This window comes from Rhinatrema bivittatum, chromosome 1, assembly GCF_901001135.1.
Source record: "Rhinatrema bivittatum chromosome 1, aRhiBiv1.1, whole genome shotgun sequence".
In the NCBI taxonomy this organism is placed as follows: domain Eukaryota; kingdom Metazoa; phylum Chordata; class Amphibia; order Gymnophiona; family Rhinatrematidae; genus Rhinatrema; species Rhinatrema bivittatum.
In genome coordinates this window covers 838614951-838752184 of record NC_042615.1, presented here as the reverse complement: position 1 = coordinate 838752184, position 137234 = coordinate 838614951, and the positions used below count along the sequence as shown (strand labels likewise).

The 137234-nt window shown below is 46.7% G+C and overlaps 2 protein-coding genes across 4 annotated transcripts; one reads left to right on the top strand and one right to left on the bottom strand.

Annotated features, from left to right (window-relative positions):
• Nucleotides 1-9588: 9588 nt before the first annotated feature.
• On the top strand, nt 9589-19352 carry LOC115073686 (NACHT, LRR and PYD domains-containing protein 14-like). Its single transcript, XM_029572311.1, has 4 exons — nt 9589-9605; nt 12748-12891; nt 16687-16773; nt 19196-19352. The coding sequence occupies exons 1-4, from the start codon at nt 9589-9591 to the stop codon at nt 19350-19352; spliced, it is 405 nt and encodes a 134-aa protein (XP_029428171.1).
• A 17367-nt stretch (nt 19353-36719) lies between these two features.
• LOC115079721 (sphingomyelin phosphodiesterase 5-like) lies at nt 36720-131162 on the bottom strand. Of its 3 annotated transcripts, none has more exons than XM_029583504.1 (8): nt 131114-131162; nt 99199-100671; nt 88414-88486; nt 87390-87530; nt 68145-68234; nt 58134-58197; nt 54028-54184; nt 36720-37332 (listed from the first exon to the last, which is right to left on the bottom strand). In XM_029583504.1, exons 2-8 carry the CDS (start codon nt 100276-100278, stop codon nt 37231-37233), a joined length of 1707 nt encoding a protein of 568 aa, XP_029439364.1. In that variant the 5' UTR covers nt 100279-100671; nt 131114-131162; the 3' UTR covers nt 36720-37230. The 3 variants fall into 3 exon arrangements, with proteins under 3 accessions (XP_029439364.1, XP_029439354.1, XP_029439344.1); XM_029583494.1 differs by lacking the exon at nt 131114-131162 and adding an exon at nt 130917-130984; XM_029583484.1 differs by lacking the exon at nt 131114-131162 and adding an exon at nt 130446-130861.
• Nucleotides 131163-137234: the final 6072 nt, after the last annotated feature.

The window sequence follows — 137234 nt, the reverse complement described above, 5'->3', positions numbered from 1 at the left end:
ACGTGCAGTGCCAGTGACGCGCTCTTTCCTACTCTCACTCCTCAGTCTCAGCTCCATGACACAGAGATACAGTAATGTGCAGCTTTACATGCAGTGCCAGTGACGCGCTCTTTCCTACCTCTCACTCCTCAGTCTCAGCTCCGTGACACAGAGATACAGTAATGTGCAGCTTTACGTGCAGTGCCAGTGATGCACTCTTCCTACCTCTCTCACTCCTCAGTCTCAGCTCCGTGACACACAGCAGCTTTATGACAGTGCCAGTGACGCGCTCTTTCCTACCCTCACTCCTCAGTCTCAGCTCTGTCACACAGAGATACAGTAATGTGCAGCTTTACGTGCAGTGCCAGTGATGCGCTCTTCCTACTCTCTCACTCCTCAGTCTCAGCTCCATGACTCGTACATACAGTAATGTGCAGCTTTATGTGTGATACTTGGAACTCTTGTCTTCCTCTTCTCTCCGGTTGGCCAGTAACAGTCTTACAGATGCCTGTGCTCCAGTGATTGCTGATGCCATTTGCTCTAGTCAGTGTCTCAAGTATTTGGCTCTGCCAGAAAACTCCTTCACCAGCACTTCTGTCTTGAGTTTTAACAGCATCCTCTAGGCTGTGGCAGCCTGAAGGAAATCCAGTGAGTGATTATTGCCTCTCCAAAGTCAGACATGGAATATTTGGTGTAAGAGCTGTCTCTTTTCTCTCTGTCCCTTTCTGAGTGGACCATGGAGAAAACTCTTCTTTGCACATAAGCTAATGTTTATTGCATCTAAAAATTACCCAACATTGTGCTGCGGCAGTCAAAAAAGCAAACAGAATGTTGGGAATTATTAGAAAGGGAATGGTGAATAAAACGGAAAATGTCATAATGCTCTGTATCGCTCCATGGTGAGACCGCACCTTGAATACTGTGTAATCTCAAAAAGATATAATTGTGATGGAGAAGGTACAGAGAAGGGCTACCAAAATGATAAGGGGAATGGAACAACTTCCCTATGAGGAAAGACTAAAGAGGTTAGGACTTTTCAGCTTGGAGAAGAGACGGCTGAGGGGGGATATGATAGAGGTGTTTTAAAATCATGAGAGGTCTAGAACGGGTAGATGTGAATCGGTTATTTACTCTTCGGATAGTAAAGACTGGTGGGCACTCCATGAAGTTAGCATGGGGCACATTTAAACTAATCGGAGAAAGTTCTTTTTTACTCAACGCACAATTCAACTCTGGAATTTGTTGCCAGAGGATGTGGTTAGTGCAGTTAGTATAGCTGTGTTTAAAAAGGATTGGATAAGTTCTTGGAGGAGAAGTCCATTACCTGCTATTAAGTTCACTAGAGAATAGCCACTGCCATTAGCAATGGTTACATGGAATAGACTTAGTTTTTGGGTACTTGCCAGGTTCTTATGGCCTGGATGGGCCAGTGTTGGAAACAGGATGCTGGGCTTGATGGACCTTGGTCTACCCAGTATGGCAATTTCTTATGTTCTTAGGCATTCGGTCAGACCACCAGAGGTATCTTTGGTTTTCAGTTTGCATCAGCATTTTCTGTTTCGGGCTCTATCCTTCTGTCTGGCTACAGCACCCAAGACATTCACTAAGGTGATGGTGGTGGTGGCAGCCCATCTCTGCAGAGAGTGGTTACTGGTGCATCCTTACTTGGACGATTGGCTGATCCATGCGAAGTCAAAGCGCTGCCCAGGAGGCAGTTCAGAAAGTATTTCAGCTCCTGCAATCCCTAGGCTGGGTGGTCAATCTCAAACCTAAGGTAGAATCTGCTGTAATGTGTAGGTTACCCCAATGCTTGTCAGTGTCCCAGACTTTAAAAGTCAAGACCCTCGTTGATTGCTGTTGAATCCAATTCCCCATTATGCCTTGCCATGGAAGCAGAGAGCAATGTTGGAGTTGCATCAAAGTATCAGTATTATTAGTTAAAGTAGTAGTAACTGCTGCATCAGAGAGTTATCCTCATACTTGTTTCCCCAAATCATAAATCTCGGGGCCTCATTGGTTGCTGTTCAAATCCAATTCCCCCTCTCCCCCTGTCCTTGGAGCAGAGAGCAATATGAGTTGCATCAACAGTATGAAGGCTTCTTGGTTAAGAGTAGTATCCGCCGCACCGGCAAGTACCCCCATGAGAAGGCTTCTGGTTAAGAGTAGTATCGCCACACCAGCAAGTTACCCCCATGAGAAGGCTTCTTGGTTAAGGGTAGTATCCACACACCAGCAAGTTACCCCCATGAGAAGGCTTCTTGTTTAAGGGTAGTATCCGCCACACCAGCAAGTTACCCCATGAGAAGGCTTCTTGGTTAAGGGTAGTATCCGCCACACCAGCAAGTTACCCCCATGAGAAGGCTTCTTGGTTAAGGGTAGTATCCACCACACCAGCAAGTTACCCCCATGAGAAGGCTTCTTGGTTAAGGGTAGTATCCGCCACACCAGCAAGTTACCCCCATGAGAAGGCTTATTGGTTAAGGGTAGTATCCGCCACACCAGCAAGTTACCCCCATGAGAAGGCTTATTGGTTAAGGGTAGTATCCGCCACACCAGCAAGTTACCCCCATGAGAAGACTTATTGGTTAAGGGTAGTATCCGCCACACCAGCAAGTTACCCCCATGAGAAGGCTTCTTGGTTAAGGGTAGTATCCACCACACCAGCAAGTTACCCCCATGAGAAGGCTTCTTGTTTAAGGGTAGTATCCGCCACACCAGCAAGTTACCCCCATGAGAAGGCTTCTTGGTTAAGGGTAGTATCCACCACACCAGCAAGTTACCCCCATGAGAAGGCTTCTTGGTTAAGGGTAGTATCCGCCACACCAGCAAGTTACCCCCATGAGAAGGCTTCTTGGTTAAGGGTAGTATCCGCCACACCAGCAAGTTACCCCCATGAGAAGGCTTATTGGTTAAGGGTAGTATCCGCCGCACCAGCAAGTTACCCCCATGAGAGGCTTCTTGGTTAAGGGGGTAGTATCCGCCACACCAGCAAGTTACCCCCATGAGAAGGCTTATTGGTTAAGGGTAGTATCCGCCCACCAGCAAGTTACCCCCATGAGAAGGCTTATTGGTTAAGGGTAGTATCTGCCGCACCAGCAAGTTACCCCCATGAGAAGGCTTATTGGTTAAGGGTAGTATCCGCCACACCAGCAAGTTACCCCCATGAGAAGGCTTATTGGTTAAGGGTAGTATCCGCCACACCAGCAAGTTACCCCCATGAGAAGGCTTATTGGTTAAGGTAGTATCCACCACACCAGCAAGTTACCCCCATGAGAAGGCTTATTGGTTAAGGGTAGTATCCGCCACACCAGCAAGATACCCCCATGAGAAGGCTTATTGGTTAAGGGTAGTATCCGCCACACCAGCAAGTTACCCCATGAGAAGGCTTATTGGTTAAGGGTAGTATCCGCCACACCAGCAAGTTACCCCCATGAGAAGGCTTATGGGTTAAGGGTAGTATCCGCCACACCAGCAAGTTACCCCCATGAGAAGGCTTATTGGTTAAGGTTAGTATCCGCCACACCAGCAAGTTACCCCCATGAGAAGGCTTCTTGTTTAAGGGTAGTATCCGCCACACCAGCAAGTTACCCCCATGAGAAGGTCTTGTTTAAGGGTAGTATCCGCCACACCAGCTAGTTACCCCCATGAGAAGGCTTCTTGGTTAAGGGTAGTATCCACCACACCAGCAAGTTACCCCCATGAGAAGGCTTCTTGTTTAAGGGTAGTATCCACCACACCAGCAAGATACCCCCATGAGAAGGCTTATTGGTTAAGGGTAGTATCCGCCACACCAGCAAGTTACCCCCATGAGAAGGCTTCTTGGTTAAGGGTAGTATCTGCCACACCAGCAAGTTACCCCCATGAGAAGGCTTCTTGTTTAAGGGTAGTATCCGCCACACCAGCAAGTTACCCCCATGAGAAGGCTTCTTGTTTAAGGGTAGTATCCGCCACACCAGCAAGTTACCCCATGAGAAGGCTTCTTGGTTAAGGGTAGTATCCACCACACCAGCAAGTTACCCCCATGAGAAGGCTTCTTGTTTAAGGGTAGTATCCACCACACCAGCAAGATACCCCCATGAGAAGGCTTATTGGTTAAGGGTAGTATCCGCCGCACCAGCAAGTTACCCCCATGAGATGGCTTCTTGGTTAAGGGTAGTATCCGCCACACCAGCAAGTTACCCCCATGAGAAGGAAGGCTTATTAGTTAAGGGTAGTATCCACCACACCAGCAAGTTACCCCCATGAGAAGGCTTATTGGTTAAGGGTAGTATCCACCACACCAGCAAGTTACCCCCATGAGAAGGCTTATTGGTTAAGGGTAGTATCCGCCACGCCAGCAAGTTACCCCCATGAGATGGCTTCTTGGTTAAGGGTAGTATCCGCCACACCAGCAAGTTACCCCCATGCGAAGGCTTATTGGTTAAGGATAGTATCCGCCACACCAGCAAGTTACCCCCATGAGAAGGCTTATTGGTTAAGGGTAGTATCCGCCACACCAGCAAGTTACCCCCATGAGAAGGCTTATTGGTTAAGGGTAGTATCCGCCACACCAGCAAGTTACCCCCATGAGAAGGCTTCTTGGTTAAGGGGAGTATCCGCCACACCAGCAAGTTACCCCCATGAGAAGGCTTATTGGTTAAGGGGAGTATCCGCCACACCAGCAAGTTACCCCCATGAGAAGGCTTATTGGTTAAGGGGAGTATCCGCCACACCAGCAAGTTACCCCCATGAGAAGGCTTATTGGTTAAGGGTAGTATCCGCCACACCAGCAAGTTACCCCCATGAGAAGGCTTATTGGTTAAGGGTAGTATCCGCCACACCAGCAAGTTACCCCCATGAGAAGGCTTATTGGTTAAGGATAGTATCTGCCACACCAGCAAGTTACCCCCATGAGAAGGCTTATTGGTTAAGGGTAGTATCTCTGCCACACCAGCAAGTTACCCCATGAGAAGGTTTATTGGTTAAGGGTAGTAACCGCCACACCAGCAAGTTACCCCCATGAGAAGGCTTATTGGTTAAGGGTAGTATCAGTCACAGCAGCAAGTTACCCCCATGAGAAGGCTTATTGGTTAAGGGCAGTATCCGCCACACCAGCAAGTTACCCCCGTGAGAAGGCTTATTGGTTAAGGGTAGTATCAGTCACATCAGCAAGTTACCCCCATGAGAAGGCTTATTGGTTAAGGGTAGTATCCGCCACACCAGCAAGTTACCCCCTTGAGAAGGCTTATTGGTTAAGGGTAGTATCCGCCACACCAGCAAGTTACCCCCATGAGATGGCTTCTTGGTTAAGGGTAGTATCCGCCACACCAACAAGTTACCCCCATGAGAAGGCTTATTGGTTAAGGGGAGTATCCGCCGCACCAGCAAGTTACCCCCATGAGAAGGCTTATTGGTTAAGGATAGTATCCACCACACCAGCAAGTTACCCCCTTGAGAAGGCTTATTGGTTAAGGGTAGTATCTGCCACACCAGCAAGTTACCCCCATGAGAAGGCTTATTGGTTAAGGGTAGTATCTGCCACACCAGCAAGTTACCCCCTGAGAAGGCTTATTGGTTAAGGGTAGTATCCGCCACACCAGCAAGTTACTCCCATGAGAAGGCTTATTGGTTAAGGTTAGTATCCGCCACACCAGCAAGTTACCCCATGAGAAGGCTTATTGGTTAAGGGTAGTATCCGCCACACCAGCAAGTTACCCCCATGAGAAGGCTTATTGGTTAAGGGTAGTATCCGCCACGCCAGCAAGATACCCCCATGAGAAGGCTTATTGGTTAAGGGTAGTATCCGCCACACCAGCAAGTTACCCCCATGAGAAGGCTTATTGGTTAAGGGTAGTACCCGCCGCTCCAGCAAGTTACCCCCATGACAAGGCTTATTGGTTAAGGGTAGTACCCGCCACACCAGCAAGTTACCCCCATGACAAGGCTTATTGGTTAAGGGTAGTACCCGCCACACCAGCAAGTTACCCCCATGAGAAGGTTGCTACTGGTTGTTTAATCCAGATGCTGGCGCCTCCAGCGGGTCGAGGAGCAAACCCCGCGGATCTCTTAAAGAAGTCCAATCCAGTAGTCGTGAGCCAGAGAGATCCACAGCCAGTCCAGGGGTCAAGAGCCAGAGAAGTCCGCAGCCAGTCCAAGGGTCGAGAGCCAGAGAAGTCCGCAGCCAGTCCAGGGGTCGAGAGCCAGAGAAGGTACGTCGCCAAGCCAGGGATCATGGAACCAGAGGGGATGTCAGCCGGACCAGGAATCAACTCAGGAAGACAAACAGGAACCAGGAACAGAACAAACGCAGGAGCCAAGAAGTCAAGGCAAGGTCTGGAGGTCCAGACCTTGCTTAAATAGTCCCCAGCCAATAGGGAACCGCAGGAAGGAACCAGCTCACATCCTGTGAGTGTTCCTTTAAATTTAGGGCCAGAGCCACCCACGCAGCCCTAGCAGAAGTCTTGGGGCGGGGCGAAACGCCGCGGCCATCTTGAATCTGCAGTGATAGCTGCCGCTGAGGAGCCCAGGAGACCCGCCTAGTGCCGGCGGTCCGACCAGCCCCTGGGATGGTGGGTAAGTGCTGTTCGCGGCTTGCCACGGCCGGCATCTATTTATTTATTTATTTATTTTAAGTTTTTTTATACCGATTTTCCTGCATAAAATGCATATCAAACCGGTTTACAATGAAACAGAATGAGCAGGAAGTAAAATTCCTTAGTCTAATACATTTAAACATTTAATCTATAACAGTACCCCCTCCTTTAGGCCTCCCCCTAGAAGGCTTGGGTTTTTCTGGATGGTTGGTGTGAAAAATCTTGAGAAGATCCTTGTCCAGAATATTAGTAGCGGGCTCCCAGGAGTTCTCCTCAGGCCCAAAACCTTCCCACGCCAAGAGATATTCCCATCTACGGCCCCGTCTCTGAACATCGAGAACCTCTTGGACTTGATATGTCGGGTCTTCCTCCAGCTGAACGTGCGAAGAGACAGGAGCCTTCCGAGATGGCCAGTTGAGGAGCAGTGGTTTCAACAAAGAGACATGGAAAACGTTGTGTACGCGAAGGGAGGTGGGTAGGCGTAGTTGATAAGTTACAGGACCGATCTGCTTAGTCACTGGAAAAGGACCGATATACCGGGGAGCCAATCTCATCGAAGGGACCCTCAAACGAATGTTTCTGGTGCTCAGCCACACCTTATCACCCGGATGAAATTGAGGTGCAGGTCTCCGATGTCTATCAGCGAACCTCTTAGCCGTAAGAGCCGCTTTACGGAGCATGCGTCGAGTGTGCACCCATAACCGCTGGAACTGAGTGGCAGTAAGTTGAGCCGCCGGAGAGGGCACCGCCAGAGGTAGGGGCACCGGTGGTGTAGGTTGGTAGCTAAACACAACTTGAAACGGGGAGGATCCGGTTGAGGTACACTTGTGGTAGTTATGGGAAAACTCCGCCCAGGGCAACAATGCTGCCCAGTCATCCTGTCTAGCATTAACATACGAACGCAGAAACTGCTTGAGAGTACGATTAGTCCGTTCTACTTGACCATTGGCTTGCAGATGAAAGGCGGGCATGAAATCTAATGAAATTTGAAATTTGGCACAGAGATTCCGCCAGTATCGGGCAGTGAACTGGGAACCTCGATTGGAGGAAATGTGTGAAGGCAGGCCATGAAGTCGGAATATATGTGACATAAAAAGTTGAGCCAAACGAGGAGCAGAGGGAAGGGCGGGCAGGGGGGTAAAATGAGCCATTTTAGAGAAGCGATCAATCACTACCCAAATAACTGTGTCCTTCAGAGGCAGGTAAATCAACCACGAAGTCGGTGGAGATATGCGTCCAAGGTTTGGTCGGTGCCGGCAATGGTTGTAAACTTCCCCACGGCCGTCCCACTGGAGTCTTATGTTGGGCACAAATGGGACAAGAGTCCACATATGCCCGAATATCTTTGTACATCCCTGGCCACCAATAGAAGCGCTGAAGGAGGTCCCGTGTCCTCTTGCGTCCAGGATGTCCAGCGAATTGGGAATCATGTCCCCATTTCAATACCCTGTTGCGGAGTCGGCTGGGAACCACCGTCTTCCCCATCGGAACCGGAACAGTAGCTGCCAGAATGATACGGGCTGGATCAATGATGGTCTGCAACACCTCTTTCCATCCTCGCAGACAAAGGACCGGGATAGTGCATCTGCTTTGATTCTTACTGGCAGGTCGATACCAGAGCTCAAAATCAAAAGGAAAAAAATAATGCCCAGCGGGCTTGCCGTGGGTTAAGTCATTGGGCTTGTAGGTAAATCAGATTCTTATGATCAGTGAAGATAGTGATTTTGTGCTGGGCCCCCTCCAGCCACTGTCGCCATTCTTCCAATGCGAGTTTAATGGCTAATAATTCTTTGTCGCCAATAGCATAGTTGCGTTCAGCGGAGAGAACTTCCTTGAAAAATAGGAACAGGGGTGAGACGTACCCTTGACATCGGTCTGGCTTAATACCGCTCCTACACCTTCGGTGGATGCATCAACTTCAACTGTGAATGAGCGGCTTGGGTCCGGATGGCGAAGACAGGGCTGTCGTAAAAAGGAGTCTTTAAGGGCCTGAAATGTCTTCGGCGCAGTGGGCCAAGTAGCGATATTAGCTCCTTTACGTGTGAGTGCGGTGAGGGGTGCAGATAATTTGGAAAAGTCCTTAATGAAATGTCGGTAGTAATTTGCAAAACCAAGGAATCTCTGCAAGGCTTTAGCCCCTTCGGTTGAGTCCATTCTTGTATACTTTTTAGTTTAGTGGGGTCCATTTGAAAACCGCGTTTAGAAATAATGTATCCCAGGAACGGCAAAGACTCTGTTTCAAAAATACATTTTTCCAGTTTAGCATACAACTGATGGTCCCGGAGTCTTTGTAGTACTTGTAGCACGTGTTGACGATGAGTAAGTAAGTCCTTAGAAAAAATCAAAATATCATCAAGAAAACCACAACGCAAGTATATAACAGATCCCTAAAGATTTCATTAATAAAATTCTGAAAAACTGCAGGTGCATTAGTTAAATCAAACGGCATTACCAAGTACTCATAATGTCCGTCTCTGGTGTTGAACGCAGTCTTCCACTCATCCCCTTCTTGAATTCGTACAAATTGTATGCACCACGTAGATCAGTTTAGAAAAGATTTGAGCTCCTTGCAGACGATCAAAATTCAGCAATAAGAGGCAAGGGATACGATCCTTGATAGTAATAGCATTGAGTCCTCTGTAGTCGATGCAAGGGCGTAATGTCCCATTTTTTTTCCAAAAAAAAAATCCAGCCCCCGCGGGCGAAGTGGATCGCCGGATAAATCCTTTTTGCAGATTGTCCCGAATATATTCAGTCATGGCTCGAGTTTCGGCAGCGGACAAGGGGTAGACTCGCCCACGCGGGGGTGTGGAACCAGGAATCAACTTGATAGCACAGTCGAACGCCCGATGAGGCGGCAAGACATCGGCCGCTTTCTTAGAGAATACATCTGCAAATTGGTTATATGAAGGGGTAATTCCCCCAAAAGCGAGGCGCAGACATAACTGGAAGCGGAACCGGAGTCCTTCAAACAGGTTCCAGAACATTCGGGACCCCACTGTATCAGCTGTAAGGAAGTCCAATCAAATTGGGGGTTATGGCGTTGCAGCCAAGGTATGCCCAATACCACAGGATGAATGGCTTTGTCGAGGACATAGAAAGTAATTTGTTCAGAATGGTCCGGTGCAATAAAACAATTCAGGGGTTCCGTCTGATGCGTGATTCTGCCTGGTAAAGAATTGGTTAGTACTAATTTTTAGTGATAGGTTGGGATGTATGGTATGGGATGGTATGATTGGTACAAGTGGATTGATGCGTCGTTGTTGGTTTTAATTTGTAATGTTTATAGCACATAGTGGACCTTATGTAATACTGATATATAAAATTTATGTTTAAATAAAACTCATTATATACTTAATGACTGGCATCATAATTTGCCGAGTCCTCTGTTTTAGTAGTTTAACTTTGGGAGGGTGCACGCATGTTATAAACTCCGATGGCTGTGCAGACATGCGCCGGATTTTAAAATCCATGTATGCATGTCTGGGCAGCCCGCGGAGGGGGAGGGGGATTTTATAACCTGCGTGCAGTGACACAATCAGGCCTTCCCCACTTCCCTCCCACTCCTCTCCAATTAAGGATTGGGAGGGAACTTTCCTATCTCTAACCCTACCCTTCCTACCTCTTCCCCTCTCCCTAAGTTTTTTTTATTTTGTTACTTACTGCTCCTCAAGCAATCTGTGCACGCCGGCCAGCTGCCAGCACAGACTTAAGAACATAAGAACATGCCATACTGGGTCAGACCAAGGGTCCATCAAGCCCAGCATCCTGTTTCCAACAGTGGCCAATCCAGGCCATAAGAACCTGGCAAGTACCCAAACACTAAGTCTATTCCATGTAACCATTGCTAATGGCAGTGGCTATTCTCTAAGTGAACTTAATAGCAGGTAATGGACTTCTCCTCCAAGAACTTATCCAATCCTTTTTTAAACACAGCTATACTAACTGCACTAACCACATCCTCTGGCAACAAATTCCAGAGTTTAATTGTGCGTTGAGTAAAAAAGAACTTTCTCCGATTAGTTTTAAATGTGCCCCATGCCAACTTCATGGAGTGCCCCCGTGTCTTTCTACTATCCGAAAGAGTAAATAACCGATTCACATCTACCCGTTCTAGACCTTCATGATTTTAAACACCTCTATCATATCCCCCTCAGTCGTCTCTTCTCCAAGCTGAAAAGTCCTAACCTCTTTAGTCTTTCCTCATAGGGGAGTTGTTCCATTCCCCTTATCATTTTGGTTGCCCTTCTCTGTACCTTCTCCATCGCAATTATATCTTTTTGAGATGCGGCGACCAGAATTGTACACAGTATTCAAGGTGCGGTCTCACCATGGAGCGATACAGAGGCATTATGACATTTCCGTTTTATTCACCATTCCCTTCCTAATAATTCCTAACATTCTGTTTGCTTTTTTGACTGCGCAGCACACTGAACTGACGATTTCAATGTGTTATCCACTATGACACCTAGATCTCTTTCTTGGGTGGTAGCTCCTAGAAGCCTCTCATGAGGAACTTTGTCAACGCCTTCTGAAAATCCAAATACACTACATCTACTGGTTCACCTTTATCCACATGTTTATTAACTCCTTCAAAAAAGTGAAGCAGATTTGTTAGGCAAGACTTGCCTTGGGTAAATCCCTAGGACAGCGGATAATGGTGCTATCCCGGGCTGCTCCTTTCCCTCGGCCGGCACCTCTGCACATACCGGGTTTACACGCGTGGTTAGGTCATGCACACAGACCCAGTTTTTACATGCTTAGCCATTTGCAAATTTACTTGCTAGAGAATAGCCTCAGCTATTAATTGCATCAGTAGCATGGAATAGACTTAGTTTTTGGGTAATTGCCAGGTTCTTGTGGCCTGGATTGGCCTCTATTGGCAACAGGATGCTGGGCTTGATGGTCCCTTGATCTGACTTAGTATGGCAGCTTCATTTGTTTTTATGGTGAGGTAGTAGTATGTATGTATTTATTATTTATTTATTTAAAGGTTTTTTATATACCGCGGAAAGTTTCAAACATCCTCGGTTTACAATGAACAATAATTTAGCAACAGGCTTTACAATCAATTTAGAGAAAGACAAGCAAATATAAATCAACAATGCAATGAATCAGCATATGGTACAATTAAATCCCATCTAATCTTATGGGAGTATAGTATATACTATATATATAGATATATATATATATATATATATATATATATATATAGTATAGAAGAGTTAGGGTATCTGTGGTATGCAGGCTAGCGATACACGTCACTCCTTCCCTAAGATTAGGCTGAACTCTCAGTCTGAGAAATACAAGCTGTCTCATCTTTGCTCCCTTCCCAGCCTAACAACAAGAAATCCAGGTGAGGAAGTCCATTAAGTAAAAATGATTGTCAGAACTATTTTACAGTCCCTAATGTTTGCAAGTATTGATTAGTGCAATTCTTTGCTACTTGGCCTACCATCTTGTACTATTAGACCACTACAAATTTACAGAATGCAGCAGCAGCAAGAGTATTAACCAGTGGCAGAAAAAGGATCATATTACACCAATATTAGGGAACTACAGTGGCTTCCAATCAAATATCGAATACAGTATAAAAGTCACTGCACAAATTAGTATATGACGAGCATTCAGACTGGCTCAATACAACAATTCGTTTCCACACACCCATCAGCAAATAAAGGCCTATTACTGATACCATCAGTAAAAACAGCACATCTAACTCAGCTTAAGACAGAGCAATCGCGCTTGCGGGGTCAAAACTCTGGAATGCCATGCCTTTGAAATTCATACTTCAACATGACCTCAGCCAGTTAAGAAGGATTTGAAAACTGGCTATACACACAGGCTTTTACCACTGTGAAAGTGGTGGTTGTTTTTTTTCTAATTAGCATTTTAGTGTTTGTTGTATATTTTATACTATTAATGATGTTTTATGCTTTTAGAGATTTTTATATAATTTTATTTGGCTTTTATTTTTGAGTACCTATTTTATGTTTTATTATTATTAATATTATTATGTTATTATGTTAGTGTTTGAAATGTAACTGTTGTGATGGTCCAACTTAATGACGGTATATAAAAGCTGTTAAATAAATAAGCCCTGTGACGTGTTGAGCATGGACTGGGGGTGCAGCGAGATAGTGAGTTACTGTCTACGCTTTTCCTCTCCGCAGTCTGTGGGATAACTGCCTGACAGATGCTGTGCAGAGGATCTCTGTGCTGCTCTCAGACACAACGCCACACTCCTGAAGCTGGACCTCTCCAAGAACGCTTTCACTGCTCAGTCTGTGTCCAGCTTCGTGCAGCTCATTCTGACCTCTCCCAGCCTGCGAGAGTTACAGTAAGTAGCAGCTTTACAGGCAGCACACTCAAAAAAACTGATCACCTGCGGAGCGACATTGCAGAGAACGGTAAAGAGCCTGAGAGAACAGTGGAAAGCTGTAGGAAGAGGGAACGCTGAGAGCAGAAGCAGCGTCAGCTGATGGTTGAACCGGACTTACAAGTATTAGTTTGCTGGAGGAAATGTGTGTTAACTGTACAGAAGAAATGCGGAGCTCCATCCTGTGTCTATAAAGTGTGCTTAGGAAAACAGAAGGCTACAATTATTCTGTGTCGAAGAGCTTGCAAAAGTCAATCTTGTGCTCTGTGCGCAATCAGCAGTGTGCAATCCCCCTTCCCCCATCACATAGTTTCAGATATAGACTGCTACTAAAATTAGGTGGTCTAATTTTCACAATAAGAGTCAATTAGTGGATATTTAACCCTAAACGTAGCAACTGAATAATTCATCAACATCATCAGTTGTTTATATCAGGCATTTCCAATCGGAAAGTTGAAAGCATGTTACAGCAGATTTTAGTTACGCTGGGTGCTGGGCAGAGGGGGGCGGTTATGTTTCAAAGGTTCATAGTAGCATGGCATTCGCTGGAACCAGAGAGAGAGCTCTTAATAAACCAGAAGAATATAACATAGCACAGTGCCCTGCTTAAATAGATAGGTGGCTAGAATTAGCTGGATAGGTTGGGACATTCAGTTGATAAGCAGGAGGAGTAGGAAAGCTAAGTTATCTTCCTAACTCCAGATTATGTTAGCCGGATCACGTCGCCAGCTAAGTCTGCTCAGGTCAAAGAGCTGACCTGAAGTTAGCCGGATAGATTCATTACTGCACTGCCCTACTCAATAAACTTCCAAAGGTACACGTTCTCGTCCTTGTGTTGGTGATGTGCATTGTGCTGGGGGGGGGGGGTATTGGAAGTGACCTGTAGATGTTCCCATCCTTGTGTTGGTGATGGCATTGTGCTGGGGGGGGGGTATTGGAAGTGACCTGTAGATGTCTTGTCCTTGTGTTGGTGATGTGCATTGTGCGGGGGGGGGGGTATTGGAGGTGACCTGTAGATGTTCCCGTCCTTGTGTGGTGATGTGCATTGTGCTGGGGGGGGGGGGGGGGTATTGGAAGTGACCTGTAGATGTTCCCATCCTTGTGTTGGTGATGTGCATTGTGCTGGGGGGGGGGGATTGGAAGTGACCTGTAGATGTTCCCATCCTTGTGTTGGTGATGTGCATTGTGCTGGGGGGGGGGGGTGTTGGAGGTGACCTGTAGATGTTCCCATCCTTGTGTTGGTGATGTGCATTGTGCTGGGGGGGGGGGGGGTATTGGAAGTGACCTGTAGATGTTCTCGTCCTTGTGTTGGTGATGTGCATTGTGCTGGGGGGGGGTATTGGAGGTGACCTGTAGATGTTCCCGTCCTTGTGTTGGTGATGTGCATTGTGCTGGGGGGGGGGGGGGTATTGGAAGTGACCTGTAGATGTTCTCGTCCTTGTGTTGGTGATGTGCATTGTGCTGGAGGGGGGGGGGGTATTGGAGGTGACCTGTAGATGTTCTCGTCCTTGTGTTGTGATGTGCATGTGTGGGGGGGGGGGGTTATTGGAAGTGACCTGTAGATGTTCTTGTCCTTGTGTTGGTGATGTGCATTGTCCTGGGGTTATTGGAGGTGACCTGTAGATGTTCTTGTCCTTGTGTTGGTGATGTGCATTGTGCTGGGGGGGGGGGGTATTGGAGGTGACCTGTAGATGTTCTCGTGTTGGTGATGTGCCTTGTCCTGGGGGGGGGGTATTGGAAGTGACCTGTAGATGTTTCTCGTCCTTGTGTTGGTGATGTGCCTTGTCCTGGAGGGGGGGGGTATTGGAAGTGACCTGTAGATGTTCTTGTCCTTGTGTTGGTGATGTGCATTGTGCTGGGGGGGGGGAGGTATTGGAAGTGACCTGTAGATGTTCTCGTCCTTGTGTTGGTGATGTGCATTGGCGGGGGGGGGGGGGGGGGTAGGAAGTGACCTGTAGATGATCCCGTCCTTGTGTTGGTGATGTGCATTGTGCTGGGGGGGGGGGGGTATTGGAAGTGACCTGTAGATGTTCTTGTCCTTGTGTTGCTGATGTGCATTGTGCTGGGGGGGGTATTGGAAGTGACCTGTAGATGTTCTCGTCCTTGTGTTGGTGATGTGCATTGTGCTGGGGGGGGGGTATTGGAAGTGACCTGTAGATGTTCTCATCCTTGTGTTGGTGATGTGCATTGTGCTGAGGGGGGGGTATTGGAAGTGACCTGTAGATGTTCTCGTCCTTGTGTTGGTGATGTGCATTGTGCTGGGGGGGGGGTATTGGAAGTGACCTGTAGATGTTCCTTCCTGTGTTGGTGATGTGCATTGTGCTGGGGGGGGGGGGGGGGGTATTGGAAGTGACCTGTAGATGTTCTCGTCCTTGTGTTGGTGATGTGCATTGTGCTGAGGGGGGGGGGTATTGGAAGTGACCTGTAGATGTTCTCGTCCTTGTGTTGGTGATGTGCATTGTGCTGAGGGGGGGGGGTATTGGAAGTGACCTGTAGATGTTCTCGTCCTTGTGTTGGTGATGTGCATTGTGCTGAGGGGGGGGGGGGGTATTGGAAGTGACCTGTAGATGTTCTCGTCCTTGTGTTGGTGATGTGCATTGTGCTGAAGGGGGGGGGTATTGGAAGTGACCTGTAGACATTCTCGTCCTTGTGTTGGTGATGTGCATTGTGCTGGGGGGGGGGTATTGGAAGTGACCTGTAGACATTCTCGTCCTTGTGTTGGTGATGTGCATTGTGCTGGGGGGGGGGGGGATTGGAAGTGACCTGTAGATGTTCTCGTCCTTGTGTTGGTGATGTGCATTGTGTGGGGGGGGGATTGGAAGTGACCTGTAGATGTTCTCGTCCTTGTGTTGGTGATGTGCATTGTGCTGGGGGGGGTATTGGAAGTGACCTGTAGATGTTCTCGTCCTTGTGTTGGTGATGTGCATTGTGCTGGGGGGTATTGGAAGTGACCTGTAGATGTTCTCGTCCTTGTGTGTGGTGATGTGCATTGTGCTGGGGGGGGGGGGTATTGGAAGTGACCTGTAGATGTTCTGCATTGTGCTGGGGGGGGGGTATTGGACGTGACCTGTAGATGTTCTCGTCCTTGTGTTGGTGATGTGCATTGTGCTGGGGGGGGGATTGGAAGTGACCTGTAGATGTTCTCGTCCTTGTGTTGGTGATGTGCATTGTGCTGGGGGGGGGGGGGGTATTGGAAGTGACCTGTAGATGTTCTCGCCCTTGTGTTGGTGATGTGCATTGGCTGGGGGGGGGGTATTGGAAGTGACCTGTAGATGTTCTCGTCCTTGTGTTGGTGATGTGCATTGTGCTGGGGGGGTATTGGAAGTGACCTGTAGATGTTCTCGTCCTTGTGTTGGTGATGTGCATTGTGCTGGGGGGGGGGGGGGTGTTGGAAGTGACCTTCTCCGAGGCTCAGGATATATCAGACTGGGAGATGTCTCTGAGAGTGTGGGTGATAATAACCCTTCCCTCTCTGCCAGGCTCACGATATATCAGAGTGGGAGATGTCTCTGATAGTGTGGGTGATAATAACTCTTCCCTCTCTGCCAGGCTCAGGATATATCAGACTGGGAGATGTCTCTGAGAGTGTAGGTGATAATAACCCTTCCCTCTCTCCCAGACTCAGGATATATCGGACTGGGAGATGTCTCAGAGTGCGGTGATAATAACCCTTCCCTCTGCCAGGCTGAGGATATATCAGACTGGGAGATGTCTCTGAGTTGATTATTTTAATGAATCTTTCTCCCTCTTTGCCAGGCTAGGAAGGAACAGGCTGGAAGATTCTGGGGTGCGGCTGTTTTCGGAGGCACTCGGAAATCCCACGTGCAAGCTGCAGAGACTCGGGTGAGTGATTGTGTCTCACACTCGGGGGCCTGTCTGCTTTCCTGGTGTAGTGAGGCACTAGTAATAGTCAGATAGGGGCGGATTTTAAAGCCCTGCTCGCGCGCCGGCGGCCTATTTTCCATAGGCGCCAGCGCGCGCAGCCCCGGGACGTGCGTAGGTCCCGGGGTTTTTCGAAGGGGGCGTGTCGGGGGCGGGGCCGACCGACGTGACATTTTGGGGGCAGGAACGCGGCGTTTGGGGGCGGGCCCGGGGGCATGGTTTCGGGCCGGGGCGTTCCGGGGGCGTGGCCCGCCCTCCAGAACCGCCCCGGGTTGGGTCTTGGCGCAAACAAAGTACGCGATCGCGCTTTTTAAAAAATCTACCCCATAATGAATGCTCCTGTAATTTCACTGTCACACACTGATTGCTTTTTATTGAGTGAGACGAGCTGCAGAGATTTCGTGGTAGCAGGACACTAGAGTACAAGGAGCAAGGTGTTGTTTTGGGGAAAGGGAAGCCCATTCCAATATCATGAGCTGCACCGTTACCAGGAGGGAACCAGGCTGCTGGCACTAAAAAGGAGAGAGCGCTGCTTGTAATCCAGATGGTGGGGGAGAGCAGACAAGCCTGTTCTGCGTGAGACTCTGGGGGCGGTGCAGCTTCAGACTTTGCCTTCCTTTTTGCCGAAAGTGGTTTTGGACTTACATTTGAATCGGTCTCTTTCTCTGCCCACTTTGCATAGGGATAGAGATGAGAGTGAATTTAGTCTTTTGCATGGACGTCAAGAGGCATCTAATGCGTGGTACTTGGAGGTTACTAAATCTGCCTGGAAGTTTGATTGACTGTTGGACTCCATGGTGGAGGTAAACAGGGCTGAACCGGCGACGCGTGCCAAGTTTAGCCATTGGGTTAAGGAAAGTTATCCCAGCCACCTTTGTGGATGCCGAGATTCCTTTGCCGACGCAGGTTAGACTGAATTCCTCGAGGCTCAGGCAGCATCATGGACAGATTACTGTCTCTTGTGGAGATTTGCCGAGTAGTACTCAACGATTTTATTCAGGTTTGACATTGAGCAGTAATTTTTAGGACATTAGGGTCATGGTTAAGCTTCTTCACCGTGGATCTCCTGATCACAGGTAGACTTAAGAAACAGCCACTACTTATCACTGCGCGATAACAGCTTGCAATCTTTCTACCCCTTGGGGATCCTGCCAGGTACTTGTGACTTGGATTGGCCTCTGTTGGAAACAGGATACTGGGCTTGATGGACCCTTGGTCTGACCCAGAATGCCAACTTATCTTCTTATGAGGACCTTTGAGACTTTTTTACTCTCATTCTTCCAAAACCAGAAGAGCTCCACATTTTTGTCTGTTCTGAGGAGCAGTGACCCCCAAACTAGAGGAGCTCCTCTTCTCTTCCCATACTCAAGAGCAGTGACACCCCCCCTCCCTACCACCACCACCACCAAAACAAGAGGCAATCCTCCCTCTCTCTCCCATCCTCAGTAGCACTGACCCAAGCCATCAGAGAGCTTCCTCCTCTTTCTCATCAGAGCTGTTTCTTGGGGTGGGCGAACTGGGCTGTTGCCCGGGTGCCATCAGCCAAGGGGAACCCTGACACTTTTGGGACAGAAGAGCCGCTCAGAATGGTCAGAGCAGATCCCATCCTGTCACAACTGAAGAGAGGAGCATGTGGCTTTGCAAATCCCATGCACCTACGGTTGAAGACAGGTCTGGTGTAACTAAAGAGAAGACTGGGGAGAGCCATCAGGAGGGGGTACTTTTCGCACAGGGCATCATTTGCCCTAAATCTAGGCCTGATTCCTGTGCTATGAGCAGTGATTTCCAAATTGGTAGAGCACCTATTTTCGCCCCAACCTCAGAAGCAGTTAAGAAAAAATGAGCAGAGCACCCTCCTCTCCCCATTCTCAGGAGCATGACTTCCATCCTCTAAAGCTCCCCCTCTCTCTCCATTCTCTGGAGCAGTGACCCTCAATCCAGCAGAGAGCCCCCTCTCTCCCCCATGGTCAGGAGCTGGACCCCCCAAACAAGAAGAGAGCCCTCCCCTCTCCCATCCTCAGGAGCAGTGACCCCCAATCTCCTCATTCTCTCCTCCCATCCTCTAGACCCCATAAGAGCACCTTCTCCCCCATCTCTGCTACAGTGATCCCTAATCTAGCGAGCTCTCCATCCATGCTTTAAGGCATTCTTTCCTTCACGTTTGCTTTGGCCACTGCCCAATATCTGTTTGATATTGGGCAGAGAGTGGGGGACAGAGGCGGAGGAAGTTTTGTCCTGGCAGATATTCCCTGATTGTCCTAGCCCTGAGCAGATGTGAGCTGGGGAGGGTACATACAGAACTATTAACAAGCTCACCAGTTTGGAAGAGAAAGCTCCAAGGTATTCATGACTTTCATATCCAGCCCTTCCGTCTTTTTCTCAGGCTGCGAGAAAATAATCTGACCGATTGCTGTCTCAGGATCTCAGCACCGCTCTCAGCTCCAACCAGATCTTCAAATACCTGGATCTGTGCAAAAACTCCTTCAGCAGCCAATCCCTGCCCCTCTGACTGCGCTGATCCGAAAACTGCTCCCGTCTGAGGGTGATAACGTGAGTAATTTTTACTTTATTTTTTTTTTTTTTATTTATACTTTTTAATAATTCTTACAAGAAAATTCTTGTTGCAAATAGAAAAAGAAGATGATAAATTTCCAGTCCAATATCTTATACAAATATTACTCTATATCATACATTATTTATTTATTTATTAAAATTTTTATATACCGACGTTCATCCGGGATATCACATCGGTTTACAGTGTAACTGAAACAGGCGCCTGGGATGGCGGTTTAATCGAACAGATATAACGAATTTAACATAAGAACAAATGAGGAGGGGGAAAAGAGGAGGAAATAATTAAACAAAACTTATGAGCAAAATTTACAAATATATATAGAGTATCACTATGTACAATGTATTCATAATACAGCAATGCCATGGAAATACAATAGTGTAGAGTTATACGGGAGGAGGGGGGGATGGGGAGGGGGTGGGGGGTGTAGGAGGGGAGATGGGGTCCATCTTTTCTAATAGTCCACAATAATAATAAATGCTGATTTATCAATTACTATTTCCATAAAAGAGAGGAAATAAACATACATAGAAACATAGAAATGACGGCAGAAGAAGACCAAATGGCCATCCAGGCCCAGCAAGCTTCCCTCATTTTTTCTCTCATATTATCTGTTTCTCTTAGCTCTTGGTTCTAATTCCCTTCCACCCCCACCATTAATGTAGAGAGTGGTGATGGAGCTGCATCCAAGTGAAATATCTAGCTTGATAGTTAGAGGTAGTAGGGGTAGTACCGCCGCATAAGCAAGCTACACCCATGCTATTTGTTTTTACCCAGATTATGTTATACAGCCCTTATTGGTTGTTTATCTTCTCCCCTGCCGTTGAAGCAGGGAGCTATGCTGGATATGCATGAAGTATCAGTTTTTCTTCTCCCCTGCCGTTGAAGCAGAGAGCTATGCTGGATATGCATCGAAAGTGAAGTATCAGGCACATTTGGTTTGGGGTAGTCAAACAGTTTAGCCTGGGACAAGCTGGGTAAAGCAGGGCACTTCTGGACTGTTGCCTTTGCTTTTGGTCAATTGTTTTAAAAAACAGTCTTTATGCCCCAATTTGTAGTTTGAACCGATTTTTTTGTGCCAACTAACTCCAAGGGAGAGTTTAAAAGCTGTTTTAAAAGCTGTTTAAAAGCAGTTTAAAAGCTGGAGAGCTATCTGTTTGGAGGTTTCTTTTTTGTTTTTTTTTTTTTCCTTCTAGCTTTATTCAAACAGCAAATCAACTTACTAGATTAATAACTTACTATAAAGAAATGAAACACAGACTATAAAGAAAATTAAAAACAGACAGGAATAATCACAGAACCTTTCTACAGTAATAGTAATTACTTTCTACAGTAATAGTAATAACTATAAAGAAATGAAACAGACTAAGAAAATTAAAACACACAGGAATAATCACAGAACCTTGCAATAATCAAAAACCTTGCAATAATCAAAAAATATACTTAGCCACAATGCAGATTTCACAATGTAATATACACGTCCACCAGGAAAAAACCCTCCAACTTGTGCTCAGGAACACAATGGCTCCCCTCCTCTACGAATACCTTTGCCCAAGGTCGGGGACACACCCAATTCAGTTAGATTACGTCACTTCTGGACTGTTGCCTTTGCTTTTGGTCAATTGTTTTAAAAAACAGTCTTTATGCCCCAATTTGTAGTTTGAACCGATTTTTTGTGCCAACTAACTCCAAGGGAGAGTTTAAAAGTTGTTTTAAAGCTGTTTAAAAGCAGTTTAAAAGTGGAGAAGCTATCTGTTTGGAGGTTTCTTTTTGGTTTTTTTTTTTTCATACACAATTATAATACACATTATTATGTTGTTGAGCAGTAACTGCAACGGTATTTTATAATATTTAGGGAGCGCCCATTCCTAATGTAGAAGTAGATAATCAGACCTAACCTTATTTCACGGGAATTTTATCACTTAAAAGAAGGATAATTGAGATGGATAATAAAAAATATATGATACTCCTTTATATTTTATGCAACATTTACAGGGGTATTTTAATAGGATATCCCCCCAATCTGGACTACCTTAGGTCTTAGTAATAGAAATTGTTGCCTTCTTTTCTGTGTTGTTTTTGACACATCTGGATATATTCTAACCTTCAATTTATAAAACTCTTCATGTCTATATTAAAGAATAGTCTTAAAGTCCAATCTTTATCTGGCTCCAAGACAAACGACACTATCAATGTCGCTGCTGAACCAGTTCAGTGTTGGATGTCTCTAAATGTGTGATAAGTCCAAGGATAGAGTACTATTGCTTATCTACCTTCCTGGTTAGAATCCAGATTTTCTTGTTTTTTATATGGCATTAAGTAGTATGCTTTTACTATTGGAGGTACCATTTCTTCAGATACTTTCAGTATTTCTACCATATTTTTTTAACATATCTTTGCTGTTATATGAGGTAATTTTGGAAAGTTAATAAATCTTAAATTCCTCCTCCTATTAACATTTCTAAATTTTCAACTTTCTTGTAAAATTCTCTTCTCTGCTATTATGAGTCCTGAAGTGGTTTCCACTTAGAAATGTCCGTCTTTACTCTTTCAGTTTCTTTAGTTGTTACTTCTTTAAATTTTTCCAGGTCGCATACTCTCTTTGTATTTGTTGACTTTCCCCACAATAGGATTTATCTGTGTAGACATAGACATCGTCAATCCAGCAGTCGCTTCCCATATTGTATCCAATGTGATTAATTCAGGTTTGCCAATACCGGGGGTTTAAATTCTTTAAGCAAAACATCTCCATCATCACTACTTTCCCCCTGTAATGTCTGAGTATCTTCCTCTACGGATGGGCTTATCATGATCAGCCTACCCTCTCCAGATTCTCCGGGACTTGCTGACCCTGCCCTCGATGTTACATTCGCGCCTTCCGCTTGTGGAACTTCAGGCAGCATTTCTCGGGCTCTAAAGAGTGCCGGATTCGTAGGTGGTTCCCTGTAAATCGGGGACAATGTTGTTGAATGGTCTGGAGGTGTGGACGCTTGAAATCCTACGTCCACTCCCTTCAACTGCAACCCCTCCGATTTACTGCCCCGTGCACATGGGCATCCATGGGCCCTAAAACTTGAGTTGTCTGAGAGATAGCAGGGTCTAATCTCTCTTTAGCTCATCATTTTCTGGCAGTATGTGGCATTATTTTAATCAAATGTTAGGGCTCAAATATGGTCAACAACACTTATTCATCAGCATCAAACCAACTTTATAGGGCTTTAGAGGGAAAGGAATGATTAATAGTCTATGGAAATCTCTGAGAAGTTAATAATAATACCTTACTTGATTGTAAAGTCCACCGATAAGATCTCCACAATTTAAAACAAAGCCGCGCGCCCTTTGGCGCGTGTGGCTTCGGTGACGCACCGGCGGCGGCTTACACACCGCAAAAGGGGTGGAATTTAAAGAGCTCTCAGCGTCGATGTTAATTGATGTCAGCATGTCCTCACGTCCCAGCTGATCCCTCGGGGCCAGTAATTACCTGCACCCCTGGAAGGCCGCTGGGTCCGTTCTTTACTCAGTCCTTCTCCTCTGCCCCTACTTTTACTTATTTTAAAAATAATTTATAAATTGCTGTTTCCACATGAAAAATCACTTAAAGCGATGTACAAATAAACGCAAATAATACAATACACATCAATGGCCGTACAGCTTAAACCAAACTTAAAAACAAGACACCTATCATAGCGCTATATCTGCTTAAGTTTATGCCTTCCCCACAAATTATCCCCTGATCACATAACCTCTCACTACTGGGCTGTCCAACCTCTTAATCCCCACCACTCGTTAGCCAGTTTTCAAACCCTTATGAAATTAAACTGGTCTCACAGTTGATCTATTTACTTCACATCCATCTCCAATGCCTGTCCCCCGCTTTATTTCCACTCACTCTAGATATAATTATACCAGCTCTATTATTTCTCCCAAGCAGTTGAACCAATTATATCCGTTGCACCAGTTTGTGCCAGCCCTTGTTTTCCTCTGTTATTTATACGGCCTGCGAGCTAAGTTTTTACTGTTCTTGTTTTCTATTGTTCTATGTACAGCCTATGAGCGAAGTTAATGTTTACTGTAAACCGAGGCGATCTGTATCTCATACAGGAACCGCAGTATATAAAATCTAATAAATAAATAAACAGATCCTTCTGCCAATAAACTTTGGTAATTCATTCTGCAGTGTAGAGACTGCTGTAGAGAAAGCTCTGTGCTGCAAATGCATGGGTTTGTTTGATGGCACTGAAGCTGTGATTTCAGGTTAGTTCTCAACTCAATCAGTTCCCTATCACTGGATTCAGCCTCTCAGATGCGGCGGGCCAGCCCCCTTCAGTACCTTAAATGCTAAACTTTAAGCTTTTAAATTTAAATCGCTGAGCGATAGGGAGCCAGAGCAACTCCAACAAGAAAGGCGCAGCTGGTATATGATGGACTTCAGCTGTCACACTTTGCACAACTTGCAACCTCCTAATCCCTTACCCTGGTAATCCAAGGTAAAGTACGTTGCAGTAATCCAACTGCAACAGCACCAGAGCATGGCTCATCTTTTCCAAACTCCAAAACAGTTTTAGTTCTCTAACCCATTTCAATCTTTGTTAGTTCTCTAACCCATTTCAATCCCTGAAATGGGTTAGAGAACTAAAACTCTTCAACAGCACCATGCTCTGGTGCTGTTGCAGTTGGATTACTGCAACGTACTTTACCTTGGATTACCAGGGAAAGGGATTAGGAGGTTGCAAGTTGTAAAAGGTACAACCGCTGAAGTCCATCATATACCAGCTGCTCCTTTCTTGTTGGAGTTGCTCTGGCTCCCTATCGCTCACCACCAATGAGATCTCTTTCTCCATAGACAATAATGAATCCAACTTTACTCCAAGCAATTCACTTCTTGTAGAGTAGTGAACATACAGCCCGATCCAGTAAAGTCCGTGGGAGAGCGGACTAACGCCCGCTCTCCCGGCGTGCGCACCGGCCCCTCGCGGTGCGAGCGATCCAGTATTTAAATGAGGCGACGCGGTGCAAACGAGGGAAAGGAGGCGCTAGGGACACTAGCGCGTCCCTAGCGCCTCCTTTTGGCCTGGAGCGGCGGCTGTCAGCGGGTTTGACAGCCGACGCTCAATTTTGCCGGCGTCGGTTCTCGAGCCCGCTGACAGCCACGGGCTCGGAAACCGGACGCCGGCAAAATTTTTTTTTTTTTTTTACTTTTGGGGACCTCCGACTTAATATCGCTATGATATTAAGTCGGAGGGTGCACAGAAAAAGCAGTTTTACTGCTTTTCTGTGCACCCCTGGCGCCGGAAGAAATTAGCGCCGACCTTTGGGCGGTGCTAATTTCTTAGAGTAAAATGTGCGGCTTGGCTGCACATTTTACTTACTGGATCGCTTGGTAATACCTAATAGGGCCATCAACATGCATTTGCATGTTGAGGGCGCTATTAGGTGCCGCGGGTGGGCCGCGTGTTTTCCTCCCCTTACTGAATAAGGGGTAAGGGAAAACACGCGTCCAGAGCAGGGTGACAGTGCGCTCCGACGGAGCACACTTTACTGGATCGACCTGATAGTGCTGTCCAACGAAGGACAGGGGAGCCCAACAGGAATGAATATAGTGCTGTCCAACGAAGGACAGGGGAGTCCAACAACGAAGTGCAGGGGAACCCAAAAAGAGTGAAATAGTGCTGACCAACAAAGGACAGGGGAGCCCAACAGGAGTGAAGATAGTGCTCTCCACCAAAGGACAGGGAAGCCCAAAAAGAGTCAATATAGTGTTGTCCAACAAAGGACAGGGCAGCCCAACAGGAATGAATATAGTGCTGTCCATCAAAGGACAGGGGAGCCCAACAGGAGTGAAGATAGTGCTCTCCACAAAGGACAGGGAAGCCCAAAAAGAGTCAATATATGTTGTCCAACAAAGGACAGGGAAGCACAACAGCAGTGAACATAGTACCACCCAATGAAGGACAGGGCAGCCCAACAGGAATGAATACAGTGCTGTCCAACGAAGGTCAGTGGAGCCCAAACTTCAGATTTTCCTGAATTTAAAATCAACCCATTCTTCACAGCTGTAGTAATACTTAAACGTTCGTTTAATTGCAAAAGAGCCTCACCTTCCCTTTTACCCAACAGGGCCTAAAGTTGGATGATATCCAAATCAATAATGGGATAAACCCAACGATGGAATCAATTCACCCACTCTAACCAAAAGGCCTTTTTAAAGAGCAATGGAGATAGGGAAGAGCCTTGAGGACCCTATAGGAGAATTTGTGAGTCTGGCAGGAATCCTGCATGCCCTAAAATATAAAACAATATCACAGCACCACTTCCGTTTTTCATACCCCTCTATATTGCTTGCTTTAACATTATTTTTTTTATGTAAAGAACTGTCTACTCTGTCCCTCCTTAAAAGATAAACCTGGGTAAGGCTCTATCTCAAAGGGTCACATTCAGCCACAATAACAATTACTAACCAGGGAGCTCTGGGAGTGAGCAACAAAGGAATGGATTTCCCATTGGAATCTGTTGGGTACTTCCAGGCAAACAGAACTGGCCACTGTTGGGATGCTGGCCTCGATGGACTGTTGGGATGCTTGGTCTCACCCAGCACGGCACTTCTTATGTTCTAATGTTACATGAACTTTCATGATTACACAGATCCCGTCTTTATACATCTGTGACTCTGAACTTTAAAAATAAGACTTTACCAAATGGTTGAAAAACTATTGGAAGAGGGAAGAACAGAGAGAGAAAATTCCCATTCCCTGTTCTTTCTGTGTGGTAAGAGAATCATGCAGAATGCCCCAGGTGACACACTTCTGACAGCTAATAACAGTAATGATGAGGAAATAGAGAGTATCCCAAACTGAAAACGTTTCTGAAGTAGAAATCGGAGCCTTAGTTGGGAAGCAGACAGTTGTAGTGAATGTAGTAGCACACCGGGGACTCGTGTATAGCCCGTGCAGAATGCCCAGGTGACACACTTCTGACAGCTAATAACAGTAATGATGAGGAAATAGAGAGTATCCCAAACTGAAAACGTTTCTGAAGTAGAAATCGGAGCCTTAGTTGGGAAGCAGACAGTGTAGTGAATGTGATAGCACCACCGGGGACTCGTGTAACCCGGGCAGAAAGCCCTCAGCTCTACTCTCTTCTCTCTGAGGCATTTCCTTGAAGCTCAGTAGCTTGCACTAACATTAACACAGGAAATGCACGTGTTAGGTACTGAGTCAGTCCCATTGGTAATAACGGGGCCACAGCAATTAATGTGCACATTAACCCACGTTAATGTTCGCAGGGTTAAGTGAACACGCCTCATTATTGTTGACGTTTGATGTTCTGGGATGAGTCCTTTCTAACAACTCTCTTTCTCATGCAGGCTGTATGGCAATGATCAGCTGAGTCCCCAGACAAAGGATGAACTGAGAGCCCTGAACAGAGAGCTGCGTGCCTTGCGACCGAAACTGAAAGTAGAGGTGTGACAGAACCTCCCCACGACTTTTTATATAAAACTTGAGTTCTCCGGCAATCCTTCCCAGATTGTACTGGGAGAGGCGGTGTGAGGGACAGCAGCAGCAGCTTTGTTACATTACCAGCATCTTCACTCACATAATCCTGAAAGCAGCTGGGCCTTGCCTGAAATGGATGTGGGGGGGTGTTTGGTGATTTCTGTTGCCTATGGAGGTCAGTTGGATAGTTAGCAGCACTAAGTTATTTATTTATTAAAATGATTTATATACTACATTTGTAGAAATGTATACTGGTAATAGTAAAAAAAAGTTCCTGAACATAATGAGATCTGTAAATAAATAATCTGTAAATAAACTGTAAAGGACTTCAAAGGGGCGTGGGATAAACTCTGGATCCATAAAGTCTAGAGGACGTGAATGAAGAGTGGGTGACTCGCCAGAATGATGGCTACTGCCTGGACACAATACCCTTATTCAATAAACATACACATGCTTACTGTGACTCCAACATCACTCTAAGCTACAACAGCAAGAGGAAATGTGGAAAAAAGGATTTGCACTCACAAAGAGGGGAGTAGCTGGCTTGTTATGGGGTTTACTACCCCAAACCAAATAAGCCTGATACTTCACTTTCAATGCATATAAAGCATAGCGCTCTGCTTCAACAGCAGGGGAGAAAGACTGATACTTCACACATATCCAGCATAGATCTCTGCTTCAACGGCAGGGGAGAAAGACTGATACTTCACTTTCAATGCATATAAAGCATAGTTCTCTGCTTCAACAGCAGGGGAGAAAGACTGATACTTCACGCATATCCAGCATAGATCTCTGCTTCAACGGCAGGGGAGGAAGACTATTTCACTTGGATGCAGTTCCAGCACTGCTCTCTACATTAATGGCGGGGGTGGAAGGGAAATAGAATAAAAACGGTTACTAAGAGCCAAGAGAAACAGATAAGTATATGAGAGAAAAAAAAAAAGTGTGAAAGCTTGCTGGGCAGACTGGATGGGCCGTGTGGTGGTCTTCTGCGTCATTTCTATGTTTCTATCAGTCCAGACCAGTGGGTTGTGCAGCCCTACCAGCAGATGGAGTCAGAGAACAAAGCTTTGGGCACTGCCTCAGATCTGAGAGTGCCACCTGCAGTCCCTCAGTATTTCTCTGACTCCAGCAGATGGTAGAGGTGCATTGCTGCAGTCTGTAAGTTTAAAAAAGAGAGGAAAATAGTGACAGGGAAAGTTTTTCCTGGACGTTAGAGTAGTTAGTGAGTTGTACAGCTCCCTGAGGTGTTAGGCACCTTCGTGGGCCATCCCTTAGTGGAAGCCGGGCGACCGGGGGCTTGGACGCCGCTGTCTGAGTCTCTACCCTGGCGTCCATAACCAGGGTTTCCTGGTTCCCTGGACCACCTTCTTCTCCCTGATCCTGCAGACTCCACAGGTAACTGTATAAAGTTACAAAAAAAGAAAATAGAGTCTGAAGGCGGAGGTAAGCAGAGTCTATGCCAAGGATTGACCTGGTCAGCTTAGTGGCAGGCCAGTTGGGAGAGTGTGGAGCTAGAGACCCCATGGGACTCGTCAATGAACCGGGACTCCGGGCAGGTCAGCGGGGGGAGGAGTGCGAAGGCCCTCGCGCCAGAGGTAAGCCGCGTTTGCGCGGCCCGAATCACATTGGCGGGCCCCAAAGAGCAAAGTCATCCACCTTGAGGGAGCTTTTTTAGCCCCAGACAATGTCGGAGGCTTCCCAGCCCAACCGTCTCCTTTTTGCCGGCAACCGTGTGGCAAATCCATGGCGCAACGGGCCAGGCCCTCGATGCTAACTCCCTGTGTTCTGACTGCAGCTCTGGACAGGAGGGATCTTCTGCGGGCGGAAGGGCTCTGGTCGACCGGGTCGATGTCCTCTTCCGTTGGGGGGGGAGGAAGTGGCCTGCATTGGAGGCCGCAGGAAGAGGAGTCCTCCCCCCATTTTATTCCCTGTAGATCAGGATTGCTCCTTTGAGGATGTTATAGATTACGGTTTTGGTATTACTAACATCTAATGTTTTAGTATTTTTTATTATGATTCCATGTTTTTATTGAGTCGTATGGCACGTGAGTTAATTTTATTGTTGTAATTTATTAATTTATATTACGTGCCCTGTGAACCGTTGTGAAGGAATTGCTCCAAATGACGGTTTACAAACCTTACAAAATAAATAAATACTGAGGGAGATGAGGTCCTGGGAGAGTTCTCCCCGGAGTTTGTTCTTCTCTTCACCAGGCTTTCCTGGCCAGGAAGCAGACGATGTTGAAGAGAGCAGCACGGCCGGGGAATCCTTCGGAATTTAAGCCCAAGCGGGGCGTCCAGGGGGTCCTCACATCTCCAGCAACGTTTAGGGGACCAGCAGGGGCCGGGAGTCGAGGATAGCTTGCCGGCCCCGCAGGGGGGAGCCCCAGATTCAGGGGTGGATCAGGATCCTGGAATTGATCATGATCTGGGTGATGGGACCCAGGATCACACGGATCCGGACAAGCTCCCATCTTCGGAAGGTGATGATCCCAGCGTACTGCGCTTGTTTAAGCGTGAGAAGCTCTGGCCACTTGTCCGCCAGGTTTTGGAGGTCCTGGGAGTCAAGGTCTCTCAGGACAAGTCTGATAGCGAAGGGGTTAACCGGTCCTGGATGGGATTCAGGGGCCGACGACATCCTTCCCTTTACTGAAGAAGATCCGCAAGCTGGTGAACTGGGAGTGGAAGTCTCCAGATGTGGGCTTGAAGGTGGGCAGAGAATTGGCAAAGAATTATCCCCTACCGCAGGAAATTTTGGATCTCCTTAAGGTCCCGAAGGTAGACGCGGCTATGTTTATCACAGGTCAGGACTCTCCTTCAGAGAGAGGTTCCCACGGTTTGGCATCACTTGCAAGTCCTGGGATCCATGGCCTCCACTTTGGATTTGGTTCTGTGGGCGTTCACTCACATGCGACCGTTACTGCGTGCTCTGTTGTTGAGGTGGAGTCCTGGGTCGGAGCACTTCCATTTTTTTATTATTTTTTTTATTTATGCAATTTTTAGATATATTACATCATATATCAAAAGAAATAAAGAATCCAAACTTTAACATCATTAATTAGAAATATACAAGCCGTTAAGCCCGTCACAACGGGCTACATTACATTTTTGTTTTCGGTCCATTTTCGAAAACAGCACCCTCCTACACTTTTTCTCCCTCATTCCCCCTTCCCCTCAGTCACTCACCCCCTTCCCACCCCTCAGTCTTACTCACTCTGTCTCCCACTGCCTCCTTCCCCTCACTCTCACCTCCCTCCCCTTCCCTCAGTCACTCCCCACCCTGTCTCAATCCCATCCCCTCTCCCTCAGCCCTCCTCCACTCCTTTTCTCTGCTCCACAACTTCTTACCCTTCCACTTACTCACATCCCTGTCTCTCACCTCTCCCTCATTCTCCCTCTCCCCTCACTCTTCCCCAACCCCCCCCCCCCCCCCCTCTCAGTCCCTCCCCCCTCCCTCAGTCCCTCCCCCTCCCTCAATCCCTCCCTCCCTCCCACTCAGTCCCTCCCTCCCCACTCAGTCCGTCTCCCTCCCTCTCACTCAGTCCCTCCCTCCCCCACTCAGTCCCTCCCCCTCACTCAATCCCTCCCTCCCTTCCACTCAGTCCCTTCCTCCCCCTCAGTCCCTCCCCCTCACTCAGTCCCTCCCTCCCCCCTCCCACTCAGTCCCTCCCTCCCACTCCCTCCCTCTCACTCAGTCCGTCCCTCCCTCTCTCTCTCTCCTCCCTCCCTCGCTACTGGCCGCCGCTGCTCCTCGTCTTCGTTCGCTGCCGTCGCTGCCGCCGCCGCTCAACGCCGCCGCTGCCACCCGACGCCGCCATCGCCGCTGCCGCTGCCACTCGACACCACTGCCGCACGACGCCGCCATGTTTTTTTTTTTATTACACTGGCTAAGACAGACGTCCTTGCCCGCACATGCGCAGTAGAGCTGCGCTCTACTGCGCATGTGCGGGCCATCGGTCATGGCCCATTTATAAGGTAGATACAAGTAATTATTCCAATGGATCTCGTAATATTGGACCAAGACTTTAAGCATTTATTTTATTTATTTATTTTTAATTTTTATATACCGAGGTTCTTGTATCAAATATAAATCCCTCCGGTTTACATAAAACACTGAGATGCCCAAAAAAGGGAGGGGCTTTACATATAACAATAGAACAAAGTACAAATTGAACAAAGCATAGTATAGTTACAAGAAACGTTGGGACTCAGTATCATAGTATAGTAACAAATAAAACAATAAAGCACAATATATACAATAAAGTATTATATACAATAAAGTATATATATATTTATAGAGCGCACCACTTATTTATCGAGGAAAGAAAAAAAAACTAGAAATAAACCATACACATAGGACTCTATCCCTACAAATTTGATACAGCAATTCTTGCCTTCCCATCTAGAAAGTCCCTTAATTGTTCAGGTTTCTAGGAAAATATATTTAGCCTCTTGATACTTCAGAAGACATTTACAGGGATATCTTAATATCATACTGGCTCCTCGATTAATCACTTCACTTCTCATGTGGAGAAATTTCTTCCTTCGCTCTTGAGTACTTCGGACTAAGTCCGGATATATCCAAATACTTTGCCCATAGTATTGAACAGATCTATTTCTAAAAAAGAATTTTAAAACAAGATTTCTATCCTGTTCAAAGGCAAAGGACGCCAGCAATGTCCCTCTTGATTTAATTTCAGAATGTATAGTTAACTCAATCAATTCAGAGACATTCATAGATGTTTGTTCAGGTGTTTCCACAGGTTCTGCCGATGTCATTGGCTTCTTTGAAACAAAAACACTTTAGTAATAACCGGAATAATGTCTTTTGGAATTTTTAAACTAACCTCCATGTACTCTTTAAACATGTCCAGAGGTGACATTTTTTTTAAGAAAGGAAAATTAACTATTTGCAAATTTAAATAGCGCAATGAGTTCTCAATATTTTCAAATCTCCTTTCTGAAATACCTTCAGTTTTAATCAAATTACACTGAACCTTTTCAATTATTGCAACTTTTTCTTCTAGTTTTCCTATTTTCTCTTGAATGTTCACTTGTAGCCTTTTCAACCTTCAACCCTCTTTTATTAAGCTCCAGAAATGCTTGTGTAAGTGTAACTGCCAATTCAATAGAAATAGCATTCCACAAAAAGTCTAGGGTAACAACTGGTGGTTTCTGCAATGAAAATGCCATTTTAGGTTGTAACTGTACCAAATCCTGAAGTGCTGTAATGTCCTCGTTGTTCCTTGCTGGACTGGCCAAATGGGGGTTCGGTGTGGAGGTGACCACATCTCCCGTCGCTCCTCCAACTTCTCCGGGCTTCGACCCTCCGTCCTCCTCGTCCGTTTCAGGGTGTAGTAATTCTCTCCTCTCTGGGAGAGCCCGCGATGTTTCCCTCTGCTCCTCCCCTCGAACTGAGTGCCCCCCCACCATCTTGGGGCACCTGAAAGCACCTCTCCACCGCCATGAAAGGAAACAGGAGAAAAACATCATAAAAAAGGAACAGTGATGAGAGGGAGAGAAACGATCTGAAGCCCCGCCCCCTGACATCACAGAGGGCAACACCGACGGTTGAAAGGCGCCGTGCCACCAGGCGTCGCGCGCCGAAGGGGCGCGACAAAGGGGCCTTCCCCTTTGTGCACCCCTTCGTGCAATCCGTAGTGCATGTTCCAACTAATATCTTTGCAATTGATTGTCTCTCTTTCTTATTTAGTATGCTTCCTGGTATGCCTTTTGTTCAATTGTTAAAATTTCTTGCATTTTGAAATTTTGTAAACCGTTATGATGGCTTTACCGAATGACGGTATATAAAACTCAAAAATAAATAAATAAATAAATGAACACCTTCTCTGGAACGGGTATCTCCCCAACATCCTCTTCAGTAAACATCGAAGCAAAATCAATCATTTAATCTTTCCGCGATGGCCTTATCTTCTCTAAGTGCCCCTTTAACCCCTTGATCATCTAACGGTCCAACTGACTCCCTCAGAGGCTTTCTGCTTCGCATATATTTTTTTAAAGTTTTTACTGTGAGTTTTTGCCACTTCGGCCAACTTCATTTCAAATTCTCTCTTAGCCTGTCTTATCAATGTCTTACATTTAACTTGTCAACGTTTATGCATTATCCTATTTTCTTCTGTTGAATCCTTCTTCCAATTTTTACATAGTAACATAGTAATGATGGCAGAAAAAGACCAACATGGTACATCTAGTCTGCCCAGCAAGCTTTCCAAGTTAGTAACGGCTGCTCCATGCAGGTTACCCCCATGTTTCTCTTAATGAAGATCTTTTGGCTAAAATAGCCTCTTTCTCCTCACCTTTTAACCATGCTGGTAATCGTTTTGCCTTCTTTCCACCTTTCTTAATGTGTGGAATACATCTGGATTGTACTTCTAGGATGGTATTTTTTTTTTAACATTGTCCATGCCAAATCCACACTCTTAACCTTTGTAGCTGCTCCTTTCAGTTTTTTTCTAGCTGTTTTTCTCATTTTATCAAAGTTTCCCTTTTGAAAGTTTAGAACAAGAGCCTTGGATTTGCACACTGTTCCTCTTCCAGTCATTAAATCAAATTTGATCATAATATGATCACTATTGCCAAGCGGCCCTACCACCGTTACTTCTCTCACCAAGTCCTGTGCTCCACTAAGAATTAGATCTAAAATTGCTCCCTCTCTCGTCGGTTCCTGAACCAATTGCTCCATAAAGCTATCATTTATTCCATCCAGGAACGTTATCTCTCTAGTGTGGCCCGATGATACATTTACCCAGTCTATATTGGGGTAATTGAAGTCTCCCATTATTACTGCACTACCAATTTGGTTAGCTTCCCTAATTTCTCTTAGCATTTCACTGTCCATCTCACTATCTTGACCAGGTGGACAGTAGTATACCCCTATCACTGTAGTCTTCCCTGACACACAAGAGATTTCTACCCATAAAGATTCGATTTTGTATTTAGTCTCATGCAGGATGTTTATCCTGTTGGACTCTATGCCATCCCGGACATAAAGCGCCACACCTCCTCCCGGGTGCTCCTCTCTGTCATTGCGATATAATTTGTACCCCGGTATAGCACTGTCCCATTGGTTGTCCTCTTTCCACCATGTTTCTGAGATGCCAATTAAGTCTATGTCATCATTCACTGCTATACATTCTAATTCTCCCATCTTACTTCTTAGACTTCTGGCATTAGCATCAAACATTTCAAAGTTTGTTTTTTGTTTGTATTTTCATTCTGCTTTTTAATTGATAGGGATAAGTTAGAATTTTTTTAGCTCAGGTGAGTTTTTAGTTACAGGCACTTGGACTACTTTTCTTATTATTGGAACCTCACTGTCGGGATGCCCTAATTCTAATGCATCATTAGTATCCTTTAAAGATACCTCTCTCCGAACCATGCGCTGCTAAGCGACTGTCGGCTTTCCCCTTTGTTCTAGTTTAAAAGCTGCTTTATCTCCTTTTTAAAGGTTAGCGCCAGCAGTCTGGTTCCACCCTGGTTAAGGTGGAGCCCATCCCTTCGGAAGAGACTCCCCCTTCCCCAAAAGTTTCCCCAGTTCCTAACAAAACTGAATCCCTCTTCCTTGCACCATCGTCTCATCCACGCATTGAGACTCTGGAGCTCTGTCTGCCTCTGGTGACCTGCGCGTGGAACAGGGAGCATTTCAAAGAATGCTACCCTGGAGGTTCTGGATTTAAGCTTTCTATCTAAGAGCCTAAATTTGGCTTCCAGAACCTCTCTCCCACATTTTCCTATGTCATTGGTGCCCACATGTACCACGACAGCCGGCTCCTCCCCAGCACTGACTAAAATCCTATCTAGGTGACGCGTGAGGTCCGCCACCTTCGCACCAGGTAGGCAAGTTACCAGGCAATCCTCACGCCCACCAGCCACCCAGCTATCTACATTCCTAATAATCGAATCACCAACTATGACGGCCGACCTAACCCTTCCCTCCTGGGCAGTAGGCCTTGGGGAGATATCCTCCATGCAAGAGGACAATGCCCCACCTGGGGAGCAGGTCCTTGTTACAGGATCCTTTCCTGCTGCACCAGGTTGATACTTTCTGATCATGAGACCTTCTTCCTCCAAGACTGACACCAGGGCTGCCAGTCTGAAGTTGGGACGTGGCTACTATGTTCCTGAAGGATCTCATCTATATACCTCTCTGTCTGCCTCAGCTCCTCCAGGTCTGCTTAGGTATACACTGCTCCTAGCTTATTTCTAGCTTCTGGCTATTTTTTTTTTTTTTTAAATACAAACACACTAACTTCTGCTTATTAGCTGCCTTACTGACTATTTAAAGGGCAAACACACAAACATACTAAATATATCCCAATAGTTTACTTCTCTCCAATACTTAAAAAAAAAAATTCCCAAGCAAAATTTACTGATTCCTTTCAGCCAGCAGCAAGGTGATCCTCTCCCTCTCAGTGCTCCCACTGAGTCTGCTCCTCACGCTCTGATTTAGGGGATGTGGAGCTTTTATGAGGTTAGGGTAAAGGATTATCTTAATACAATATCACAGTTTAATAGCAAGGAAACAGAATTCTATTGATTAATTTGACAAGAAGTTTCTGTAATAGTGCAGAGGGTGCGGTTATAGTATTATTAATACCCTGGAGTGTATTATTAATATTGGGCCAGATTTTAAAACTTAGGTGCGAGCGTAGATTTGTGCGTGCAACCCGGCGTGCACAAATCTATGCCTGATTTTATAACATGCCCACGCAGCCGCACTCATGTTATAAAATCCGGGGTCGGTCACGCACCGAGCCCTAGGGGAGCCCCAATGGCTTTCCCTGTTTCCTCCGCCACCCCCCCACCTTCCCCTATCTAAGTTGCCCCCCAGCCCTATGTAAACCCCCTCCCTTACCTTTGTTCGCGAAGTTGCGCCTGCCTCAAGGCAGGCATAGGTTACGCGTTTTAGTGCCGGCCGGCCCACGATTCCAGACCCGTCCCAGCTACGCCACCTTTTTCAAGCCCCGGGACATACGTGCATCCCGAGCCTATGCAAAATAGGCTCAGCACACCCAGGAGGCTTTTAAAAGGATTACGCGCATAGGGGCGGATTTTCAGAGCCCTGCTCGCGTAAATCCGCCCAAAACCGGGCGGATTTACGCGAGCAGGGCCCTGCGCGCCGGGAAGCCTATTTTACATAGGCCTCCCGGCGCGCGCAGAGCCCCGGGACTCGCGTAAGTCCCGGGGTTCTCCGAGGGGGGGCGTGTCGGGGGCGTGTCGGGGGCGGGCCCGGTCGTCGCGGCGTTTCGGGGGCGTGTCGGCAGCGTTTTGGGGGCGGGTACGGGGGGCGTGGCTACGGCCCGGGGCGGTCCGGGGGCGTGGCCGCGCCCTCCGTACCCGCCCCCAGGTCGCGGCCCAGCGCGCAGGAGGCCCGCACGCGGGGATTTACGCCTCCCTCCGGGAGGCGTAAATCCCCCGACAAAGGTAAGGGGGGGATTTAGACAGGGCCGGGCGGGTGGGTTAGGTAGGGGAAGGGAGGGGAAGGTGAGGGGAGGGCAAAGGAAAGTTCCCTCCGAGGCCGCTCCGATTTCGGAGCGGCCTTGGAGGGAACGGGGGTAGGCTGCGCGGCTCGGCGCGCGCCGGCTATACAAAATCCATAGCCTTGCGCGCGCCGATCCAGGTTTTTAGCAGATACGCGCGGCTCCGCGCGTATCTACTAAAATCCAGCGTACTTTTGTTTGCGCCTGGAGCGCAAACAAAAGTAGGCTATTCGCGCGCCTTTTAAAATCCGCCCCATAACCCTTTTAAAATCCACCACATTAGACCTCTAGAGGTCACATTGTTCATTAGTGCTACTTGAATACACAGACTCAGAAGAATGTAGGAAAATATTTTTTTTATTTCTGATATTTCTGGAACAAGCAAGTCATCCCTGGCAGGAATAACAGTACTTTTTCTCTGACGTGATACCTAGCACAGGGTCCCTGAGAAAGAGACTTCCACCCTGTCCCAGACTGTCTCTTACACAGGCCTTGGGATGTTCCCATGCTCTCTCGTTTCACACAGTGAAGAGAAACCGTCTCAGCTTTCTTTTGTCTGGCACAGTCTGAGAAGAAGGCACAGGAGGTCTCGGCATGCTGTGACCTAGTGCTGTCACATACAGTTTGGCAGGGTTGTCTCTACGAGGAGCAGGGCTACTGGCACATCATTCTTTAGAGTCTGGCTCAGGGAGAAGGGATGCAGTGGTAACGGCAGGTCTCCTTGGGGAGCAGTGGCAATAAGATGTCTCTGTAAGGAATCCATGAACTTGAGAGATCCCTCTGGGTGAGCAGGAACTCCAAGACGTCGCTGGAGGGGAACAGCAACAACAAGAGGTCCCTCTGCGGTGTCTTAGTCCCATCCAGCTGCAGAAGAGACAAACAGCTGCATTCCTACAGGTACATGGTCAGTCAGTCCAGCCAGCTGGGTGATAAATGAGAACTCCTTAATCTCCTGCAGCAGAAAGCAAACATATAAGAACATAAGAACATGCCATACTGGGTCAGGCCAAGGGTCCATCAAGCCCAGCATCCTGTTTCCAGGAAAGTACCTTGAAATCTTCTGCTCAGTGTGCAGCAGCAGCAGCCAAGAAAGCAAACAGAGTGCTGGGAATTATTAGGAAAGGAATGGAGAATAAAACAGAGAATATCATAATGTCTCTGTATCACTCCATAGAGAAACCATACAATGAGCACTGTGTGCAGCAGCAGCCAAGAAAGGAAATAGAGTGCTGGGGATTATTAGGAAAGGAATGGAGAATAAAACAGAGAATATCATAATGTCTCTGTATCACTCCATAGAGAAACCATACAATGACCATTGTGTGCAGCAGCAGCCAAGAAAGGAAATAGAATGCTGGGGATTATTAGGAAAGGACTGGAGAATAAAACAGAGAATATCATAATGTCCCTGTATCACTCCATAGAGAAACCATACAATGACCATTGTGTGCAGCAGCAGCCAAGAAAGCAAATAGAGTGCTGGGGATTATTAGGAAAGGAATGGAGAATAAAACAGAGAATATCATAATGTCTCTGTATCACTCCATAGAGAAACCAATGACCATTGTGTGCAGCAGCAGCCAAGAAAGCAAATAGAGTGCTAGGGATTATTAGGAAAGGAATGGAGAATAAAAAAGAGAATATCATAATGTCTCTGTATCACTCCATAGAGAAACCATACAATGAGCATTGTGTGCAGCAGCAGCCAAGAAAGCAAATAGAGTGCTGGGGATTATTAGGAAAGGACTGGAGAATAAAACAGAGAATATCATAATGTCTCTGTATCACTCCATAGAGAAACCATACAATGAGCATTGTGTGCAGCAGCAGCCAAGAAAGCAAATAGAGTGCTAGGGATTATTAGGAAAGGAATGGAGAATAAAACAGAGAATATCATAATGTCCCTGTATCGCTCCATAGAGAAACCATACAATGAGCACTGTGTGCAGCAGCAGCCAAGAAAGCAAATAGAGTGCTAGGGATTATTAGGAAAGGAATGGAGAATAAAACAGAGAATATCATAATGTCTCTGAATCACTCCATAGAGAAAGCATACAATGAGCATTGTGTGCAGTTCTGGTCACCGCATCTCAAGAAAGATAAAGCAGAATTAGAAAAGGTACAGAGAAGGGCAGCCAAAATGATAAAGGGGATGGAACAGCTCCCCTATGAGGAAAGACTAAAGAGGTTAGGACGTTTCAGCTTGGAGAAGAGACGGCTGAGGGGAGATATGATCAAGGTCTATAAAATAATGAGTATAGTAGAATGAGTAAATGTTAATTGGTTGTTTATTTATTTATTTCTTTTAGAGTTTGAAGGCTAGGGGACACACAATGAAGTTACTAAGTTGTACATTTAAAATTTATAAGAGAAAATATTTTTTAATGTATAATTAACTGTGTTTAAAAAAATTTTGGATTGGCCAAAAATGTTTGTAAAATTTAGTTGTGAACCCATCCAAACCCGGGGCCTTGCACAACTTCAAGTCTTTATCACCTGAATAACCTTGCTTGCACTAATTTCTTTATCTAGAAAGATGTACGCCTCCTTCAGCAAAACGTGGAGCCCTTTACATGAAAGGCTAGACCCAATACATGGATTCAGGGAGTATGGGTGAGAAAGGTTACATATAAACGATCTTTATTTGTGCATGACCTTATGTTTACTTTGACTAGCCCAGAGATCTCTTTGGAACAGTAAGTTTGTGAGGTCTTGGGTTTCAAGGTCAATGAGGAAAAGTCGGAAGTTCTAAATACTTCAGCACCTGTGAATCTAATTGCACATTTCAGAAACTGGTGTGAATCTGATTGCACATTTCAGAAACTGGTGTGAATCTGATTGCACATTTCAGAAACGGGTTTCCTTTCAGGTGGGCAAAAGTACATGGGAGTGCAAACTGGGCCTCGGTTAGATTATCTGTTTAGAATGAATTATGAGCCCCTTATTGTGGATTTATTTCAAGATGTGACGTGATGGGAGAGGTTAGGCAGAATCTCCATGGTGAAAATAAATATTCTCCAAGATTTTGTTATGTGTTTCACTCTCCTGATCCAGGTTTTGGAGCAAACCCTGAAGCAGTGGTAGAGAAGGATAACTAGCTTTATTTGTAAGCAGAGACCTCCACGGGTTGCAAAAGGTGTTACTGCAGAAAACGTGTGAGGTTAAACCCTGGTGATATGCCCTTAGATACGAGTGCGCGCGCGACTAAGGGATGGAGTCTGGGCTGCGAGAGTGCTCTAACACTTGTTGAATGGAGGAAACGGGGATCCATGCCACTTTCTTATGTACAAAAGAATTTCCCCCAGGGAAGAGATCAACATCCTTTGAAGTCAGTGGACAAAAATATCCTTTAACGGAGGAAGACAGATTCTTAGATCGGCAACCATGCAAGAAAGAAATTATTGCTGGGCGAACTCAGGGAAAAAAACTTATTGTGAAGGGGCAGATAAAAATCTCTCGCTCCATCGTCAGGGTGTAGGCCATGCTGAATGAGGACATGAAATCAAATCGAGATATCCGGCTGTATGGAAGAAGGATTTAGCACAGGTTATGGAAGAGTCCTTCTGGAATGATTATTTTTCATCTACAAGTAAAAGTTGCATTTCCTCCCAAATAGTGGAAAACGGGTCGTTGGTATCTGTCCCCGACAATAGAATATAGCCTTCAGTGTCTGATCTGTGTTGGAGGAAATGAGGAGGGGTTTGCTGGGAATGACATTAAATCTTGCATATCACAGGTATTTGGGTCCTTAAGGATCCTAAGATGCTGCTGCTTAACTCAATCGCTTATAGAGCAGACCTGTATTGCAGATAATTCTTGCAGCGAGATTAAAATTGTCATTCAGGTGGAGGGCAGCAGCGCCTACCATGAATCGAGTTAGATCTTGCATTGAAAGGGTATTTTTCATGGGAAAGTTAAAAGCTTATAAGCCTGATAGAGTGGGTAAGTTTGAGAAGCGTTAGCAACACTTTATGGAGTGGAATAAAAGGTCTTAGATGAGGAATCAGATACTAAACTGAGATACTGGAGTGGTAACAGAGAGGAAGCTGCAACTTCAGGCTGGTTAGGCTGACCTCAGGGGTCGGGGAATTAATGGAGACTCTGCTGAATGAAAGATTAGTGAACGTCTGCAGTCCAGTGAGTTGTAGGTTTGGAGGCTGACCTCAGGGGTCGGGGAATTATTTATTTTATTTATTTATTTTTGGTTTTTATATACCGGAAGTTCCTGTATACAATACATATCACTCCGGTTCACATTTAACAGAAATAACTATCGCCGGGAGGCGGTTTACATGGAACATATCGAATATAATGAACGGATAATGGAGACTCTGCTGAAGGAAAGGTGAGTGAACGTCTGCAGTCCAGTGAGTTGTAGGTTTGGAAGCTGACCTCAGGGGTCGGGGAATTAATGGAGACTCTGCTGAAGGAAAGATGAGTGAACGTCTGCAGTCCAGTGAGTTGTAGGTTTGGAAGCTGACCTCAGGGGTCGGGGAATTAATGGAGACTCTGCTGAAGGAAAGGTGAGTGAACGTCTGCAGTCCAGTGAGTTGTAGGTCTGGAAGCTGACCTCAGGGGTTGGGGAATTAATGGAGACTCTGCTGAAGGAAAGATGAGTGAACGTCTGCAGTCCAGTGAGTTGTAGGTTTGGAGGCTGACCTCAGGGGTCAGGGAATTAATGGAGACTCTGCTGAAGGAAAAATGAGTGAACGTCTGCAGTCCAGTGAGTTGTAGGTTTGGAGGCTGACCTCAGGGGTCAGGGAATTAATGGAGACTCTGCTGAAGGAAAGATGAGTGAACGTCTGCAGTCCAGTGAGTTGTAGGTTTGGAAGCTGACCTTAGGGGTCGGGGAATTAATGGAGACTCTGCTGAAGGAAAGATGAGTGAACGTCTGCAGTCCAGTGAGTTGTAGGTTTGGAGGCTGACCTCAGGGGTCGGGGAATTAATGGAGACTCTGCTGAAGGAAAGATGAGTGAACGTCTGCAGTCCAGTGAGTTGTAGGTTTGAAAGCTGACCTTAGGGGTCGGGGAATTAATGGAGACTCTGCTGAAGGAAAGATGAGTGAACGTCTGCAGTCCAGTGAGTTGTAGGTTTGGAAGCTGACCTCAGGGGTTGGGGAATTAGTGGAGACTCTGCTGAAGGAAAGATGAGTGAACGTCTGCAGTCCAGTGAGTTGTAGGTTTGAAAGCTGACCTTAGGGGTCGGGGAATTAATGGAGACTCTGCTGAAGGAAAGATGAGTGAACGTCTGCAGTCCAGCGAGTTGTAGGTTTGAAAGCTGACCTTAGGGGTCGGGGAATTAATGGAGACTCTGCTGAAGGAAAGATGAGTGAACGTCTGCAGTCCAGTGAGTTGTAGGTCTGGAAGCTTACCTCAGGGTCGGGGAATTAATGGAGACTCTGCTGAAGGAAAGATGAGTGAACGTCTGCAGTCCAATGAGTTGTAGGTTTGGAAGCTGACCTCAGGGGTCGGGGAATTAATGGAGACTCTGCTGAAGGAAAGATGAGTGAACGTCTGCAGTCCAGTGAGTTGTAGGTCTGGAAGCTGACCTCAGGGTCGGGGAATTAATGGAGACTCTGCTGAAGGAAAGATGAGTGAACGTCTGCAGTCCAGTGAGTTGTAAGTTTGGAGGCTGACCTCAGGGGTCGGGGAATTAATGGAGACTCTGCTGAAGGAAAGATGAGTGAACGCCTGCAGTCCAGTGAGTTGTAGGTTTGGAGGCTGAATGGCTTTACCAGAGGAATGAATCAGATTGATTTCTTTGATTTCGTGAGGAGAGAATTAGCTCACGGAAGAGCCCGTGATGTGATTTATGTGGATTTCAGATACGCTCCCGCATAGGAAGCTGAGAATAAAACTAAGCATCCTGGGAGTGGGTCCTAAGGTGGTGGAGTGGATGAAGACTCGGCTGCGGGTCGTGGTAAATGGAAATCACTCTTTGGTGAGAAGGGTGATCGGAGGAGAGCTTCATGGATCGGGACTGGTTCTGTTCAATATCTTTGTGAGCGAGATAGAGAAGGAGTTTGTTGTGTGGGCAACACTAAGATCTACAATGGAGGAGGCACCCCTGAGGGAGAAGAGAGAAGGAGAAGATCTAGGGGAGCTCGAGTGTCTCTCTTCTTCCTGCTGTTTTGACTTTAGAAGTGGATCATCGCTGCAATGAGGGAGAGGAAGGTGACAAGTTTGCATTTATTGTTTTATATTTTCATGTAATCTGCCTTGCATAAACCATGGGTTTGATAAGGTGGAGTATGACGAGCTTATGAAGTGATGTGAGAAAGCCGGCGGAGAGGATCAGCGCTTAGCAGCTACATTTCAAGTCCAGCGAGACCGCGTTCCAGACCTGCGTGTGTGGCTCTGTGCATCCACATCCAATGGCGACCTCTGAGTTTGTCTTGTAGCAGAGGATTTGTACTATTTCCAGCTTTCATAGGGGCCCCAGCAGGATGGGTCAGGAAATCACTGCTGACTACATCACAAGACCCAGATCTCTGCTCCAGGGAATTCCACATGCTGCCCAGAAAGCACTGCACAAGAGACAGTCACAAGCACAGACAGCACTGTGCCACAGAGACAGTCACACAGAGAGTGCACTGTGATATAGCAGCAGTCACAAGCAGAGTCAGCACTGCACAAGTGACAGTCACATAGAGAGTGCACTGCGATACAGAGGCAGTCACAAGCAGAGTCAGCACTGCACAAGAGACAGTCACATAGAGCGTGCACTGCGATACAGCGGCAGTCACAAGCAGAGTCAGCACTGCACAACAGACAGTCACACAGAGACAGTCACACAGAGACAGCACCACGATACAGCAACAGGCACAAGCAGAGACAGCACTGCACCGCAGAGACAGTCACAAAAAGACAGCACTGCGATACAGCGGCAGTCACAAGCAGAGACAGCACTGCACAAGAGACAGTCACATAGAGTGCACTGCGATACAGCGGCAGTCACAAGCACAGTCAGCACTGCACAAGAGACAGTCACATAGAGTGCACTGCGATACAGCGGCAGTCACAAGCACAGTCAGCACTGCACAAGAGACAGTCACACAGAGACAGCACTACCATACAGCGGCGGGCACAAGCAGAGACAACAATGTGTCATAGAGACAGTCAGAGAGACGACACTGCGATACAGTGGCAGTCACAAGCAGAGAGCACTGCACAAGAGACAGTCACAAACACAGATAGCACTGTGCCACAGAGAGTCACATAGAGAGTGCACTGTGATACAGCGGCAGTCACAAGCAGAGACAACACTATGCCATAGAGACAATCACATAGAGACAACACTGTGCCACAGAGACAGTCACACAGACAGCACTATTCTACAGCAGCAGTCACAAGCAGAGACAGCACTGTGAAATAGAGACAGTCACACAGAGACAGCACTGTGATAAAGCAGCAGTCACACACAGAAACAACACTGTGCCACAGAGACAGTCACAAACACAGACAGAACTGTGATACAGCGGCAGTCACAAGCAGAGACAGCACTGCATTACAGAGACAGTCACATAGACAGTGCACTCCGATACAGCGGCAGTCACAAGCAGAGACAGCACTGCATCACAGAGACAGTCACATAGACAGTGCACTCCGATACAGCGGCAGTCACAAGCAGAGACAGCACTGCACCACAGAGATAGTCACACAGAATGTGTATTGTGATACAGTGGCAGTCACAAACAGAGACAGTACTATAGAGAAAGCCACATTGCGTACACTGTGATATAGTGGCAGTCACAAGCAGAGACAGCACTATGGCATACAGACGGTCACATAGAGACAGCACTGTGATACAGTGACAGTCACAAAGCACTTTAGAATCAGTCACACAGAAAGTGCACTCTGTCACAGATATAGTCACATAGAGAGAGAGCACGACATGAGAGAAAGACAGTCACACACAGAAACAGCACTTCAACAGAGACGGTCATACAGAAAGAGACATTCACACATAAAGACAGCACTGCACTACAGAGATAGTCACAAAGACAGCACTGTGGTACAGCAACAGTCACACACAGAGACAGCACTGCACTGCAAAGACAGTTACAGAGAAAGAAAACACCTTGGTAAAGCGATAGTCTTGCACAGAGACAGCATTGTATTACACAGAGACAGTCACATAGGGCGGATGCACCATATTACAGTGAAAGTCACATAAAGACCCGGCACTGCACTACAGAGACAGTCAAACAAAGAGAAAACATTGTGATACAGCAACAGTCACACAAAGAGCACTGTGGTACAGCAACAGTCTCACACAGATTCTTCACTACAGAGGCAGTCAGATAGAGATGGCACCATGACACAGCAATGGTAACACATGGATACAGCACGTGCTACACAGATAGTCACATACAGAGACTGCACTACGCTAAAGGCAGTCACACACGGAGAGCACTGTGGTACAGTGAAAGCACTGCACTACAAAGTCACATATATAAACAGCACTGCACTACAGAAACAGTAAAAGGCACAGCACTGCACTGCAGAGACAGTCACACAGCAAGAGCACTACAGTACAGAGGCAATCACACAGGGAGAGCACTGTGGTACAGTGAAAGCACTGCACTACAAAGTCACATATATAAACAGCACTGCACTACAGAAACAGTAAAAGGCACAGCACTGCACTGCAGAGACAGTCACACAGCAAGAGCACTACAGTACAGAGGCAATCACACAGGGAGAGCACTGTGGTACAGTGAAAGCACTGCACTACAAAGTCACATATATAAACAGCACTGCACTACAGAGACAGTAAAAGGCACAGCACTGTGCTGCAGGGACAGTCACACAGTGAGAGCACTGCAGTACAGAGGCAATCACACAGGGAGAGCACTGTGGTACAGTGATAGTCATACAGGGAGAGAGCAGAGTTGCATACCTGTAACGTGCTCTCCAAGGACAGCAGGAATCTAGTCTTCTCACATGTGTGAAATCATCAGATGGAGCCCCGATGCCGAAAACTTATGTCAAAGTTTCTAGAAGCTTTGACTAGGCATTACTGAGCATGCCCAGCATGCCCTATACCACTCGTCTACGTAGGGTCCCCCTCTTCAGTCTCATGACATAGAATTACAATGAAAATAAAAAAAACATTTGAAACCCAAACCCACAGAGTGGTGGGCAGGTTTCGTGAAGACCCACATCCTGCTTTCCTCGGAGAACACCTGCTACAAGTAAGCAACTCTGCTTTCTCCAAGGACAAACAGGATGATAGCCCTCACTCATGCTCTCCAACACAAAAGGAGATCAACAGACACCTAACCCGATGCCAATGAGCACAATAATACCGGCGCTGTTGATACAGGGTGAGGCAGCCTGAACCCAAACAACAGGCCCTAGGTTGGGAGAGTTGGGTTCTACACCTCAAACAGGTTCTGGAGGACAGACTGGCCGAACCTGCTGTCGCTTCAGCCATTCCTGGCCAGACAGTAGAGGGATGCGAATGTGTGGAGAGAACTCCACGTCGCAGCCTTGCAGATCTCCTCCATGGGAATTGCTTGTAAGTGGCCACAGATGTCGCCATGGCTCTGACAGAATGAGCCTTGACATGACCCCCAAGATGCAGTCCCGCCTGGGCATAACAGAAGAAGATGCAATCTGCTAACCAACTGGATATTGTCTGTTTTTGCAATGGCAAGGCCCAACCTATTCTTATCAAAAGAAACAAAAAGTTGGGTGGACTGTCTATGGGCTTCTGTTGGCTCCAGGTAGAAGGATAAGGCTCGCTTGGTTCAAATGGGGCCTGGGAAAGAATGCTGGCAGGATGATTGACCTGAAGATGGAAATCTGTCATCACCTTAGGCAGGAACTTCGGATGCGTACACAAGACCATCTGTCAAGATAAAAAACGTACTTAAAGGTGGATAAGTCACTAAAGCCTGGAGCTCGCTGACCCTGTGCACTGAGGTGACCACCACCAAAAATATGACCTTCCAGGACGGGTAATTCAGATCACAGGTGTGCAGCGGCTCAAAAGCAGCTTCCATCAGCTGAGCTAGCACCACATTGAGGTCCCAAGACACAGGAGGAGGCCTTAGAGGAGGCTTCAACTGAAGCAGGCCCCACATGCAGCATTCAACTATAGGCTGTGCAGAGATGGGCAAACCATCTACACCGTGGTGGTAAGCACCAGTTGCACTCAGATGAACTCTAACGAAGTTGGTTTTAAAGCCAGCCTCAGATAGGTGTAGAACAGGGGTGGGCAATTCCGGTCCTCGAGGGCTGCAAACCAGTCGGGTTTTCAGGATATCCTTAATGAATATGCATGAGAGAGACCTGCATACACACTGCCTCAGTTGTATGCAAATCTATTTCATGCATATCACTGGTTTGCAGCCCTCGAGGACCGGACTTGCCCACCCCTGGTGTAGAAGGTAGTCAAACAGTTTTTGTGTGAGGCAGGAGAACGGATATAGAGCCTTCTGCTTACACCACATGGGAAACCTCCTCCACTACAGTCCATAGGACTTTCTAGAAGCCACCAGGACCCAAGACACATCTTCTGAAAGATCAAGCGGTTGGAGAAAATTCTTTTTCACTCAGTGCACAATTAAGCTCTGGAATTTGTTGCCAGAGGATGTGGTTAGTGCAGTTAGTGTAGCTGGGTTTAAAAAAGGTTTGGATAAGTTCTTGGAGGAGAAGTCCATTAAATGCTTTAATCAAGTTTACTTAGGGAATAGCCACTGCTATTAATTGCATCAGTAGCATGGGATCTTCTTAGTGTTTGGGTAATTGCCAGCTTCTTGTGGCCTGGTTTGGCCTCTGTTGGAAACAGGATGCTGGGCTTGATGGACCCTTGGTCTGACCCAGTATGTCAAATTCTTATGTTCATCCCAACCTCCAGGCTGTGAGCCACAGGGCCTGGAGGTTGGGATGCCGCTGATCTTGTGTGATGAGATCTGGGGAAGTCTCCAGACTGATCAGTCTCCGGATGGACAACTCCCACAGGAGTGGACACCAGACCTGTCTCAGCCAATGAGGAGCTATGAGGATCATGGTCCCTCTGTCCTTGCAAAGCTTCAAGAGAGTCTTCGCTATTAAGGGAATCAGAGGATATGCCCAATGACAGGCAAGGGTGTCTGAGGCTGGTATGCCCTCTGACCTGTACCGGAAGCAGAACAGAGGCACCTTCCTGGTGCAGGGGAAGTTAAACAGATTTATGTCCAGGATTCCTCAGAGGCGGAATATCCTATTTACGACCCCAGGGACCAATCGTGGGGTCTGAAGGCTCCTCAGCCTGTCTGCCACCACATTCTCCATCCTGGCTAGGTACATGGCCCTGAGCACCATCCCATGAGGTAGGGCCTGGGCCCAGATATGGACCACTTCCTAACACAAGAGGTACGCTCCCGTGCTTCCTTGCTTGTTGACGTACCATGTGGCTACCTTTTTGTCAGTTTGGATCATGACAACTTTGTTGGACAGCCTATCTCTGAAAGCCCAAAGCATGTACCTGATTGCTCTGAGCTCCAGGAAATTGATTAGACAAGAATGTTCCTGCGTGGACCACAGACCCTGGGTGCCGAGCCCATGCACATGAGCTCCCCACCCCAGGGTGGATGCATCCGTGGTTAGCACGATTTGAGTAGGAAGATTCCGAAAGGAAATTCCTTGTTCCAGATTGGAAATTACCCACCACCAGGACAATGAGTCCCGGAGAGATGGGGTAATATGGATGCAATCCTGGAGGCTCTAAGTGGCCTAGTACCACTGTGACCTCAGGGTCCATTGGGCTCTGCGCATGAGTAAGCGTGCCAAGGGAGTGACATGGATGGCTGCTGTCATATGGCCCAAAAACCTCAACACGTGTCAGGCCGATACCTGGTGGCTCTGTTGAACCTCTGGTACAATGGTCACCAAGGTGTCTGTCCTATGGCAAAATAGAAAGGCCTTGGCCTAAGCCGTGCCTAGCAGGGCTCCTATGAAGATCAATTAAGGTGACAGACTGAGATCGGACTTTGGGTAGTTGAGAATGAACCCTAGTGACCAACACCTGAATGATCAAGCGCATGGACCTGACAGCTCCTGCTGGTGCTCTTGACCAGCCAATCATCCAGGTAGGGGAAGAAATGAACTCCCAGTTCAAATCCTGTGCCACCATGGCCAGGTATTTTGTAAAGACCCATAGGGCGGACGCTAGCCCAAATGGCAACCTCTGGTACTGTAAGTCCTGTGAACCAGCACCTGCTGGGTCAGTAGTGTAAAGATAAGCATGTTGAACTTCTCCAGCAGTGGATAACGGGCAGTACCGGCTCCAGTGCCATTGGTGCCATAGGCCCAATGCTCTGCAGTGCTCGATCCATCGCCAGCTGGACTCAATGCTCCAGTTCCTCCCCGAACTTTGCCAATGCCAACACCAGCTGGGAAGGAGGTGTGGCCAGATCTTCCTTGGAACCCCAAGGTGGATCAGAGACTGGCACCAAGACCGGTGAGGACCATCACAGACCCCCAGTACCAACAGAGGATAGGCCCTCCTCACCAATGGGGCAGTTTAGGGGCATCGTGGCAAAAGCCAGTGCATCCTTGTGTCCGGCAACGTGTATAGACGGGGACTGGTGCCGATGCTTCTTAGGTTGCCCTCGATGTTTGGCCCGGTCTTTCTCCAGTGCCGAGGTCGAAAGACGATGAACCCAGCATCCTCAACCTGGGAGAAATTGACAACAATTGGTCTCCGGTGCCCCTGTCCGCCGATGGCACAGACTGTCCCACCTATGTCAATGGCACGGTGTCCATTGGTATAGCTCCAAGGTCCATTGATGCCGATGCCGTTGATGGCTTAGACTTCCTCAACCTGAAGAGCTGATCCATCTTATCAAGTCAATGCCGACGTCCCTTCTGGGTCATTTGGGTGCATGAGCAGCAACCCCAAACAACATGTGATGCCCCCATGAAGAGGGTACAGACCTTAAGTGGATCAGTGATCGACATCAGTGAAAACTGGACGTGGCTATGATGGAATGAAAAGAAAAGGAGCTGCAGTTGGAAATGATAGTGGTGGGCAGTGGGCACTGGAGCACTGCCACCATGGGGGGAATCAACCGTGAAAGTAAACTTATGCGAAACCTCGAAAATCCTGACTAGTGGCATAACTGGAAGGCACCAAGATGGACCCAGCGACGAACTGATACGGAAAAAACGAGAAAACCCATAAAAACGTTTTCCAGGCAAAAGCCAAGTGAGCTCAACCATACCACGAAGCTTTCTTTATTTATAACATTTTATGTACCGTCGTTTAGAGGGGTTCCATCACAACAGTTTACAAATATCCATGATAATAAACATCCTACCTAATAAACGAAGCTTGACCGACGTGCCGCAAATGCGCAGTAGAGAGCAGCTCTACCGCGCATGCGAGCACATCGGTCACAGTGTGCCTCTTGAAAATAAAAATGGCGCTGTAGGAGCGGCGGCCCGAAGACCCGGAGCGGCAGGATCGGCGGCGGCGGCACCGGCCCGAAGACCCGGAGCGGCGGCGGCACCGGCACAAAGACCCGGAGCGGCAGGAGCGGCGGCCCGAAGAGGCGGCCTGAAGACCCGGAGCGGCAGGAGCGGCGGCCCGAAGACCCGGAGCGGCGGCGGCCCGAAGACCCGGAGCGGCGGGAGCGGCAGCGGCGGCCCGAAGAGCGGCGGCGGCGGCACCGGCCCGAAGACCCGGGCAGGAGCGGCGGCAGTGGTGGCCCAAAGACCCGGACCGGCGGCGGCACCGGCCCAAAGACCCGGAGCGGCAGGAGCGGCGGCCCAAAGACCCGGAGCGGCAGGAGCGGCGGCCCGAAGACCCGGAGCGGCGGCGGCGGCAGCCCGAAGACCCGGAGCAGCGGGAGCGGCGGCGGCGGCCCGAAGACCCGGAGCGGCGGGAGTGGCGGCCCGAAGACCCGGAGCGGCGGCGGCAGCGGCCCGAAGACCCGGAGCGGCGGCGGCGGCAGCCCGAAGACCCGGAGCGGCGGCGGCGGCAGCCCGAAGACCCGGAGCGGCGGGAGCGGCGGCGGCGGCGGCACCGGCCCGAAGACCCGGGCAGGAGCGGCGCAGCAGTGGCCCGGAGCGGCGGCCCGAAGACGCGGAGCGGCGGCGGCATGCGCGCGAGGGAGGGACAGACGGACGGAAGGAAGTCTGTCTCTCCCTCGCGCGCATGCCGCCGCCGCTCCGCGTCTTCGGGCCGCCGCCGCTCCGGGTCTTCGGCGGAGATCGACTGAGGGGAGGAGGGAGGGGTGACTGAGGGGAGGGGGGAGGGAGGAGTGACTCAGGGGAGGGGGGAGAGGGGAGTGACTGAGGGGAGGGGGAGGGAGGAGTGACTGAGAGGAGGGAGGAGTGACTGAGGGGAGGGGGGAGAGAGGAGTGACTGAGGGGAGGGGGGAGAGAGGAGTGACTGAGGGGAGGAGGGGGGAGTGACTGAGGGGAGGGAGGAGGGAGGAGTGACTCAGGGGAGGAGGGAGGGGAGGAGGGGGGAGTGACTGGGGGGAGTGACTGGGGGAGGGGGAGATAGGAGTGACTGAGGGAGGGGGGAGGGAGGAGGGGGGAGTGACTGAGGGGAGGAGGGGGGAGTGACTGAGGGGAGTGACTGGGGGAGGGGGAGATAGGAGTGACTGAGGGAGGGAGGAGGGGAGAGAGAGGAGTGACTGAGGGGAGAGAGTGGGGGAGGTGGGAGGGAGAATGAGGGGGAAGGAAATGATCCAAAGAAAATGTTAATGTAGCCCGTTTTAACGGGCTTAACGGCTTGTAAGATCAATAATACAAAATAAAATCTTTAAAAGACAAATATTAACTACTATATTATACATAAAATCAATAGTAAAACATTAAAACAGGCTACTAACTATATCAGGAAATTTCAGTGCATCAAGAATAAAAATAAAATTTAAATTTAAATATAAATAAGAAAATAAAAATCGACCAGCAATGCCACCTGGTTCTGCTCATTGTAGGCTCTACAAAAAAGCCACGTTTTCAGGTCTTTTTAGAATGTTTTTTCATTTTGCTGCATTCTTAGGTTTTCAGGTAGTGCGTTCCATATCTTTGGTCCCGCGAGAGAGATTGCTCTGTTTCTGACCTGCGTTAAATGTGCTGATTTTACTGTCGGAATAGATACGAGAGCCTTATTACATGATCTGAGGTTTCTTTGGGGGTTGTGTATTCTTATAGAAGCATTTAGCCATTCTGTTCCTTCCCCAAAGATTGTCCTATGTAGGATGCAGAGGGCTTTATATTCAATGCGATATTGTAATGAAATCAGAACCGGTGTGATGTGATCATATTTTTTTGTGTTGGTTAGTACACGTGCTGCAGTGTTTTGAAGTACTTGTAACGGTCGAATTGTTGATTGTGGAGGTCCTAAGAATAGTGCATTACAATAATCTATGCTTGAGAACAGTAAGACTTGAAAAACTGTGATCAAGTAAAGGTTTTAAATGTTTGAGTGTTTGTAGTTTATTGTAACCTTCTTTGAGTTTCATATTAATATGTATATTTAAATTGAGTTCAGAAACAATGATCACGCCTAGGTTTCACGAATTATTTCTGATTTCCAGACTAGTTTTGTTATCTTCTAGGGTCAAAATTGATGGTTTAATACTGTTAGTTCTCCTAAATATATGACTTCAGTTTTTTCAACATTTAGACTCAATTTCATATTCGTTAACAGCTGTTTAATCGATGCTAGATACATTGCCGTCAGTTTAAGTGTTTCGTCTATTGAATTCTTCATGGGAATTAAAATTTGCACTTCATGAGCATAAACATAGTGAGTGAGACCGAGTCCACTAAGAAAATGACAGCTCCGTGGAAAAAAGACAGAAGAGAGACCCCTCGTGGACACGTGGTATAGGGCATGCTGGGCATGCTCAGTGTGCATAGTCAAAATTCTAGAAACTCTGACATAAGTTTAGTCACATAGACAGACAGCAATTTGCTACAGAGACAGTCACACAGGGAGCGCACTATGGTACAGTAACAGTCACATACAGAGACAACACTGCACTACAGGACAGTCACATACAGAGACAGTACTGAACTACAGGACAGTCACATACAGAGACAGTCACACAGGGAGCGAACTATGGTACAGTAACAGTCACATACAGAGACAGCACTGCGCTACAGAGACAGTCACATACAGAGAAAGCACTGCGCTACAGGACTGTCACATACAGAGACAGTCACACAGGGAGCGAACTATGATACAGTAACACATATAGAGACAGCACTGCACTACAGAGACAGTCACATACAGAGAAAGCACTGTGCTACAGAGACAGTCACATACAGAGACAGCACTGCACTACAGGACAGTCACATACAGAAACAGCACTGCGCTACAGAGACAGTCACATACAGGGACAGCACTGTGCTACAGAGACAGTCACATACAGGGACAGCACTGTGCTACAGAGACATCGCACAGGGAGGGCACTATGGTACAGTAACAGTCACATACAGCAACAGCACTGCACTACAGAGACAGTCACATACAGAGAAAGCACTGTGCTACAGAGACAGTCACATACAGAGACAGCACTGCACTACAGGACAGTCACATACAGTGACAGCACTGCACTACAGGACAGTCACAAACAGAGTCACATACAGAGACAGCACTGCGCTACAGAGACAGTCACATACAGAGACAGCACTGCACTACAGAGACATCGCACAGGGGGGGCACTATGGTACAGTAACAGTCACATACAGAGACAGTCACATACAGAGAAAGCACTGCGCTACAGAGACAGTCACATACAGAGACAGCACTGCACTACAGAGACATCGCACAGGGAGGGCACTATGGTACAGTTACAGAGACAGTCACATACAGAGAAAGCACTGCGCTACAGAGACAGTCACATACAGCAACAGCACTGCGCTACAGAGACAATCACATACAGAGAAAGCACTGCGCTACAGAGACATCGCACATGGAGGTCACTATGGTACAATAACAGTCACATACAGAGACAATCACATACAGAGAAAGCACTGCGCTACAGAGACAGTCACATACAGAGACAGCACTGCACTACAGAGACATCGCACAGGGAGGGCACTATGGTACAGTTACAGAGACAGTCACATACAGAGAAAGCACTGCGCTACAGAGACAGTCACATACAGCAACAGCACTGCGCTACAGAGACAATCACATACAGAGAAAGCACTGCGCTACAGAGACATCGCACATGGAGGTCACTATGGTACAATAACAGTCACATACAAAGAAAGCACTGCGCTACAGAGAGTGTCACATACAGCAACAGCACTGCGCTACAGAGACAGTCACATACAGAGAAAGCACTGCGCTACAGAGACATCGCACAGGGAGGTCACTATGGTACAATAACAGTCACATACAGAGACAGTCACATACAGAAACAGCACTGCACTACAGAGACATCGCACAGGGAGGTCACTATGGTACAGTAACAGTCACATACAGCGACAGCACTGCGCTACAGAGACAGCACTGCGCTACAGGACAGTCACATACAGAGACAGCACTGCACCACAGGACAGTCACACCGAGTCACTAGTTTGTTTCCTAATTAGCCTAGAGGAACTGAAGCATTAGCCAATCCCAGGGCAGGCTTTTGATAAGAGTCCGTGTGGTTTCAGTCATAGGTGAGTGCTTTGTTACTTACAGTAATTAATGTCCTGGAGACTGTCTCCTCTCGGTACAGAATGTAATCAATCCTCCGCCCAGGCCCCGGGGGCCCTGTTTCAGGGTAACCAGCACTACCATCACGATTAACTGGGGGAGCAATGTACTGGGTCCGGTGTGCTTCCATCTCCAGAATCCTGACCCACATAAAAGGAAGGAGAGAGAGTGAGAGAGCAACTCCACCAGCCTCTGGTTCTGAGAGAGTCACATCCAATCTGCAGTATCACTACCAGCCCTCTCCCTCCTAGATACCACCCAGGCTTCATACCCCCATCACCACTCAAACCACACCTCCCAAGCTTCTCTCCCCCCCCATCACCACTCAAACCACTCCACCCAGACTTCTCTCCCCCCCATCACCACTCAAACCACCCCTCCCAAGCTTCTCTCCCTCCCATCACCACTCAAACCACTCCATCCAGGATTCTCTCCCTGCCCCCCATCACCACTCAAACCACTCCACCTAGACTTCTCTCCCCCCTACCACCACTCAAACCATTCCACCCAGACTTCTCTCCCTCCCATCACCACTCCATCCAGACTTCTCTCCCCCCCCCCATTACCACTCAAACCATTCCACCCAGACTTCTCTCCCCCTACCACCACACAAACCATTCCACCCAGACTTCTCTCCCTCCCATCACCACTCAAACCACACCATCCAGACTTCTCTCCCTCCCCCCCCCCCCCATTACCACTCAAACATTCCACCCAGACTTCTCCCCCCCTACCACCACTCAAACCATTCCACCCAGACTTCTCTCCCTCCCATCACCACTCAAACCACTCCACCCAGACTTCTCTCCCTCCTACCACCACTCAAACCACACCTCCCAAGCTTCTCTCCCTCCCATCACCACTCAAACCACTCCATCCAGGCTTCTCTCCCTCCCCCCCCCCATCCCACTGCACCCAGATTTCTCTCCCCCCTACCACCACTCAAACCACACCTCCCAAGCTTCTCTCCCTCCCACCACCACTCAAATCACTCCATCCAGGCTTCTTCCCTCCCCCCCCCCCCCCATTACCACTCAAACCATTCCATCCAGGCTTCTCTTCCTCCCCCCCATCACCACTCAAACCACTCCATCCAGGCTTCTCTCCCTCTCCCCATCACCACTCAAACCACTCCATCCAGGCTTCTCTTCCTCCCCCCCATCACCACTCAAACCATTTCACCCAGACTTCTCCCCCCCTTCCACCACTCAAACCAAACTTCCCAAGCTTCTCTCCCTCCCATCTCACTCAAACCACTCCATCCAGGCTTTTCTCCCTCCCCCTCATCACCACTCAAACCACACCTCCCAAGCTTCTCTCCCTCCCATCACCAACTCAAACCACTCCATCCAGATGTCTCTCCTCCCACATCACCACTCAAACCACTCCATCCAGGCTTCTCTCCCTCCCCCCATCACCACTCCAACCACTCCACCCAGACTTCTCTCCCCCCTACCACCACTCAAACCATTCCACCCAGACTTCTCTCCCCCCTACCACCACTCAAACCATTCCACCCAGACTTCTCTCCCTCCCATCACCACTCAAACCATACCATCCAGGCTTCTCTTCCTCCCCCCCCATCATCACTCAAACCACTCCATCCAGGCTTCTCTTCCTCCCACCCATCACCACTCAAACCACTCCACCCAGACTTCTCTCCCCCCCTACCACCACTCAAACCATTCCACCCAGACTTCTCTCCCTCCCATCACCACTCAAAGCATACCATCCAGGCTTCTCTCCCTTCCCCCATCATCACTCAAACCACTCCATCCAGGCTTCTCTTCCTCCCCCCCCATCACCACTCAAACCACTCCACCCAGACCTCTCTCCCTCCTACCACCACCATCTACTCCTACAACTCTAACTGGCTTGATGAACCCTTTTGCCCCATACGCTCTGACTGACGCACGCGGTCTATCAACAAAGGGACCCTATCCATACCTCCCATCAAAAAAGTCCACCTCTCCGCCACAAGGGGCCGCGCACTCTCCATTGCAGGCCCCAAACAATGGAACTCCCTCCCGACTACACTCAGGCTCGAGCCATGCTACTCTAAGTTCAGAAAGAAACTAAAGACCTGGCTCTTCCGACAGGCATACCCAGAATAATTGTCTCCATCTACCATCACTCCTCTCAACCCTCATGAACAATCCTCACATAGGCGACACTTAAATTGTATATTGTTTATAGTCTCTTGTAATTAACCCATCTGTTACCGTTCAAAGTTGATGTTTTTTCTTCTTCAATACTTTCTGCACTATGTATTTACTCTTTCCCCCTTCCCCGCCCTGTTAATTGTATTTTCAGTCTTTTAGTTACAATGTAAACCGGTATGATGTTTGCATGCTAATACCGGTATATAAAAGTTTTAAATAAATAAATAAATAAATAAACCACACCTCCCAAACTTCTCTCCCTCCCATCACCACTCAAACCACTCCATCCAGGCTTTTCTCCCTCCCCCTACCACCACTCAAACCACACCTCCCAAGCTTCTCTCCCTCCCATCACCACTCAAACCACTCCATCCAGGCTTCTCTCCCTCCCCCCCATCCCACTGCACCCAGACTTCTCTCCCCCCTACCACCACTCAAACCACACCTACCAAGCTTCTCTCCCTCCCATCACCACTCAAACCACTCCATCCAGGCTTCTCTCCCTCCCCCCCCCATCCCACTGCACCCAGACTTCTCTCCCCCCTACCACCACTCAAACCACACCTACCAAGCTTCTCTCCCTCCCATCACCACTCAAACCACTCCATCCAGGCTTCTCTCCCTCCCCCCCATCCCACTGCACCCAGACTTCTCTCCCCCCTACCACCACTCAAACCACACCTACCAAGCTTCTCTCCCTCCCATCACCACTCAAACCACTCCATCCAGGCTTCTCTCCCCCCCCCCCATCCCACTGCACCCAGACTTCTCTCCCCCCTACCACCACTCAAACCACACCTACCAAGCTTCTCTCCCTCCCATCACCACTCAAACCACTCCATCCAGGCTTCTCTCCCTCCCCCCCCCCCATTACCACTCAAACCATTCCACCCAGACTTCTCTCCTCCAACATCACCACTCAAACCATATCATCCAGGCTTCTCTCCCTCTCCCCATCACCACTCAAACCATTCCACCCAGACTTCTCCCCCCCTACCACCACTCAAACCATTCCACCCAGACTTCTCCCCCCCTACCACCACTCAAACCACACCTCCCAAGCTTCTCTCCCTCCCATCACTACTCAAACCTCTCCACCCAGACCTCTCTCCACCCAGACCTCTCTCCCCCCTACCACCACTCAAACCACACCTCCCAAGCTTCTCTCCCTCCCATCACCACTCAAAGCACTCCATCCAGGCTTCTCTATCTCCCCCCATTTACCACTCAAACCATTCCATCCAGACTCTGGAGCTCTGCCTGCCTCTGGGGACCTGCGCATGGAACAGGGAACATTTCAGAGAAAGCTACCCTGGAGGTTCTGGATTTAAGCTTTCTACCTAAGAGCCTACATTTGGCTTCCAGAACCTCCCTCCCACATTTTCCTATGTCGTTGGTGCCCACGTGTACCATGACAGCCGGCTCCTCCCCAGCACTGTCTAAAATCCTATCTAGGTGACGCGTGAGGTCCGCCACCTTCGCACGAGATAGGCAAGTTACCAGGCGATCCTCACGCCCACCAGCCACCCAGCTATCTACATTCCTAATATTTGTGACTGAAGAGGCTCCAGCCTGTCTGCGAACTTCTGTACATGCTCAGTAAAACTCAAACTTCTAGTAGCTAGGAGAGACAAGGCCATTCAGTGTCGCCTAATGACAGCAGCCACACATAATGGCTAATTCACCCTAACTACGGAAAACACCATTTATAAGCGCAAACTTGCTTTACAGTTGTTAGGCGTGAGTTTTGATAAACTGATGTATTTATACACACTTATATTGACTCTTTAATAAATTTGCTCACACACAGTCCTTTCTTCTCATCAGTGGAGATCAACACACCAGGCGTCCCACTCCTTGTTCACTGGAGAGGACTCAAATGTGTCCTTTACGCATTTCCCACAGGAGACGAAAAGTATCTTTTTACCTTTTCATGCTTTCTGGTGTCACCATGACATCATCATAAAGTATCAATGGTCGCAGTAGAGTACCTGTGAACACACAACAGATCAGATATCATAGCCCAAGGCAAAGACAGAGAGAGAGATAAAGAGCACGTCTCTCCCTCCTACCACTACTCAAACTACACCTCCCAAGCTTCTCTCCCTCCCATCACCAATCAAACCACTCCATCCAGGCTTCTCTCACCCCCATCATCCCTCAAACCACTCCACCCAGGCTTCTCTCATCCCCATCATCCCTCAAACCACACCTTCCAGGCTTCTCTCACCCCATCATCCCTCAAACCACACCTTCCAGGCTTCTCTCATCCCCATCATCCCTCAAACCACACCTTCCAGGCTTCTCTCATCCCCATCATCCCTCAAACCACACCTTCCAGGCTTCTCTCACCCCCATCATCCCTCAAACCACACCTTCCAGGCTTCTCTCACCCCCATCATCATGCAAACCACACCTTCCAGGCTTCTCTCATCCCCATCATCATTCAAACTATTCCATCTAGTCTTCTCTCCCCCCCCCCAGTATTTTCACTCAAATCACCTACCCAAGCAGTCACACAGCATAGCAAGGTGCAAGGGTAAATCCCGAGGTTATGGTGCCGCTGCGTTACTGCTGCATGGGCCTTGCAGTGCAAATCTGATATCATTTACTTTCCAGCAGCCTAACTGTAAACCCCTATGGAGGGAATGGGGAGGAAAGGATTGAAGAGGGGGAAAGACGGGAATGGAGGAGGAGGAGGGAGTTCTCTGAAAAGATGAGGAGTGGGGGAGCCAAGATATCCAAGCAGAGCAGAGTGAAGGTTGCTGTCTTTGGTGGTTAGCCCAGTTTGAATCCGTAATTGTTGTAGCTGAAGGTCGTGTCTATGGATGTCTGGGACAGGTGGTGTCACTATTGTAGCAGCTGCCTTGCAGGCCTCGGCAATCTGAAACCACTGACTTTCTCTGGTGCTTTGAACGTCTGCCTCAGTTTGAAGAGACTTGGTAAAGTTGGGCAGCAGCAGAGCTCCCAGTCACATTTGCAGCTCCAGTACCAGTGAATTATTTGAGTATTGTTCATGTGTTTGATTTTCTGTTTCTGTGAATAAAGCAAAGGAGGGAGGGAGAAGGAGCCCCCGGACTCAGCAACGTGTTTGGTACTCCTGGAGCCTATCAGTATTGGAGTGACCCGGCTGCTGACATTTCCCTGACCATGGCTTCTGCAATGCTGGACTGATGCTAGCAGCAGCTGAAGTGAGCAGCAGAGTAGAAGAAGGACATGTCTGCAGCTTCAATGCTAGATGGGTGGGATGTCTGTTCTGCTTACTGGCTTACGTTTTCCATGGGGTTTGTCTTCATTGGATTTGGTGTTCTCTGCTGTGTTTTGACTCGGACCTACAGGGCATTTGAGATGATTGAGTTACACTTCATTCCATGTTAAAGCCTTTATGCGAAGAGCCATTCCCAGTAAAAAAAAAAAATGAACAGCACAGTTCACCATTTTTTTTAGCATCTTAAATATACTAATCTGCTAAACTATGCAAAGAAATGCATTTAGAGTACAAAGGGAAAGGTACAGTATTGGAGGTGAAATTCTAAGCACACAGTAGAAACAGGATTTGGGGTAAGAGACAGAAGTCTCATCTGCATACTGCTCCCAGCATCCCCTGGGAGAGGAGTCCAGAGGTCACAGCAACCGATCCAGGGATTGACTTCCACAGCCCCAGCTTCCAGAGGCCCCGCACCCTTTGCAGTAGAAGAGAACTGGAAGCACGAGATGCTCGGCGTGCAAATCTCAAACCTCTCAATCCTTTGAGTGAAGATCAAATTAATGGTGGTTGAAGAGGACTGGTAAGTACAGTTTTGGAAATACTTGGACTTTAAAAAGTTTGGAGAGAGGTTTAATAGTGGGATATATTCTTTAGAGTTTGTGTGTTTCTGAGATAATAAGCAAACCAAAGGGAGTTAATTCTAGTATCTGTCTGTCCCTCCCACCCACCCCTAGCTCAACGCTTGACTTTTAGGCAAGAAACACTTTCTCAGTAAAAATCTATCAGGCTCTTTTCTAATTTATACTAAACCACCAGCCCTTATTGAGATTTTAATCATCCCTTTGTAGGTCACTAGCAGATTAATTAGTGAATACAACTATACAATTAAAGTACTCTAATTCCCACTCCCTTAAAAACCTAAACTTAACTAGGACCTCAACAAAATTAAGATGAAGGCAGCAGTCCAGCAGCAAGAGGGGGGCTTCCCAGTCTTTTGCATCGATTATCACTTGTATGATTTTTTACCAGCCGGTGAGAGATTGTATGTGTGCACTCGGTGCAAAGAGAGAATGGCTCTCAGAGAATGAGACCAATCTCTGGATGCTAGAATGGCAGACCTGGAGGAGATGAGACAGATGAGACAATCAGGGACATAGTAGCCAAGTCCCAAATCCACTCTGGAAGCCCTGGTGCTGCCTTGGATCAGAAAGATCTCCCAGTAGGAGAACATCACCCTGGTGTAGCAGGAAGTGATCCTGTAGCAAGGACCTGCTCTCCAGGTGATGCATTGTCCTTCCTCTCGCACTGAGGACAAATCTCCCAGGGCTACTGCCCAGGAGGGAAGGGTTAGGTTGGCCGTCATAGTTGCTGATTTGATTATTAGAAATGTAGATAGCTGGGTGGCTGGTGGACGTGAGGACCGCCTGGTAACTTGCCTGCCTGGTGCAAAAGTGGCGGACCTCACACGTCTCCTAGATAATAGACAGTGCTGGGGAGGAGCCAGCTGTCATGGTACATGTGGGCACCAACGACATTGGAAAATGTGGGAAGGAGGTTCTGGAAGCCAAATGTAGGATTTTATGTAGAAAGCTGAAATCCAGAACCTTGTGGGTGGCATTCTCTGAAATGCTCCCTGTTCCACGAGCAGGTCCCCAGAGGCAGGCAGAGCTCCAGAGTCTCAAAGCATGGTGAGACAAAGGTGCAGGAAAGAGGGATTCAGCTTTGTAAGGAACTGGGGAACCTTTTGGGGAAGGGGGAGTCTCTTCCGAAAGGATGGGATCCACCTTAAGCAAAATGGAACCAGGCTGCTGACACTAACTTTAAAAAAGGAAACAGAGCAGCTTTTAAACTAAAACAAGGGGGAAAGCAGACAGTCACTCAACAGTGCATGGTTCGGAGGAATGTATCCTTGAAGGATACTAATGAAACAGGAGAGTTAGGGCATCCCAACAGAGATGTTCCAATAAAATTAAAAGTAGACATGTGCCTATAAGTAAAGAATCACCTGGGCTAAAGATCTCCAAATTATCCATATCAACTGAAAAGAAGGTTGTTAATAGAAACAAGCAAAAACCACACTTTGAAATGTCTGTATGCCAATGCCAGAAGTCTAAGAAGTAAGATGGGAGAGTTAGAGTGTATAGCAGCAAATGATGAGATTGACATAATTGACATGACAGAGACTTGGTGGAAGGAGGATAACCAATGGGACAGTGCTATATCAGGGTACAAATTATATCGCAATGATAGGGAGGATCAACTTGGTGGGGGTGTGGCACTTTATGTCCGGGAGGGTATAGAGTCCAACAGGATAAAGATCATACAAGAGTCTAAATGCTCAGTAGAATCTATATGGGTAGAAATCCCATGTGTGTTGGGTAAGAGTATAGTGATAGACGTATACTACCATCCAACTGGACAAAATGGTCAGACAGATGATGAAATGCTAAGAGAAATCATGGAAGCAAACCAATTTGGCAGTGCAATAATAATGGGAGATTTCAATTACCACAAAAGTAATAACAGTTAACCTTGATGCACAATGAACCACAATATCTCATAAAAATATGTTTCTCCTTCAATGTGCTGTAACCCTGGATGTGCCTTTTGCATTTAAATTTGAATCTATGTGCAATGAATAAGTTTAAAGTTCATGACATGTTGGTATCTGTCCTTCATAGAATAGAAATAGCCATGTGGACATGATGATTTTCACGTCTCAGTGATTTGTATAGGAGAATCCATGTTGGTTGCAGTCCCTGAAGCAGCTTTGCAAAACGTACGTTGGACTGGACTGGATTTGTTGAACAACTGTCCCCTGAGTAAAATTAATTCTTTGAAGTGCGGCAGCAACATCAAAAGAATTGGATTTTCTGAAGCGCGGTAGCACTGTCATCTACTAAGGGAAGTATCAGTTCCACATTAATTTTAAGAAAAATTAAGAAAAAGCAACAATATGAGAAAAAATGAAAAAGCATAATTATTAATAAAAGGACTTGGACCGATGATTAAAAATGACCCGTAGCGGTTAATACATAAAGCTATAATAGCTAGTATACCGTGGGTGTTATGACGGTCCTTCACACAAATTAATTCACATTAATAATAATATACAGCACATTGAAGGAGAAACTATAGCTTCACAACGTATTTTTACGAGATTTCAATTACCCCAATATTAACTGGGTAAATATAACATCAGGACATGCTAGAGATATAAAATTCCTGGAAGGAATAAACGACTGCTTCAACAACTGGAGCAATTGATTCAGAAACCAACAAGAGAGGGAGCTATTTTAGATTTAATTCTTAGTGGAATGCGGGATTTGGTGAGAGAGGTAACAGTGGTGGGGCCACGGCAATAGATTTAGATTTTATAAATTTATGAATCACCTAATACACATGGGACTAGGCGATGTACAATAAAAACATAATATAATTCCCACTATTACCTAGAAAAATTGGGGATAAATATTTCAGTTTAAAAATAGTTGTATTATTACAATTTATTTGGTGTAACATTTTTCTTTTGAATATTCCTCTTGATTGAATGCAAAGGATTCTTTGTGTGTAAAATTGAATAAACAAATAATAAAAACCAAAAACAAAACCATAATATAACAACAAATAAAACATATTTAAAAGGAAAAACAAATATAAATAAAATTTATTTTTATTTTATTTATTTATTGATTTTTATATACAGTCATTTGGTGTAGCCATCACAACGGTTAACAAAGCATGACAGAAACAATTACTCACACAGGTAAGTACAGTGCATGCTAAAAAAAATAAAAAGCGACATCACTCATGATAAGAGCAGGTTAAATTTAAGCATTAAAAGGGAATAAATATTAAAAGCAAGACTAAAAGAAATTAAAATTGTGGAATGAATATGGAGAACAGGTAGTAGAGGATGAGTGGATTATTAGGGATCTTGATATGCCTTTGTGAATAGTCAGGTCTTTATGTCCTTTTTAAATGTTTTGCGACTCGTTTGTAATCGTAATTCAGTAGGAAGTGCATTCCATAATTTTGGGCTTACAAGCGAGATTGCACGTTCACGCACTTGCAAGAGTTGTGCAGATCGAACCGAGGGGATTGTTAGTAGACCTTTGTTAGCTAAGCGTAGATTTCATTGGGTACAGGAAGTTTATTTGCTGCATTCAACCAGTCTGTCTGCTCTTCATATATAATTTTATATAATATGGAAAGTACCTTGTATTCGATTCGGAATTTTATTGGTAGCCAATGTAGTGATGTTAAAATTAGGGTAATATGCTCATATTTCTTGGTGCCAGTTAGGATTCTCGCTGCTTTGAAGAATTTGTAGTTGACGAATGGTGGAAAGTGGTAGGCCAAGTAAGAGCGAACTACAGTAGTCAATGTCAACAAAACAATAAATAATAATAAAACAAGCTATAATACATGAACCAATAAAAGGAACCTAAAAAAGCTCTTAAAAATAAGTAAAATTAAAAAGATAAGTTTTAATTAATTTTCTGAAACTCTTAATGGGGTCTGATTGCCTTATTTCAATGGGTAAAGAGTTCCAGAGAGTGGGCCCTGCAACTGAAAAGGCACAATCTCTAGTGACATGGACTCTGGCAAGCCGAGGAGATGGAACATCCAACAAACCACGCTGAGAGGAACGCAAAGATTATAACATGATCAAATTTGAACTAATGACTAGAAAGGGGACAATATGTAAATCTACAGCTCTAAAAACATTTGCAAAAAGGAAACTTTGATAAAATAAGGAAAAAAGTTAGAAAAAGTATACAACAGGTGTGAACATTGTTTAAAAATACAATCCTAGAGGCGCAGTCCATATGTATTCCGTGCATTAAGAAAGGTTGGAAGGAAGGCAAAACGATTACAGTCATGGTTAAAAGGTGAGGTGAAAGAGGCTATTTTATCTAAAAAAAAAAACCCCATCCTTCAAAAATTGGAAGAAGGATCCATCTGAAGAAAATAGGATAAAACATAAGCATTATCAAGCTAAGTGTAAAACATTGATAAGACAGGCGAAGAGAGAATTTGAAATGAAGTTGGCCATAGAGGCAAAAACTCATAATAAAAACTTTTTTAAATATATCCAAAGCATGAAACCTGTGAGGGAGTTGGTTGGACCATTAGATGACCGAGGGGTTAAAGGGGCTCTTAGGGAAGATAAGGACATTGCAGAAAGACTAAAGTGCCGATGCAATATTTTGGTGAGAAAGTAGGCGCAGAACAGTCAGCGCCCGCTTTCTTATTGCGAACCCAAGGGGGCGCCATGCAATATTTAAATTAGGGGGTCACGTTAGCAAGGAGAGCCAGAGTGCGTCAATCTTCCGCCGATTAGGAAAACCGACGCTGAGCTTATGGGCATTTTCCCTAAACACTGCCCTGCCAGGGGGTTCAGCAAACAGACGATTCTCAATTGGGTGGGTTTTTTTTACTTTTTTTAAAACTTTATTTAGTTTTGTTTTTCATCCTACTCAATATCGTAACGATATTAAGTAGGAGGCAGTAGAGAAAAGCATTTTTTTCTGCTTTTCTGTACTGGTTTAAGGAGCACTCAGCTATTAATGTCTGCTCCAGGCAGGCGTTAATTTCTGATTGCTAAAAGTGCGTGAATTCCTAATAGCCTCATTCACATCCATTTGCATGTCATGAGCGCTATTAGATTCTCTCGCCTTGGATGCGTATTGTAGAGGCGCTAATCCCCTTATCGCATAAAGGGGTTAATTAATGCCTATACAACCCCATGCCTTCTGTTAAGGGTAGTAACTGCTGCTCCATGCAGGTTACCCCATGCCTTTTGTTAAGGGCAGTAACTGCTGCTCTGTGCAGGTTACCCCATGCCTTCTGTTAAGGGTAGTTACTGCTGCTCCATGCAGGTTACCCCATGCCTTCTGTTAAGGGCAGTTACTGCTGCTCCATGCAGGTTACCCCATGCCTTCTGTTAAGGGTAGTAACTGCTGCTCCGTGCAGGTTACCCCATGCCTTCTGTTAAGGGTAATAACTGCTGCTCTTTGCAGGTTACCCCATGCCTTCTGTTAAGGGCAGTAACTGCTGCTCCATGCAGGTTACCCCATGCCTTCTGTTAAGGGCAGTAACTGCTGCTCCATGCAGGTTACCCCATGCCTTCTGTTAAGGGTAGTAACTGCTGCTCCGTGCAGGTTACCCCATGCCTTCTGTTAAGGGTAATAACTGCTGCTCTTTGCAGGTTACCCCATGCCTTCTGTTAAGGGTAATAACTGCTGCTCTGTGCAGGTTACCCCATGCCTTCTGTTAAGGGTAATAACTGCTGCTCTGTGCAGGTTACCCCCATGCCTTCTGTTAAGGGCAGTAACTGCTGCTCCGTGCAGGTTACCCCCATGCCTTCTGTTAAGGGTAGTAACTGCTGCTCTGTGCAGGTTACCCCCATGCCTTCTGTTAAGGGTAGTAACTGCTGCTCTGTGCAGGTTACCCCATGCCTTCTGTTAAGGGTAATAACTGCTGCTCTGTGCAGGTTACCCCCATGCCTTCTGTTAAGGGTAATAACTGCTGCTCTGTGCAGGTTAACCCCATGTCTTCTATTAAGGTTAATAACTGCTGCTCCATGCAGGTTAACCCCATGTCTTCTGTTAAGGGAAGTAACTGCTGCTCCATGCAGGTTACCCCATGCCTTCTGTTAAGGGTAATAACTGCTGCTCCGTGCAGGTTACCCCATGCCTTCTGTTAAGGGTAATAACTGCTGCTCCGTGCAGGTTACCCCTACGCATTGAAACTCTGGAGCTCTGCCTGCCCCTGGTGACCTGCGCGTGGAACAGGGAGCATTTCAGAGAATGCTACCCTGGAGGTTCTGGATTTCAGCTTCTTACCTAAAATCCTAAATTAATTAATTAATTAATTAATTAATTAATTTATTTATTTATTTAATAAATTTGGCTTCCAGAACCTCCCTCCCACATTTTCCTATGTCGTTGGTGCCCACATGTACCACGACAGCCGGCTCCTCCCCAGCACTGTCTAAAATCCTATCTAGGTGACGCATGAGGTCTGCCACCTTCGCACCAGGTAGGCATGTTACAAGGCGATCCTCACGCCCACCAGCCACCCAGCTATCTACATTCCTAATAATCGAATCACCAACTATGATGGCCGGCCTAACCCTTCCCTCCTGGGCAGTAGCCCTGGGAGATTTGTCCTCAGTGCGAGAGGACTTAAGCTTTACTAGTACCAACTTCTTGTTTCCCTCCCCCATCCCTCCAAGGCAGGATCAAACCCACAGCCCTTGGAGGAAAGAATACAGCCCTCTGACAGCTGGAGCCACAGTCACACAACTCCTCTGGAAAAGATGGATCTAAGGGTAGACCATCAGAAGCATTGTTGGAGACCCCTGATGAGTCATCTGTCCACGGGTCATAGGTACCCTCATCCCCACTATCAATGACTGGGGATGGAGTCCTGGATGCTGGGCCTTCGCCCAGTGGTGCAGGACCTGATGGAACTGAGTGTAGGGACATAGGACCCGGTGACTTTGACAGTCTGGGGAGAGCTTTCTCCTCCGAGGAACCAGTAATGACGACCAGATCAGAAGGGGGAGGCAGCAGTGTCTAAAGGGCTTTGATGCCATCCCGCGAACAGATGCCGGTTGGGTCAGTAACACGCCAATGAGCTTGTGCAGGGATTCCAGTGGGGGCACAAGGAGTGACGGTTCTGGCTCCATCAGTGCTGCAATGCCAATGTCGCTCATTGCCTTCATGACGGCCAGGTGCACATGCCTCTCCAGTTCCTCCTCGAACATCAATGATGACAATACAGTCTGGGACAGAGGAGATGTGATCAGATCCTCTTTGAAACCGAGACGAGGATTGGTGGTGGGCATCAGGATCGATGGAGTCCAAGGCGCACCCCTAGAATCAGTGGAGGAATGGCTCTCCTCACTGCGGGGTAGCTTCATGGCCATCGCAGCAGAAGCTGGTGCAGCCCCATGCCAGGCATCATGCATTGATGGGGACCAATGCCGATGTGTTTTCAACTTCCCTCGATGCTCGGCATGGTCCTTCCCCAGTACCAAGGTCGATGGTGAGGAGCAGTAATGGCTTTGGAACAACCCGAGTAAAAAGGAGGTGGACTACAGCTGTTCCTTAATTGCACTTTAGTTACAGTGAAAAACAACTCAAAACAAGCAATGCAACTCATCTTAACTTCAGGTAATACACACACAGAACAAGTCTTAGCATACGGTGGACTTCTGTCTGCAACAGGCTCACCTTATCTTCAGCTAATACACAGTCTTTAGACTTAACAGGTCTTTGCATACGATAGGTCTATGCCTGCTCCCCAGAGCTCGCCTACCCTTCTATGCCCTGAGTTCTTATAATCTGGTGAAGGGCTGCTCTCTTCACCCAGGATTCCCTGTGGATCTCAATCTTAAGAAGGACCGGGTGAGACAGCTGCGCCCAGTCCTTTAAGACAGTCTGAGGGAGTTTTCTGTACACTCCCTCAGACCCCCTAAGTAGTAGTAAAAGCAGCACACACAACTGTCAGACATAAATACAGAATTACAATGTCGTCAGTTCCAAGTAAATCAACAGAGTAGTAAAATAGAGAACACACCTTTCTAACAACTGAAAAGTGTTTTAGGAATCACCATTACCTGACATAGTCCTAAATGTTGCATCTTTGAAAGGTATGAGATAATTTTTGAACTCGTTTATCTATTGTAGTTAATTAAATGTCACAGTGTCCACTCACCTATAGCCCAGTCCTTCTCCTTCCGAGGACCTTCCCGGCAAGGGTCTTTGTACACATCAAATATTCTGTGATTCTGCTCCAAGTCATCATCTGTAAGTATAAATGTCTTGTTTTATCAAGAATCCCATGAATCCAGCCCTCCTCTAAAGGAAGAGGTAAAGACGTCTGTGTTACCACACATCTGATGAATCCAGCCCCTACTCTGGAGGAAGAAGTGAGGAAGTCTTGTCTTTTCCGAAAGGACGGGCTCCACCTTAACCAGAGTGGAACCAATCTGCTGGCACTAACTTTCAAAAAGGAGATAGAGCAGCTTTTAAACTAGAACAAGGGGGAAAGCAGACAATCACTCAGCAGTGCATGGTTCGGAGAAATGTATCTGTGAAGGATACTAATGAAACAGGAGAGTTAGGGCATCCCAACAGAGAGGTTCCATTAAAAGCAAACATAGTTCATAATGCCTATATGCAAAAAAATCACCAAAGCTAATGATTTCCGAATTATCCCTAACAACTGAAAAGCAGGTTGTTAATACAAACAAAAAACACACTTTGAAATGTCTGTATGCCAATGCCAGAAGTCTAAGAAGTAAGATGGGAGAGTGTATAGCAGCAAATGATGAGATTGACATAAATGGCATCACAGAGACTTGATGGAAGGAGGATAACCAATGGGACAGTGCTATATCAGGGTACAAATTATATCGCAATGATAGGAAGGATCAACGGTGGGGGTGTGGCACTTTATGTCCAGGAGGGTATCGAGTCCAACAGGTTAAACATAGAAACATAGAAACATAGAAATGACGGCAGAAGAAGACCGAATGGCCCATCCAGTCTGCCCAGCAAGCCTCACACATTTTTTCTCTCATACTTATCTGTTTCTCTTAGCTCTTTGTTCTATTCCCCTTCCACCCCCACCATTAATGTAGAGAGCAGTGATGGAGCCGCATCCAAGTGAAATATCTAGCTTGATTAGTTAGGGGTAGTAGGGGCAGTAACCGCTGCGATAAGCAAGCTACACCCATGCTTATTTGTTTTACCTAGACTATGTTGTACAACCCTTGTTGGTTTTTTTTCTTCTCCCCTGCCGTTGAAGCAGGAAGCTATGCTGGATATGCGTGAAGTATCAGTTTTTTTCTCCCCTGCCGTTGAAGCAGAGAGCCATGCTGGATATGCATTGAAAGTGAAGTATCAGGCACATTTGGTTTGGGGTAGTAACCGCCGTAACAAGCCAGCTACTCCTCGCTTTGTGATTGCGAATCCTTTTTTTCTTCACCCCTGTCGTTGAAGCTATGCAGGATATGCGTGAAGCATCAGTTTTTTGTTTTTGTTTTTTTTTTCCCCTGCTGTTGAAGCAGAGAGCTATGCTGGAAATGCGTGATGTATCAGTCTTTCTCCCATGCCGTTGAAGCAGAGAACCATGCTGGATATGCATGGAAAGTGAAGTATCAGGCACATTTTTTTGGGGTAGTAACCGCCGTAACAAGCCAGCTACTCCCCGCTTTTTCGAATAATAGGAGGACTAGGGGGCATTCCATGAAGTTAGCAAGGAACACATTTAAGACTAATCGGAGAAAATTCTTTTTCACTCAACGCACAATAAAGTTCTGGAATTTGTTGCCAGAGAAGGTAGTTAGTGCAGTTAGTGTAGCTGGGTTCAAAAAAGGTTTGGATAATGTCTACGTTCTTGGAGGAGAAGTCCATTAATGGCTATTAATCAATTATACTTAGGGAATAACCACTGCTATTAATTGCATCAGTAGCATGGGTTCTTCTTAGTATTTGGGTAATTGCCAATTGTTAAAGATCATACAAGAGACTAAATGCTCAGTAGAATCTATATGGTTAGAAATCCAATGTGTGTTGGGTAAGGAGTATAGTGATAGGAGTATACTACCATCCACCTGGACAAAATGGTCAGAAACATCATGAAATGCTAAAAGAAATCAGGGAAGCTAACCAATTTGGTAGTGCAATAATAATGGGAGATTTCAATTACCCCAATATTGACTGGGTAAATGTATCATCAGGACTTAAGAACATAAGAACATAAGAAATTGCCATGCTGGGACAGACCAAGGGTCCATCAAGCCCAGCATCCTGTTTCCAACAGAGGCCAAAAACCAGGCCACAAGAACCTGGCAATTACCCAAATACTAAGAAGAACCCATGCTACTGATGCAATTAATAGCAGTGGTTATTCCCTAAGTATAATTGATTAATAGCCATTAATGGACTTCTCCTCCAAGAACGTAGACATTATCCAAACCTTTTTTGAACCCAGCTACACTAACTGCACTAACTACCTTCTCTGGCAACAAATTCCAGAACTTTATTGTGCGTTGAGTGAAAAAGAATTTTCTCCGATTAGTCTTAAATGTGTTCCTTGCTAACTTCATGGAATGCCCCCTAGTCCTCCTATTATTCGAAAGTGTAAATAACCGAGTCACATCTACTCGTTCAAGACCTCTCATGATCTTAAAGACCTCTATCATATCCCCCCTCAGCCGTCTCTTCTCCAAGCTGAACAGCCCTAACCTCTTCAGCCTTTCCTCATAGGGGAGCTGTTCCATCCCCTTTATCATTTTGGTTGCCCTTCTCTGTACCTTCTCCATCGCAACATAAAGTTCCTGGATGTAATAAATGACTGCTTCATAAGAACATGCCATACTGGGTCAGACCAAGGGTCCATCAAGCCCAGCATCCTGTTTCCAACAGTGGCCAATCCAGGCCATAAGAAACCTGGCAAGTACCCGAAAACTAAGTCTATTTCATGTTACTGTTGCTAGTAATAGCGGTGGTTATTTTCTAAATCAACTTAATTAATAGCAGGTAATGGACTTCTCCTCCAAGATCGTATCCAATCCTTTTTTAAACACAGCTATAATTGCTTCATGGAGCAATTGGTTCAGGAACCAACGAGAGAGGGAGCTATTTTAGATTTAATTCTTAGTGGAACGCAGGATTTGGTGGGAGACGTAACGGTGGTGGGGCCACTTGGCAACAGTAATCATAACATGATCAAATTTAAACTAATAGCTGGAAGGGGGACAATAAGTAAATCTGCAGCTCTAACACTAAACTTTCAAAAGGGAAACTTTGATAAAATGATGAAAATAGTTTGAAAAAAAGTGAAAGGTGCAGCTGCAAAAGTTAAAAGTGTCAATAGGCATGGAAATTGTTTAAAAATACAATCCTAGATGCGCAGTCCAGATGTATTCCATGCATTAGGAAAGGTGGAAGGAAGGCAAAACGATTACCGACATGGTTAAAAGGTGAGGTGAAAGAGGCTATTTTAGCCAAAACAAATCCTTCAAAAATTGGAAGAAGGATCCATCTGAGGAAAATAGGATAAAACATAAGCATTCTCAAGTTAAGTGTAAAAGTTAAGGCGAAGAGAGAATTTGAAATGAAATTGGCGATAGAGGTAAAAACTCATAATAAAAACTTTTTAAAAATATATCCGAAGCAAGAAACCTGTGAGGGAGTCGGCTGGACCACTGGATGACTGAGGGGTTAAAGGGGCTCTTAAGGAAGATAAGGCTATTGCAGAAAGACTAAATGAATTCTTTGCTTCCATGTTTACTAATGAGGATGTTGGGGAAATATCAGTTCCGGAGATGATTTTCAGGGGTGATGAGTAAGACGAACTGAATGAAATCACTGTGAACCTGGAAGATGTAGTAGGCCAGATTGACAAACTAAAGAGTAGCAAATCACCTGGACTGGATGGTATGCATCCTAGGGTACTGAAGATACTCAGAAATGACATTTCTGATCTATTAGTTAAAATTTGTAACCTATCATTAAAATCATCCATTGTACCTTAAGACTGGAGGGTGGCCAATGTAACCCCAATATTTAAAAAAGGCTCTAGGGGTGATCCAGGTAACTATAGACCAGTGAGCCTGACTTCAGTGCCAGGAAAAAAATAGTGGAAACTATTCTCAAGATCAAAATCGTAGAGCATATAGAAAGACATGATTTAATGGAATACAGTCAACATGGATTTACCCAAGGGAAGTCTTGCCTAACAAATCTGCTTCACTTTTTTGAAGGGATTAATAAACATGTGGATAAAGGTGAACCAGTAGATGTAGTGTATTTGGATTTTCAGAAGGCGTTTGACAAAGTCCCTCATGAGAGGCTTCTAAGAAAACTAAAAAGTCATGGGCTAGGAGGCGATGTCCTTTCGTGGATTGCAAGCTGGTTAAAAGACAGGAAACAGAGAGTAGGATTAAATGGTCAATTTTCTCAGTGGAAAAGGGTAAACAGTGGAGTGCCTCAGGGATCTGTACTTGGACCGGTGCTTTTCAATATATATATAAATGATCTGGAAAGGAATACGACGAGTGAGGTTATCAAATTTGCGGATGATACAAAATTATTCAGAATAGTTAAATCACAAGCGGATTGTGAAACATTACATGAGGACCTTGCAAGACTGGAAGTTTGGGCATCCAAATGGCAGATGAAATTTAATGTGGACAAGTGCAAGGTGTTGCATATAGGGAAAAATAACCCTTGCTGTAGTTACACGATGTTAGGTTCCATATTAGGAGCTACCACCCAGGAAAAAGATCTAGGCATCATAGTGGATAATACTTTAAAATCGTCGACTCAGTGTGCTGCAGCAGTCAAAAAAGCAAACAGAATGTTGGGAATTATTAGGAAGGCAATGGTTAATAAAACGGAAAATGTCATAATGCCTCTATATCGCTCCATGGTGAGACCGCACCTTGAATACTGTGTACAATTCTGGTCAATGCATCTCAAAAAAGATATAGTTGCGATGGAGAAGGTACAGAGAAGGGCAACCAAAATGATAAAGGGGATGGAACAGCTCCCCTATGAGGAAAGGCTGAAGAGGTTAAGGCTGTTCAGCTTGGAGAAGAGACGTCTGAGGGAGGATATGAAAGAGGTCTGTAAGATCATGAGAGGTCTTGAACGAGTAGATGTGACTCGGTTATTTACACTTTCAAATAATAGAAGGACTAGGGGGCACTCCATGAAGTTAGCAAGTAACACATTTATGACTAATCGGAGAAAATTCTTTTTCACTCAACGCACAATAAAGCTCTGGAATTTGTTGCCAGAGGATGTGGTTAGTGCAGTTAGTATAGCTGTGTTCAAAAAAGGTTTGGATAAGTTCTTGGAGGAGAAGTCCATTAATGGCTATTAATCAAGTTTACTTAGGGAATAGCCACTGCTATTAATTGCATCAGTATCATGGGATCTTCTTAGTGTTTGGGTAATTGGCATGTTCTTGTGGCCTGGTTTGGCCTCTGTTGGAAACAGGATGCTGGGCTTGATGGACTCTTGGTCTGACCCAGCATGGCAATTTCTTATGTTCTTATGTGTTACCACACGTCTGATGAATCCAGCCTCTCCTCTAGAAAAAGAGGTGAGGAAGTCTTGTGTTACCACACGTCTGATAAATCCAGCCCCTCTTCTAGAAAAAGAGGTGAGGAAGTCTTGTGTTACCACACGTCTGATGAATCCAGCCCCTCTTCTAGAAAAAGAGGTGAGGAAGTCTTGTGTTACCACGTCTGATGAATCCAGCCCCTCCTCTAGAGGAAGAGGTGAGGAAGTCTTGTGTTACCACATGTCTGATGAATCCAGCCCCTCCTCTAGAGGAAGAGGTGAGGAAGTCTTGTGTTACCACGTCTGATGAATCCAGACCCTCCTCTAGAGGAAGAGGTGAGGAAGTCTTGTGTTACCACACGTCTGATGAATCCAGCCCCTCCTCTAGAGGAAGAGGTGAGGAAGTCTTGTGTTACCACACGTCTGATGAATCCAGCCCCTCCTCTAGAGGAAGAGGTGAGGAAGTCTTGTGCTAGATGTGAATGTGGCCCACTCTGTCTCCATATCAGATGCCTTTGTAGGGTTGTCTTTTATTGCCAATGCCTTGAAAGCATTCTGTACAGATATCACTTGGGAAACTTCTTGGATTCCTGGGTCTTAACCTACCAGAACTCATTATATTCAAAGTGGACTCCAATTTCTTACCTATAATCCTAAATGTATCCTGCAGACCCTCCTATATTGTTGGTATCCACATGTAACACAATGACTGGCTCTCTTCTATACCATCTATACCGTCATTAAGTCGTTAAGTCTATATCATCTATACCTTCGTTAAGTTAGTTCACCATCATATAGAGCTCCATATTCACCAACTGGACAGCTAGCTAACGTTGCAGGGCTATTTAGTAGTGCTCCCACACCGCTACGAGAAGTTTATCCAGCTAAGTTTAGGACTGCTCATCAACAGTCCTAAATCTATCCAGTTATATCCGCTGGACAACACTGGAAATCAGCATTTATTATCTAGCTAATTTAACCAGATAGCCAGCTCGATCCCGGGACCTCCCCACCCTGCCCCTGACCTAGCTGGATAAAAAGTTATCCCGCTATCTGAGGACTACTCGGTATGATAGGATTTTCAAATCCTGCCGTAAGTCCAGCTAAGTCCAAAATTTGCCAGGCAAAAGGCTCTAATTACTGGCCTCACAGAGGTCAAAATTCGAAACCTTTCAGATGGATAACTCACAGGTTATTCATGTAAATGGTAAGTTCCTGAATATTGAGCCACTTACCCAGCTAGATGTTAATTGGGTAAAGCATCATCCATCTAGAATCCTGCTGAATACAAAAGACATTCCAGGGGTATCTTTGGGAGAAGCTAAAATTATCCAGCTAATTTAGCTGAATCTCAGTTCTGTCTGGTTAAGTTATCGAGCCTTGTCTGGCCAGATATCGTCAAAAGATATAACTAGTACACCTTTGCTAACAACAACAACAACAACAAAAGAGACAAAATTTTAACTGCCAGCATCCTGGTCTTGTCCTGCCAGATCCATGCTCAGCTGAGAACAGAATGAGATGCACTCTGCCAGCCAATGTGATATTTATTTATTGTGCATTTACATCATGCCCAGTAAATATTTAAAGTGCATTTGGCAACAGCAATCCCAGATCTGTTGGTGTCAAAAGAAAAAAACCCCAAAAACTTGGTAGACTTTAAGGCCTTCAGTCTGCTCCACATAGAAGGAAAAAGCTCTCTTGCAGTCCATAAGAACAAAAGATTTTCCATACTGGGTCAGACCAAAGCTCCATCAAGCCCAGCACCCTACAGCAGTCAATCCAAGTCACAAGTACCTGGCAGGATCCCAAAGGGTACAGAGATTCTAAGCTGCTTATCCCAAGAATAAGGAGGGGATTTCTGTAACTCTTCCTTAATAATTGCTAATTGACGTTTCCTCCAGGAACTTGTCCAAACTTTTTCTAAACCAGCTACACCAACAGCTTTCACCACTTTCTCTCACAATGATTTTCTAGTCCTTAAGTTGCATTGAGTAAAAAAATATTTTCTATTAGTTTTACATGTGCTACTTAATAACTTCATCGCATGTCCCATAGTCTTTGAACTTTCTGAAAGAGTAAACAACTGGCTTGTATTTATCCGTTCCACTCCATCATTATTTTATAGACCTCTATCATATCTCCCCTTGGCCATCTCTTCTCCAAACTGAAGAGACGTAACCTCTTTAGCCTTTCCTCATATGTGAATCGTTCCATCCCCTTTATCTGTACCTTTTCTAATTCTGCTATATCTTTCATGAGATGTGGTGACCAGAACTGCACACAATGCTCATTGTATGGTTTCTCTATGGAGTGATACAGAGACATTATGATATTCTCTGTTTTATTCTCCAGTCCTTTCCTAATAATCCCTAGCACTCTATTTGCTTTCTTGGCTGCTGCTGCACACAATGCTCATTGTATGGTTTCTCTATGGAGGATACAGAGGCATTATGATATTCTCTGTTTTATTCTCCAGTCCTTTCCTAATAATCCCTAGCACTCTATTTGCTTTCTTGGCTGCTGCTGCACACAATGCTCATTGTATGGTTTCTCTATGGAGTGATACAGAGTCATTATGATATTCTCTGTTTTATTCTCCTTCCTTTCCTAATAATCCCCAGCACTCTATTTGCTTTCTTGGCTGCTGCTGCACACAATGCTCATTGTATGGTTTCTCTATGGAGTGATACAGAGACATTATGATATTCTCTGTTTTATTCTCCATTCCTTTCCTAATAATCCCCAGCATTCTGTTTGCTTTCTTGGCTGCTGCACACAATGCTCATTGTATGGTTTCTCTATGGAGTGATACAGAGACATTATGATATTCTCTGTTTTATTCTCCAGTCCTTTCCTAATAATCCCCAGCATTCTGTTTGCTTTCTTGGCTGCTGCACACAATGCTCATTGTATGGTTTCTCTATGGAGTGATACAGGGGCATTATGATATTCTCTGTTTTATTCTCCATTCCTTCCCTAATAATCCCCAGCACTCTATTTGCTTTCTTGGCTGCTGCTGCACACAATGCTCATTGTATGGTTTCTCTATGGAGTGATACAGAGACATTATGATATTCTCTGTTTTATTCTCCAGTCCTTTCCTAATAATCCCTAGCACTCTATTTGCTTTCTTGGCTGCTGCTGCACACAGTGCTCATTGTATGGTTTCTCTATGGAGTGAAAAAGAGGCATTACGATATTCTCTGTTTTATTCTCCATTCCTTTCCTAATAATCCCCAGCACTCTATTTGCTTTCTTGGCTGCTGCTGCACACAATGCTCATTGTATGGTTTCTCTATGGAGTGATACAGGGGCATTATGATATTCTCTGTTTTATTCTCCATTCCTTTCCTAATAATCCCCAGCATTCTATTTGCTTTCTTGGCTGCTGCTGCACACAATGCTCATTGTATGGTTTCTCTATGGAGTGATACAGAGGCATTATGATATTCTCTGTTTTATTCTCCATTCCTTTCCTAATAATCCCCTGCACTCTATTTCCTTTCTTGGCTGCTGCTGCACACAATGCTCATTGTATGGTTTATCTATGGAGTGATACAGAGACATTATGATATTCTCTGTTTTATTCTCCAGTCCTTTCCTAATAATCCCCAGCACTCTATTTGCTTTCTTGGCTGCTGCTGCTGCTGCACACTGAGCAGAGGATTTCAATGTATGAGACCTAGATCCTTTTCCTGAGTGGTGACTCCTAATGCAGATCCTTGCATTGTGTAGCTCTAACATGGATTGCTCTTCCCTATCTGCATCACTTTGCACTTGTCCACATTAAATGTCATCTGCCATTTGCATGCCCAGTCTCTGAAACTTGTGAGGTCCTCTTGCAGTTTCTCACAATTCTCTTGTGAATTAACATATCTGAATAATTGTGTGTCATCTACAGATTTGATCATCTCACTCATTCCCATTTGCAGATCATTTATAAATATGCCAAAAAGCAGTGGTCCCAGAACAGATCCCCTCCACTATTCACCTTTCGTCATTGACGAAATTGACCATTTAGTCCTTCTCTCTGTTTTCTATCTTTTAATCAGTTCCAAATCCAATGTTCATAGGACATTCCCTCTTATACCATGACTATTTTTTTTTTCAGAAGACTCTCATGAGGGACTTTTTCTGGAAATACAGATGCCCTTTTTCAACTGGCTCACCTTTATCCACAGGTTTATTTACACCCTCAAAAAAATGTTGCAGTTTGGTGAGGAAAGACTTCCCTTGGCTAAATCCATGTTGGCTTTGACTATCAATATATTCAGTAATTTTCTTCTTTATGATGGTTTCTACCATTTTTCCCAGCACTAACTGTTGCGGTCTCCACCGCTTCGCCCCGCTCAGGGCTCAACCCTGCCTACCTCCGCTTCAGGAATCGCTGCGTTCCGCCTGCTTTGGGTCCCGGGGGCTTCCCTCACTCCACGTGGCGGCCGCCATTACGTGCCTGCTTCTCCTCTGTCTCGCGCGCGCGCGCACGAGGACGCCCATCTTGAGCGCTCAACTCCTGGAAGCCTGGCCCCGCCGGTGCTGCTGACGTCACGCCCAAGTCCCGATATAACCGGCGCTCAAACTCTCTCTCATTGCCTTGCAACGAGGTTCACAACTCCATAGTTGTTCTTAGTTGCGTTCCTGGTGATCTCCACGTTCCTGCTTCTGACTCCGGTTTGCTTCTGACTTCGCTTCAGCCTGCTGCCTGCCTCTGACTCCGGTTTGCTTCTGACTTCGCTTCAGCCTGCTGCCTGACTCTGACCCCGGTTTGCTTCCGGCTTCGCTTCAGCCTGCTGCCTGCCTCTGACTCTGGTTTGCTTCCGACTTCGCTTCAGCCTGCTGCCTGACTGACTCCGGTTTGCTTCTGACTTCGCTTCAGCCTGCTGCCTGCCTCTGACCCTGGTTTGCTTCCGACTTCGCTTCAGCCTGCTGCCTGCCTCTGACCCCGGTTTGCTTCTGACTTCGCTTCAGCCTGCTGCCTGCCTCTGACCCCGGTTTGCTTCCGACTTCGCTTCAGCCTGCTGCCTGACTCTGACTCCAGTTTGCTTCCGACTCCGCTTCAGCTTGCAGCCAGCCTTGACCACAGCCTGTTTCAGCCCCGGTCTGCTACAGACTCCACTTCAGTCTACAGCCTGCTTCAGCCTCCGCTTTCCTACGGACTCTGCTTCAGCTCCCAGCCTGCTTCTGCCTCCGGTTTGCTACAGACTCCGCTGCCGCCCGCTGCCCTGTCTTCAGCTGGCCCTCGGCCCTGTACAGCCGGTTCCCTGCTTCCCGGGTACCTTGGACTTCCTATCATTACTGTTTGCTCTGGTCCCGGCCTAAGCCCATCTCTGCCTCTGGACTCTCTGCCTCTACTCCCAGTCCCGAGGTCCCAGTGCCCTTCGGGCTCCTCCCAGGGGGTTTCTGGTTCCTGGGTGAACACCACCTGCCTGTGGCTCCGCCTCCCGGCCTACCCCATCACCCTAGGTAGGCCGGCCCAAGGGTCCACTACCTCGCTAGCAGTGTCCGACTGCAACACTAACATCAGGCTCACTGGTCCGTAGTTTGCTGAAACCCATTTTAAAATTGGCGTTATATTGACAACCCTCAAATCTTCAGGTACCATAGATGATTATCAAGATAATTTACAACTTACTAACAGTAGGTCTGCAATTTCACTTTTCAGTTCTTAAACACTGAGATGTATACCATCTGGTCCATGTGATTTGCTACTCTTTAGTTTGTCAATTTGCCATATTATATCTTTCAGGATCACTGAGACTTGTTTCAGTTCCTCTGACTTGTCACCTTTAAATTTAATTTCTGGCATAGGTATCTCCTTTATATCTTCCTCAGTAAAGACTGAAGCAAGGAATTAATTTAGTCTCTCCTCTAAGGCCTTGTCTTCCCTAAGTGCCCTTTTTACTTCTTGATCATTTAGTAGTTCAATCGACTTCCCTGTGAGCTTTCTGCTTCGAATGTACCTGAAAAAGGTTTTATTATGAGTGTTTGTTTCCACGGCAAGCTTCTTTTCAAATTCTCTCTTTACCTTTCTTATCTAACTCGCCAGTGCTTATGCAGTTTCCTATTTTTTTCATTTGGATCCCTTTTGCATTTTTCAAAAGATGTTCTTTTACCTATAACAGCCTGTATTAGATTACAGGGAATGTGGATATGAAGATATTTCGGTGTACACATAGGGATAAGGTAGCCCCACGTTAAAGAACACTGCAAGAGAAGCATAAGACATTGCTTTTTATGAATAAGTCACAATGTAGCTTAAATGAAAGTTACCATGAACAGGTATTATAGCTTAAAGAGAGAGAGAGATTTTAGCTAGAGCACAAGAAACTGTTTTTACTATGCACAGGCAGCTGCTTCGCTTAGTCGAGCCTGAAGAAACATTATAGTTTAAAGGTAAGGGAAGTGCGTTGCCTGGAGAGGCAATAATGTGAATAATGTGTATATGGTTCAGTTGCTGTATCTCCTTGCTGGGGGGCTGGTTAAGCTGTAAAGAACAAAGAAAAGAGAACAGCGAATGTGTAAGGCAGATCTGTTTTAGAGAAAGTATAAAAGAAAGTAAACTGAGCCTGGAAGCCCATCTTCAAGAACAACAAATGCAGCTCCCGTTGGCCACCACAGGCTCTTCACTCTATGCAATTCCATGGACCAACCCTTTCTCTCCACTCGAGGAGGCTATGGAACTGGTACATGCCTTTCCGAAATGGAGAAAGGTCACAGAAAGAGGCTAGGACTTAGTTTCTATTGTGCTGACCTCAGACACTTGGTCAGAATCTGTTCATGTGCACCCAGACCTCATCAACATTCACCTCTGTCATCCCAGGAGCAGATTCCTTTGGATTTTGTTGATGATTTTCTGAACTATTTGGCCCAGTGCTTCTCAGTCTCAGTCTCTTTGCAATGGTCATGGGACTCAGTGGAGATCTTTGCCTTCATTGAGTCTGGGGCAGCAGGCAATCTCATCAGCCTGGATTTTAAATCAAGGAGGCGCACAATGGGTCACAGTGGACCTGGACCTGAATTTACTAGTGAGTATATGGCACTCCACAATCATTTCATTCTGAGTCTTGAGTCACCTTCCTATATGGTTCTCCTGGGATTACCATGGCTTCAGTTACATAACCTACTCTTTGACTGGCATTTGAGAAGATTGTCTCTTGGTTTCCTTCTTGCTTTTTGCCTTTTGTTCCAGATCCAGAGTCTGTGGCCTTTGTAGTAGAAATACCTCAGGGCCTTCCAATGCTTTTACGGATATTTTTAGCAAAAAGCAAGCTGAGACACTTGTGTAAGGGAAGTGGAAGCTTGTGCTGTGCTGTGGTTGGTGCAGCCTAGCAAGCGAACCCCTTAGGCCCACACCGGTAGCTGGCAAATGTGCCCTGGGATGGGAGTGAGCTGGAGTTTCACCTTTACCAGCCCTGTTCCCCACTTGTTGAGCCCTTGGGTTCTAGGGGCCGGCAGGGTATAGGCAATGGTCCCACAAGGCAGAGAGTAGGAGAGAGTTTGGGGGTCAAATCGAGGCCTGGGCAGGTAGCAATCAGAGAAACACCAGGGACTGGCCAAGAGTCAGTGCAGACAGCGAGAAAACGTAGTCCAGGTGATGGTCAAATCCAAAAGGTCAGTCCAAGGCAAGGGTAGAAGCAAAGCAGGGGGAGCTGGACGAGGCGGGACAGGCAGGAAGGATGGGACAGAGTGGATGAGGCAAGGATTCAGGATAACACAGCAACACAGGCTGCAAAGCAGGGGACCTGTTTCTGTGGCACTGGCAGGAAGCATGAGTGGGGTTTAAATAGCCAGCCACGCCAATGTCATCAAGAAGCACCACAGAGCTCCTTCCCCAGACAGCCAGGATGAGGGCGCGTGGCTAGGGACAGGTGCAGTGCACCTAGCTGGGGCCTTGGTGGCGGCGTCTGGCCACTGAAGAGCCACATAGTGCTGGGGGCCACCACATTCCTGAGAGTGAGTGCCGCAACTTGCAGGATGGCCCCCATTACCGGCAAACTTTACAGTAACCACACACACACACCACACACACACAAGCCCTCTCCCCAAGCTCCTAGGCTTCTGGAAGAAGAGACGATGGACGTTTCTCACCATCAGGGGCCTCACAGGTTGGATTCTGCCTCCCAGGAATTCTCCTCTTTCCAAACAAGTATTTGGGAATACAAAACTTAGCGACAGCCTCAGCCATAGCTTCAGTGGGGTTAGGAGGATGTCATAAAAGCCAGAAGAGAACCAGAGATTTTAAGAGAAATGTGGAAAGTGCTGTGAATGTCAGCTGAAAAGTTACAGAACCTGGGTGTGAACTTGGTAGAGGGCATTTTAGGATGCAAGTTTAGTGTGCTAAGTCACACTAGATCTCCAGGTTTAAATTAAGGGACAGCTCGACGCCTCTTATATGCCTGTTTTTAATCAGCAAGCAGTTATCTTTTAGATCTTTAGTTTTGTAGGGTATTTGTCAATCTATTACTGGAATATTTTTTATCTTTATTCATATATGTCTTATCTTTATATTTAAATTATACAATTGTATTGATGGTATATTGATTCAACATATGTGTATGCTTTATAGTTATTTTATCTATTTATATACTTCATACTTTGTTATTTTACAGCCCCTGACACAGCCTCTTATTAAGGCGAAACTTGGCCAGAGTTGGGCAAGAGTATTTTATTTATTTTGATATTGTGCTAAGTAAAGACTATTTTTTTTAAACTATACAACGATTGGTCTCACCCTACTTTTGTTGCATTCTGCAATACGAGACCGTCTTCCGTTTCTTTTCGTTTTAATCACCTTGTCACATTGTTGAGTGAAGGCAGCCCCTATCCCAAGGGCAGAAGCATCTACTTCCATGACGAAAGGTTTAGCCGGGTCGGGGTGCTGTAAGCAAGGCTCTTGTGAGAACGCCTGTTTGAGGTGCAGAAAGGCCTTAGTGACCTCTTCTGGCCAGTGCTTAGTGTCCACGCTCTTCTTGGTCATGGCATTAGGGGATCAGCCTAAGATGAACATCTGAATATAAACTGTCTCTGATAACCGGCAAAGCCAAAGAAGCATTGCAATGCCTGGGCCAGTCCAGGATGGCTTTTACTTTTCCAGGGTCCATCCGAAACCCATAGCAGGAAATGATGCACTCCAGGAATGGGAGCTCTTCCTCTCGAAAGTGCACTTTTCCAGTTTTGCGAACAGATGATGTCCTCACAGTCTCTATAATATTTGCTAGATGTGCACCTGATGTTGAACCAGAGATCGTGAGAAAATGAGGATGTCATCTAAGTACACCACAACTTGGGAATACAGGAGGCCCTGAAAGATTTTGTTGACCAAATGCTGGAATAACACAGGGGCGTTACATAGTCAAAACAGCATGACTAGGTACTCATAGTAGCCATCTCTAGTATTAAACACCGTCTTCCACTCATCACCTTCTTGTATGCATATGAGGTTATCACCCCTTGGAGATTAAGTTTGGTGAAGATCTGTGCTCCTAATCCAACCTGATCTCAGACTCGCCATCTTCTCGCTTATGTCCTGTCAGCACCCGGAACCCGAGGGCTGAATCTGTGGTGAAAGGGGCTGCTAAAGGTGAAGCTCCAGTTCAGTTCCATCCCAGGATTCATCTGCCTGCTGCTGGCGTGGACCCAGCATGCTCACTCTCTAGGTTGTGCCGACCACACTACAGCACAGGAGTCCACCTCCTTTTACAATTTCAGGGAAAGGAAAAGATCACGGAGCCCTACAAAACTGAATCCTGCGTTCTCAGGAAGTACAGATCAAAGATGTAATATCAGAAAAAATAAACCTTCAAACAGGAGTACCACAGGGATCAGCCTTGTCTGCAACACTCTTTAACATATACCTACTGCCATTTTGCCACCTACTGGCAGGCCTGGGTATCATATATTACATATATGCGGATGACATTCAACTAATCCTACCCATCAATAACACAATTGAAAAAACACTAAACCTAGCTAACATGTACCTAGATATCATCAAACAGCTACTAAACCAAATGGAGCTAGTTATTAACATTGAAAAAAACGAATTTTTACACTTAGAACAAAAGAATATTGAGGTCATTCAAAACACAATTATGCTTAAAAATAACCAGAAAATAGAATTATCAGAGAAAGTACGGAACCTCAGAGTGATAATAGACTCAGAACTCAGCAAGAAACAACACATATCTTTAAAAGTAAAGAAAGGCTATGCAAAGCTCATGATCCTCAGGAGATTAAAACCACTACTAACACCTACAAATTTCAGAATAGTGCTACAAGCTTTAATATTTGCAAGCACTGATTACTGCAACGCATTACTATTAGGATTACCATACACAACGCTAAGACCACTCCAAATACTACAAAAACACTGCAGCAAGAATTCTGACAGGTAAAAGAAAAAAAAAAGAGACCGCATTACTGGAACTCTAGCAGAATTACACTGGTTACCCATCAAGCAAAGAATACAGTACAAAACACTATGCACCATACACAAATTAATACATAATGAAAAAGCAGAATGGCTGAACACAGCACTATGTGTACATGTCCCACATAGAAACCTGAGATCACTCCTAACTGTCCCTTCTATCAGAACAGCAAGACTAACCCGAGTTAGAGAACGGGAATTATCATTAGCAGGCCCTATACTATGGAACACCATGCCACTAGAGATCAGATTACATAGCACTGCTAACCATCCCTTCTATCAGAACAGCAAGAGTGACCAGAGTTAGAGAACGGGCATTATCATTAGCAGGCCCTATACTATGGAACACCGTGCCCCTAGAGATCAGATTACAAAGCACTGCTAACCATCCCTTCTATCAGAACAGCAAGACTAACCCGCGTTAGAGAACGGGCATTATCATTAGCAGGACACCGTGCCACTAGAGATCAGATTACATAGCACTGCTAACCATTCCTTCTATCAGAACAGCAAGACTAACCCGAGTTAGAGAACGGGCATTATCATTAGCAGGCCCTATTCTATGGGACACCGTGCCACTAGAGATCAGATTACAAAGCACTGCTAACCAACCCTTCTATCAAAACAGCAAGACTAACCCGCGTTAGAGAACGGGCATTATCATTAGCAGGACACCGTGCCACTAGAGATCAGATTACACAGCACTGCTAACCATCCCTTCTATCAGAACAGCAAGAGTGACCTGAGTTAGAGAACGGGCATTATCATTAGCAGGACACCGTGCCACTAGAGATCAGATTACATAGCACTGCTAACCATTCCTTCTATCAGAACAGCAAGACTGACCCGAGTTAGAGAACGGGGATTATCATTAGCAGTGCCTATTCTATGGGACACCATGCCCCTAGAGATCAGATTACATAGCACTGCTAACCATTCCTTCTATCAGAACAGCAAGACTGACCCGAGTTAGAGAACGGGCATTATCATTAGCAGGACCTATTCTATGGGACACCGTGCCCCTAGAGATCAGATTACATAGCACTGCTAACCATCCCTTCTATCAGAACAGCAAGACTAACCCGAGTTAGAGAACGGGCATTATCATTAGCAGGACCTATACTATGGGACACCATGCCCCTAGAGATCAGATTACATAGCACTGCTAACCATCCCTTCTATCAGAACAGCAAGACTAACCCGAGTTAGAAAACGGGCATTATCATTAGCAGGACCTATACTATGGAACACCCTGCCCCTAGAGATCAGATTACATAGCACTGCTAACCATCCCTTCTATCAGAACAGCAAGACTAACCCGAGTTAGAAAACGGGCATTATCATTAGCAGGACCTATTCTATGGAACACCCTGCCCCTAGAGATCAGATTACACTGCTAACCATTCCTTCTATCAGAACAGCAAGACTGACCCGAGTTAGAGAACGGGCATTATCATTAGCAGGCCCTATACTATGGGACACCGTGCCCCTAGAGATCAGATTACACTGCTAACCATTCCTTCTATCAGAACAGCAAGACTGACCCGAGTTAGAGAACGGGCATTATCATTAGCAGGCCCTATACTATGGGACACCGTGCCCCTAGAGATCAGATTACACTGCTAACCATTCCTTCTATCAGAACAGCAAGACTGACCCGAGTTAGAGAACGGGCATTATCATTAGCAGGACACCGTGCCCCTAGAGATCAGGTTACAAAGAGACATCAATTCTTTTTTTAAAAAGTTTAAAAACGGCTTTTTAAACAAGCTTATCACAAAGAGAATGGGGAATAGAAAGTAGAAGGGGACAGGCAGTAGAACATCTGCACACAGCACCTAATTTGTGTGCATTTTATTATTTTACCTTACTGCTAACATAAAATATACAGCTTATAAAATTATTCTTGTAAATAAAATGATACCTGTATAAAAGGACAAGATTGACCACATTCACCAAATAGTATTGATCACAAAACTATGTAACCGAATCTTAATGGCACCAGTCTAGAATGTATGTTCCTATACATTTATCATCATTGTTTTATGTGCCTTCCTGCAAACCGCTGTGATGGTATTTAACTTAACGACGGTATAGAAAAGATTTTAAATAAAAACAAAATAAAAAGAAGCAGGAGAGACAAAGAGCTGTGAGTGGTGGGCTGCATAGAAGAGATGAGACACGTTGCGGTAGGAAATGCTGAACACCTGCCAGGGAAGATGCAGAATATAACTGCGTGCAAATAAGTAAATAAATAAATAAATAGAGCATGCTCAAAGTTTCCATAAACTCAAATCAGATTTCCCTGCCAGGCTGCATCAGATGATGTCACCCATGATTGAGACTGGTCATCCTGCTTGTCCTCAGAGCAAGAGCAGCTCCCACGTCCTATTACCCACAAAGCCCAGTCACCCCAATCATACAGAGCACCCCCAATGCTGAGTCACCCCAATCATACAAAGGATCCCCAATGCTGAGTTACCCCAATCATACAAAGGACCCCCAATGCTGAGTCACCCCAATCATACAAAGGATCCCCAATGCTGAGTCACCCCAACCATACAAAGGACCCCCCCCCCCACACACACACACAACCCAATCACCCCGACCATACAGAGCACCCCCAATGCTGTCACCCCAATCATACAACCCCCCCCCCAACAACCCAATCACCCCAACCATACAGAGCACCCCCAATGCTGAGTCACCCCAAACATACAAAGGACCCCGCCCCCCACATCCCAATCACCCCAACCATACAGAGCACCCCCAATGCTGAGTCACCACAACCAATCTGTGGCTCAACAAACACAGCACGAGCCATGAATCCAGCAGAACCCATTGCAAGGCCAACATCTGCAAACCTCCAAGGAATAAATGCACCGGAGAAGAGCCTTCGTCAATAGAAAGGAGTCAGGCGATGAGGGTGAGAGAGGATAGAGACAGGAGTAAGCTTAGGAAATGTTTCTTTACAGAGAGAGGGTGGTGGGTGCATGGCACAGCCTTCTTATGGAGGTGGAGGAGATGAGCATAGTATCTGAATTCAGGAAAGCGTGGGACAAGCACAGAGGTTCTCCGAGGGAGTGCAAGGGACTTCGCAGATGGGCAGACTGGATGAGCCGTACGGTTTTTATCTGCCGTCATGTTCTCTGTTTCAACAGAACACCATCCCCACAGCCCAGTCATAAAGTTCACCAGCAAAGCTCAGTCACCTAAACCACACAGTGCACACCCTCACCCCCCCCAGCCAGGGGGAAAATGAGGCAGAATCCATTTCAGATAAGACAATACTCCCCATCATTGCACAGAACAGCTCCTGAGATGGAAGAATGATGGGGACTGTAAGAGATACGTCTGCTCTTTAACCAACGCAATGCTGCTGACAATACCACCGTAAGAATCAGAAAAACTTTATATCAGAATAAATATTAAACCATGGAAATAACTCACCAGCGGAGCAGTTATCAAAATTTAAATCTCCACAAAGAACATCAAATGCTACAATGTCACTGCTCATAGTATTCATTTCTTGGAACTCCGTAATCCACTGAATGAGAAAATCCAGCTGTGCGCAGCGGATGTGACCATCAGCTGCAGAGAGAAACAGAACATGAGAGAATTCAGATGTGGGCAGATGAGACCATCAGCTTTAGAAAGAAACAGGAGAGTATCCAGCTGTGACATCAGATGTGACCATCAGCTTTAGAAAGAAACAAGAGCGTGTCCAGCTGTGACAGCAGATGTGACCATCAGCTTTAGAAAGAAACAAGAGCATGTCCAGCTGTGGCAGCAGATGTGACCATCAGCTTTAGAAAGAAACAAGAGCATGTCCAGCTGTGGCAGCAGATGTGACCATCAGCTTTAGAAACAAGAGCATGTCCAGCTGTGCACAGCAGATGTGACCATCAGCTTTAGAAAGAAACAGGAGAGTGTCCAGCTGTGCGTAGCAGATGTGACCATCAGCTTTAGAAACAAGAGCATGTCCAGCTGTGCACAGCAGATGTAACCATCAGCTTTAGAAAGAAACAGGAGAGTGTCCAGCTGTGACAGCAGATGTGACCATCAGCTTTAGAAAGAAACAAGAGCATGTCCAGCTGTGAACAGCAGATGTGACCATCAGCTTTAGAAAGAAACAAGAGCATGTCCAGCTGTGCGCAGCGGATGTGACCGTCAGCTGCAGAGAGAAACAGAACATGAGAGAATTCAGATGTGGGCAGATGAGACCATCAGCTTTAGAAAGAAACAGGAGAGTGTCCAGCTGTGACAGCAGATGTGACCATCAGCTTTAGAAAGAAACAAGAGCATGTCCAGCTGTGAACAGCAGATGTGACCATCAGCTTTAGAAAGAAACAAGAGCATGTCCAGCTGTGCGCAGCAGATGTGACCATCAGCTTTAGAAAGAAACAAGTGTCCAGCTGTGCGCAGCAGATGTGACCATCAGCTGCATAGAGGATCAGAACATGAAGGCTCCTACCTTCCGGGGCATGCAGGTGAGTGCAATTCAAGTATCCTATCAGCTGCTGTCCCTGGATCTCTCCCAGCTGAACCTAGGAAAGAGAGAAATGTTACTTCATGCTTTACCTCGCCTGCCATCAGCCTTGCAATCATAACAAGACCGGTCACACCTTATAACCAGGACACCATCAGGAAGCCACCAGAAATGCATGAGGGCAGGTCTGAAAGCCACTGACCGGGATAAAATGACGCGTCTGAATATTGCACTCATCAAACCGGTAACAGCATGTACAGGCATTCATCACACACAAAGAATGCACAGACATCCATAACATACACAAAGCATATGGGGGTGGAAAGCACACATGGGCTACCATAACTCACATAAAGCATGCTCTGGCAATCATTATACATGTAAAGCACGAGCGGGCATTTATGACACATGTAAAGCACACATGGGCTACTGTAACTCACATAAAGCATGCTCTGGCAATCATTATACATGTAAAGCACAAGGGGGCATTTATGACACATGTAAAGCACACATGGGCTACCGTAACTCACATAAAGCATGCTCTGGCAATCATTATACATGTAAAGCATGAGCGGGCATTTATAACACATGTAAAGCACACATGAGCTACCGTAACTCACATAAAGCATGCTCTGGCAATCATTATACATGTAAAGCACGAGCGGGCATTTATGACACATGGAAAGCACACATGGGCTACCGTAACTCACATAAAGCATGCTCTGGCAATCATTATACACGTAAAGCACAAGGGGGCATTTATGACACATGTAAAGCACACATGGGCTACCGTAACTCACATAAAGCATGCTCTGGCAATCATTATACATGTAAAGCACAAGGGGGCATTTATGACACAGGTAAAGCACACATGGGCTACTGTAACTCACATAAAGCATGCTCTGGCAATTATTCATGTAAAGCATGAGCGGGCATTTATAACACATGTAAAACACACATGAGCTACCGTAACTCACATAAAGCATGCTCTGGCAATCATTATACATGTAAAGCACGAGCGGGCATTCATGACACATGGAAAGCACACATGGGCTACCGTAACTCACATAAAGCATGCTCTGGCAATTATACATGCAAAGCACAAGCGGGCATTTTTGACACATGTAAAGCACACATGGGCTACCGTAACTCACATAAAGCATGCTCTGGCAATCATAGTACATGTAAAGCATGAGCGGGTATTTATGACACATGTAAAGCACACATGGGCTACCATAACTCACATAAAGCATTCTCTGGCAATCATAGTACATGTAAAGCACGAGCGGGCATTTACGACACATGTAAAGCACACATGGGCTACTGTAACTCACATAAAGCATGCTCTGGCAATCATTATACATGTAAAGCACACATGGGCTACCGTAACTCACATAAAGCATGCTCTGGCAATCATTATACATGTAAAGCACGAGCGGGCATTTATGACACATGGAAAGCACACATGGGCTACCGTAACTCACATAAAGCATGCTCTGGCAATCATTATACATGCAAAGCACGAGCGGGCATTTATGACACATGTAAAGCACACATGGGCTACCGTAACTCACATAAAGCATGCTCTGGCAATCATTATACATGTAAAGGACGAGCGGGCATTTATGACACATGTAAAGCACACATGAGCTACTGTAACTCACATAAAGCATGCTCTGGCAATCATTATACATGTAAAGCACGAACGGGCATTTATGACACATGGAAAGCACACATGGGCTACCGTAACTCACATAAAGCATGCTCTGGCAATCATTATACATGTAAAGCACACATGGGCTACCGTAACTCACATAAAGCATGCTCTGGCAATCATTATACATGTAAAGCACGAGCGGGCATTTATGACACATGTAAAGCACACATGGGCTACTGTAACTCATAAAGCATGCTCTGGCAATCATTATACATGTAAAGCGCGAGAGGGCATTTATGACACATGTAAAGCACACATGGGCTACCGTAACTCACATATAGCATGCTCTGGCAATCATCATACATGCAAAGCATGAGTGGACATTTATGACTCATGTATTTTAGGCAGCCCGGTTTGTTGTGTTTTCTAAATAGGAGGTATATTGGTGTTTTAAAGTCTGATGTAATATTTGCAGAGTTGCCTTTTCATTGGTAGGGTTGAGTCTGAGTGCCGGCATTTACTGCTGTTTTAGTATGGGAGGTTTTCTATATTATAATTGTTTATTTGTGGCTTTCTGAGAGCCAAGCCCACACCCAATATATGTTACAATAGGCCTAATGCCATGTGCGTTCCATGTGTCTTTTTTGTCTCGAGGGGAGAGGGGATTGAGGGTTAGGGGACTATGGGCAGCACATGTGGGAGGGGGAGAGAGGACCGAGGGAGCGAGACTGAATCCCTTGCTATGAATGTCACTGCACACTGAGAAGGAAAGCTGTGATGATGTTTGTGGCCTACGTGTGGGGTTCCCAACCCACCATGGGCGGAAGAGGAGGCGGCGATGTTTGTGGTCTGCCCACGGGTACTCGCCCCGTTCTCCATCTTGATCTATTGTGAAAATAAATTTCATACTGCATCAGACCAAGGTCCATCGAAACCAGCATCTGGTATCCAACAGAGGTCAGTTCAGGTTACAAGTACCCGGCAGCTCCCATAAAGCAGAACTAATTCCTGCTATTCACTCCCAGGGATAGCAATAGCTTTCTTTAGTCTGCCTTGCTAATAATGTGTTTTGGACTTTTCCTCCAAGAACTTGTCCACATCTCTTTTAAATCCTGCTATGCTTGCCAGGTATTCTTCCTGTTCACTGCCTCAACCTTACTGTCTTCAGTTACTCTTTCGTTCACCACGTCAACCTCATCTTCCTTCAGTTACTCTCTCTTTCACCACGTCAACCTCATCTTCCTTCAGTTACTCTCTCTTTCACCATGTCAACCTCATCTTCCTTCAGTTACTCTCCTCATTCACCACGTCGACCTCATCTTCCTTCAGTTACTCTCCTCATTCACCACGTCGACCACATCTTCCTTCAGTTACTCTCCTCATTCACCACGTCGACCACATCTTCCTTCAGTTACACCCCTCATTCACCACGTCGACTTCATCTTCCTTCAGTTACTCTCCTCATTCACCACGTCGACTTCATCTTCCTTCAGTTACACCCCTCATTCACCACGTCGACCTCATCTTCCTTCAGTTACACTCCTCATTCACCACGTTGACCTCATCTTCCTTCAGTTACTCTCCTCATTCACCACATCGACCTCATCTTGACATCTTCCTTCAGTTACTCTTCTCATTCACCACGTAAACCTCATCTTCCTTCAGTTACACTTCTCATTCACCACGTCAACCTCATCTTCCTTTGCGGATGATACAAAATTATTCAGAGTAGTTAAATCACAGGCAGACTGTGATACATTACAGGAGGACCTTGCAAGACTGGAAGATTGGGCATCCAAATGGCAGATGAAATTTAATGTGGACAAGTGCAAGGTGATGCACATAGGGAAAAATAACCCTTGCTGTAGTTACACGATGTTAGGTTCCATGTTAGGAGCTACCACCCAGGAAAAAGATCTAGGCATCATAGTGGATAATACTTTAAAATCGTCGGCTCAGTGTGCTGCAGCAGTCAAAAAAGCAAATAGAATGTTAGGAATTATTAGGAAGGGAATGGTTAATAGAACGGAAAATGTCATAATGCCTCTGTATCGCTCCATGGTGAGACCGCACCTTGAATACTGTGTGCAATTCTGGTCGCCGCATCTCAAAAAAGATATAGTTGCGATGGAGAAGGTACAGAGAAGGGCAACCAAAATGATAAAGGGGGTGGAACAGCTCCCCTATGAGGAAAGGCTGAAGAGGTTAGGGCTGTTCAGCTTGGAGAAGAGACGGCTGAGGGGGGATATGATAGAGGTATTTAAGATCATGAGAGGTCTTGAACGAGTAGATGTGACTCGGTTATTTACACTTTCGAATAATAGAAGGACTAGGGGGCACTCCATGAAGTTAGCAAGTAACACATTTAAGACTAATCGGAGAAAATTCTTTTTCACTCAACGCACAATAAAGCTCTGGAATTTGTTGCCAGAGAAGGTAGTTAGTGCAGTTAGTGTAGCTGGGTTCAAAAAAGGTTTGGATAAGTTCTTGGAGGAGAAGTCCATTAATGGCTATTAATCAATTATACTTAGGGAATAGCCACTGCTATTAATTGCATCAGTAGCATGGGTTCTTCTTAGTGTTTGGGTAATTGCCAGGTTCTTGTGGCCTGGTTTTTGGCCTCTGTTGGAAACAGGATGCTGGGCTTGATGGACCCTTGGTCTGTCCCAGCATGGCAATTTCTTATGTTCTTATGTTCTTAGTTACTCTCCTCTTTCACCATGTCAACCTCATCTCCCTTCAGTTACTCTCCTCATTCACCACATCAACCTAATCTTCCTTCAGTTACTCTCCTCATTCACCATCTTGACTTTATCATCTTCAGATACTACTCCTTCCCTTTCCCGTATAATGAGAAGTAAATACTGCTCCATAGCATTTCCTCTAATCAGATTTTAAAGAGTAATAAAGTCAGGTGCTATAGTAAATGTGGTAGGATACTAGATGTCAACACACTAAAACACATAAAAAGCACCACACACACCAAAATTGTGAAGGAAACATCTTACTATCTACCAACTTTTCCGTTCACAATGGAACTTTCAACATGGTGAAAATAAGCAAAAAACAAAAGTCAATTTTCAAAGGGTTTGGGGCCTAAAGGCCCCTACATCAGCCCTTTGAAAACTGACTAGGCCTTAGCGCCGAAATTTAGAACCTAACTGGAGGCAGGGCACAGGGTGCAAGACACCTAAATCTAGTAAATGAATTGCAGGCCTAAATTTGGGGAAATTTACAACTGAAAACTTAAATTTTCAAATTGGTTTTTTTTTTAAAACTGACCTCCAAATGTTTAACTTCCTCAGTCTATTTCTCAAAGACCATCTGAGAGGTGTAAGTATTGTTAAAGGAAATAAAACAGGGAGACTAGAGGGGCCTGACCTTCCTCCTCTGCCTTACACAGCATGGGCCACCCGCTTTTTTTCTTTTCATTAAGTTTAGTAAATTATATTCAAGAAACACACTTCCTGTTTGAAAATAGAGATACATCATAGTAATTTGTGCTATCATAAAAGGTAGTGATAATACACGAATTTATCAATCCTAAACTATTAGTAACTCGAATCAAAGTCCACTATGAGAGATCACAAGACTTGAACCTAAGGAAAAGAAATTGTAACTTACAGTTTACATTTCTAATGGAAAAGCAGCTTACATGTTAATATTCAGCACGTTATTTCACACTGGCAGACTGTCTACCAAACTTTGCACGCGCTCCATAGGAGAGGAACTTCCTGGGAAGAGTTTTACCCACAAGAAAAGCTTCATTAGGTTGAAAAAAAACATATGGCAATCCTTGATATTTTATGAGGCACTTACAGGGAAATTTAAGCAAAACCATGGCACCAATTTCCAGAACTCTGGAAATTTTTATTAAAATTTTTGTTATTAAAACTGTTTTCTTCTTTTTTTGCGTGGCCTTGGAAAGGTCTCACCTGCTTTCTTAATGCGCCCCCAGGTGCCCCCAAGGGGGCGCCATGCAATATTTAAATTGGCGTTAGTAAGGAGGCGGTAAGGTTGCTTGCGCGCCCCAGCACCTCCTTGCTAACGCGAATCCGATCAGCGTCGGCGGTTTCCCTAAACACCGCACAGCCAGGGGGTTCAGGAAACAGACGCTTGTTATTCCGGCGTCTGTTTCCTGCACCCGACGGCCAGTAGGGGTTTTCTCTATTTTCTTTTTAACTTTAGTCTCACTTTTCCTCCTATTTAATATCACAACAATATTAAGCAGGAGACAGGATAGAAAAGCAGTTTTTTCTGCTTTTCTGCACTGGTTTAAGGAGCGCGCCAGGCAGGTGTTAATTACTGAGCGCTAGATGTGGGTCCTAGACGCATGTTTTCTTTTTGCATCTGGAGTGAATGCTAATAGCCTCAGTCACATGCATTTGCATGTGATTAGCGCTACAAGACTCACTCTGCCGTGCGTGGAATAGGCGCTAAACCCTTATTGCATTAGGAGATTAATTAGTGCCCATTCGACCCGCGTCTGACTGCAGGGCTCAGCTGAGTGCACTGCATTGCATTGGCCCCAAAGTTTCCAGAGACGATAATAGCCACGACCATGATAGAATTTGAGTACACGTGGGGCAGATATAGAGGGCGGTGCCAACATCAGTGCTGAAGAAGAATAAGGTCAAATAAGTAGGTGTTGCGTCCAGTCGCAGACGGCTGTGACCGCTCTGCCTCACCTCTCTTCTGCCTTTCTTCTCTTCCATGGGAAATTTGGTTGCCTCTGGTGCTGAGTGCCGAGACCCTCAGTGTCTCCAACACAGCATGGGCGTCCCTGTCCGCCATGCTTCTTCCTGTGGCCTCCTAGGGCGCGCACGCGCATGTTGCCTACGCATATCAATACGTCATGGCGGGAAGCTCGGGGGCGTCCCCACCGCATGAGGTCAGTGCCTCCGGTATCTAAGCCCCTGCTCCAATTCAACGAGTTAGCAAGGACTTCGGTTTTGCTACTCTGACCGCTTCCAAGCTGCTCGCTTGGATTCCTCGCTACCCTCCGGGGTATCTCGCTCCTGCAGAAGCTCTGGGCACCCGCTCCTCGGGGGCCTCTCGCTTCTATCTACCTAAGAGAACCGCTCCTCGGGGGTCTTATCTTCTCTCTTAACAGGGTTCCTCAGCGCTCCTAGGTACTCGCTCCTCGGGGGCCTCTCGCTTCTATCTACCTAAGAGAACCGCTCCTCGGGGGTCTTATCTTCTCTCTTAACAGGATTCCTCAGCGCTCCGAGGTACTCGCTCCTCGAGGGCCTCTCACTTCTATCTACCTAAGAGAACCGCTCCTCGGGGGTCTTATCTTCTCTCTTAACAGGGTTCCTCAGCGCTCCGAGGTACTCGCTCCTCGAGGGCCTTGCCAGCTCAGGGTATCCTGCACCATGGACCTCGGGTCCCTTTCTCCACCCTGCTACCAGGGAGGAAATCTGCACTGCTTCCTCTGCGAGTACCTCTATGCTCCAGCTCTCCATTTCCACCCTTCAGGTTCGGCTTATCCCGCTCTGCAGAACACTGTGAACCTTTGCTACATCCAGGTGAGACCATCTACATCTGAGGCTGTCCGAGCTTATTGGAATATGACTGGACAGCAGTGCTATCCCTGAGCAAGTATCATCTATAAACCTGTAAACCGAGGTGATGTGTATTACGTTCCGCGGTATATAAAAAACTATAAATAAATAAATCAATCTACCTACAGCAGTACAATCAAAGCTTTCCATCATCAGTGTCTGCTTCCTGAGTCTAGGCTATCGCTGTGGTAAACAACGGGGCCCCTCCCCTGGGAGGAGTCATCGCCACTTCCAGCAAGAGTCCACATTATGCCACAAACCCAACAGTAGGGGGCCCAGGTTTTGCTTTAGGTATGAAAAGCACAGAGCAAGAGGCAGGCAAAAAGGGATGCAAGAAAAGAGGCCTGGCATACAGCAGCAGGTGAGCTTTCAGCCCCCAGGGAGAGCTGATGGTGTCAAAGAGCAGGGAGCAGCAGTAAAACCCTTCCAATGCTCTCAAATATAACTGGGTAAGGGCAATAAAGTTAAAGATGCGATCTTCTGCAGGTGTCAAACTTATACAGTTAGCAAATTAGCAAAAAAATAATGTGCGGCAAATAATTATACTGGGCAATGACAATTTAACAAAGGATTGCTTTTTTTATTCTATTTATGCACACATCGATTGTGCACAAGTGTTCAATACCACAATACAATATTTATTAATTAGAAGACTCCGACACGGCCATGTTTCGCGTCACTCCGCCCTCTCTTTGTGAAACTTATACAGTTGGCAGCTGTGAGATGTCCATAGTCAGAAAAAGTACTGCATATGTGCTGCCTTTTTGGGACATTTAATGATTGATTTTGTTTCTTTAAGATGTACGTTTGGTACCCTGCTAAAAACTGCTCCTTAATATACTTAATTGAAGACCTAATACCATAAAAACATAGAGAGGGCAATTTTCTACATGTTTTATATAAAAAGGCGCTCTGATCATTATCCCACCTCTGGGACATGCACTGTTACCCGCTGGGAGAACTGTGTGTTCTGCTCAGCACCCATTCATTTATCTGCCGGAGAAAGCAGCAAGCAACACCATAAAAACATAGAGAGGGCAATTTTCTGCATGTTTTATATAAAAAGGCGCTCTGATCATTATCCCACCGCTGGGACATGCACTGCTATCCGCTGGGAGAACTGTGTGTTCTGCTCAGCACCCATTCATTTATCTGCCGGAGAAAGCAGCAAGCAACACCATAAAAACATAGAGAGGGGCAATTTTCTGCATGTTTTATATAAAAAGGCGCTCTGATCATTATCCCTCCGCTGGGACATGCACTGCTATCCGCTGGGAGAACTGTGTGTTCTGCTCAGCACCCATTCATTTATCTGCCGGAGAAAGCAGCGAGCAACACCATAAAAACATAGAGAGGGCAATTTTCTGCATGTTTTATATAAACAGGCGCTCTGATCATTATCCCACTGCTGGGACATGCACTGCTATCCGCTGGGAGAACTGTGTGTTCTGCTCAGCACCCATTCATTTATCTGCCGGAGAAAGCAGTGAGCAACACTATAAAAACATAGAGAGGGCAATTTTCTGCATGTTTTATATAAACAGGCGCTCTGATCATTATCCCACCGCTGGGACATGCACTGCTATCCGCTGGGAGAACTGTGTGTGCTGCTCAGCACCCATTCATTTATCTGCCGGAGAAAGCAGCAAGCAACACCATAAAAACATAGAGAGGGCAATTTTCTGCATGTTTTATATAAAAAGGCGCTCTGATCATTATCCCTCCGCTGGGACATGCACTGCTATCCGCTGGGAGAACTGTGTGTTCTGCTCAGCACCCATTCATTTATCTGCCGGAGAAAGCAGCGAGCAACACCATAAAAACATAGAGAGGGCAATTTTCTGCATGTTTTATATAAACAGGCGCTCTGATCATTATCCCACTGCTGGGACATGCACTGCTATCCGCTGGGAGAACTGTGTGTTCTGCTCAGCACCCATTCATTTATCTGCCGGAGAAAGCAGTGAGCAACACTATAAAAACATAGAGAGGGCAATTTTCTGCATGTTTTATATAAAAAGGCGCTCTGATCATTATCCCTCCGCTGGGACATGCACTGCTATCCGCTGGGAGAACTGTGTGTTCTGCTCAGCACCCATTCATTTATCTGCCGGAGAAAGCAGCGAGCAACACCATAAAAACATAGAGAGGGCAATTTTCTGCATGTTTTATATAAAAAGGCGCTCTGATCATTATCCCACCGCTGGGACATGCACTGTTACCCGCTGGGAGAACTGTGTGTTCTGCTCAACACCCATTCATTTATCTGCCGGAGAAAGCAGCGAGCAACACTATAAAAACATAGAGAGGGCAATTTTCTGCATGTTTTATATAAACAGGCGCTCTGATCATTATCCCACTGCTGGGACATGCACTGCTATCCGCTGGGAGAACTGTGTGTGCTGCTCAGCACCCATTCATTTATCTGCCGGAGAAAGCAGCGAGCAACACCATAAAAACATAGAGAGGGCAATTTTCTGCATGTTTTATATAAACAGGCGCTCTGATCATTATCCCACCGCTGGGAGAATTGTGTGTGCTGCTGAGCACCTGCTGAATTATCTGCCAGACAGCACAGCGAGCAAACTTTCAGTTGCAGAGGAAAAGAGCATTCCCAGGGCAAGGGAAGATTGAGGGAGTGAATCTATTCGTTTGTATCTGTTTTCCCCATAGTTTTGGATTGTCCCATACCCTAGTGTGTGTGTTTGTGCTGTAGCTAGAGAGCATGGCATGTAAGTGCTGTGAATTGGGCCCCATGGTACCAGGATGTAACTGGTGTGCGAGTGCTTCAGGGACACTACAGTGGCTAGAGTGAGTGGCTGGTGGATTTCATGGCCCTATAGTGACAGGTGTAAGAATTGTGTGGTTGTGGGGAAATCACAACCAAGTTTTACTGGTTGGAATGTGGGCCATATACATTGTAGTGGCTGAGGGGTAATGATGGGAGGGTTTCATGCCCATCACTGCTGGTGTGAGGCTGCAGTGGGGTGGGTTCCATGGCCATACGTTTATTTATTTATTTACTTGCTGCTTTTATGTACCGGCATTCATGACAGCGTCATATCACGTCGGTTTACAGGAAACTGGGGTACAAAAACCTTAAAACATTAATTTAGTAGAGAAGTAAAAAAGTTACAATAAAACCGGGGTGAAGAACTGGGGGAAGAGGAAGACAGGGCATAGGTAACTCAGTACAGTGCCAGTTATGTGAAGTGCGCTGAGGGTTCGAAAAATCAGTGAATTTATGTAAAGGCTTCTTTAAATATAGACTACGGGCTAGATTTTCAAAGGGTTACGCGTGTAATATACGCGCGTAACCCCCAAAAACCTACCCCTGCGCGCGCATGTTATAAAATCGGGCGCCCGCGCGCAGGTTTTAAGATCTGCCCCTAATTGTTGGACATGTGTATACATGAAATGTCCTAAGTGTTTAGAAATATTCATTTGCTTTCATTCTGCCTAAAGTGCCCTTCTTTCTGAGCTTTCAGCACTCTCCCATCTCCCACTGCATTCACTATGGAAGAGGATGCACCATTCACTCGCTTTTACCTTCACACAGAGTATTCCTTTGGCAGCCAAGGCATCTTCTCCACACCCATTGGGGTAATAGCGATACTGGGCTGCAAGGATCGGATAACGACTGGCCAGAAAAAGTCCACTGTTAAAAAACTTGAAATCGGTGCAGCCTAAGACTCCATAAACACCAACATTATACAGGATATGTTCAAAGCATGGGCTGAGAATAGAGCGAAGAGTGGCTGCTGCTCTCTTATCAAAGACTTCTTGGAGGCAAATGAAATCTGCATCAGCAGGGAATGACGAGGAGATCTGACAAGGAACATCATATGAACTTTGTGCTGTCCTGTAAGGGCTACTGGGATCTGGCAGACTTGATGCCACTCCTTTCTCCTGGATGTGGTGACTCTTTGGTTGCATTTCTACAATATCAATAGTTACTGATGAAGGGTCAGCTTGACTGCTCCTCCTAGGAAGGTTCATTTGTTGCATGGCTCCTCCATAATGCGAGTTGGCATCCATCCCCAGCTGACACACTTCTGGCGAGTTCAGGTTGGTGGCACCATACATCGGGTTGTGAGGATTTTGGTGACTCAGAATGCCAGTGGTGGGTATGTCCATGTACAGCTGATTAGTGGTTCTGGTGACCCCCTGGACAATATTCTTGCCTACCATGACAGACCTCCTCTGTGTATGACTGAGGTTACTAAACCTCGCCAACCCATCTGGCAGAAAACAAAGATTTGCACTAATGAAGCTGAACGGCTTGTTTTGCTCTTGTGCTGACCACTCTTTCTTTGCTGTAAAAGTTGGGTTCAGCTGATAATCAAAGGGCCTGCGGAAAAACTGCAAAGGAACCCAAAAGATAAACCCAAGCAAGGCAATGGGCATGGACAGGACAAAGAGGACCAAGAAGACAAATCCACTGCAGAAGACCTTCAAAGGGTAGAGGGAACATCGCTGCTTCTCTCTCTGCTTCTTATCTACTGTGGTCTCTACTATAGATGCTAGGAAGCGGTCCAGGAACCAGTAACAAGGGAAGATAAGGGCCCAGCAAAAACTATGGAGGCCATGTAGAAAACAGTTTGGGAATGGCGATTCTTGGAGAACCATGACTTGAGAAGAACAGTAAATTATTTTTAAGACATTACCAAGAGCATGGAACTCTATAGGAATGTTGAACTTCCAGCTTTCTGGGAAATCTGAGGTAGAGGAAGAGTGTCTATTTCCTATCACAGAATGCTGATGTCCACAGTGTATCCTATGGGATGAGGTCTGTGTTAGAACAGTTCTAAGGATGGCTTCACGTGAGTCCAATAGTCAGCATCATGGCCTCTCCAATGAATCCCTACAAGTCCCAGAGTAGTCTCTAGGAGATATCCCAGGCCTTGCTTCATGCTCGTATCCATTGAAGATTTAGCGTTGGCATGATACATACAACAGGATGAATGTGTTCCATCTTGCCGACGTCCAGTTGAACAGTTTCATTTTTCAGGAACGCAAACACTGAAAACAAGGAAACAGAGAATATGATGACAAAGACATCAAGGCCCATGTAGCCTGCTCATTTTCAGTACATACTACAATACCGCACCATCCTCCTAAACCTCTGCCTTTATCATTTGCTCCCTTCTGTTAAGATCCCTCTCTTTGCTTTCCCAGGCCTTATTAAATTCTGTTACTGTTTTTGTCTTCACCATCTCTACCCATCCTTGTATCCACTAGTCTTTCCATAAAGAAATACTTCCTTGTGGTTAATCTGAGTTTCTGCCCTTCAGCCTCATACTGCAACGCCTTGTTCTAAAATTTCCTTTCCACTATAAAAGGTTTCCTTTGCATGATTTATGTCTTTGATGTATTTGAAGTTCTCTCTCATCTCCCCTCTCTCCTTAGCATTGATCTCGTGGACCCAGATTCTGACATGCAATGAAAGATTTAGCAGTCAGCAGGGGTAGAAATGTTCCAGTGCCTGCTCCTTATGTAGTCCCACCCGTAGGAGCTGCCACAGGGACCAGGTGTGGGCAATCTGTGTCCTGACATTCTGTGCCTGACACTGCTCGACAGTGGAGATAAAGGCAAGAAGAGAAAGGAGAGGAACATGTTGAAGAGATTGAAACGAAGAGGAACTTAGGGCAGATGGAAAGTATAAGCATGGATGAAAAAAAGAGAAAAGCAATGAAATGAGGAGGGAAGCATCAATAACTGATCATTTTTGTTTATATTCCACCTTTCTGTGGCATTTCGAAGCACATGACATTTAGGTCCTGTTGGTATTTTCCTATATCCAAATGCCTTATGATCTGTTTTTACCTGAGACAATGGAGGTGAGAATTTGAGCCCTGACGTCTGTAAAACCTCGGACTAAATAAGACTAGTAGAGACCAGCTTGAGTAATCTAATCAGTGAGAAGTTTTAATAAAAGAAATGCGTGGTTTCTTTGGAGCAGCAAGATATACAAAGCAAGGGTTGTACTCTCAAACCTGCGCAAAGATCTAATGCAGGGGTCAGGAACCTTTTTGGCTGAGAGAGCCATAAACGCCACATATTTTAAAATGTAATTCCATGAGAGCCATACAATATGTTTAAAACTAAATACAAGTAAATGTGTGCATTTTATGTAAGATCACACTTTTAAAGTACAATAAGTCTCTGAAAATATTACACCAGGCCTTAAGACACCAATACATCTCCTATTAGGAAAACGGACCAAGTCAGGCTGCTATAGAGTCCTACACAGAAACTACACGCCAGCAGAAAACCTCACCTGAATCACGTGCTGTCCCTCACCTAACATAGAATAAAGAGACCAAAACGCATAACAAAAAGCATGCAGACAAAAACTGAATTGGAAACTGCAACAAGCCAGAGTCTCTGTATGCAGTGTAACAAAGGAAAAAAGAAACATCACACATCCTTATAAAACAAATCAAGAAATATAAAATCATCAGCAGTAAAACTGTACTAACAAAAAGAACATATTTCGAAACAGCTGATGAGTGGAATATCCAATAATTAAAAACTCATATAAAACATTTCCAGATACCAACAAAATATTTCAAAATAGCAGACACAAAGATCCAGTAATGAAAAATAATAAGGATACAAAAATTTTTTTGCTCTGCATACCTGGGAACGTTTGATATCCAGGTGTCCTGAGATTGTTCTGAATTAGCAGGAGGTGGGGTGGTTTGCTTGGAACTTTCTCCTCTCTCAGTCACATACCAGCGCTCTCTCTCACACTGGCTCTCAATGACACACCTATACACACATGCTCTCAGTCACTCACATATACAAATGTTTTTTCTCTCTCACTTATATAGGCTCTTAATTACACATTTACACACATGCTGTCTATCTTTTCACGCTTACACACACACAGGCTTTCAATCACATAAATACATGCTGTCTTTTTCTCTCACACACAGACTCTCATTCACATGCTTACAAACATGTCCTCTTTCTCTCATTTACACACAGGCTCTCAATCACATACTCACATGCTCCCTCACCTAAATCAGCTCTCAATCACACACAGACATACATGGTCTCTCTCTCTCATTTAAACACAGGCTCTCAATCACATACTCACATGCTCCATCACCTAAACCAGCTGTCAATCAGACACAGACACACATGATCTCTCTCTTACTTATACACACAGGCTCTTAATCATACATACACATGATCTCTCTCACACACAAAGGATCTCAATCATACACACATACTCTTTCAAACAAACAGGTTTTCAATTACAAACTTACACATACAGGTTCCCAATGGTAAACTTACATTCATGCTCTCTCTCTCACAGGCAGGCTCTCAATCACAGACATACTCTCTTTCACATATACAGGCTCTCAATCATTCACATACATGCAATCTCTCACTCACACACACAGGATCTCAAACACACATGCTTGCTCGCTCATTCACTCTCTCTCTCTTCTCCCCGGGAACTCGCGGCAGCAGCAGCCACCTCCCAACGCTAACCTCCTTCATTTTCAGCCCTCGCGGAGGCGAAGGCGGAGTCCCATCGGCCGCGGTTGAAGATTTTCATTTTCCTCCGAGCCGCGCTGCAGTCTTCTTCCCGTCGGACACTACACTAGCGTGCCTGCGCGGGTCTTCCCGCGCAGGCACCCGATGACTCCAGCGCTGGCACCCGGCTGACACCCGATGGCTCCCGCGCAGGCACCCGGATGACTCCAGTCGGCGTGCTCTCTTCTCCTCCCCCCCCGCGGCCCGGAAGAGGAAGTGGTGAGCATCGGGTGCCTGCGCTGAAGAAGAGACCACGCTAGTGTGGTCTCTTCTTCCCGCGCAGGCACCCGATGCTCTCCACTTCCTCTTCCGGGCCGCGGGGGGGGGGGGGGAGGAGAAGAGAGCACGCCGGTGCCGCTGACTCCAGCTGTCCTGCCGCGTTCCGCCCGGGCTGACAGCATTTTAAGCCCGGGCGGCGGAGGACCGGGGAGCAGCTGGGTCAGCGGGGAACCGCGAAGTATGGCGACACTTGTCTGCGAGCCAGATGCAGCCCTCAAAAGAGCCATATCTGGCTCGCGAGCCATGGGTTCCCGACCCCTGATCTAATGGGTGTGTACAGTAATTTAAGGGTTACCTTCAGCCAATCAACAGGTGTCTGCATATGCCCGCCTCTTACCTTATGACCAATCATTAAATTTATGCATGTATGTACGTGCCTGGTTACTATGGACAGAAGCCTCTTGTTATTACTTGCAGAGAATAAGTCCAGTTAACTTTCGTTAAGTATGATGTCATCCGTACTAGTTGGTACCCTGGTAGGTTTCGTTTTCATAGTTCTTCATAGTGCTAGTGTCACGTGTGCTGGATATCAATCTACTAGGTGTAGTTTTGTGCTGGCTATTCTTCCACGTTCCTGGCTCTCATTCCACTGCTCTAACCACTGGGCTACTCCTCCACACCAAGAGGGAGTTGGGGAATAAATAAAGGCAAGACAGAAAAAGATGTGGCAAGGGTGCAGAAAAATGGAGATGAGGGAGGGAGCTCAACCTATAAGAAGGAAGGAGAGAGAGCAAGGACAGGGAAGAGAGTGGAAGATGGCTGGAGCTGGAAGGGGAATGTCTGGAGGAGTGTAAGTTAAAAAATATATAATTGTTGGGTTTGAATTGGGGGGCATGCTGGGGTGGAGGTGAGTGTCCTGCCACTGAGCCACTGGTTGGTGTGGTAATTTGGTCTGAGGCAAGGTATGGAAACCTTGCATTAAGCCTGGTATCAGAACCAGTAACCCTGCCCTGAAGGACCATATCTGTCCTTGGGACTAGAAAAGGAGTTATTGTGTATGAGGAAGTTGCTCTTGCCAACTTGAGGTCTGCCTCATCAGGTTTAGGAAAAACTGTAAAATTGTTCTTACCTAAAAGTTTTCTGTCCTTGAGTCCTGCTAGACCAGTCCTCGGCTGTCAGAGTCAGAGGGTACATCCCCTTCATGACCTCATCCTCAGCCATAAAGGGGGAGTGGCCACAAATCTTTGCCATTAGCCTATCAAAGCCACTAGACAAGAGCCTCCTCCTTCTTACCCCTTATGTATATTTTCTTTTTTTTTTTTTTGTCTATCCTTTGAGGTTATTCCCCTTCCCACGGGATGGCAAAGATGGGAGAGAAAAGATTTATTATTATTTTTATTTATTATTTAAAGAGTTTTCTATACCGAGGTATAGCTATCAGCCTTCACCCCGGTTTACAGTTACAACAACATGTTACATTTAACAGTGAACTGAGAAGAAAACAGAGGTTACATTAGAAAATTAAGTAATTGAAAATAACAATATTATAAATTAAACAATTAAAAAGTCTTACAGGTAATTTCAGGGGAAAAGAATAACGTTTAACACTGGATGTGTTTATGATCAAACCATGTAGTCCTTAGTTTATAAACGTTCTGATAAACGATTGTAAACTAGATATGTTGTGTGCATTTAGCCAATACCATCTTTGAATGCTTGACAGAATAACCAAGTTTTGAGCTCTTTTTTGAATGTCTTGATGTTGGTTTGAGCGGATAAGTGAGCTGGTAGCAAGTTCCATAATTTTGGACCAGCTATGGATATGGCTCTTCTCCTTCTGTTGGATAGTTTGGCTGATGGGAGTGATGGCATTTCAAGTTGTAATTTACTTGTTGTTCTGGTTGTCCAGAACAACAAATAAATTTAAGAGAGTAAATTGACGAGTTACAGTCTATATATTTATATATTTATACCATTCTATTTTAGTTTATTATTTATTTTATTACATGTTAGTTAATTACACTATTTATTTTATTACATGTTATTTATCATATATTTTCACGTTATTTGATCAGTCACTGTTGTCTATTTAATATTTATATTCTTATGTTCTGATACTCCGTTTATTGTAACGCCTAATGTTCTGATACTCCGTTTATTGTAACGCCTCACCGCGATAGTTTTGTTTTATGTAAACCGACCTGATTTGATATTTGTATCGAGAATGTCGGTATATAAAAATGCTAAATAAATAAATAAATAAATAAATTTGAGAGAGAGAGAGAGATTTCATGCATCTCTGTTTGTGACCCCAATGTTCCTGGGTGGGGCCTGAACTCGTCTAATAGGACTCACGGAAAGAAAATGATCAGATAAGAAAACTTTTAGTTTCCTTTTTCTCTTACTAGACCAGTCCTTATACTTGGGATGTTGTCTGAATGTGAATCCTGTTTTCCACACTTCCTCCTGTCATTGAAGCAGAGAGCAATGCTGTATATGCATTCAAAGTGACGTATCGGGCTTAATTGGTTCGGGGTAGTAACCGCCGTGATAAGCAAGATACCCCCACGCTAGGGGTGTGCATTCGTTTGCAACGTATTGGTAATCCGCAACATATAGATTGCCTTGTTGGATGTGGCAAGGGTGCAGAAAAATGGAGATGAGGGAGGGAGCTCAACCTATGCTTTAAGGACCCCTGAACCAAAAGCCGTGTCCTCATTAAACTGTACATCCAGTCTCTAGTGTTTGGAAATGAGTGCAGAGATGACCATGTGGTGGCCCTGCAAGTTTCGCCTGGAGAGGCAGATGATGCTTCTACTAAGGATGTCGCCTTTGTCGTCATAGTGTGTACGTGGAGCACCACTGGCGTTTGCCTACCATTAAGTGTGTAGGCCAAGGCAATTGCTTCTTTGATCCATCTAGCTAGCATGGCCTTGGAGGCCACTTCTCCCTTTCTTGGTCCACCAAACAACACGAACAGCCTATCAGATTTCCTGAAGGGGGTTTATCACCTTTAGGTATCTTCATATTACATGCTCCTCATCCAGAAAGTGCAATCTTTTGTCCTTTCCGTTACATTCCTTTCTTCTAAGCACTAGCAGCAACACAGTCTGATTCAGCTAGAAGGGGGATATCACCTTCGGAAGGAATGAGAGCATCAGTAAAAGGTAACTACAGGTAGAGAAATTTTAAGTAGGATCTTCCTCGTGAGAGTGCCTGTAATTCCAAAATGCCTCTGGTGAAGAAGATTCCTACCAAAAAGGTGGCTTTAATGACAGATCCTTTATGGATGCTTGCTTCAAGGGTTCGAAGGGTGCTCTAAGGACCAGGTTAAAATCCCATAAATCAGTCTAAAGTGATCATATGCACTTCAACCCTTTTTTTTTTTTAATTTATATCAATTTCCAAAGAAATATGCAATTAATCCACTTGTTAGGAATAGCATAAGAAGAAAAAGAAGAGCTCATAGGAAGAAAACAAACTCAGGTAATATCTATGCCATGTCAATCCACAACTAAGGGGGAAGTCGTCACAAGATCAAAGAAAAAATAAAGAAACTTTACATAACAAAATTAAAGGCAGAACGCCAACAGGGCCCCATTTTACTGTAGCGTCTAACTGAATGGTGAAGAAATGGCTCCAGGAATGGAAATCTCAAAGCCATTCGTTCATATTGTTGTTGCCTCTTATTCAAGAAAATGGATAGCTGGACGGGGTCAAAAAAGGCATATTTAACCCCTTGAAATTTTACAACACATTTACAAGGAATATTAAACAAAAATAAAAGCACCCAATTGCAAACTCCAAGTCTTAACAAGAAAAATCTCTTCCTTTTAGCCTGGGTTACTTTTGAAACATCAGAATAAATACGGACTTTGAGACCATGAAATAAAGACTCCTTGTTGCAAAAAAAAATAACTTTATAGATATAATCACGATGAGAGTTCAAAGCTAAAGTCACAATAAGAGTCGCTGGAAATACTGTTTCATCCACAGATTTCTCGAACTCCGCAGTCAAACTGAGGACATCCATAGAAGCTTGAGCTAAAACTGGCTCTTGTTCAACATGTGTGAAAGGCAGATAGAAGGCCTTAGAAATAAGAAACATTAGATTTTCAGGAATTTTCAATACCTCAAGAAAATATGTCCTCAACATTTCAGTGGGAGAGACCATTCTTTTCTTCTCCCAATGACATTCTCTAAGTTCTCAATATAATTGACCAATAAAGATGACCTTTTGAGAAAGTCCCTATAGAATCTTGAAGTGCTGCAGTTTCCGTTTCCAAAGTTTGTACCTTTTGAAAGGTGGCATCAGTCTGCTCCCGAACACTATGCAGAGCTGAAGCCAAGCCCTGTTGCTGACCAACAAACTGACCCAATTGTGAAGAAACTTTGGTCAAACTTCCCAGATGACATTCAGTGTGACAGTTTGTAGTTGAACGAGAATAAAAGACTGTCCCTCCTCTGAAGAAACTGGCCCCACAGGCTGCATGGAAGGGAGAGAAGCAATTCCAGGGGAGCGACTCAGCTCACCCGCCATTTTGCTGGACACCGCCAGCGTGTTCGCAGCTAGTAGTCCAAGTTCCCAAGAAGCCTATATGCTTGCACGACGATGCATGTGGTCATCTTGTTACAACAATGTCAACATAACACCCTCAAACTCAGGTGGCTGAAAAACTGCCTGGAGAGGGTTCCAATGCTGCTCTGGGGTAAGTGTGACATCCAGGTCTAAGGCAGAGGTAGATGATCCGTCTGCCTGTTCGGCGCCCAATGACCACCGTCCAGAGTGAATCAGGCGGTCCAAGGCCCACTTGTAGATGACTCTCCCAAACCACTTGGGTAAATTCAGGCTTGCCCTTTCTGCTTAGCCATCAAGTAGATGAATATGAAAGGAAAATAATAAGGAAATCTAGTTTTTAAAAATTGAGGAAGGGAGCTCCAAATGTGGAAAAGAGGATTTGCATTCAGACAACCACCAACAAGAACTGAACTTCACAATCTGGGTAAACAAATAAGCGTGGGGGTAGCTTGCTTATCACAGCGGTTACTACCCCGAACCAATTAAACCTGATACATAACCTTTGAATGCATATACAGCATTGCTCTCTGCTTCAATGGCAGGGGGAAATGTGGAAAACAGGATTCACATTCAGATAATAACCAACAAGGACTGAACTTCACAATCTGGGTAAACAAATAAGCGTGGGGGTAGCTTGCTTATCACGGCAGTTACTACCCTAAACCAATTAAGCCTGATACTTCGCTTTGAATGCATATACAGTGTTGCTCTCTGTTTCAACGGCAGGAATAAATGTGGAAAAGAGGATTTATATTCAAACAACATCCAACAAGGCATAATCTGTGCAGTCTGGGTGAACAAGCATCGGGGTAGCTTGCTTGATGCGGCGGTTACTACCCTTAACCATTAAGCTTTATGATTTACCTTTGATGCAACTCCAACATTACTCTCTGCATCAATGACAGGGGATGGCAGGAAATTTGAATCAAACAGTTACCAACAAGGGCCCTGAACTTGGTGGTTGATGAAACAGATACGTATGGGAAAATAAGTATGGGAGCTTGCTGGGCAGACTGGGTGGGCCGATTGGTCTTTTTCTGCTGTCATTTCTATGTTTCTTAAGTGTGCAGAAATCTAGGATACAACCCCGTACTTTGCCCCTTTTAAAAAGTGCACTATGTCTGGGTGTATGGCTACTAAGGTGCCTTTAATGGGCCCTGTATAGCAGGCTATGGCTGTTATTTACACCCTCAGTGAATTGAGTGCCAAGCTCTTCTCCAAGAAGTCTTGTATTTGTTCAGTGTCTTGTAATCCCAGCAGTAAGCTTCAAATAGCCTCTAACTCAAAACAGAGCTGCTGATGTTGAACTCTTATGTGCTTTCAGCATGGTGATCACAACTGCTTGCGAACAACCCCTACCTTGCAGCCGTACTCGTTCAAGGGCCAGGTATTAAGGCAAAATTCAGGAGAACTGCAGGGGACTTCCTGCTAGAAGCATTACTAGGTCTGCCTACCAAGGCCTTTTTCGCCAATCTGGGGCTGCCAATATAATCTCTGAAGAGTGATCCTCTATTCTCTCTATTACTTTGTCGATCAATGGCCACAGCGGGAACACAAATAGGAACATGCCCTTTGCTCGCCCAAGGTTGAATTATATCTATCCTGCTGGATTTTGGCTCCATCCATCAGCTGAAAATTTGTCCTGATTTGGCAATTGCCCGGGTTACCATTAAATCCATGGACAGTAGACCCATCATTCCCCTGCCATCTTGAAGGCGTCCTGGCTGGTCTCCCATTCACCTGGTCTTAGCCTATATCTGCTGAGAAAGCCCACTTGAATATTTTCTTTTCCTGAAATATGAGATGCTGACAGTAGAGGCAGATTCTTTTCTGCCTGAATATTCTGCTCACTTCTTCCACAAGTCTGGTGCTGTGAGTGCCCCCTAGCATGTTCACGTACACTATTGTGTCACATTGTTTGAGAGGACTCTAAGTGCCTTCCCTATTATTATCGGTAGGAAATAGTTGAGTGCTAGTCTGATGGCCCTTAACTCCAATAAATTTATTGGCCATAACACTTCCTCCTCTGACCAATTGCTTATAGCATGGTGGCCCTGGCAATGCGCTCCATACCCAAAGCTGCTGGTGTAGGTAGTTAGAATGAACCGGTAGGGTAGCTCTAAATACAGCAACCAGTCCAAATTCTTTTCTACCTCCGGGGAAATTCAGAAGTACTGCTCATAATTCTGCGCAATGGGGGATCTGCGCATCAGCAGTGATTGGTGCAATGGGAGCATATACGCCCTGACCCACAGGAATAAAATCAATGGTGGCTGCCATTCATCCCAACAGCTGAAGATAATCCCATACCTTCCCTGGGTACGGGATTATCTAGAAAGGGGTTCGACGAGTGAGGTGATTAAAGTTGCAGATGATACAAAATTATTCAGAGTAGTTAAATCACAAGCGGATTGTGATAAACCGCAGGAGGACCTTGCGAGACTGGAAGATTGGGCATCCAAATGGCAGATGAAATTTAATGTGGACAAGTGCAAGGTGTTGCATATAGGGAAAAATAACCCATGCTATAATTACACAATGTTAGGTTCCATATTAGGAGCTACCACCCAGGAAAAAGATCTAGGCATCATAGTGGATAATACTTTAAAATCGTCTGCTCAGTGTGCTGCAGCAGTCAAAAAAGCAAACAGAATGTTAGGAATTATTAGGAAGGGAATGGTTAATAAAACGGAAAATATCGCTGGAGAGTTTTTCAAGATGGCCGCCTGACTGGTTGCAGCGTAAAGAGCTCCCGAAATTTCTTCATTAAACAATTTCCTAATGCCTCATACGAAGCGTAAAGCCCGGGTGAGGGCTGGAGAGATTACTTCCACCCCCTGGAACTAACGCAACCAACGATTGGACGTTTCTTCGCTGCTGTACCTCCGCTTTCGCTGGGTGTGAAGGTCACTGGAGAGTCAGCTCCGGAGCAAGTATCTCCGACCGAACTATCTTTAACCCCCTGATCGCCGGATAGGCTGGCGCCTCCAGGTCGTGACGAGGAGGGGAGTTGCCAGAGCGAGGAATGCATACCAGCGGGCAGCTAGGAGAAGGCCGGAGCCCTGGAGCAAGCTCAAGCGGAGGAAGGACTGGACATACAAGGGCAGGAGGTAAAGTCAGCACCCGGAGTCGTGGAGGAAGGTACGGGGCTAGACTCTGTTACCGGGATTAAACTTCTTGTACCTGGAAATGGCGCCGGAAAAGCAGCAGGACAGGGCAAAGCATGGAGTCCGGTTCACAAACTCCATTTAAAAATGATTGCTGAACCTGAAATATCATTAAATATTATATGGAAAGCTCTTCAATCTTTGGAAAAAGCGATAGTGGGATTAACTAATGAGGTCAAAGAAGTAAAACAACAAGTTAAGGATAATGCACTGGAATTAACAACGCAGAAAAATGAAATTCAAAAAATGGAAGAAAGAGTGACTGAATTGGAGAAATCCAACGCAGTGATAATTCGGAAAGATATGGAAGTTGAAAATAGACTTGAAAAAATTGAAAACATGCTGAGAGTTCATAATCTAAGATTTATTAATTTTCCTGTCTTAAAAAATATTTCTCCAATTGACCTGTTTAGATTATATGTCTCACAGGTTTTAAAAATTCCTGAAGAGATTAAGCCAATGATATCAAAGGCATATTATTTATATACATCTGAAGATAGACAAGAAAATAATGAAGAGCAAGATATTCAGGATTTAACTTCTCTGCTGAATTCATCTCAGGATATGGTGGTAGCATATCGTAGACCTTTACTTGTTACGTTTACATTTCTTATGGATAAGAATAACATCTTCAAGCATTACTTTAGAAATTCTCAAACACTTTTCTTTGGTCAAAAGGTGTGGTGCTACCAAGATTTAACAAAGCAAACAGTTGAGAAGAAAATCCTTTTTGGAATTAAGAGGAGAGGTAGTACAGAAAGGAATATCTTTCAAGTTACAATTTCCATGTAAGTGTTGTTTGATGTATCAGAGGAAAAGATTTGTTTTCTTTGACCCGAGTCAGTTGAGAGTGTTCTTGGACTCACTTGCTAGCCGTGTTTAGACCTGATGTTTAATGGTGTCAATGGAATATGGTGGGAGGTACTTTCAGGCGTGCCTGAATTTCTGATGTTTTATTCTCTTTGTTCCGCTCTATTTTGAAGCTCTCCATTTTTCTTATATTTTTCTACAAACAGAGAAATGCTCTCTATATTTGTTTGTTTAACTGAATATTTCAAATCTGTATTGTAGTTTATTCTATTACAAGTTGATGCTTGTCAAATTATATAAATAAAAAATAAAAAAACGGAAAATGTCATAATGCCTCTGTATCGCTCCATGGTGAGACTGCACCTTGAATACTGTGTACAATTCTGGTCGCCGCATCTCAAAAAAGATATAATTGTGATGGAGAAGGTACAGAGAAGGGCAACCAAAATGATAAAGGGAATGGAACAGCTTCCCTATGAGGAAAGGCTAAAGAGGTTAGGACTTTTCAGCGTGGAGAAGAGACGACTGAGGAGGGATATGATAGAGGTCTACAAAATCATGAGAGGTCTAGAACGGGTAGATGTGAATCAGTTACTTGCTCTTTCGGATAATACAAGAATTAGGGGGCACTCCATGAAGTTAGCAAGTACCACATTTAAAACAAGTCTGAGAAAATTCTTTTTCACTCAATGCACAATTATGCTCTGCAATTTCTTACCAGAGTTTGTAGTTAAGACAATTAATGTAGGTGGGTTTAAAAAAGACTGGATAAATTCATAAGAACATAAGAAATTGCCATACTGGGTCAGACCAAGGGTCCATGAAGCCCAGCATCCTGTTTCCAACAGAGGCCAATCCAGGCCACAAGTACCCAGCAAGTAGCAAAAACTAATTATACCCCACGCTACTGATGCTAGTAGTAGCAGTGGCTATTTTCTAAGTCCATAAACTGCTATTAATCAATATGGAATGTCCACTGCTTGTTGCTGGCATCAGTAGCATGGGATCTTCTTAGTGTCTGGGTACTTGCCAGGCTCTTATGGCCTGGATTGGCCTCTGTTGGAAACAGGATGCTGGGCTTGATGGACCCTTGTTCTGACCCAGCATGGCATGTTCTTATGTGTACTAAAACAAAAACTGTTCAGTCTTGGAAGAAACACACAAGACGTTAAAAGTTTGAACTTGCTGGCTGAACATTTTATTGTACTTATGCCACGGTGAGCACTCCTATGCAGGAAGATTAAATGACTTCGTGGTGCAAATGATTCACCCCCGACTCTGCCTCATTTCTCTACAAAGGATGTAAGCAGGAACTTTCTCTGCATGGATTAGCATCGCTGCACTCATCCGACTGCCACAGCCTCAATGAACTCATTTGTGGGACCCTCCCACGGCAGCCTCACTAGCACAACACGACCGTGGTGGGGACTGAATTTCTGTTACATTTTCCATACTACAAAAGCTCAGCCAGAAATTTCAAACCTTTACAGTGTTGTATAAGGGTTTCTTCCAAGACTGAAACGTTTCAACTTTACTACTTAAGGATCTGCCACTTAAAGCCCTCGCATAGCTGCTCGGATTCCTGGAAGACAGAGCCCGTGACCTAAAATCCCCCAAATCCTTTACTACTAATTCGTGTCTGAACAGCCACCCCCATTAAAGGAGAGTTTGCTTTGGACTCAGAGTCCTCTGCCACTCCCAAGGCAACTGAGCCAGAGGACACTACTCATTCACCTTCATTAAGTCCCGACCCAGATTGGTGTAATGGGATCGCTGCTTACTTTTGTAAGAAAGCTGAAGATCTCTGTATTAAGTTACCACAGAATGATCAAGCCTTAGTTCTTAATAAAGGAACTGCCATCCCTGTATGGGAGCCTTTTTCAAGAGCTGCTACTTCTGACAAGTTACAAGTCCTGTGTTTCGATTTCTTTTACTGTGCAGCCTCATCGTACTCTATGACGCTTCCCCAACTGCAGAGGCCCCCAGTGAGCTCTGCCCCAGCCACATAAGCCGTCTCCTCACTGGGCGTCCAACTCAGCCTGCCGTGCAGCCTCCTACCCTCAAGGAATCCTCAGCGAACCTAGTCTTCAGCCTTACCAAGGTCTTCCTCTCTGCCTGCACCACACCCAAACCACAGGCCTACTTAATCCAGCCTTGCCAAACCCTCCTCACTTTCACATGGAGTCGCCTAGGCTCCTTGCCCTACCCACTGTTTCCTTGCCTTGTGGTCTTCAGACCTTCTTGCTTCTTGCCTTGTGGCCTGCCCAGTCCTATCCTTGCCTTCTGGCCTAAAGGCCTTCTTGCTCCTTGCCTTGTGGCCTGCCCAGTCCTATCCTTGCCTCGTGGTCTAAGGGCCTTCTTGCTCCTTGCCTTACCCAGCACCTTATGGGCTTCCTGTATTGCTGTCTTCAGACCTTTATGTTCCTTGTTCCATGTTGTCCTTGTCTCATCTTGCTCTGTCTTATCTTCATCCAGTCCTTGCATGCACTCTTTTCTAGTTCAAGTTTGAGTGCTTCCCTACACTATTCCAGTCCTTACCTAAACTCACCATGATGTACTGCCGCTGCAGCCAAGCCCTACTCATCCCCAGATCCCAGGGGTCCTATCTGTGGGGGAGGCAGCTGGCTAGGTGGAAGTCCAGGCCATGTCCTGACCTGATGTCCTGCTCGACTCCCAAGCTCAGTCCAGCATCCCATGACAGAATGTGAAAGCTAACTGTCGCGTATGGGCATGACTACAAGACTCTCAGCCCGAATGGCGAGTGTGAATCTAACTTTGATCTTACGAACATGAGCAATTGTTTTTCTGCCTTTGCACCTCCAGCTCTATGATGAGTGCACCATCTGCCTGGAGTGGAATCATCCACCATTTCCTTAATCCTGCTAGGGGGAAATGTAAAAAACATCAGGGCGGGAATCCTTATTCTACAGGAACCAAAATCTCTCGCTAGCACTCAAGCAGTTAAGAGAGAGCACTTTGTCAGAATAATTTAAATTGTATCTCCAATGCAAGCACTGCTGGCCAAGCCAAACCCAATCTCCTACCTGGAAGGGTAAACTCCGCCTCTTCTGACTCCTTGCTTTCACTTCGCTTGCCAGAGGCTTGCAACCAGCAAGAGTTTCTTAATCCTGCTTCCGGACTACATCTAAGCCTGAAGGAACTTTATCATGCCTCTTCTCACTCGCAACCAGCAAGAGTTAATTAATCCTGCTTCCAGACTACATCTCAGCCTGAAGGAACTTTATCATGCCTCCTCTCACTCGCAACCAGCAAGAGTTAATTAATCCTGCTTCTAGACTACATCTCAGCCTGAAGGAACTTTATCATGCCTCCTCTCACTCGCAACCAGCAAGAGTTAATTAATCCTGCTTCCAGACTACATCTCAGCCTGAAGGAACTTTATCATGCCTCCTCTCACTCGCAACCAGCAAGAGTTAATTAATCCTGCTTCTAGACTACATCTCAGCCTGAAGGAACTTTATCATGCCTCCTCTCACTCGCAACCAGTAAGAGTTAATTAATCCTGCTTCCACACTACCAGCTCAGCCTGAAGGAACTTTATCATGCCTTTTCTCACTCGCAACCAGCAAGAGTTAATTAATCCTGCTTCCAGACTACATCTCAACCTGAAGGAACTTTATCATGCCTCCTCTCACTCGCAACCAGCAAGAGTTAATTAATCCTGCTTCCAGACTACATCTCAACCTGAAGGAACTTTATCATGCCTCCTCTCACTCGCAACCAGCAAGAGTTAATTAATCCTGCTTCCGGACTACCATCTCAGCCTGAAGGAACTTTATCATGCCTTTTCTCACTCGCAACCAGTAAGAGTTAATTAATCCTGCTTCCACACTACCAGCTCAGCCTGAAGGAACTTTATCATGCCTCTTCTCACTCGCAACCAGCAAGAGTTAATTAATCCTGCTTCCGCACTACCATCTCAGCCTGAAGGAACTTTATCATGCCTCCTCTCACTCGCAACCAGCAAGAGTTAATTAATCCTGCTTCCGGACTACCATCTCAGCCTGAAGGAAATTTATCATGCCTCTTCTCACTCGCAACCAGCAAGAGTTAATTAATCCTGCTTCCGCACTACCATCTCAGCCTGAAGGAACTTTATCATGCCTCCTCTCACTCGCAACCAGCAAGAGTTAATTAATCCTGCTTCCGGACTACCATCTCAGCCTGAAGGAACTTTATCATGCCTCTTCTCACTCGCAACCAGCAAGAGTTAATTAATCCTGCTTCCGCACTACCAGTTTACTTTTCCTACCATTTCCTTTAACTACGAGTTAAAGGAAATGGCACACATTATTGCTCCAACCATAGCAGCTATAATAGACAAATCTCTCGAAGAAGGTGAACAACCATCTAAACTAAAAATCGCAACTATCACTCCAATATTGAAAAAAAAGAATCTGGATCCAAAAGACTTGAATAATTACCGTCCCATCTCTAACCTTCCCTTACTCGCAAAGATGACCGAGAAAGCAGCACTGATTCAACTCATTGAACACCTAGAGAACAACAATATTCTTCATCCCTCACAACACGGTTTCAGAAAGAACCGCAGCACAGAAACCCTGCTACTCAACCTATCCAATAAAATAATAAGAGGTTTTGACAACAAATTAAGCCACTTACTAATCTTACTCGATCTCTCTGCGGCTTTCGACACCGTAGACCACAAAAGCCTGATATCAAGACTTACAAGCATAGGTCTATCAGGCAAAACTCTGGAATGGTTCACCTCATTCCTTAATGACAGGTTCTTCAAAGTCACCATTAATAACAAATCCTCTGATTCCTTCCCCCTTGAAACAGGTGTACCACAAGGGTCCACCCTCTCAGCTACCCTCTTCAATATCTACCTACTCCCACTCTGCCAACTCATCTCAAGTCTAGGTGTCACATGCTTTATGTACGCCGATGACATTCAACTCCTCATCCCAATAACCTCAACGATCGAAGATGCACTCTGCCTTACAGCTAAACACCTTATCTCAATTAGAAACATGCTGAACCACCTAAAGTTATGCCTCAACATGAACAAAACCGAATGCATCCTCATTGAAAGAAACAACTCAGTTCAATCAACCCCAATGCTGTCCTTACAAACTGAAAGCACGAACATCCAACTGAAGAACAATGCAAAGGACCTCGGTATTTGGAGCGACAACGAATTGAACTACAAAAAGAACATAGCAGCGAAAACGAAAGAAGGATTTCTCAAACTTCACCTACTCAAACACCTTAAACCGCTTCTTCACCAACAAGAATTCAGAACCATCCTGCAATCACTCATTTTCTCCAGCCTCGATTACTGCAATTCGCTCCTGATTGGCCTTCCTAAATCTACCTTAAAACCACTCCAATTGTTACAGAATGCCGCAGCCAGAGTACTTACCAGCAAGAAGAAATCAGACCACATCACCCCTGTTCTGAAGAGTCTCCACTGGCTACCGATTGAACAAAGAATCGAATTCAAAACTTTAACAATCCTACACAACACAATCTACAAAGCAGATAACACCGCCCTCGATAACATGATTCAAAAACACAAATCTCAACGCACGACAAGAACCACCAGCAAACTGCACCTAGTCATACCCTCTCTTCCCTCAGCTAAACTGTCCAACACTAGGAATAGAGCCTTCTCAATTGCAGGACCAAAGGTATGGAACTCATTACCAGACTACCTAAGCATGATCAGTGACACCAACTCATTCAAAAAGGAACTCAAAACATGGATATTTAGACAAACATTCACAGATGGCGTTGGATAAACTAAACGCATCTTCTCCGACACATTTCCCCCCGGCTCTGCTCGAACTAATTCCTTGTATGAACTCCTCCCACGACATACCTCACTTATGTCTCCTTGATTAATTTTAGTATGTCTCTCACAGACTCCCAAGAATCCATCCTCCCCCTCAACCCCTATCTTACATACTCAAGAGAATTATAAACATACCAGTTGCTCTTTAACTTATTTAAATTACTACGTTATATGTTTATCTTGACCTGTCTTTTCACTGTTTATACACAGTTAATCCCGCTTTATGGTTGTACACTATAATACCTACTTGTACACTATTGCCTTATGCTCTAACTGTAATAAGTTGCTTAAACTGTAATAAGTTGTTCGTTCTCATTCACATTATGCTTTATCTGTAACAAGTTGTTAAAACTGTAAACCGGAGTGAAGGCATCTTGCTATACTTCGGTATATAAAAGAGTCCAAATAAATAAATAAATAAATAAATCTCAGCCTGAAGGAACTTTCTCATGCCTCTTCTCACTCCAGGCACGTGAGGAGCTCAACTTTGCCTCCAAGGAGATAAGCCTGCAGCTTCGGCAGTCCTGTTGCCTCCAAAGCTCTCCAGCGTAACCTGACTCCTATGATTGGATCCTTTCTAACCCTTTACTGCCACCACCACTGCAGTTCTTCTATCCGGAAAGCTTCAGGGCACAGCCAGGTCAGCAGATCCTCCTCTTGCTCAGCTCCTGGGAGATGCTGTCTCTCCTAATCAACCACAGAGGGGCTTGGAATTAAAAGCCCAGCAGAGAGGATCCTGAAGTCAATGCCTTAATTGCAGAAAGACAGCTCCACAGAGCCCTATAGAGGAACTCCAAGTCAGCCATGCCTCCGTTTCAGGAGGAGCCCAGTCTTATTGATGGCTCTCTTTTTTTTTTTTCCAGAAAGAGCCTGCAGCCTTGGTCCTACACCAAAGGATCCTGCCCTTCCACTTACACCTCCGAGGGACGTCGCACGCTAATCCAGTGCCCTGAATCAGGTACCATTCTCCACTCCCAGCACCCAGAGGAAGGTGCTCTGGTTCCAGTTCTAAGAGCCCAGAGGAAGGCATTTCCAGATGCAGCCACTCCCAGCCCCGAGGAAGATGCTCTGGTTCCAGTTCTAAGAGCCCAGAGGAAGGCATTTCCAGATGCAGCCACTCCCAGCACCCAGAGGAAGGTGCTCTGGTTCCAGTTCTAAGAACCCAGAGGAAGGCATTTCCAGATGCAGCCACTCCCAGCCCCCAGAGGAAGGTGCTCTGGTTCCAATTCTAAGAGCCCAGAGGAAGGCATTTCCAGATGCAGCCACTCCCAGCACCCAGAGGAAGGTGCTCTGGTTCCAGTTCTAAGAGCCCAGAGGAAGGCATTTCCAGATGCAGTCACTCCCAGCCCCCAGAGGAAGATGCTCTGGTTCCAGTTCTAAGAGCCCAGAGGAAGGCATTTCCAGATGCAGCCACTCCACAACCACAGGGAGGCACCGACGTTCTAGGTCCAGCCGTTCAACCTCCAACAGCCCAGTAATCAGGAGAAGGCACTCTCCACCACTCCCAACCTCAAGGAAACCCTGTGCCAGTGGTCCAGCCATCAAGGGATCCTGAGCCGGGGGCTTCACCCTTCACTCACCCTATGCCAGTGGATCCACTTACCACTCACCCTGTGCCAGTGGTCCAGTCAAAGGATCCTGAGCCAGGGGCTTCACCCTTCACTCACCCTATGCCAGTGGATCCACTTACCACTCACCCTGTGCCAGTGGTCCAGTCAAAGGATCCTGAGCCAGGGGCTTCACCCTTCACTCACCCTCTGCCAGTGGATCCACTCACCACTCACCCTGTGCCAGTGGTCCAGTCATCAAAGGATCCTAAACCAGGGTGAGTGAAGGGTGAAGCTCCTAAGCCAGTGGTCCAACCTTCCAAGGATCCTGAGCCAGGGGATTCATCCTTCACTCACCCTATGCCAGTGGATCCACTCACCACTCACCCTCTGCCAATGGTCCAATCTTCCAAGGACCCTGAGCCACTGACTTTACTCTGCCATCACCCTGTGCCAATGTTTCTACTTTTTGGCCACCAGAGTCATCGATCCTCTCACCCACATACCCTGAATGTCTAGAAGAGGGCGCCTGCACTCACACTCATCCAGGAGAGAGCACCTTTCCTGTTAATCAGCCCTCCAGCCAAGCTTCACCTTTTCTACACAGCTATAGCTCCCTTGGTAACTGGAACTCATGCTGAGGGGGTCTTAAAGGGGGCTTAAATATTTTGTGTGCTGTGCAGCCTCATTGTACCCTGACTCACACGTCTATGGCACTTCCCCACCTGCTGAGGCCTTCAGAAAGCTCTGCCCCTAGCCATCTAAGCAGTCTCCTCACTGGGCAACCAACTAAACTCTTCTCTCTGACAGCATCGTACCCCCTTCAGCTCCCCTCCCCGCTCTATCCTTCCCTTCAGCTTCCCTTCCTCTCTCTATCCTTCCCCCTTCAGCTCCCCTCCTCTCTCTATCCTTCCCCCTTCAGCTTCCTTTCCTCTCTCTATCCTTCCCCTTCAACTCCCCTCCTCTCTATCCTTCCCCCCTTCAGCTTCCCTCCTCTCTCTATCCTTCCCCTTCAGCTCCCCTCCTCTCTGACTGTGTCCTTCCCCCCTTCAGCTCCCCTCCTATCCTTCCCCCCTTCAGCTTCCCTCCTCTCTCTATCCTTCCCCTTCAGCTCCCCTCCTCTCTGACTGTGTCCTTCCCTCCTTCAGCTCCCCTCCTCTCTCTATCCTTCCCTTCAGCTTCCCTTCCTCTCTCTGTCCTTCCCCCCTTCAGCTCCCCTCCTCTCTATCCTTCCCCCTTCAGCTTTCCTTCCTCTCTCTATCCTTCCCCCTTCAGCTCCCCTCTCTATCCTTCCCCCTTCAGCTTCCCTCCTCTCTCTATCCTTCCCCCTTCAGCTTCCCTCCTCTCTGACTGTGTCCTTCCCTCCTTCAGCTCCCCTCCTCTCTCTATCCTTCCCTTCAGCTTCCCTTCCTCTCTCTGTCCTTCCCCCCTTCAGCTCCCCTCCTCTCTCTGTCCTTCCCCCCTTCAGCTCCCCTCCTCTCTATCCTTCCCCCCTTCAGCTTCCCTTCCTCTCTCTATCCTTCCCCCTTCAGCTCCCCTCCTCTCTCTATCCTTCCCCCCTTCAGCTTCCTTTCCTCTCTCTATCCTTCCCCTTCAGCTCCCCTCCTCTCTCTATCCTTCCACCCTTCAGCTCCCCTCCTCTCTCTATCCTTCCACCCTTCAGCTCCCCTCCTCTCTATCCTTCCCTCCTTCAGCTTCCCTTCCTCTCTCTATCCTTCCCCCTTCAGCTCCCCTCCTCTCTCTCTTCCCCCCCTTCAGCTCCCCTCCTCTCTCTCCTTTCCCCCCCCTTCAGCTTCCCTCCTCTCTCTATCCTTCCCCCTTCAGCTCCCCTTCCTCTCTCTATCCTTCCACTTCAACTCCCCTCCTCTCTATCCTTCCCCCTTCAGCTCCCCCTCCCCTCTCTATCCTTCCCCCTCCCCTCCTCTCTCTATCCTTCCACCCTTCAGCTCCCCCTCCCCTCTCTATCCTTCCCCCTCCCCTCCTCTCTCTATCCTTCCACCCTTCAGCTCCCCCTCCCCTCTCTATCCTTCCCCTCCCCTCCTCTCTATCCTTCCACCCTTCAGCTCCCCCTCTCCTCTCTATCCTTCCCCTTCAGCTCCCCTCCTCTCTCTCCTTCCCCCCCTTCAGCTTCCCTCCTCTCTCTCCTTTCCCCCCCCCCTTCAGCTTCCCTCCTCTCTCTAACCTTCCCCTTCAGCTCCCCTCCTCTCTGCCTGTGTCCTTCCCTCCTTGTATCCCTGCACCACACAAGAGTTGTCATGGCAACAGCTCTTTGGAACTCTGGGCAGTGCTGCTGGGCCTCATGCTCTGTGGTGTTTGTTCACAAAAAGCCTTTCCTTTCCATTCCTGTGATTCCCTAGGCATTAATATCTTCCCTATCCTCCACCCTTTTCAATATCTACCTCCTCCCCCTCTGCAATTTACTCTCAGACCTAGGCCTGGAATTCTTCTTATACGCTGACGATGTACAAATTCTTATCCCCATTCAGAAAACCCTCAATGAAACCATCCTTTTCTGGGAATCCTGCCTAGTCACTATCAACTCCCTACTAACCAACCTTCACCTCGCTCTCAATACAACCAAAACCGAACTACTCTTCATATCCAAACAACCTGAACACGACTCTTCCCCCACCCCACCACGCCCCTCCATCTCACCCACACTACCACCCTCCGTAAGAGACCTGGGTGTCACACTTGATCAACACCTGAACTTCAAGCCACACATCAAATCCCTACTCAAAGCTGGCTTCTACAAACTCCAGATCCTTAAAAAACTCAAGCCTTTACTCCACACGCAAGACTTCAGGTTAGTCCTACAGTCCACCATCTTCTCCAAAGTGGACTACTGCAACGCCCTACTACTAGGCCTCCCATACTCCACCATCAAACCACTACAAACCTTACAGAACGCCATGGCACGAATCATTACAAACACACGAAAAAGAGAACATATCACACCCACTCTGGTTGACCTGCACTGGCTGCCCATCCAATTCCATTCCCAATATAAAACCCTTACCATTCTCCACAATATTCTCCACAAAAACAGCCCCCCCTGGCTTAAGGAAATGCCCCACTTCCATTTCTCACTCCGCCCCACAAGATCCACCTCCACAGGCACCCTTCACACTCCACCCCTCAAGACCGCCCACCTCTCCACCACCAGAGAAAGAGCCTTCACTATCGCAGGCCCTGCCCTCTGGAACTCCCTCCCCACACACCTCCATCTTGAACCCTCACTGCAAAACTTCAAAAAAGGCATCAAGACCTGGCTCTTCAGACAGGCCTACCCAGAAACAAACCCCTCGTAGTCCACCCCCCTGAAACCCTCCCAGTCACCCCCCCCTGCTACCCGCCTAATCCCCCCCCAGTCACCCCCCCCTGCAACCCACACACCCTACCCCCATTTCCCACCGTACTTCACTGTACTTAAGCTAAAATGTAAAATCCTGTGTTAATTGCTGTAAATCACTGTAATTAAGCTAAAATGTAAAAATATGTGTTAAATGCTGTAAATAAGTTACCTCCTTTTATAACCTGGTAAATACCGTTGCGTTCCTGTACTTTCTCAGCTGCTATCCCCTCCTCCTTAACTCTCTCCCTCTCATCCCCCCCCCCCTCATTTCGCTCCTGCTCCATTACCCTCCCCCTGTTTTTTGTAACTTTCCTCCTGTCACAAGTTTATTGTAAACCGGCGCGATGTGCTCGCACGAACACCGGTATATTAAAAGCTGTTAAATAAATAAATAAATAAATAAATAAATAAATAATAAAAGCCAGTGGCACACTCCACACTCCCTCTCCAAAACATATACACCTCAACTCCACAAAAGAGCGGGCCATTTCCATCGCTGGCCCTTATGCATGGAACGCCAGCCGCCCAAACTTAGACTAGAGCAGTGCGCGCAGAAATTAAAAACAAAACATGGCTATTTAAGCAAGCCTACCCTTAACCTCCACATGTATTAGTCTTCCCATTGATTTCCTTACTCCCGCCTCAAAGTCCTTGAATTTCCTCTTCCTACAGCATCCCCCCTAAGACCTAGAAACATGTTTTGTGTATAATTTTACTCTGTTATTTGCTTTTCATTTATTCATCCTTATTTGTTTCATAATTCAATTCTTATGCCTCTCCTCCATCCTATAAACTTTCTACGGTCGCATCTCCCTGTTTACTGCGCCCTTTTTTTTGGTAACTGATTCGTTCTACTTTGTTACCCCTGTTCTATGTAAACTGGCATGACGTCCCTGAAGAATGTCGGTAAAGAAAAACCTTCAATAAATAAATAAAATACATGTGTCATCAGTTGTTTTGCTACTTCATTTGTTTGTGTGGTAACTCCAGTGGTCGTGGCCTGGATACAGCCAGAAGAAAAGAGAAACAGATTCTGTTCCTTACGTGTTCTTTATTTCCAGTAGAAAAAAGGCAACTCAAACCAAGCAACACGTCTCACCTTAGCTTCAGCTAATACCCAGTCCTGAAAAGTCAACTCAAACCAAGCAACACGACTCACCTTAGCTTCAGCTAATACCCAGTCCTGAAAAGTCAACTCAAACCAAGCAACACGACTCATCTTAGCTTCAGCTAATACCCAGTCCTGAAAAGTCAACTCAAACCAAGCAACACGACTCACCTTAGCTTCAGCTAATACCCAGCCCTGAAAAGTCAACTCAAACCAAGCAACACGACTCACCTTAGCTTCAGGTAATACCTAGTCCTGAAAAGTCAACTCAAACCAAGCAACACGACTCACCTTAGCTTCAGGTAATACCCAGCCCTGAAAAGTCAACTCAAACCAAGCAACACGACTCACCTTAGCTTCAGCTAATACCCAGTCCTGAAAAGTCAACTCAAACCAAGCAACACGACTCACCTTAGCTTCAGGTAATACCCAGTCCTGAAAAGTCAACTCAAACCAAGCAACATGACTCACCTTAGCTTCAGGTAATACCCAGTCCTGAAAAGTCAACTCAAACCAAGCAACACGACTCACCTTAGCTTCAGGTAATACCTGAGCGTGAAAAGTCAACTCAAACCAAGCAACACATCTCACCTTAGCTTCAGCTAATACCCAGTCCTGAAAAGTCAACTCAAACCAAGCAACACGACTCACCTTAGCTTCAGGTAATACCTAGTCCTGAAAAGTCAACTCAAACCAAGCAACACAACTCACCTTAGCTTCAGGTAATACCCAGTCCTGAAAAGTCAACTCAAACCAAGCAACATGACTCACCTTAGCTTCAGGTAATACCCAGTCCTGAAAAGTCAACTCAAACCAAGCAACACGACTCACCTTAGCTTCAGGTAATACCTGAGCCTGAAAAGTCAACTCAAACCAAGCAACACGACTCACCTTAGCTTCAGGTAATACCCAGTCCTGAAAAGTCAACTCAAACCAAGCAACAGGACTCACCTTAGCTTCAGGTAATACCCAGTCCTGAAAAGTCAACTCAAACCAAGCAACACGACTCATCTTAGCTTCAGCTAATACCCAGTCCTGAAAAGTCAACTCAAACCAAGCAACACGACTCATCTTAGCTTCAGCTAATACCCAGTCCTGAAAAGTCAACTCAAACCAAGCAACACGACTCACCTTAGCTTCAGCTAATACCCAGTCCTGAAAAGTCAACTCAAACCAAGCAACACGACTCACCTTAGCTTCAGGTAATACCCAGTCCTTAGACATAACAGGTCTTTGATATGGTGGGTCTCTGCCTGCTCCGTGGGGCTTGATTAACCCTTTTAGGCCCAGAAGTCTTATACTCTGGTGAAAGGCTCTTCCCTTCACCCAGGATTCCCTGTGGGTCTCAACCTTAAGGAGGACCAGGCAAGACTGCTGTACCTGATCCCTTAAGGTAGTCTGAAGGAGTTTCTGGTATACTCCCTCTTTGTCTAACAAAACTAAAAAATCCTATGACTGCATTTGTTGCTGAGTCCATATTTTAAACACCTTTTCAAGTCAAAGGTAGTCAAGTTGAGAGATCTCCCACCTCTCTGCTGAGTTTCTCCAAATCTACTTTGTTTTATATTTATTTCTTTTATTGTATTGCTGTGCCCCTCACACTGGCAGTGTCGCGGAAGCCAATTTTTATTATTTTGACTTTGTGGCTTTCTGGGGCCTTGGCCTCTCCCTTCTTGCCCCTCCTTCCAAGCTTTAAAACAGGTCGTTTTATGTTTTAGGGATACTTGGTGCCACTAACCTTAAATTTAAGGAAGACTGAAGCATGTGTTTTTGATGGTCTTAAGATTTATTTTATTTAAAAAGCGTGTATATTCCATGTAATCTAACATATTCAAATGCGGATTTTGATGCAACCCTGTGTGGGTGAATGAACAGGAAATGATCCATGAAATCTCATCCAGTTCCTGATTTTGGTGTCTGTTTGGTTAGAATTTCATCAAAAAACAGAGATTTGGGATATTGAGAAGTTGTTTGCTAATCTTTTGCGCTCTCAATTATGCCTACTGTGGGATATTGTGAAATACCTATTTCTTTTAAGATAAAAGTCTAGGTATTATGCTAGATTTAGCTTTTTTCTTGGAAGTTTTTGTAGGTTAAACCTGCAAGAAGAGGGGAAGTGACATCACCAAGAGCTATGGACGTCTAGCCCTGATGCTCCTCTTCTCCTGGTGCCGTTTTTTCAGCTTTATGTGAGTAAATCGGGCGCTGCCGCATTGAGATTCAAAGTGATCGTTAGCGTATCTAATCTGCACTATGACTGGCCGGAAAAAAACGATTGATCTGGGGCAGTTTCAATATGATTCCTCTGGCTCCCGATTCGCAGCCCTGAGCTTTCGAGACAGAAAGGCAAGATGGCGCCGAGCGGCCCAAGTCGCCACGCACCGCCTCAGAGGCAAACACGGCACTGCATTCCCTCACGAAAACAGACTTTGATAAATGGTTTGCCAATATATAAAAATGGAGAAATTACTTACCTGATAATTTCCTTTTCCTTAGTGTAGACAGATGGACTCAGGACCAATGGGTATAGTGTACTCCTGATAGCAGTTAGAGACGGATCAGATTTCAATCTGACGTCAGCACCTGATACATATACCCCTGCAGGAAGTGCAGAAGCTCAGTATTCTTCCTTGCAAAGCAGTATGGATATATGTGTGATTGATTAACTTAATGAGTTTGACTCTGATAATTTAGGTGCAATGTTAAAATTTGATTAATTTTGATCATTGAACTGGTTGATTGACTATAGCTGGAGACCGCCAGTATCTTCAACCGGAAAGCGTCGACACCCGGCAGGGTGGATGCCCTATGTAAGGGAAAAACATGGCTTACCTTGATTGATGAACAACCATGTATAATGGCAGCCGAGGGTGGGCTGCTGAGTCCATCTGTCTACACTAAGGAAAAGGAAATTATCAGGTAAGTAATTTCTCCATTTCCTAGCGTGTATATATATGCGCCGGTGCGCTCCCAGCCGTAAATATGCACTTTGTAGGATGCGCGAAGCTTATGCACGGAGGATTATTAATGTGCGCCTATAATACGCGCCCAACAATCGGCACCTAAAATACGCGCCCAATTATCGGCGCCTATAATACGCGCCCAAAGCTTGGGCGCCTAGCTTAAATATGCGCCCAACTATTTTTGGGCGCCTATGATACGCGCCCGCTAACTTGTGCGCTTAGGTTTATTTGAGCGCTCGAGTGGGCGGAGGGCGGCAAACAAAGCCAAGATGGCGACGGCGAGCAGGCAGGCAAGATGGCGACCTCCTTGGAGGGTCTCCACGTGGGCAGACCCTGCTAATCCTCGATCCTCGGAGACCAGTAAGTAAAGGATTTACGCCTTACCTTGTCTTCGGCGCTTCCCGGTTGCGACCCGGGTGGTCTCCGGCTGCGGGGGGAGAGGGTGATTACCTTCACCGCCGCGCTCGAGGAAGTGCGCCCGCCGCCTCTAAGCCGCGCCCAAACTCGTCTTGCTCGGGGGCTAAGTCCTCGCCTCGCTCCGGACCGAGGCTGCCTCTATGCCGCGCCCGAGCCCTTCTCACTCGGGGAATAGGTCCCTGCCGCGAATCGGCCACCGGACCGAGGCTCTTACCTCCGAGGGGCCACAAAAATCACCTCGGGAAACTCAACTGGGGGAGGGACCCGAGGGTATCACCGCAGGAGTGTGGGGCTCGTCTTCAGGTAGGATTTTTTTCTTTAAAATTTGGTAGAACGCTCAGCAAGCGTGAGATAGCTCCTAACTGCTTTGGAGACGGAAAATACTGAGCTTCTGCACTTCCTGCAGGGGTATATGTACCACGTGCTGATGTCAGATTGATCCGTCTCCAACTGCTAGCACGAGTACACTATACCCATTGGTCCTGAGTCCATCTGCTACACGCTAGGAAATGGCTATTAATCAAGTTTACTCAGGGAATAGCCACTGCTATTAATTGCATCAGTAGCATGGGATCCTCTTGGTGTTTGGGTAATTGCCAGGTTCTTGTGGCCTGGTTTTGGCCTCTGTTGGAAACAGGATGCTGGCTTGATGGATCCTTGGTCTGACCCAGCATGGCAATTTCTTATGTTCCTCTCCTGTCTCATCCACCCTCCAGCCTGCTCTCCTGCTACTGACCCCACTTACTCGTCACAGGCTCCCATCCCTTGGCCTGTTCCCGGGTTCTCCACTCTGCTGCATCTCTTGACCTCAACAAGTGTTTGGACTCTTGCTTACTCCACCGCCCTAGGAACCCACTTAAGTCCAGTTGGCTGCCAGAACCCAAGGGCTCAACTTCACTCGTCGTATTCCTTTCCAGATCCTTTATAAATATATTGAAAAGCACCGGTCCAAGTACAGATCCCTGAGGCACTCCACTGTTTACCCTTTTCCACTGAGAAAATTGTCCATTTAATCCTACTCTCTGTTTCCTGTCTTTTAACCACCCCCACCCAGGACCTGAAAGTGGATTACAGACTCCTCCCCTGCTCTCCACACTTCCTCCCCCCACCCAAGGCCTGTCAGAGGATTCCAAACACTCCCCCACTCTCCATGCTCTCTCTCAACCAGGACTCCAGACATTTCCCTGCTCTCTATGCTTTCTCCCCCCACCCGAGGCTTGTCACAGTACTACAGGCACTTTCTCCCTCTCCACACCTCCTTCCCCCACCCACTTAGGGCCTGTCAGAAGACTTCAGGCACCCCCTACTCTCCAAGCTACCTCACCCTACCCAGGACCTGACAGTGGATTCCAGACACTCCCCAACTCCCCATGCTTCCTCTCCCTATCCCAGGTCTATCAGAGGATTCCAGATGTTCCTCTTCTCTCCAGGCTTCCTCAACCTATCCAGGACCTGACAGTGGATTCCAGACACTCCCCAACTCCCCATGCTTCCTCTCCCTATCCCAGGTCTATCAGAGGATTCCAGATGTTCCTCTTCTCTCCAGGCTTCCTCAACCTATCCAGGACCTGACAGTGGATTCCAGACACTCCCCAACTCCCCATGCTTCCTCTCCCTACCCAAGGTCTATCAGAGGATTCCAGATGTTCCTCTTCTCTCCAGGCTTCCTCAACCTACCCAGGACCTGACAGTGGATTCCAGACACTCCCCAACTCCCCATGCTTCCTCTCCCTATCCCAGGTCTATCAGAGGATTCCAGATGTTCCTCTTCTCTCCAGGCTTCCTCAACCTATCCAGGACCTGACAGTGGATTCCAGACACTCCCCAACTCCCCATGCTTCCTCTCCCTATCCCAGGTCTATCAGAGGATTCCAGATGTTCCTCTTCTCTCCAGGCTTCCTCAACCTATCCAGGACCTGACAGTGGATTCCAGACACTCCCCAACTCTCCATGCTTCCTGCCCCCACCCAAAGTCTATCAGAGGATTCCAGATGTTCCTCTTCTCTCCAGGCTTCCTCTCCCTACCCAGGACCTGACAATAGATTCCAGACACTCCCCCACCCCTCATGCTTACTCTCTCCCACCCAAGGTCTATCAGAAAATTCCAGACACTGCCCACTCGCCATGCTGTACCCCCTCCCAAGGGCAGCCAGATATTCCCAAACTCTCTCTATGTCATTCCCCATCCCCAGGGCAAGCTAGAGGGACCCAGACTCCTCTCCCTCTCACCACTGCCACCACCCCTCAAGGCCTGTCTGAGTGCCCCAGATTATCCCTTCCCCCAAGGGTCTTCCAAAATGCACCTCCCCCACACTCCCCCCCCCCCCTTCGCAGCCGGGGTCCTGAATCTCTGAGGACTATTCCCTCCCCTCGGGTCCTATCCAGGTTCTCCCACTCAGCACTGCCCCCGGACCCCTCGCCACCCCCTCCTTGTCAGAGAGCCACAGGGACTGGGATGAGCTCCCCTTCTCAGTGCTGCCGGAGTCTCTGGCACTTAGGGCGGTATCGAGCTGTGCTGCTGGGGGGATGCAGGACGGGGCCGTGTTCAGCAGGCGGCAGGGGGATTCCTGCCCCTTTGTAGGAGTGCAGGGAGCTACATCCTGCGCCCTTATCTTTCAAAACTCGCTTATGCGGGTAGAAAAGGGCGCGGGGACGTTGCATTTGCATTTTCTGTAGAAAGAGGAATGGGGGAAATGTAGACGAGCAGGTCTGGTCGGAGAATTCAGTTGCCAAACGTGCCAGCGGGCTCGCCCTCTAAACGAGGATAAAAATAGGCAGGGAGTGCAGGCAGGCGCTTCTCAGAGGCTCCCTGGAGGCGAGCGCCTTCCGTGCAGGTAAAGGTGCAGGAGCCAGCGAGATCCCTGCCCAGAGCTCCCGGCTCTGCCTGCACCTCTGCTCTCCCCCCCGCCTGCAGCCCTGCTCTCTCACCCCCGCCCGCAGCCCTGCTCTCCACCCACTCCCCGCCCGCGCTCCCTGCAGCCCTGCTCTCCCCTCACGCCGCCCCGCGCTCCCTGCCTGCACCTCTGCTCCCCCCCCCCCCCTGCCTGCAGCTCTGCTCTCCACCCCCCCCCCCCTGCAGCTCTGCTCTCCACCCACTCCCTGCAGCCCTGCTCCCCCCCGCTCCCTGCAGTCCTGCTCTCTCCCCCCCCGCTCCCTGCAGTCCTGCTCTCCCCCCCCCTGCCTGCACCTCTGCTCTCCCCCCCGCCCCCTGCGATCCCTTGCCTGCCGACATTAAACTCACCTGGACTATGACCCTCTGCAGGGGCAGGAAGGCAGCAGCAGGGTAGATATTTCCTGGCAATGCTCCTGCACTGACGGTAACCCAGAAAGAGTGGCACAACCAGGAAGCACCTCCTCTAGACTTTGTCCAGTCCCCTCCCTCCTCCCCAGGCACTGTTCCTCTCTCCTTTCTCCTCCAGCCCAGGTTCTGCTCCTCTCCTCCTCCCCTTCTCTAAGGCAAGCTATGTCCCGTCTCGCTCAGATTCAAATCGCTTTATTGGGCGACAATTTGCATGTGCTGCCAGAATAATTATAATAATAGAATAAATTACAAGATAACATTAATAGCAAAGTTTTATTAACGGTGTTGTTCAGAGAGACCGAGAACCATGCGTGCAGAGACTTCCGCTGCCCCTCTACTCTCACTCTCTGTCCCTCCTCCAGTCTCTGCCCCTCTTCCCTCTTCTCTCACTCTGCCCCTCCTCCCTCTTACCCATGCGCTGTGCCTGCGAAGACTTCCTCCCTCAGGCTCTGTCACTGGTCTCAGACTCTGCCCCCTCTTCCCTCACTCTCTGCCCCTCCCCTCCCTCCTCCAGTCTCTGCCCCTCTTCTCTCACTCTGCCCCTCCCCTCCCTCCTCCAGTCTCTGCCCCTCCCCTCCCTCCTCCAGTCTCTGCCCCTCCTCTCTTACCCATGCGCTGTGCATGCGAAGATTTCCTCTCTCAGGCTCTGTCACTGGTCTCAGACTCTGCCCCCTCTTCCCTCACTCTCTGCCCCTCCCCTCCCTTCTCCAGTCTCTGCCCCTCCTCTCTTACCCATGCGCTGTGCCTGCGAAGACTTCCTCTCTCAGGCTCTGTCACTGGTCTCAGACTCTGCCCCCTCTTCCCTCACTCTCTGCCCCTCCCCTCCCTTCTCCAGTCTCTGCCCCTCCTCTCTTACCCATGCGCTGTGCCTGCGAAGACTTCCTCTCTCAGGCTCTGTCACTGGTCTCAGACTCTGCCCCCTCTTCTCTCACTCTGCCCCTCCTCCCTCCACCAGTCTCTGCCCCTCCCCTCCCTCCTCTCTTACCCATGCGCTGTGCCTGCGAAGACTTCCTCTCTCAGGCTCTATCACTGGTCTCAGACTCTGCCCCCTCTTCTCTCACTCTCTGCCCCTCCCTTCTCCAGTCTCTGCCCCTCCCCTCCTCCAGTCTCTGCCCCTCCTCTCTTACCCATGCGCTGTGCATGCGAAGACTTCCTCTCTCAGGCTCTGTCACTGGTCTCAGACTCTGCCCCCTCTTCTCTCACTTTCTGCCCCCTCTTCTCTCACTCTGCCCCTCCTCCCTCCTCCAGTCTCTACCCCTCCCATCCCTCCTCCAGTCTCTGCCCCTCCCCTCCCTCCCTCCTATCTTACCCATGCGCTGTGCCTCTCACAGGCTCTGTCACTGGTCTCAGACTCTGCCCCCTCTTCTCTCATTCTCTGCCCCTCCCCTCCCTCCCTCCCTCCTCCAGTCTCCGCCCCCTCTTCTCTTCCTCTCTTCCCCTCTTCTGTCAGTTTCAGTCATTCCCCTCCCCCAGGCTCTTTTACCACTGAATCACCAAATATGCTTTTACCTGCAGTCACCTTAAACAATGACAGATACTGATTAATGCTTCTGCTCATCTGATCGCTGGCACAGAGAAGCCAGATCACCTTTCTCCTACTCTTTTTGAGTTACACTGAGCTGAGCGCATTAAATATAATCACTTACAAATGGATAACAGCTGCCTCCTCTCCCTGGTATACCGCTCTCTTAGGTCGTTACTGGCTTAGGGGAGGGCTACGCTCTTCTCGAGGAGGATTGCACCTGCTCCCTGGCTGCAAGGACTCTCTCCACTTCTCATCCTTTTGAATTGAAACAGGCAGATGGCTTCAGGTTACTTAAATGCTTTTTAAACACATGGCTATTTAGACAGGTATTTTATTAGCCCCTCCATGACTAACAACTTTGTCATTCTTTTATATACATTTGACATGCTTTTATGGTTTTATTTCTTTATAAGTACATATGGTTTTATTGTTTTATTTTTTACTAATCTTATATGTTATCATGTATTTCATTTTCTGTTTTATTATTATGTACATTTTAGGTTTCCTTATGGATACTTTGTACATCGCCCAGGATATAGGTTAAAGATAATAGCCAAGAAATGTACAGGGTGGTGTACGGACAGGCTACAAAATCCCTGTCACAGCTCAGTGGAAAAAGAATAACTTTTGCCCTGAATCACTGAAGGAAGCCTTATCAAGATTTGCCTGTTTAAATAAAAAAGCAGACAGAAGGACAATACCAGCTAAGCCCTAAGCAGGAGTCATCAATCAGTCAAGACAGAGCCCCACCCTTGGAAGAAGGTGGGCAGTCAGAGATGGAGACAACCACACTGGAATACAGATGTGGCAGCACCAGCCAAAGAGAGGGGGGAAAAGACCCTCCACCCAGCACTGATTGCGTATGACCTGATGCATATTTATCAGCTGGAAAATATAAGACAGGGCAAAGAAGAAGTGAGGAGAGTGGAAACCCTAACAGCGACCCAAGGCAAAGAACCCCCTGAAGGAGCAGACCCTGAGAGCGAGTCTGAAACCAGAGAAGGACCCCCTGAAGGAGCAGACCCTGAGAGCGAGTCTGAAACCAGAGAAGGACCCCCTGAAGGAGCACATCCTGAGAGTGACTCTGAAACCAGAGAAGGACCCCCTGAAGGAGCACATCCTGAGAGTGACTCTGAAACCAGAGAAGGACCCCCTGAAGGAGCACACCCTGAGAGTGAGTCTGAAACCAGAGAAGGACCCCCTGAAGGAGCACATCCTGAGAGTGACTCTGAAACCAGAGAAGGACCCCCCTGAAGGAGCACACCCTGAGAGTGACTCTGAAACCAGAGAAGGACCCCCTGAAGGAGCAGACCCTGAGAGTGACTCTGAAACCAGAGAAGGACCCCCTGAAGGAGCACACCCTGAGAGTGACTCTGAAACCAGAGAAGGACCCCCTGAAGGAGCACACCCTGAGAGCGAGTCTGAAACCAGAGAAGGACCCCCTGAAGGAGCACACCCTGAGAGCGACTCTGAAACCAGAGAAGGACCCCCTGAAGGAGCACACCCTGAGAGTGACTCTGAAACCAGAGAAGGATCCCCTGAAGGAGCAGACCCTGAGAGCGAGTCTGAAACCAGAGAAGGATCCCTGAAGGAGCACACCCTGAGAGTGACTCTGAAACCAGAAAAGGACCCCCTGAAGGAGCACACCCTGAGAGTGACTCTGAAACCAGAGAAGGACCCCCTGAAGGAGCACATCCTGAGAGTGACTCTGAAACCAGAGAAGGACCCCTGAAGGAGCACACCCTGAGAGTGAGTCTGAAACCAGAGAAGGACCCCCTGAAGGAGCACATCCTGAGAGTGACTCTGAAACCAGAGAAGGACCCCCCTGAAGGAGCACACCCTGAGAGTGACTCTGAAACCAGAGAAGGACCCCCTGAAGGAGCAGACCCTGAGAGTGACTCTGAAACCAGAGAAGGACCCCCTGAAGGAGCACACCCTGAGAGTGACTCTGAAACCAGAGAAGGACCCCCTGAAGGAGCAGACCCTGAGAGTGACTCTGAAACCAGAGAAGGACCCCTGAAGGAGCACACCCTGAGAGTGACTCTGAAACCAGAGAAGGACCCCCTGAAGGAGCACACCCTGAGAGCGAGTCTGAAACCAGAGAAGGACCCCCTGAAGGAGCACATCCTGAGAGTGACTCTGAAACCAGAGAAGGACCCCCTGAAGGAGCACACCCTGAGAGTGACTCTGAAACCAGAGAAGGACCCCCTGAAGGAGCAGACCCTGAGAGTGACTCTGAAACCAGAGAAGGACCCCCTGAAGGAGCACACCCTGAGAGTGACTCTGAAACCAGAGAAGGACCCCCTGAAGGAGCAGACCCTGAGAGCGAGTCTGAAACCAGAGAAGGACCCCCTGAAGGAGCACATCCTGAGAGTGACTCTGAAACCAGAGAAGGACCCCCTGAAGGAGCACACCCTGAGAGCGAGTCTGAAACCAGAGAAGGACCCCCTGAAGGAGCACATCCTGAGAGTGACTCTGAAACCAGAGAAGGACCCCCTGAAGGAGCACACCCTGAGAGTGAGTCTGAAACCAGAGAAGGACCCCCTGAAGGAGCACATCCTGAGAGTGACTCTGAAACCAGAGAAGGACCCCCTGAAGGAGCACACCCTGAGAGCGAGTCTGAAACCAGAGAAGGACCCCCTGAAGGAGCACACCCTGAGAGTGACTCTGAAACCAGAGAAGGACCCCCTGAAGGAGCAGACCCTGAGAGTGACTCTGAAACCAGAGAAGGACCCCCTGAAGGAGCAGACCCTGAGAGCGAGTCTGAAACCAGAGAAGGACCCCCTGAAGGAGCACATCCTGAGAGTGACTCTGAAACCAGAGAAGGACCCCCTGAAGGACCACACCCTGAGAGCGAGTCTGAAACCAGAGAAGGACCCCCTGAAGGAGCACATCCTGAGAGTGACTCTGAAACCAGAGAAGGACCCCCTGAAGGAGCACACCCTGAGAGCGAGTCTGAAACCAGAGAAGGACCCCCTGAAGGAGCACATCCTGAGAGTGACTCTGAAACCAGAGAAGGGACCCCTGAAGGAGCACATCCTGAGAGTGAGTCTGAAACCAGAGAAGGACCCCCTGAAGGAGCAGACCCTGAGAGTGACTCTGAAACCAGAGAAGGACCCCCTGAAGGAGCAGACCCTGAGAGTGACTCTGAAACCAGAGAAGGACCCCCTGAAGGAGCAGACCCTGAGAGTGACTCTGAAACCAGAGAAGGACCCCCTGAAGGAGCAGACCCTGAGAGTGACTCTGAAACCAGAGAAGGACCCCCTGAAGGAGCACATCCTGAGAGTGACTCTGAAACCAGAGAAGGGACCCCTGAAGGAGCACACCCTGAGAGCGAGTCTGAAACCAGAGAAGGACCCCCTGAAGGAGCAGACCCTGAGAGCGAGTCTGAAACCAGAGAAGGACCCCCTGAAGGAGCACATCCTGAGAGCGAGTCTGAAACCAGAGAAGGACCCCCTGAAGGAGCACACCCTGAGAGTGATTCTGAAACCAGAGAAGGACCCCCTGAAGGAGCACACCCTGAGAGTGACTCTGAAACCAGAGAAGGACCCCCTGAAGGAGCACATCCTGAGAGCGAGTCTGAAACCAGAGAAGGACCCCCTGAAGGAGCACACCCTGAGAGTGACTCTGAAACCAGAGAAGGACCCCCTGAAGGAGCACACCCTGAGAGCGAGTCTGAAACCAGAGAAGGACCCCCTGAAGGAGCACACCCTGAGAGTGACTCTGAAACCAGAGAAGGACCCCCTGAAGGAGCACACCCTGAGAGTGACTCTGAAACCAGAGAAGGACCCCCTGAAGGAGCACACCCTGAGAGTGACTCTGAAACCAGAGAAGGACCCCCTGAAGGAGCAGACCCTGAGAGTGAGTCTGAAACCAGAGAAGGACCCCCTGAAGGAGCACACCCTGAGAGTGACTCTGAAACCAGAGAAGGACCCCCTGAAGGAGCAGACCCTGAGAGCGAGTCTGAAACCAGAGAAGGACCCCCTGAAGGAGCACACCCTGAGAGCGAGTCTGAAACCAGAGAAGGACCCCCTGAAGGAGCACATCCTGAGAGTGACTCTGAAACCAGAGAAGGACCCCCTGAAGGAGCACACCCTGAGAGTGATTCTGAAACCAGAGAAGGACCCCCTGAAGGAGCACACCCTGAGAGTGACTCTGAAACCAGAGAAGGACCCCCTGAAGGAGCACATCCTGAGAGCGAGTCTGAAACCAGAGAAGGACCCCCTGAAGGAGCACACCCTGAGAGTGATTCTGAAACCAGAGAAGGACCCCCTGAAGGAGCACACCCTAAGAGTGAGTCTGAAACCAGAGAAGGACCCCCTGAAGGAGCAGACCCTGAGAGTGACTCTGAAACCAGAGAAGGACCCCCTGAAGGAGCACACCCTGAGAGCGAGTCTGAAACCAGAGAAGGACCCCCTGAAGGAGCACACCCTGAGAGCGAGTCTGAAACCAGAGAAGGACCCCCTGAAGGAGCAGACCCTGAGAGTGACTCTGAAACCAGAGAAGGACCCCCTGAAGGAGCACATCCTGAGAGTGACTCTGAAACCAGAGAAGGACCCCCTGAAGGAGCACACCCTGAGAGTGACTCTGAAACCAGAGAAGGACCCCCTGAAGGAGCACACCCTGAGAGTGACTCTGAAACCAGAGAAGGACCCCCTGAAGGAGCACACCCTGAGTGTGACTCTGAAACCAGAGAAGGACCCCCTGAAGGAGCACATCCTGAGAGTGACTCTGAAACCAGAGAAGGACCCCCTGAAGGAGCACACCCTGAGAGTGACTCTGAAACCAGAGAAGGACCCCCTGAAGGAGCACACCCTGAGAGCGAGTCTGAAACCAGAGAAGGACCCCCTGAAGGAGCACATCCTGAGAGTGACTCTGAAACCAGAGAAGACCCCCTGAAGGAGCAGACCCTGAGAGCGAGTCTGAAACCAGAGAAGGACCCCCTGAAGGAGCACACCCTGAGAGCGACTCTGAAACCAGAGAAGGACCCCCTGAAGGAGCACATCCTGAGAGTGACTCTGAAACCAGAGAAGGACCCCCTGAAGGAGCACACCCTGAGAGCGAGTCTGAAACCAGAGAAGGACCCCCTGAAGGAGCACATCCTGAGAGTGACTCTGAAACCAGAGAAGGACCCCCTGAAGGAGCACATCCTGAGAGTGACTCTGAAACCAGAGAAGGACCCCCTGAAGGAGCACACCCTGAGA

Bases quoted from the DNA above. Each gene is read 5' to 3' on its own strand.
- LOC115073686 (XM_029572311.1), top strand. The intron at 12,892-16,686 runs GTAAGTAGCAGC...CCTCTTTGCCAG, and splicing joins CCCAGCCTGCGAGAGTTACA to GCTAGGAAGGAACAGGCTGG. The intron at 16,774-19,195 runs GTGAGTGATTGT...TCTTTTTCTCAG, and splicing joins TGCAAGCTGCAGAGACTCGG to GCTGCGAGAAAATAATCTGA.
- LOC115079721 (XM_029583504.1), bottom strand. From the start codon at position 100,278: ATGGTTCTCCAAGAATCGCCATTCCCAAACTGTTTTCTACATGGCCTC. The intron at 88,487-99,198 runs GTAAAAGCGAGT...TCTCTTTCCTAG, and splicing joins AAGGAATACTCTGTGTGAAG to GTTCAGCTGGGAGAGATCCA. The intron at 58,198-68,144 runs GTGAGTGGACAC...GTGTGTTCACAG, and splicing joins GGAGAAGGACTGGGCTATAG to GTACTCTACTGCGACCATTG.